Genomic DNA, 144179 nt, shown 5'->3' with positions numbered 1-144179 from the left:
ACTCCGACAACGATGATCATTGCTGAAAAGTTGAAAGGTCAAAGTTCTTGAAGAGTCATCACTTGACTCTCGGACCACTTCAAGGGATGATAGAAACTCATATGTCACCCTAGCATAGGTAGAGGCGCTCAAATCCAAGAACTCTAAAAGACCGAGGTTCTTGGCTAGGTAGCGAACGTCATCATCAATTCCAAGTAGCTTGGTTGTTGTTTGATCGTAGAATCTTGTTGACTTGAGCTTCCACTTGGATAGTTGCTTGAACCGATCCCAATGTAATTCCTTAGATAATTTAATGCCGTATGTTTCTACCACCTCGGGAGGAGGTGGAACAACGTGCCTAGCTTTGCTTGAACTCGATCTAGCACGCTTCTTATGACGGATAGGGGCCATCTACAAGAAGCAATGCAATTCATGAGCAATTAATTTACAATTATCATTGTTCAAGAATATTCAAAAGAAATTGCTCTAAAGTCAAGCACAAACATTATTTATTCAAAAATGAAACAAGAAATGGTCACACATGAACTATGCCATGAATATTGAGACATAAGCTTGAAGCAACTAGTCATGAAGTAAAGGCAAAATTGGACACAAGAGACCAAATCATGAATCATTATGAGAAAATTAATCCCAAAACATTGAATTATCAAAGAAATGAAACTATCATATAGAATTCCCATGAGAGAGAAAATGACCAACAATGGTGAATCAAGGATTCAAGCAAGGTATACAAATTCATCACGAAAAAGCTTGAATTTAACATCCAATAACATCATTCAACACAAAATACAAGCTAAAAGAACCAACAACGGAGTTCTACCATGAAAGCAAAAACAAGGGTTTCAAGCTTCAAAAATGAGGAAGAAGATGACTAGAAATTGAGAAATTATACCTCAAGGAAGCTTTGAATTACTTGCAAATTGCACAAAAGAAGAATATAGACTAAATAGAACACCCAAAATCAAGTTCCAAACACCAAAACAAAACCCCAAAATTCGAAATTTAGCCTAAATTTTCGAATTTGAAATCGAAAAATTTTAGGAGCCTTTGAAACTGTAATGAATATTAAGGGAATAGACAAGAAAGCTTTTCATTCTGTGTTTTCTTTATCTTTAGAAACCGTTTATCAGCAATGGTACTTTTCTCTTGATAAGGAGAAAACCTCTACTTGGGATGCTATTGTAAACGCTTTCATTGATAGATATAAATGTAATATTCAAGTCGAAACTGATTATAGACAACTTGAGATGCTGAGACAAAAAGAGAATGAAGGCTTTACTTCTTTCTTTAATAAGTGGAGGGAAACTTCCGCTAACATGATCGAAGCCCCCACTGAAAAAGAATCCATGAGGATGTTCATAAAAAATTTACAAGAAAAGTATTCAAAGCACTTAAAATATCAACACAACTTGAATACTTTCAAGGCCGTCTACAACATAGGCATCGAGATCGAAGATGACCTCGCAAAGCAAAAAGCTGCTAACAATAGTAACCACAGTGGCTGGAAAGGAAAGAAGAACGACAATCTTTCTTCTTCCGAAAACGCCCACTCTTGTAACAATGTTATTACCTTTGATCTCAGTAAAGTCTTAGCCATGGATGACCAAGGATCTAAGAAACAACTAAGGAAAGACTTCACCCCCATTGGGATGAGCTACGATGCTGCTTTTGACCAACTCCATGTCAAGGGACTATTACTCCCATTGGACCTATTCAAGATCCCGCACCTGAGAAGAGATTGCCTACTTGGAACCCAGATTCACATTGCAAGTACCATCAAGGTAGGGGTCATACTACTGAGAGTTGTTGGAAGCTAAAAGAGGCTATCCAACATTTGATCGATAATAACAAGATTCCCATACCTCCAGTCGGCAAGAAGACCGAGTGATGATAAGACACAAGACAAGAGGCGAGCGTCAACGACAAGATTTCATGACCTCTTTTTCTATTTCTTTTTCATTTTCCCTTTCCCCAATAAGTCTAGTAATAGGCACCTTCTTCCTTAGATTTTTTATTTTGTACGTTTCTTTTCTCCCTTTTATAAAATGAGCATTTGTTTCCTTTCATGAGATAATTACATTGCATTACATTCATTAAAAAAAAAAAAACGTCGAACTAAGCACAAGGTATACCAATGATTTGAGGCACCCCTTGTAGCCACATCATATCACCTTTCACCTTTCAAATATACAATCTTTTTTGATAAACCACTTTGAGCCTCACCTAACGATAGGCCTTTCTTTTTCAACCCATATCTACCTAACCTTGGGATGGGATGGTGTGCAACTTATGCAATTTTCAAAGAGCGAAAACTTGAGTGATTTTACATAAAACTCAAAAATTCAAAAAGCAAAAATGATAAAAGTGTACAAAAGGGCAAGTGTTCCAATGTCTTTGATATGAAAATGTCTTTGATATGAACACGTCTCAGATTGTGTTTCTTATCGAGTGCTGGGTACCGTGCCTGAGAAACATGAATGCCAAGTGAGTAATAGACCGCATGATCGGGATTGCCCACGCTCAAAAAAAAAAAAAAAAAAAAGAGAGATATTTGAATTTGAAAAAATGATAAAGCATATAGAGAGAGCAAAATATAAAGAGTTCAAAAGTGAGAAACCTCAAGAATAATAATACAAAGATTCAAAAGCAAGGTTGCACACCTTGGGGGGCTTATCTAGGGTCTTGAGCGTTTATCCCTTTTTTCTTTAACCTTTAGCCTAACCACGTTACAACCCTCAAAAGACCTCTTTGAGGTATATACACACTTGTGCAAGGTTCGGCTAGAGCTACGTTCGGTCTGATTCCTAACGGATACGTAGGCAACCTCACATTGGGGTGCAGCCGTAATAAACATGCATTCATATTCACATTCACACACTCACACCATGATCATATCAAAGGATTTCCAATGCTCATCCTTTTCCATTTAGAGCTAGACTTGGGGGCTTGATCCTTACATTATTAGCCTACCTAGCCTAAGAGTCACCACCATTTGACTCTTTTCAATATATTTTGCCACACACTTAGCCCTTGCAGCCTAACTTTAGTGTCACTATCACACACATCACAGATACATGACCAAATAATCCTACCTTTAGGAACCCTTTTTCATGAAATCTTAACACAACGCTGAAGCATGCCTTGTCATGTCAAAATCAAGATCAATCATCATTGCATCACAAAGTATGAAGTACTTAGCCTCCGCGCCTAAGCTACCTAAATACTTTCATTATCAAGTCAACTAGGATAGTCCAAGATGTTACAATCCTTGTATTATGAGATACAAAGTGGGCGCATACATTTGACTAAGCTCATTCAACATGCACCATCAAAAACTTCTTTCTTTTTTGTGTCTTTCTTTTTCAGGAGAAAGTCGGTACCCTCCACAAAAATGACGAAAATTTTTGCTTTTCACAATGCACCCACGGGTCATGAGTCACACGTGTCATTTCACTTTAAGTCGAGTCAACCTCGAGTCAATCACAGCGAGTCAAGTTTATACCTCGAGTCATGTACGTTGAGTCATGTCACCTCGAATTGAGTCTAACGCATGTGTCAAAACACACTAAGTCACTTAAGAGTCACACACGTGTCAAAACATATTGAGTCAACCTCAAGTCAGTCAATCACCTCAGGTCAACCCTAAGAAAAACACCAACAAAGTCTTTTGGCAATCTTTTGATATTTACAGGATACAACCATTCAGCAAAGCTCCTGTTCGCAGCCAACTGAACGATCTCAACAAACATTCAAGCATCAAAGCTCTTTTGTTCAGAGACGCGTGGACATTTCTTTTAAAGCTCTTTTGTTCAAAGACGCGTGGACATATCATTCAAGCTCTTTTGTTTAGAGACGCGTGGACATTTCTTTCAAGCTCTTTTGCTCAGAAACGCGTGGACATCCTTTTCAAGCTCTATTGTTCAGAGACGCGTGGACATTTCTTTCAAGCTCTTTGCTCAGAGACGCGTGGGCATCCTATCAAAGCTATTTGTTCAGAGACGCGTGGACATATCATCAAAGCTCTTTGTTCAGAGACGCGTGGACATATCATTCAAGCTCTTTTGTTCAGAGACGCGTGGACATTTCTTTTAAAGCTCTTTTGTTCAGAGACGCGTGGACATATCATTCAAGCTCTTTTGTTCAGAGACGCGTGGACTTTTCTTTTCAAGCTCTTTGTTTAGAGACGCGTGAACATATCATCAAAGCTCTTTTGTTCAGAGACGCGTGGACATATCATCAAAGCTCTTTTGTTCAGAGACGCGTGGACATTTCTTTTCAAGCTCTTTTATTCAGAGACGCGTGGACATTTCTTTTCAAGCTCTTTTGTTCAGAGACGAGTGGGCATCCTATTCAAGCTCTTTTGGTCAAAGACGCGTGGGCATCCTATCAAAGCTCTTTGTTTAGAGACGCGTGGACATATAAAAAGAAGCTCTTTGTTCAGAGACGCGCGGACATATAAAAAGAAACTCTTTTGTTCAGAGATGAGTGAACATCAAAACAGCAAGATGACGTTCCATAGATTGTGGAAAGTCGTCACAACAGCAATGCAGCAACAAATCGGTTACCTTCAGAGGCGTGTGCTCGACGGTGCAAGATACGTGTTTCTTAACTCTTTTATCTGTTTAACTAACGCTAGTTTGCAGGTATCGGCGTTACAAGAATGATTTAGGATCGCAGAACGGTCTGAATCATTCTCCGTCCCTATCGCTACTTTGGTTGCTTTCGTTTTCGAAACTTGCGTTTCTCCAAACTCAGTCAAAGTGGGGGCTTCTGTAGACACCCAAATGTGTCTCCCTAAAACCAAACCCGGTGATGAATACCTATTGCGTCGAATCATTATCGAATGAGGTGAAAGTGTGAAAGTCAAGTGTTGCGATTGGTTTTTATTAAATTCTTTCTTTCTGTTTTCGAAAACAACTCTATTTTATGAAAACAGCCAATCCAGTTTAGTTTGTTCCACGACAAGGGTCCAATAATAGTGTAGTTGGATGGGGCTTGCAAAGAGCTTTCCAATGATATATTATAAGCCCAATTCCGATGAATAATGAGGAAGTTATGGCCAAAATACTAAACTGGGTCCGGTTTGATCTTTAAATGCGGCCCAATAATCTAGGGGAGGGCCCAATATTAATTATTATTCCTAAAAGTTATTAGAATTAATTATAGTCTTCTAGAATTCTCTAGAAGGTTCTCTTTAATCCTAATAAGATTAGAATTAATAATTAGATTTTGATAAAGTTTTATTTGGAATAAAATATTATTTTATGAAAGATACGATTTCAGTTTTCATACGGAATTTACAAATCGATTTTGATTCATATGTGGACTCCGTGTTGAAAGCGCGTAGAAATCCAGGATTTCGCCAGACGACAGGCCTGTCGCCTGGCGACAAGGTCAGTTTTGCAGCGACAGCGTGGAGTTTTATTCCTTATCAAATTCTACCTATTTCCGGACTGTTTTCTTATAAATAGGGTCCTGAACCTCCGTTTTTATTCATCAACAATCATCAATTCTCAATTATCATCATCTTCAATAAATCACCTCTCTCTTTTTTTCTCTAAAGCTAGAGGCTTTTCTTCTCTTTCTTTTTCTAAACCTTCCCTCAAACACAATTCCTCATTCATTAGCACTAGACACACCTAGCCAAGTTCGAAGTTGCCTTCGCCCTAGACGTGAAAGGTTATAATTTCTGAGGGTTTGTCCCAAATCTCTATTATTTAATTTAATTGTTTGATTTTATAGTTTCCTTGAAGTTACTAACGCGTGTATTTTGTTATTAGAAAGAGATACGAAGCATCAAAGTATGTAATCTTATTGCTCTATTCTTGTAGAAAGCATGTTTAAATTTGTTTAATTCCTAGTGTCATGTTAGGATGTTATTATTGCTTTCTAGTATCATGTTTAGTGTGCCTTTTATTCTTTTCTAATATCATGTTTGTATCATGTTAGGGCTAAAGATTTGATCTTTGTTGCTTAGTGACATGCTAGGATTTGTTTTTAATCTTGTTAGTATCATGCCTAGAATCTTGCTAATAATATTATGCTTTAACATGATTATTATGATTTATGATTATCATGTTGGTTGATATTATATTATTGTTATTTCTTGATCACACCTTTTATGCAGGTTTAAAGGGAATTTGTACTTGTAATCACGCTTAATAAGATAATTAATAATCTTGTTTAGGGTTAATTTGATTATAATTCAAGTGATCGCCAATAATAGTTTTGTTTGTGCATTAAATTCAACCAACATAGATTAAACAGGTTTAGGGTTAATCTGTTAATTGCATGCTAGTCAGATAGCGCACATGAATACGAGAAGAATGAAGTAGAGGCCTATTTAGGGCAGGTTCAATCTTTTTTAGGTTGGATTTGTACCTTCATCCCCGAACCCTATTTGGTTCAAGACCTTTTGGAGTTGACGATCTCATGGATCGTTAAGGGGTGTAATCTTCACCTTGTGAACGGTTTACAAGTTCCTAAAACTTGTTGGCGACTCTTTTGCTCTAGCTTCCTTCCCTTTGGACGCCACCATGCTTAAGTGTATGATCACAGTGTGGTTCAAGTTTGGGGTAATGCTTGAAATATTCCCTACATTAATCCACCGCTACAAGGATATATTGATTTCCAAAGGACGAGGGAAACGGTCCCATAAAATCAATTCCCCACACATCAAATACCTCCAATTCAAGAATAGGTTGTTGAGGCATCTCATTTCGCTTGGAAATATTCCTAACTCGTTGACAACGGTCGCATGTCTTAACAAAACCCCATGTATCCTTAAAGAGATGTGGCCACCATAAACCACTTTGAAGAATCTTGGTGGCGGTTTTAGAAACACCTATATGGCCACCACTCGGATCCGAGTGGAACATCTTCAAAACACTAGGCACCTCTTCATTTGGAACACAACGCCTAAGTAAGCCATCAACTCCTCGCTTGTACAAGATGGGATCATCCCACACATAGTGTCTTGCCTCTCTCTTGAGATTTTTTCGTTAATTCTTAGAAAAGGAAGGTGGAAACTCCCCACATGCAAGAAAGTTCACTAAGTCGGCGAACTATGGAAGCTCCTTTGCCTCAATAGAATATAAGAAGTCATCAAGCATCCTATCCCCAATTGGAGAACCATTATCATGAATTTGAAAATCTTCAAGACGAGAGAGATGGTCCGCCACTACATTTTCCGCTCCACTCTTATCCCTAATCTCAGTATCAAAAGTTTGAAGTTCGAGCACCTACCGGATCAACCTAGGCTTGGATTCTTTATTGGCAAAAAGGTACTTGAGAGCTGCATGATCCATGAAGACAATGGTCTTAAAACCCAACAAATAACAACGAAACTTTTCAAAAGCATGAACAATAGCCAAAAACTCCTTTTCTGTTGTGGTGTAGTTTCTTTGAGCACCATTTAGAGTCTTAGACATATAATAGATCACATGTAGCTTCTTTTCTAATCTTTGACCTAAGACACCTCCAATTTCCAAATCGCTCACATCACACATCAACTCAAAAGGTAAATCCCATATTGGGGCTTGAACAATAGGAGTAGAGATTAGAGCCTTCTTCAACTTATTGAATGCTTCCAAACACTTATCATCAAATACAAACTCGGCATCCTTTTGAAGAAGATCATTGAGGGGCTTTGCAATGAGCGAGAAATCCTTGATGAATCTTCTACAAAACTCGGCATGTCCTAAGAAAGATCTCACTCCTTTCACATTGACCGGAGGTGGAAGCTTCTCAATAACCTCAATTTTTTCTTTTTCCACCTCTATCCCCTTGTGAGAAATCTTATGGCCAAGGACTATTCCTTCCTCTACCATGAAGTGACACTTCTCCCAATTCAAAACCAAGTTCACGTTCTCACACTTTGCCAAATATTTCTCAAGGTTTTCAAGACATGCCTCAAATGAAACACTTCCTACGGAGAAAACATCTATAAACACTTCCATCTCCTCTTCCAACATATCTCCAAACATACTCATCATGCATCTTTGAAATGTTGCGGAAGCATTACAAAGGCCAAACGACATTCTCCTACAAGCAAATGTTCCATAAGGACAAGTCAAGGTCGTTTTCTCTTGGTCATCCGAGTGGATAGGGATTTGGAAAAATCCCAAATAACCATAAAGAAAACAATAGAACTTGTGCCTCGTTAGTCTCTCAAGCATTTGCTCAATGAAAGGAAGGAGGAAATGATCTTTCTTGGTAAACGTGTTTAGACGTCTATAGTCTTACACATCCTCCATCCCGTGACCGTCCTCGTCGGAATGAGCTCACCTTTCTCATTCTCGACGACGGTCATGGCTCCCTTCTTTGGGACAACATGAACGAGAGTGACCCACCTAGAACTCGAGATGGGGAATATAATTCCCGCATCCAAAATTTTGGTGATATCCTTCTTCACTACCTCTCCCATTTTGGGGTGTAGCTTTTGTTTTCTCTCAATAGAAGGTAGAGCACCCTCCTCAAGGGTTACGTGATATGTACATAAAGCGGGCTTATACCTTTGAGGTCATCAATGGTATAACCCAAAGCACCTTGGTGCTTTCTCAAAACATCACACAACTCTTGAGCTTGGCAGTTACTCAAAGAAGAGCTAACAATCACGGGATAGGTGGAGTTAGGTCCCAAGAATTCATACCTAAGGTGTGATGGAAGAGGTTTGAGCTCAACTACTGGAACACCTTGACCTTCCTTTGATGTAGCCACTTGCAACGCTTCTTGGCTAGAAATGCTCATACACATTTGCTCTTCAACATCCTCAAGGCTTCCATTGAGCACATCTTCATACAAAGTCATCTCCTTGCTAGGAGCACCTATCTTTTCCTTATTCAACAAAACATTCTCAAGAGCATCGTTAGAGGTGAGCAACTGCTCATGCCTAAAAGACACAACATGATCAAGAGAATCAATCAACATGCAATTTTTTAAAGAAGAACTTAGATACTTCATACTATCATTCAAGTCAAATTTTATCACCTCATCCCCTACTTTGAGTGAAATTTTAGCACTTTTCACATCTATCATAGCACCCGAAGTAGCAAGGAATGGTCTCTCTATAATGATAGGAATATTAGCATCTTCGTCCATCTCAAGCACCACAAAGTCCATCGAAATAACAAATTTCCCAACCCTCAAAGGGACATCCTCTACCTTACCCTTAGGAAACTTAATTGACCTATCGGCCAATTGCAAAGCGATGTTAGTAGGTAAAAGTTCCCCTAGCTCAAGTCTTTGGTACACCGAATATGGCATAAGGCTAACACTAGCTCCTAGGTCACACAAGGCATTCTCGATTTGCATTTTGTAAATGGCACAAGGGATGGAAAAAATTTCGGGGTCTTTTAGCTTAGGTGGCATCTTGTTCATTATGATTGCGCTATAATTCTCGGTCAAGTTCACCGTCTCTGCACCATCACAAGTCCTCCTACCGCTCAAAATGTCTTTGAGGAATTTTGCGTAGTTGAGCATTTGGGTGACAACTTCGGTAAATGCTAGAGAAAGGTGAAGTTGCTGAGCATGTCAATAAATCTTCCAAATTGTTCATCTAACTTGTGTCTTATGAATTTTTGTGGGTAAGGAAGCTTGGGTTTCACAATTTCTTTCTCCACTCTCACCTCACTAGGCTTCTCAATCTCAACCTTACTCAAAGATGCACCATCTCTCTCATCTTCCACCAAAACCTCTTTTGTGGCCTCCTTGGTCTCACTCTTCCTAGGAAAACTCTCCTCAATAACTTTACCACTCCTTGTGACAATAGCATTGACCGGTCTCTTGGGATCTAGGCCTTGGGAAGGTAAAGAAGAAGGACTAGCATGATCTTTTAAAGCATTAGCAAGTTGAGAAATTTGGTTTTCAAGCATCTTATTATGATTCATCATTTCATTAAATTTCTTGTCACTTACGGCCATGTAAGTGTTCAACAACTTTGTTTGGTTTTCAATGATTTCTTCCAAATTGGTTCTATGAGAAGAAGAAAAGGTTTGAACATAGGAATTATCATTTTGGGTCTTTGGAGCAAAACCGGGTGAGGGACCCCTTTAAGAGTTATTTTGAAAATTTCTCCTATTTTGATTGTTCCAATTACCTCTACCTTGATCATAGTTACCATAACCTTGGTTATGATTACCATAATTTTGGTTATGATTTTGGCTACTATAACCTTGGTTGTTATAGTTACCTCGGGAATTTTGGTTCCCATGGTTCCTATTACCAACACCTTGGTTGTAGTTGTCAAAATTGCCATGGTTGTTGTAATTCCTATTCCATTAACCTCTTTGATTCTCAAACCTAGAATCATTATTATTTGACACATAGCTCACATGCTCATTCACATTTCCATCTTGATCATCACAAACATCTATACACGTATGAGGGCAATTAGACATCATGATCATACGATCTACAATCATCACAAAACAAGCATCCACTAGGCATGTTACTAGAAGAGGGAGGGGGTTGAGAATTAGAAGACATACCTCTCCCCTTAGATTGGGAGGGAAGACTTGAAACTTAGTAGGTAGCACTTTCCAACTTCGCCTTGATAGCGGACATCTCCTTCCCCAAGTTTGTCATTTGTGAGGATAGATTGTTGATTCATTTAGATGATCAATCGAGTACACCGAAGAGCTACTCTTGCTAGTTGACTCTCTTTCTCCATCTTGCCAATCTCTATAATACCTCACTACGTCTTCAATTATGTCTACTACTTCCTCTTCCGTTTTATTCACGATAGGACCTCCGACTCCTTCATCTAAACATGATTTTCCTTAAGGACTAAGGCCTCCATAGAAAATTTAAATAATTTGGTAAGTAGGAATTCTGTGGTGAGGACATTCTCTTTGATACTCTTTGTATCTCTCCCATGCTTCTTAGAGACTCTCACTACACTTTTGCTTGAAACCTTGAATCAAAGCTCTAGCCTCCGTCGTTTTCTTTTGTGGATAGAAACGGGATAGAAACTCCTTGGTCACTTCATCCCATGTCCTTAGAGAATTCGGCTTGAATTCCTTGTCTAGCCATTCCATGGCACGCCCTATGAGGGAAAAGGGAAAAAGTTTGAGGCGGATGAATTCTTGGGAAATTCCATTCATCTTGATAGTATTGTAATATTTTTCGAACTCCTTGAGATGATTAGCGGGCTTTCATGGTTGGCCCCGCTAAATTGTCGCCTCTCTATCAAAGTGATCATTACCGGTCTTATTTCAAAGTCATTTGCCGGTATTTTAGGTGGAGCAATCCCACTCTCAAATTGTTCCTCTTGTTGTGGTTCTTCTTCACTTGAAGTGCTAGGGCTCAAAGATCGTCTAGCACCCCTTAACCTTGCAATAGTTCTCTCAATTTCCGGATCAAATGGCACTAGTGACCGACCAAGTGCTCTATGCATAAAATCTCAAAAGAAATGGTTAGTAGCACGGCTACAAGTGTAGCCTAAAAGAAAATCCTTTTGTATTTTCAATTAAAGATGAAATAGACTCAACAACTATAACAAAGTACCAATATCATTCCCCGACAACGACGCCATTTTTGATGTAGGGAAAAGTAGGTCGCTTTCTACCCTTTCCTAAAGCCAAACAAAATTTATAAACACTCGACCAACCTAATACGAGTATATGGTAAGTTAAGGGTCAAACCCAAAGGAATGAGTAGGTGCAAGCTATAACCTAGGTCAAGCTACTTCAAAGATTGTAGAAAGATATGGTTGGTAACTGAGGTATCGAGAAGGCTAGATAAATCGAGAAATTCAATATACTATACACTAGGGATATAGGTTCCACATGCAAGTTCAATGATTATGCTAATTGAAGGATCACTCAATCAATTCAAACATTACAAAGGACAAACAATAGTTACAACCAAAGGAATCCAGAAGCTATCTCCTATAAACCAAAATAGGGTTCAATATGAATGGCTAACTAGGAAAATCACAATCAAATTCAATCAATTAAAGCAATTCTCAAATCAAGGGTTCATGTCATTGAAATTTGCAATGCAATCTAGATTAATCTTATAGGTTGATCACTCCTAGTCCAATTAATCACATGCACAACTATGTCAACCAATTTAATTGCAACAATTCAATCAATAAAGGATCATCAACTAGCAAAAATCATCAATCAAGCATGCTTCCCCTTCTCCCTAGCAACTAATCTACTCACTAATCATGGTGAAATTGAAAAACAAAACAAATTCAATCACAATCATATTCATTTCAAGTTTAATTAAGAAGAAAATCAATCACTCAATCAAATTCTAAAGCAAAGAATGGAATTCAAATCAAACATTCAAGAATTTAAAGGAAATTGCAAATAAAGTAAATTCAAAGGAAAGAAATCTCACAAACTTTCATTGATGTGAAGAAGAAATCCAAGATCAAGTTGAAATGAAAGATCAAATTCAAGTACAACCAAGTAATCTTAAGATTCTCTCTCTACTTTCTCTCTCTACTATTTCTGGAAAAAAAGTGTCAAGTACAAAATAAGTCGTCCTCCCAAAAAGGAAAAGTCTAAGGGTATAAATAGAAAATCGAGCGAAGGAGAGCGGGGCGCCTGGTACGTGTGCACCACCAAGCCGCGCGCGCAGGTGGGTCTGCGTGCACGCACCACCTATGCTGCACGCGCGCACCCCTACTAGGCGCTCGTGGCCTTGCCTCGTTCGCTTACTCGATCGATCTCCGCGCTCCCGAGCATCCCTATCATTGGTGCACTCGAGGCGATGCTCGTGAGAAGGGCAGCTCCTTTATCTTCCAAGCATTTGAAAACTTCGAGCCAAAGCATTGCTTCCAAGGTACTCGTGCTCACGGAGCTAGCTTGAATTGCATGCTTGGATTCCCGAACATAGCTCCATCAACTTCCTTGAACGCGCTCGAGCTTCCTTCTTGATAATTAAACCTCGGGAAACTCAAAACACCTACAAAATAAGTCAAAGAAACGAAGAAGCGAGAATAGATAACCGAGAAATGAATAAAATAGAAAGAAAACAATCAAAAACACACATTTCTCTAAACTTACGCACAAACATGCAAAACAATCATTATTATGCAAAACCACGACATAGAAGACAAAAAACGAGCATAAAAATGCAAAGAAAACCTAGCCTAAGAGTGCCATAAATGACACTCATCAAATTCCCCCAAGCTGAACTTTTGCTCGTCCTCGAGAAAAACAAAATCAAGCTTAAAGGAAAATGATGACCTTATTTAGGCAAGCAAGAAATGAGAAATACTAGAGAATAGAAGAGTATAAACTAATTCATTTTCATAGAGATTAACCCATAACTCCTAAGTAAAAGGAGGCAAAGCATAAAAAAACAAAAGAAAAGAAAAAGTTAAAACTTAAAAGGAAAAGAGGTGCTTGTACAATGGACTTTTGCACATGGTCAAAACACGAGAGGATATCAAACCTTCTAAAACAACAAAGATAAGCACGTTCTAAGATATCGAGGGTTGATTGAAACATAGGACAAGCTAAGTATAGAGAACTACCAAAACGCAATTCACCTTCATCTAAAAACAATTTTAGCACATTTTCCCAATTGGCTACAAATCTTCTTTTAGCAAACATCTCTATAGTTCTTCGAAAGAACCTGAAAAACAATAGATTTGAGGTTTTCTCGACATCTTGACTTTGCATCCCCTCTCCTTAGGCTTTAACTCATAGTGCCCTCCCTCGGTATATGACTCATCCAATAGATCAAAAGGGCCTTCCCAAAGGTTGTAACGTAAAGGCAAAAGGTTGAGGGTAGGCTTAAAATTTAGAATTTGGTGGTACACCTAAGTTGTGAAGCAATGATTGGCCAAATCTCAACACCAAAACCAAGTAGTCACCAAACAAAAACAAACTAACACCCCCAAGCTTATTCAAAGCTATAACCACAATCATATATACAAAAAGCGTAAAACGCTTCCCCCCAAGCTTGAACAAAGCATTGTCCTCAATGCGTAAAATAGGAAAAAGCATTTACATCAAGATGTTATTGAACGTTTTCATTTTTACCTTTTTTTTTTATCAATTTTTGCCAAAGCTATTTGAATTTGCTTTGCTTTTTCTCAATTTTTTTTTCAATTTTTCATTTTTCACTTTATTCATTGTCCTCGCCTCTTTTAACTTTGGACGGCTTTTTTATTTATTCACTTGCCATTATTCAAAAGATATACAAAACACAAGCTTGCTTGCAATAAGAACCAATATCATAACTCATATACCACAATATCCAAGAACATGATCATTTGCGTCACAAAAACCAAAAATGGAACAAAAAGAAACAAAAGGCTCAAAGTTCTAAAGATGTGACTTGAAAAGAAGGGAAAAAGCACAAATGGTTAGCAAGTAGGCAAATGTATTCCCAAGAACTAAAAATTATGAAAATTATCCTAAAAAGGAAAAATTACCACCCCGAAAAATTATCTACATCTCAAAAAATTCAAAAAAGAAAAAAATAATAAAAGTGTGCAAAAGGGCAAGTGTTCCAATGTCATTGATATGAACATGTCTTTGATAAGAACACGTCTCATATTGTGTTTCTTATCGAGTGCTGGGTACCGTGCCTGAGAAACATGAATGCCAAGTGAGTGGTAGACCGCATGATCGGGATTGCCCGCACTTATCAAAAAAAAAATGCAAAAGCAAAAAAAAAAAAAAAAAAAATAAAAAATAAAATAAAATAAAATAAAATAATAAACAAAAGAGAATTCGAAAGTGAGAAACCTCAAGCATACAAATACAAAGATTCAAAAGCAAGGTTGCACACCTTAGGGGCTTATCTAGGGTCTTGAGCCTTTATCCCCTTCTTCTTTAACCTTTAGCTTAACCACGTTATAACCCTTCAAAGATCTCTTTGAGGTATACACACACTTGTGCGAGGTTCAGATATGTTCGGCCTGATTCCTAACGGATACGTAGGCAACCTCACATTGGGGTGCGGCCGTAATAATCATGCATACATTCATTCACATACATATTCACGCATAATCATATCAAGGGATCTCCAATTCTCATCCCTATCAACTTAGAGCTAGACTTGGGGGCTTGATCCCTACATCATTAACTTACCTAGCCTAAGAGTCACCAATATTTAACTCTTTTCAAAATAATTTTTCCATACACTTAGCCTTTGCGGCCTAACTTTAGTGTCACTTTCACACATATCACAGATACACGACCAAATAAACCTTCCCTTAGGAACCTTTTTTCGTGATATCCTAACACAACATTGAGGCATGCCTTGCCAATCATAATCATCATTACATCACAAAGTATGAACTACTTAGCCTCCGTGCCTAAGTTACCCAAATACTTTCATCATCGAGTCATCAACTAGGGTAGCCTAGAATGCTACGATCCTTGCACCATGAGATACAATATTAGCGCATACATTTGACTACACTCATTCAACATGCACTTCAAATACTCAAACACTGACTTCGATTCTTTTACACGTCTTTCTTTTTCGGGAGAAAGGTTGTACCCTCCACAAAAATGACAGAAATTTTTTGCTTTTCTACATATTTAGTCAAGCGCATCAGAATACAATGCACATACTAGTCATGCACATTAAGTCATGTCGTGTCTTATCACATCGATTGGAGTCTTGCACCTTGATTCATGTTGAGTCATATGTGTCAAAACACATTAAGTCGAGTTCACATAATGAGTTGAATAGCTCCAAGCCTTGGGTCAACCCCCAAGATAATTATAAACATAAGCAAAATCCTATAGTCCGAAATACACATGCAGGTACACTAAATCCAAAGCTGAACGAGCTGAAAAAGCTCTGAATAGGATTCAAGAGCATTGCAAAAAAAAAAAAAAATAACGCAACACGAAGCTTCCTGTCGTGGCGCAATATACCTGTGGCTGCGCGATGGCTCTGATTCGCCTGCGTCAGCCTTCGATGGTCTCCAATTTGGATTGGTCGGTTTGTGACTAATCCATCTGAGCCTTTTGATGAGCATTTGAGCAATTGATGGCTGTTCGATTAGTAATCAGTCCGATTACAGTCTTGATTGATGATCGGCCTGATGACGATCGTATTTTTATTAAATGAACACCTTTGAAAAATTAGACTTTTGATTAGTAGTCAGCCCGATTACGACTTGATTGATGATCGGCTTGATGATGATCAAATTATCGATTGTACATTGATTAAGCGAATTTGAAAAAAAATGATTAAGGATATTTGAATAGTGATGGATTATAATCACAAAAAATTCCAAGGATGGAAGATTTCTACAAACCAATTTAAAGACTTTAAGAATTTTAGATATGGTTCTTAAAATGAATTTTCCAAAGACAGAAAGGTCAATTACTTCCAAGAGTAAAGACAAGAAGATTTGAAGACTCAAGATGAAGAAGCCTTCGAAAGGAGGCTCTAAGATTAAAAAGGGCTCTTATTTTGATTTGAGAAGGACGGTTCAAGATGAAGTGATCTTCGACGACTTTCGCTAAGAATGTTGGGGTTATCACTTGATTTAAGAAGATAGCACAAGATGGGCGATCTTCGACAGCTTTCGCTAAGATTGTGGGGGTTGTCACTTGATTTGAGAAGATAGCATGAGATGGTTGATCTTCGACGGCTTTCGCTAAGATTGTGGGGGTTGTCACCAAGAATTGAGAAGATGGCACGAGATGAGCGGTCTTCGACGACGTTCGCTAAGATCATGGAAGTCGTCACCCATATGTGAGAAGAACGGTTCGTGATGAGGCGGTCTTTGACGACATTTGCTATGATTGTGAAGGTTGTCACTATGATTCAAGAAAATAGCTTGTGATGTAGCGGATTTTAACGATGTTTCCTAGGATGTGGAAGATTTTCACAACAAAACCGAGGATCGTTACAAGCAGAATGGTCTTCGACGACATTCCCTAAGATGTAGAGGGTTGTCACAAACAACTGAAGATGACTACAAGCAGAGTCACCCTTCGACAATGTTCCCTAGGATGTGGAGGATTTTCACAAAAACGGGAGATGGCTACAAGTAGAGTTATCTTCGACTATGTTCCCTAGCTTGCGGAAGATGGTCACAAAACAGCAGAAGATTGTTACAAACGAAGCAATCTTCGATGGTGTTCCCTAGATTGCGGAGGACTGTCACAACAAAAAATTAAAGACAGCTACAAGCGAAGCAGTCTTCGGTGATATCCCCTGGCTTGAGGAAGGTTGTCACACATGTAGCAGTAAAATCAGTTACCCCGAAGACGTGTATTTAACAGTGCAAGATAAGCATTTCTTAACTCTTTTATCTGTTTAAACTTATGCTAGTTTGCAGGTATCAGCGTTGCAAAGAATGATTTAGGATCGCAGAACGTTCTTAATCATTCTCCGTCCCTATCGCTACTTTGACTTTGTTTTCGAAACTTACGTTTCTCCAAACTCAGTCAAAGTGGGGGCTTTTGTAGACACCTGATTGTGTCTCCCCAAAAACCAAACCCTGTGATGAATAACTTTCACGCCACTGATTATCAAACAAGGTGAAATGTGAAAGAGTCTTGTGAATCTCTTTGTTTTCAATAAAAATACTTCATTCTGTTTTCGGAAATCTTTCTTTTCGTACCCTGTTTATGAAAAACGTCCAGTCCAGTTTAGTTTGGTCCATGTTATGGGTCTAATAATGGTGTATATGGATGGGGCTTGAAAATCTTTCCAACGATTTATTATAAGCCCAATTCCGATAAATAATGAAGAAGTTATGGCCAAAATACTAAACTAGGCCCAAACCGGATTTTACCTACGACCCAATGATCTTGTGGAGGGTCCAAAGGCTTAATCCCATTAATAAACTAATTAGGATTAATTATAAGCTTCTATAAGTTTCTATAAGATCTTAATTATCCTTTTTGAAAAGATAAGATCAAAGAATTTGAAATTAAATAAAACTCCTCTTTTTAAGAATCCTTGTTCTGTGAGAAATGGAATATGTTGATATTATTTTTGTTCCTCATAATTTTTATCCAAATCTTATATCGTTGGATAGATCATGAAATTATCTTTCCAATGATATATTATAATATTAATTCCGAGTTATAACGAAAAAGATATAAAAGAAATACGAAACTCTATCCAAAACTGACATCCTTCCACTATTTCGGCCATATCTTTTATTCTACAAAATATTTTAATCTGATTCTAATTGGGATGTAAATTAGATTTCAAGAGCTTTCCAAAAACATATTATATTCCTTATTTGGAATCCTGGATCAAAAGTTATGATAAACACAAAATCCATAAAAAAAACTGTTTTTATCGCGACGCGATAATTCTATCGCGCCGCAATACTTTTTGTCTTGCCGCGTCAAAAGGAATTTATTCTAACTCAAATTCTAACTCTTTTCCAATCTTTTCTGGACAATTTTCTCTATAAATAAGGGCATTATTCCCCGTTTACAAATCATTAACAATCATCTAATTCTCTCTCTTTAAGCTAGAAGCTTATTCTTTCTTTCTTTCTCTCTCTTAATTTTCTAAATCTAGCCTGTTCTAAAAACAATACCTCATTCACGAGTCTTAGACGCACCTAACCAAACTCGAAATTGCCTTCGCCCTAGACGTGAAAGGTTGCTAATTTCTGAGGGATTGGTCCCAAACCCTATTTCAATTATTTAAATTAATTGTTTGATTTAATATTTTCATTGAAGTTACCAACGTGTGTATTGTTTTGATAGAAAGAGATACGAGGCAACAAAATGAGTAATTTTATTGCTTTATTTATTTAGAAAGCATGCTTAGATTATTTTAATTCCTAGTATCATCATAGGATGCTATTTATTACTTTCTAGTATCATGTTTAGGTTGCTTCCTATTTTCTTCTACCATGTTAGTATCATGTTAGGGCTAAGGCTTTGATTTTTATTGTTTAGTGACATTCTAAGATTTTTTATTAATCATGTTAGTAACATGCCTAGGATTTTGATATTATCATGCTTTGATGAGATTAAGAATATTATTATAATGATGATGATTTGTTGTATTAATGTTATTATGTTGCTATGATGCTGATGATTTGTTGTTGATATTGTTATGTTGCTAGACTATATTATTGTTATTGCTTGATCATTCCATCTCTTGTAGGTTTAAAGGGAATTTGTATATGAAATCATGCTTAATAAGATAATAAATAATTTTATTTAGGCTAATTTGATTTTAATTCAAGTGATCGCTAATAATAGATTTGTTTGTACATTAGTATTCAACCAACATAGATTAAACAGGTTTATGATTAATATATTGATTGTATGTTAGTCAAAAAGCGCACATGAATATGAGAAGAATAAAGTAGAGGCCTATTTTTTGGAAAGGTTCAATCTCTTTTGGATTGGATTTGTACCTTCATCCCCAAATATCCAGTCATGGTTCCGGACCACTATGGAGTTAGTGATCTCATGGATCGTGAAGGGGTGTGACCTTCACCCTGTGAGCAGTTTACAAGTTCCTAAAACTTGTTGTCAACTCTTTTGCTCTAGCTTTCTTATCTTTGGACGCCACCATGCTTAAGTGTATGATCATAGTGGGGCTCAAGTGTGGGATTCTTGAAATATTCCCTACATATGCTCTAATTTGTCTTCTCCTTTCTATCCCTTTTTAAATTCTTGTCTGCTTCTTCCTCATCATCTAAATCTTTTACCAGTAGGGATCCTTTACACGATCTAAGCACTACCTTAGTAGAAATTGTTTCCCCTTCAGCAAACACACCAACTTTCTTTTCAGCCCACACTTTTTTCTCTGTAGAGTCATCTTTTCTCTTTTCCTTGATCTTAACAACAATTTTCTTCTTAGGAATAATAGGATCCTTGAATTCAACTCTTAAACCCAGACGATCTTTAGTAGGGATTTTCTTGTCACCTAAACGATCTTTTATATTAGTCTTTCTACAGTTGTGCTTCGAGCATTGTTCTTGTCCTTTTCGGATCTACCAACCAACCATTATTGCTTCACTTCCCTAGACAAAGGAGGAATAGATCTATTGAAGACAACTTCCCATAAGGGGTGAGTGCACCAATAACCATCAAAACGCTCAATATATTGCGAAACAGGATGCTCTTAGGGTCTACGAAAGTCCCCAGAAGGAATGGTTTGAGCAAGGCCATATTGTCTTCTTACCCTGCAGGGGTAATAAAAGGTCAACTTTGACAAACTTGGGATACGACAAGCAGGTTGACCGTTTGCTCCAACCATCTTCTCAATTTTCTCCCAAGGGATGACCCACTTGATGGAAAAGTCGCGAGTTTTAAGGATTCTACTCTACTCCCGACGACCCATCTTTAAAGAAAAGCGCTTCTTTCATCTCACAAGACAATTTGGAGTGTACTTTTCAATATTTTCAGGAGGACTTATTAATTCAAGTCTCTCCATTAGCCAAACCTGCATGAATAAAATAGAATTGTTATTACTCTATAAAATTGTATTTTTAATTTCTGTAATTAAAAGTATTAATTTTCTACCTATAATAATATTGGAGATCCTCGAAACGGAGCTTTGGGATCTTTATTTAATTCATATAAGCTAAGCATTGTCTCACCAACGATTAATGGCATTGGATTTTTCGCGGCATCTATTTGCTCCATGACAGATGCTAAAATAGCTTGACCCACATGCATACTACCACTAGTAAGTAAAAATTTGCTAAACATGTAAAAGAGGAAAGCTCTTCTCTTGTAAACATGAAAAGACTCCGACTTTGGTCTATTAAAATAAAAAGAAGCAAACTTTTTAAGCTCAACTTCGGTACCATCAACAATGGTTTTCAAGGTCATTGTCTTTAAGGCTGAAAAAGCACTTAAAATCTTTGTAGTAATATTCACGAACTGTGGGAAATATCGCTAGATCTAAAGAAGGAAAACCAAGAATTGCACCAAATTCTTTCGACAAAGGGCTAATCTCATCAATGCCAAATTTAAATCAAGGAGTATTGGAATCCTAATATTCTAAGGCGACATGTATGAAATCAATGTCAAGATCTACCCCTTTGATGCCAAATAAACCCCCCATGTGAAAAAAGTCAAGCTCTTTTATCTTTTTAGTGGTCAAAGACCGGTACCACTCACAAGTCGTGTCACAAAAATTCCTAGTCATGATAACTTGGTTGGGAATTAAAAAGTTAAAATTGATATTTGCTCGAATCATGCTAAAATCGGTGTATTTAGGGGTTTTTTATAACATAAATTGACGCAAAGCTGAGTTCTATTCGAATTCTGGAAAATCGAAGCTATCGCGCCTCAGCGTTGGGAAATGCGTTATGCTTATTCGACTTTGACTCAAATTTGTACTTTGGTTTTTTGACGGAATCTTATCCTCTCAAAGACAAATCTATTTTTTGCCATACAAATTTTCAAACATTTATCCCATTATAAGTTGGAAAAATTATTTTTACGTTTATTATTTTAAGCTTAACTCCATTTAATTTTTTTCATTTTTTTCTTTTTGGTGAAGAAAGTCGGATACCCTACAATGATAAAAAAAAAAAAAATGATCGGAAATTTTTGCGCAAAATGTACATAGTAAGTCTAGTGTATGTATACATCATGTCTAACTGAGTCATAAGAGCTAATAAAATCTGCATAAATAAGCAAAGTCCTACATAGTCAGAAAATGAACAAATAACAGATAAAGGAACTATGGTGTTGGAGGGCGAATGCCAACAATGTCATTGAAGAAAAGTGTATGTGGGGTCAAAGCATGACCATCATCGACACCGCCGGTCGTCAAGATCGAAAGAGACAGACCAGCCCATCCTACCTCACGCTGCTATTGCGGCTGCCGCGACGACGAGCCTACCTCGTACATCCCGCCAGTCCTGGGAAAGTCGGAAGTCATGAAGGGAACCAACATCCGACTACCCCGACTAGGTGGCATTACCGCCACTCCCTCAGAAGAAGAGCCAAAATAATCAAATACCACGAGATGATCCTGAAGGAATCATGTCTTTGTCGTGTGCAATTACTAGAAATATAAATGGATCAAATTATGGAGATAATTAAGTTCGTACATTTGGATCGTCATTATATCATAGCTAAAGAGGTACTAACGATCTTTGGGCTAGTAAAATAGGCCAAAGCCCACTTGGACGGATCCTATAAGGTCAAACAAAGGGCCTAGATCGAGCACGAGAGGACGAGGCCCATGTTGGGCCTCATCCCCTATAGTGGCCGGCCATATGGAGTAAGGTTGAAGGGTTTTGGGCTTCCTAACCCTAGTCTAATTATAATATGATTATAAATAGACTAGGTGCCTAGGGTTTGCATGACACAAGAATTAAATTGATCAGTAAGATCAAAACCTTAGTTAGCAAAGACGAGACCAAACCCTCTCAAACTTCTCTTTCTTTCTCTCACGGCTCTCTCTCCTCCTCCTCGGAACCGGTGGTGCTTCGTGGTGGTGCTGGTTCGTGTAGTGGTCGGTTGTCCATAAAGGTAGTGATCACGGTTTTCCTCTTTCACTCGACCAATCTAGTATTGGTTGACGGCTCGTTCGAATCTCGTGGACTAAGTAGAGGAGCAACGTTTGGGGCTCTAATCTCTCCTTGATTTTCCTGTCAAATTGCTTCATGGAATTCACGCTTCAAAGGTATGATTATGTGTCTTGTGTGTTATGCATGCGATCTTGGGATTAGGTGCTTGATTGAATATGATTCATGATTTTCCGCTTAATAGTACCTATAAACTCCTACATTGGTATTAGTTAGCCTCTTGCATGAACACGCTTGATCATTATAATACCATTAATTGATGTCCATGTTAATTTTATAATCAATTAAGAGGGAGAAATTAATTTAATTATGGTTAAATTATTATTTTAATGTGATTAAACTTTTGTAATTGATTGAATATGATTTAATTATGCTCAAAATAGCCATGAAGAGGACCGAATTAAGCCCTAGAACATTCGAAAAATTTGAACACCCTAACCCTAATTTTCGGATTTTCGAAAATTCATTGCCTAAAATATGATTTTGATGCTTGATTTTTTATTTAATTCGAATTGTTTTATGTTTCATAATTTTAATCGGATTGATTTATGCATAAACATATTTTGTGTATGATCATAGATTTAATTTTAAGAATTAGAATTAAATTGGGATTTATGTTATGATGAACCCTAATTTTAATATTGAAAGATGATTTTATTTTAAAATTTGGACTGATTTAATATAATTTTAATAAAAGTTATTTTGATTAAATTAAAAACCAAAAATAATAAAATAAAATTATTTAGGCCGGCAGCCGCGGTTGGGAGGCGCAGCCATGGCGGTTTCCGACAGGTGGCAGTCCAAGAGGAAGGGAAAGAGGAGGGCAGAGGTCCGGTGGCCGTGGGCAGCAGTGTGCAAGCGTTATGGCAGGTTCGTGTAGTGGCTAGCCAAGGTTGGCCGCTCACGGTGGCCTGCAGCCCAGTAGGAGCTGCTGCCCTTGCGGCAGTGGCTGCTGTTATGGCAGCCAACCACCGTGGCTAGCTTCGGCTAGCCAACCACGGTGGCTAGTGGTGGTGGCTTGCAATTTTTCAAGAAAAAAAAATTAATTATTTTATTTTAAAAATATTTCAAGATAAATATGATTTATTTTGGGATAAAATAGAATATTTTTATAATATGATCTTTTATTTGGGATAAAAATCTTTTATTTGGGATAAAATCAAATCTTTCAAAAGTTGTTATATTTGATATTATCCATATTTAATGTTTTTAAATTGGTAATTATCCATAATTAAATTGGTTAATTTTAAATAAGATTGATTAGGACATTCTGAGCATATTCCAAAAGGATAATAATTGAATTAAATAAGTGATTATCCCATAATTAGATTAAGATATAATTGATTTTAAAAATTATTTGATTGGCTAATAATTAGGATAGAATCTCCTAAATTTGTTTGGATAATCATGGAAGATTAAATATGATTTATCTTTTTAGATTAAAATATGATTTGATTCTATCTCATGCCTAAATTAAAATATATGATATTTTATAATTGGTCATGAATAATATATGATATTATCTAATTATGATTTAAAATATGAGATATTTTAGGAAATGCGTTGACTTAATTATGAACATTCGATGTTGTAGTTTAGACAAGCATGTTTAGTGATTTATTATATGGCACTTTTATAATATATGATATTATGTTGCTGTATATATAGACTAGTATGGCCCATAGATTCTAAAATACGATCTGCGCATCATGATGTATTTTTGTAATCTAAATACGGTCTGCGAACCGTTAAGTATTTTTGTAACTTTTATTTAAAGTAAATAGATTAGTTATTTAAATAGTGTTAGTCCAGAGAAGCCCATGAAGTGAAGGCCCAAAGGAGCAAGGTGGATGGGGATCCATGATGATTCAAGTGGGAGCTTTTCATTTCTAGTTTTCTTAGGACCAAGGGGCCATACTATGTCATGTTTTATTGCATTAGTGGATTATGCATGTTAGATTTTATTTATGTTGATTGATGATGCGCTAGAGTTCACTAAATAATCACAACATAATGAATCTAGGTCCCAGTAGTGTTGAGATTGCTTTTCCAATTAGATACCCAACAATCCTTCGATCGTGAGTGATGGGTCGGCTTCCGCAGAGTGTCACTTGTTATCTTGGATAATTTGGGGTAGATCACGTTCTACATATTTAATTGGTTATGCTCAACAAGGTTACCTAAAGCGTTTAGAACCTTAAAGCAAAGGGTAATAATTAAGCATGTGATGGTTAATTATTCAACCAAGAGTTACAAGAGTTGTAATCAATAAAGAGTTTACTCACCTTGAAAATGTAATGGTAGGGCCTCAATCCGGTAAATTATTGCACAAATAAAGGGCCTTGGAATCACATAAAATTCAATTGGGATCAATTAATGCTGTATAAAGTTACCTAATTAATTCTTTTATGGTACTTTAAATTTTAATCAAACATAATTATTAAGCTTTGCCTTATTTTGACTTAGATAGGTAGCCGTAATCACAATGACAACAACATTTACAATCTTCGACCATTCCTTGAGAAGGATAGGTTGATAGGAGAAACCTTTTCCACATGGGAAAGGATGCTAAGGCTTGTTCTGAAATCTTAAGGTAGAGAGGATGTCATTGACACCCCATTGCCAGAACCTCTGCCAGAAAATGCAACTACAGCAGAAGTCAAGAAGCGCAAGGAAACTCATGATAGAGTTGTTCCTATCACTTGCTTGATGATTGCTACCATGGAGCCTAGTATTCAAAATCTTTTTGAGGATCAGGATGCTTACACAATCATGCAAGAACTCAAAGATTTGTTTAAGAAACAAGCTAGAGTTGAAAGGTACGAGATTCATCGTGAGATTCTGGATTGTAGGATGGAGAAGGGTACCACAGTTCATGATCATGTTTTCAAAATGATCGGCCTTATTAAAAATATGGAGAAAATGGGGCACCCATACAGTGATGAGATGGCAACAGACATCATCCTCCACTCACTTCTAGAAAGTTTCAACCAATTTATCATGAACTTTAACATGACTGCTGCTACAAAGACTATGAATCAATTGCACGCAATGCTGGTTAATGTTGAAAAGCAAATCCCTAAGGAACCTAAGAAGGAAGTTCTTATGATTCAAAAGGGCAAGGGGTTCAAGAAGAAGGGGCAAAAGGCTAGTGCCAAGAGCAAGGGCAAACAAGTTTCCAAGGCTCCTCAGAAGCCTAAGGCAAATCCAAAACCCAAGGCTGCAAGTGAAAGTGAATGCTTTTGCTGCAAGAAGAAGGGGCATTGGAAACGCAATTGCCAGAAATACCTTGACTTCCTCAAGAAGAATGGAGCATTAACCTCAGGTATTATGTTATAAACATTTTAACTTTCACTTAGATATGTGATGCCCAGTTGCAGTGTTTAACATTATTAATATTGCACAGGAACTGTAAACAAGTGAACCTATCATGGGAAATAGAGCTAAAAGGTGCACTAGAAGTGTTCGAGTGACTGAGAAAGCTTCATAGTTTTAATTTCTGAATTTTATGATGATTTTAGACAATTTCCAGTTTTGATGAGACAATATTTCGGTTTTCTTGTTGAATACTGATTTGGTTTACTTGGCTTAGACAAGTGTTGATCCATGACCAAGGTAATAAATTGTTTTCATTTTGCTAGATATGAGTTAATTTTGTTTATGACATTAATAAAAGTAAATCGCAAAAGCAAAATTAGATGATTCAAAGCAAACTTACTTATAACAAAGTAAGGTTAGGTCACATAAACCATTTGCATATCCAAAGTCACAATTGGATGGACTCTAATTCTTATTTAATTATGAATCACTTGAGAATTAAAAGTCATGCTTGATAAGGTAAGATGACCAAGTCACCTTTTAGATGAAAGGGTGAAAGAGCTAATGACCTTTTGGAACTCATACATATGATGTATGTAGACCAACAAGTTCAAGAATTAGCAAGAGATTTAACTATTTCATTGCTTTTACTAATGATTTAAGTAACTATAATCGATAATTGCTTAATAAAGTAAAGCTTGGAATCATTGAAATGTTCAAGAATTCCAAAATGAAATGTAAAATCAATTTGAGATAAATAATTTAACACCACAATATGATTGTTGTGATAAATATTTAACTCAAAATCAATGATCATCTAAGTGAATTATTGAATTAATTCACAATCTAGAAACATTACAATTAAAATGTATGTTGAAAGCAGGAATCAAACTTTGCTTTCCATGGTTCGATCCAAAAATTTGAATGATTTACAAATATCGTTTTGAGGATATGCATTACAACAAGAATTGCAAATATACTAAACAGGAAACTTAACCAAAGCAGGAGAAAAGATGTCATAAGAGTTATGAACTGGAAATGTTCCAAATTTATCTTTTTCTAAACAAGATTAAGGGTTATGAAATCGATGTAAAATGTTTGCAATGATGACATAATGCACCCTAAATCAAGTAAGAGGTATTATTCCTACAATCGCATAGATAAAAAAGCGTTTGTTGCTCGCGATAGTGTCTTTATAGAAAGAAATCTCTTCCTACAAAGCCAAGTGGGAGTAAAATTAGATCTCGATGAGATTCGAGACGAGCAACAAATGGATATGGATAATACTACATCAGAGACGAGGGCGTATGAAATCAGCTAATTTGATAAATCATATGTCAAAGCAAGCTAATTTAACTAGCGATGCTTCTATCGTCCTACTTGAATGAAAGGCTTCAAAGAAGTTGAAGAGAATAATTCTATTGTTGCTCATACCTATCGTAGTTTACTTAGGATCAAAACAAACAGTTTGTTGAAATTCTGAGAAAAGTTGGATTCTAAAATTTTCCTATTGGAATAATTAGAACCCACAGCCTACAAGCAAGCTTTGGGTAAGTGCCAACTCAGAAATTGGCTTAAGGCCATGAGATCTAGAATGGACTCCATGTCTGTAAATATATGTTAGTCCATGATAGTCTTACAAATAGGGTCAAACCTATTAGATGCGTAAGCCTATTCGAATTCTTCTAGTGCTTGCCGATTTCGATAACAAAGTTTAGCATTAGATATCAAAATCACCTTCTTGAAATGTTCTTGATGGAGGATATGTATATGATACAACCTTAGAATTTTGAAATCCAGAAATCCTAGAAAGTTTTGCAAACTTCAGAAATTAATTTAATGGATTGAAGTAAGCATCAGGGAGTTGGAACATTCGTTTCGATTAGACAATCAAACAGTTTGATTTCCTCAAAGAGCAAAAAGGAATCTTGTAGAGACAAGAATTTAGTGGGAGCAATTGGTCTTCTTGGTCATGTATGTAGATGACATACAGTTCATATGAAATGACATATCAATGCTTGAATAAGTCAAGCAATGTTAAGGAGTTGTTTCCATATGAAAGACTTAGAGATGTTGAGTACATATTGGGAATTAAGATCCACAAAGTGAATCTTGAAGAATGATTGGACAACATCGAGAGACTTATGTTGATAAGGTTTTTGATAAGTTCAAGAAGCAAAACTCTAAAAGAGGATATCTTCCCATGTTTTCATGGTATTACGCTCAGTAAAACTCAGTGCTTTCAAAAGCTAGTAGAGTTGAGTTGTATGGATAATGTACCTCATGCTTTTGCAAAAGGGTCCATTATATGTGCCATAATATGTACAAAGAAAAAATGTTACACCTAACTTGTGCATGTGTAACAGGTTTCAAGTAAATTCAGAACAAGCATACTGAAAGCTACTAAGAACCAATTCTTAAGCACTTGAGAAGCACTAAAGGAATGTTTCTAGTTTATGGTGTTAAGAGTGAACAAGTTATCAAAAGGTTATACGGATGCAAGTTTTCCAAACAGGCAAGATGACTTTAGATGTTCATCTAAATACATTTTTCATCTAAATGGAGAAGTACAGTAAGCTTGAAGAGTTCAAAGCACAACACTGTTTCATACTCAATGTCAGAATATGTGTATTTAGCTACAGTAAGAGTAGTTAAGGAGGAAGTTTAGAACAAATTGTCCTGTGACTAAAAGGACACCTTTTCTAAAAACAAAGGAGCCAGGGTCATGTCACAAATCCAAATAAATAGATATGAGATATCACTCATGAGATCAATGACAAGCAGGATGTCATGATTTGCAAAGTTTTATTATAAGTGAGAAATCACTAAACCCCTTCCATAGACTAAGATATGAGAGTCATATTGTAGACACCCAAATGTGTCTCTCCAAAACCAAACCCAGTGATGAATACCTTTCACGTCACTTGATTATCGAACGAAGTGAAAGTGTGAAAAGTCTAGTGATGCGGTTGTTTTTATTAAAATATCTCTCTTTCTGTTATTGAAAATATTTCTTTTTATATACTCTATTTATGAAAATAGCTTTTCCAATTTAGTTTGGTCCATGATAAGGGTCCAATAATAGTGCATTTGGATCGGGCTTGAACAGAGCTTTCCAACGATATATTATAGGCCCAATTCAGATGAAATAATGAGGAAGTTATGGCCTAAATACTAAATTGGGCTCGAAATGAATTTTATATGCGACCCGATGATCTAGAGGAGGGCCTATTAATTATTATTCCTAAAGTTATTAGGATTGATTTTAATCTTCTAGAATATCTAAAAGGTTCTTTTAAATTCTAATAGAATGAGGATTAATAATTATTATTTTAAAGAGTTTTATTTGGAATAAAATAAGTGTTTTATGATAAATCTGATCTTAAAACTGTTTAATGCGGATTCTAATTACTTAATTATGTTAGGAAAAGGATTCCGTACAAAGCGTGTTTTATCTTTTAATTGTCGCCAGACGACAGCGTTTGTCACCAGACGACAGAGTCTGTGGCCAGACGACAGAACCAATTTTATTCCGATTCGAATTCTTACTCTTTATATCGGTTTTCAGACTATTTTCTTATAAATAGGGTCCTAGACCTCCGTTTTCAAACGACCCAGAATTCTCTAATTCTCTCTCTTCTCTCTCTTAAGCAATAGCTTATTCTTTCTCTCTCTAGCTTTCTAAACTAGTTTTTTTACAAACACCATACCGCATACATTAGTTTGAGACACACCTAGCCAAGTTCGAAGTTGCCTTCACCCTAGACGTGAAAGGTTGATAATTTCTGAGGGTTTGGTTCCAAATCTCTATTTCAATTATTTCATTTAATTGTTTGATTTATTATTTTCCTTGAAGTTACTAACGCGTGTATTTTGTTATTAGAAACAGATACGAGGCATCTAAGTAAGTAATTGCTTTTTATTATTCTTTTGATATAGAAATCATGCTTTGATTGTTTTTATTCCTAATATCATGTTAGGATGTCTTTATGATTCCTAGTATCATGTTTAGGGTAATAACTAATATTTCTAATATCATGCATGTTTCTATGATGCTTCCTATTTTTTTCTATCATGTTAGTATCATGTTAGGGATAAAGATTTGATCTTTATTGTTTAGTGACATGCTAGGATTTGTTATTAATCTTGTTAGTATCATGCCTAGGATCTTGCTAATATTATTTCGCTTTATTGAGATTATTGTTATTATTGTTACTTGATATATATTAGTATTGTTATTTCTTGATTACGCCCTCTATTGCAGGATTAAAGGGAATTTGTACTTGTAATCACGCTTAATAAGACAATTAATAATCTTGTTTAGGCTAATATGATTATAATTCAAGTGATCTCCAATAATAGTTTTGTTTGTGCATTAAATTCAACCAACATAGATTAAACAGGTTTAGGGTTAATCTATTGATTGTATGTTAGTCAGAAAGCGCACATGGATATGAGAAGAATAAAGTAGAGGCCTATTATTAGGGCAGGTTCAATCTCTTTTAGGTTGGATTTGTACCTTAATTCTCGAATATCCAGTCATGGTTCTAGACCATTATGGAGTTAGCGATCTTATGGATCGTGAAAGGGTGTAACCTTCACCTTGTGAACGGTTTACAAGTTCCTAAAACTTGTTGGCGACTTTATTGCTCTAGCTTCCTTCCCTTTGGACGCCACCATGCTTAAGTGTATGATCACAGTGGGGCTCAAGTGTGGGATGCTTGAAATATTCCCTACAGTTTTTTTGCGACTTCGCTGGGGAGGATTTCTATTTTGATTCCTAAAATTTATTTTGGCAATGATTTAGAATGAGTGGATGAGACTCGAAACGTTCTAAGTATTCATGTGCGTAATTTTGATTGACATTATTGACATATGCATAAAAAAGGTCTGCATTGGAAAGACCATCCGTAATGCGTCAAAAACATAGGATTTTTACACGTAGGAAATGTGGAAAATATCTTTCACAACTAGGATCGAAAAAACGCTACGAAAAATTGGAAAATTCAAAGAACAGAAAGCTGCTGAGGCATGTAAGAACCGACGCCGAGAAAACAGTGCCAGCACTATGAGATGGCTCTGTCGCCGTGCGATAACATTGTCTTTTAGCGACAGGGTTATCTTCTGGCGACAGGCCCTGTTGTCTCGCGCCAGGTTCTTCCAATACCGAGCCAGAAATCTACCTTCTTTTTATTTCGACCGATTCTAGTACTATTCGCTAGGTTCTACTTCCTGATTGAGTTTTTCTCACTTTTCTGAACTCATATGTGTTCTACATATGGCCATAACCCTCTGAAAATTCACGCTCCATCTACCCAATCGAACGCTCATGGAAATGATGAGTACATCCGAGTTTGTTGAATTCACCAAACCGTGGAAGCGAGTTTAACTCGCGGGGTCCTATCCACTCGCGCCAACCCTTCCAAAGGTAAGGATTCCGCGCGGTGCATCCGGAATCATAACCATAAACCTTCTTTGACTAACCCTTATCCTTGAACTTTAGAGAACTAGAGCCATGGTTAGGTTGCAAACTCATTGCATCACATTGTGCTTACTTGACTACTTGTGCATTCTTTGCTTGTACATAACCTACATGTGATTAAACTAACCATTTGGTTTGACTTGTAATTATAAATATGTCTAAATAAACTAATTAAAGACTAAAAGACTTTGCTTAATTAATTGATTAATTAATTTGAGCCAATAAATATGTCTAAAATCGAGTCATAGTCCCTTTGAGTCAACCCGGATTTTTATTCCCTTATACTGCACAAACGTCAACATGTTTTGGTCATATATGTAGTTTTATAAAGAATTATGCGTTGTAAAACCTATGGATCTGTATCCCCGAGTTTTATCTTTCATTTGGCGTTGGTTTCGTCCAATTCGGAGTCACGAATAAAAAGTTATGACTAAAATACTACAGTCTGTCCAGTTTAGTGCACATACGTGAAGTCTTAACTTAGTCTTTGTTTGAGTCTAGTTACATAGTCTAGTCCCATGGTTATGACATGAGTCTTTAACATATCACTTACACTCACATGTATTCACACACTTTGTACATACTCTTTTCACACCATGACCATCTCTTAGGTTCATGCATGAGTCGTCCTTTCCGTCATTTGAGTTGGAGGTCCACTTTATTCCTAAATTCTTCCACATCTCTCCATCTACATCATCCTTCCATTCTTCACATGCTTGCTCCATACATATCTTTCCCCTCATTCTTCCATACTCTTTCCCATCTATGCATGTTGAATCGAGTTCAAATCAAATAATTAATAATAAACATCCATGACTTCCCTTTCCACAGTACTTGGTCAAGGAGAGAAGGGCGTTTAATCAAAGACAGCAGTTTCGTCCAAGTCTCACTTTCTGATAAACCGATTCATCAAAAGATAAAGGCTAAGAGTATAATGGCAACTCAAGAAGAATTCAATGAGCTATGATACTGCCTTTGATCGACTCCATGCCAAGGGACTCATTACTCCCATTGGACCTATTCAAGATCCCGCACCTGAAAAGAGGTTGCGTAGTTGGAACCTCGATGCACATTGCAAGTATCATCAAGGTAGGGATCATACTACTGAGAGTTGTTGGAAGCTAAAAGAAGCCATCCAATATTTGATCGATAATAACAAGCTTCCCATACCTCCAGCCGGCAAGAAGACCGAGTGATGATAAAGCACAACACACGAGGCGAGCTTCAACGACAAGATTTGGTGACTCTTTTTTCTACTTCTTCGATTCTTCTTTTCCCCCAATAAGTCTAGCATAGGCACCTTTTATTTTCCTTAAATTTATTTTGTAGGATCTTTGTTTTTTTTCCTTTTAATAAATGAGCATTTCTTTTCTTGCATATGATCATTGCATCACATTCTAAAAAAAAATAATAATAAAAAAAAATATGTGCCCAACTAAGCATAAGGTATACCAATGATTTGAGGCACCCCTTGTAGCCTATCATATCACCTTCAAATATACAATCATTTCTTGACAAACCACTTTGAGCCTCGTCTAACGATAGACCTTTTATTTTTTCAATCCACATCTACCTAACCTTGGGAAGGGATGGTGTGCAACTTATGCAAATACAAAAGCTTGAGTGATTTTACCTAGATCTCAAAAAAAAAAAAAAAAAAAAAAAAAAATTCAAAATAAGAAAAAAAATAAAAAACTGTGCATAAGGGCAAGTGTTCCAATGTCTTTGATATGAACACGTCTCAGATTGCGTCTCTTATCGAGTGCTCGGTACCGTGCCTGAGAAACATGAATGCCAAGTGAGTGATAGACCGCATGATCGGGATTGACCACGCTTATAAAAAAAGAGATTTGAATTTGAAAAAATGATAAAGCAAAAAAAGAGAGAGCAAAATATAAACAAAAGAGAGTTAAAAAGTGAGGAAACCTCAAGCATAAAAATATAAAGATTTCAAAAGCAAGGTTACACACCTTGGGGGCTTATCTAGGGTCTTGAGCCTTTATCCCCTTTCTTCTTTAACCTTTAGCCTAAACACGTTCCAACCCTCAAAAGACCTCTTTGAGGTATACACACACTTGTGCGAGGTTCGGCTAGAGCTACGTTTGGCCTGATTCCTAACGGATACGTAGGCAACCTCAAATTGGGGTGCGGCCGTAATAAAATGCATTCATTCATATATACATTCATGCATGATCATATCAAGGGATCTCCGATGCTCATCCCTATCCATTTAGAGCTAAACTTAGGGGCTTGATCCCTACATCATTAGCTTACCTAGCCTAAGAGTCACCATCATTTGACTCTTCTTGAAATAATATTTTTCCATACCGTCAGCCTTTCCAACCTAGCTTTAGTGTCACTTTCACACACATCACAGATACATGGACAAACAATCCTCCCCTTAGGAACCTTTTGTCATGAAATCTCAACACGACGTTGAAGCATGCCTCGACATCTTAGAGTCCTTCACCACTCACTCATCATTGCATCACAAAGTATGAAGTGCTTAGCCTCGGTGCCTATGTTACCTAAATACTTGCATCATCAAGTCAACAATTGAGATAGCCTAGGATGAACTAATCCTTTGCACTATGAGATACAATATTAATACATGCATTCGACTAAGTTCATTCAACATGCACCTCAAACACTTCATTCCTTTCTTTTTGCGTCTTTCTTTTTCGGGAGAAAATCGGTACCCTTCACAAAAATGACGGAAAATTTTTGCTTTTCTGCATTTTGAGTCAAGCACATCACAATACAATGCACACACGAGTCATGCACATTGAGTCATGTCATGTCATATCACATCAAGTTGAGTCTAACACACATGTCAATCACCTTGAGTCATGTCAAGTCATATGTGGTCTTGCCCATTAATTCGAGTAACACCGAGCCTTAGGTCAACCCCAAGATAATTACAAACATGAGCAAAGTCCTATAGTGCAAGAATATAGATGTAGGTACAATCACAGGCAATTGGATTGAGCACAAATGAATGAGCAAAAAAGCTCGAACTTGGATTAAAGCACAATGCAGCAGGATACACCCCGGCGCAGGACGATACACCTTGGCGCATCACAATACTCTTTGACGCGGCGCGACGGCTTTGATTTTTTCGCGCTGGCCTTCGATGGTCTCACGATTTTGATTTCGAGACTTTTTTAAGAACATTTGAGTAATTTATAGATATTTGATTAGTAGTCGGCCCGATTACGATCTTGATTGATGATCAGCCTAATGACGATCAAATTATCGATTACATATTGATTAAGCGAATTTGAAAATTGATTTGAGTAGTGATTGATTATAATCACAAAGGATCCCTAGGATGGAGATTTCTACAGAGATTAACTTAAAGATCGAAGAATCTTAAGATAAAGTTCTTCCCAAAGCTAGAAAGGTTGATTACTCCTAAAAGTAAGGACAAGAAGATTTGAAGATTCAAGATGAAGAAGCTTTCAACAGAAGGCTCCAAAGGGTCTCTCGCTTACATTTGAGAAGGACGGTTCGAGATGAAACGACCTTCGATAGCTTTCACTATGATTAGGGAGGTTATTATTTGATTTGAGAAAAGAACGATTCGAGATGAAGCGGTTTTTGATAGCTTTCGCTAGGATGGTGGAAATTATCACTAGATTTGAGAAGATGACACGAGATTGGCGATCTTCGACGACGTTCGCTAAGATTGTGGAGGTTGTCACCCAGATTTGAGAAGATGGCACGAGATGGGCGGTCTTCGACAACATTCGCTATGATTGGGAAGGTTGTCACCATGATTCGAGAAAATAGCTCGAGATGTAGCAGCAATAATAGACGGTGTTCCCTAGGATGTGGAAGATTGTCACAGCAACCCTTGAAGATGGCGAGGCACAGTCACCTTCGACGATGTTCCCTAGGATGTTGAGGATTGTCACAAGCAGTTGAAGATAGTTACAAGCAACGGTCTTTGACATTGGCATTCATGAGGCACTGTGAAGGTTATCACAACAAAAATGCAGCAATAAATCGGTTACTCCAAAGACGTGTGCTCAACGGTGCAAGATACGCGTTTCTTAACTCTTTTATCTGTTTAACTAACACTAGTTTGCAGGTATCGGCGTTACAAGAATGACTTAGGATCGCAAAACGTTCTGAATCATTCTCCGTCCCTATCGCTACTATGACTTTTGTTTTCGAAACTTGCATTTCTCCAAACTCAGTCAAAGTGGGGGCTTCTGTAGACACCCAAATGTGTCTCCCCAAAACCAAACCAAGTGATGAATACTTTTCACATCACTTGATTATCGAATGAAGTGAAAGTGTGAAAAGTCTAGTGATGCAGTTGTTTTTACTAAAATATCTCTCTTTCTGTTTTTGAAAATATTTCTTTTTATATACTCTATTTATGAAAATAGCCTGTCCAATTTAGTGTGGTCCATGATAAGTGTCCAATAATATTGTAGTTGGATTGGGCTCGAAAAGAGCTTTCCAACGATATATTATAGGCCCAATTCTAATGAATAATGAGGAAGTTATGGCCTAAATACTAAATTAGGCTCGAAATGAATTTTATATGCGGCCCGATGATCTAGAGGAGGGCCTATTAATTATTATTCCTAAATTTATTAGGATTAATTTTAATCTTCTAGAATATCTAAAAGGTTCTTTTAAATTCTAATAAAATTAGGATTAATAATTATTATTTTAAAGAGTTTTATTTGGCATAAAATAAGTGTTTTATGATAAATCTGATCTTAAAACTAATTAACGCGAATTCTAATTACTTAATTATATTAGGAAAAGGATTATGTACAAAGCGCGTTTTATCTTTTAATTGTCGCCAGACGACAGAGTCTGTCACCAGACGACATAACCAATTTTATTCCGATTCGAATTCTTACTCTTTCTATCGGTTTTCAGACTGTTTTCTTAAAATAGGGTCCTAGACCTCCGTTTTCAAACGACCCAGAATTCTCCTAATTCTCTATCTTCTCTCTCTTAAGCAATAGCTTATTCTTTCTCTCTCTAGCTTTCTAAACTAGCTTTTTCACAAACACCATACCGCATACATTAGTTTTAGACACACCTAGCCAAGTTCGAAGTTGCCTTCACCCTAGATGTGAAAGGTTGATAATTTCTGAGGGTTTGGTTCCAAATCTCTATTTCAATTATTTAAATTAATTGTTTGATTTATTATTTTCCTTGAAGTTACTAACGCGTGTATTTTGTTATTAGAAAGAGATACGAGGCATCCAAGTAAGTAATTGCTTTTTATTATTCTTTTGATATAGAAATCATGCTTTGATTGTTTTGATTCCTAATATCATGTTAGGATGTCTTTACGATTCCTAGTATCATGTATAGGGTAATACCTAATATTTCTAATATCATGCATGTTTCTATTATGTTTCCTATTTCTTTCAATCATATTAGTATCATATTAGGGATAAAGATTTGATCTTTATTGTTTAGTGACATGCTAGGATTTGTTATTAATCTTGTTAGTATCATGCCTAGGATCTTGCTAATATTATTTTGTTTTTTTTTTTTTTGAAACTCTAATATTATTTTGTTTTATTGAGATTATTATGATTGTTTTATTGAGATTATTATGATTGATGATTGTTGTTATTATTGTTGCTTGATATATATTATTATTGTTATTGCTTGATCACGCCCTCTCTTGCAGGATTAAAGGGAATTTGTACTTGTAATCACGCTTAATAAGATAATTAATAATCTTGTTTAGGCTAATATGATTATAATTCAAGTGATCTCCAATAATAGTTTTGTTTGTGAATCAAATTCAACCAACATAGATTAAAACAGGTTTAGGGTTAATCTATTGATTGTATGTTAGTTAGATTGTGCACATGGATATGAGAAGAATAAAGTAGAGGCCTATTATTAGGGCAGGTTCAATCTCTTTTAGGTTGGATTTGTACCTTCATCCCCGAATATCCAGTCATAGTTCCAGACCACTATTGAGTTAGCGATCTCATGGATCGTGAAGGGGTGTAACCTTCACCCTGTGAACGGTTTACAAGTTCCTAAAAGTTGTTGGCGATTCTTTTGCTCTAGCTTCCTTCCCTTTGGACGCCACCATGCTTAAGTGTATGATCATAGTGGGGCTCAAGTGTGGGATGCTTGAAATATTCCCTACACATATTAAAGTCTTGGATTGAAGCAAGTTATGTAATTTAAGTTGTGTATGTTTTGAGTAAACATATTACATAAGAAATACATCAATTTGCAAAATTATGTTTAAAACAGAAATTATCATTTCTCTTATTTAATTATGGTTTTGGAAATTAAATAAAATGTCCAAAATAATTATGAGTTGATGGGCTTATCAGGTTGATGACCTGGTGAATGAAACCCCACAGGTGAAAAAAAATACATATATTATTTAAGTTCCTAGTTTGAAATCACTAAAGTGGACATAAATGATTTCTATAAATGGACTAGCATGTAAGATTGATTGGATAGCGCAGTTTCATGGGCTATAGGGGCATAGTGATGCTCGGTCAGTCACTTGGATATGCATGAATGATGCACGATTGAACTATTGACCTACTTTGAAGTTCAAGTATAGAGCTTCCAAATATATTAGTGGATTCCTTTGACATGAGTGGAACATTGATTCTATTCAATGATTAATTTAACTGTGGTACATTCAAACGTCTACCCGTAACTGGAGGCTATAAAGGATGTTTCCTAGTTATTTCAAAAGTTGAGTGGGATCCTTGTTGCCACAAGATTGGATTGAGTCTACTTATTAAATTAGGAAATGTGTCATGGTTGCTTGAAGAGGGAGAATTCAGAAAATACGTGGCCGCGTTCAAATGCATTACTCAGTAATCATTTGGTTTTGTAATTCTAACTCAGATTTCAAGAAACGATTTGTAGATAATATGATCTTGACCGGTGATGCAATCATCTTATCAAACCGACACATATTGACTTAAGGAATTTGAATATTGCACACTTGTCTCAGACAAGTGGGAGATTGAAGGAATTATGTCTTCGTCGTGTGCAATTACTAGATATATAAATGGATCAAATTATGGAGATAATTAAGTTCGTACATTTGGATCGTCGTTATATCATAGCTAGAGGTACTAACGATCTTTGGGCTAGTAAAATAGGCTAAAGCCCACTTGGACGGATCCTATAAGGTCACACAAAGGGCCTAGATCGAGCACGAAAGGACGAGGCCCATGATGGGTCTCATCCCCTATAATGGCCGACCATATGGAGTAAGGTTGGAGGGTTTTGGGCTTCCTAACCCTAGTCTAATTATAATATGATTATAAATAGACTAGGTTCCTAGGGTTTGCATGACACGAGAATTCAATTGATCAGTAAGATCAAAACCTGGGTTAGCAAACACGAGACCAAACCCTCTCAAACTCCTCTCTCTCTCTCACGGCTCTCTCTCCTCCTCCTCAGCATCGGTGGTACTTCATGGTGGTGGTGGTTCGTGCGGTGGTCGGTTGTCCATAAAGGTGGTGATCGCGGTTTTCCTCTTTTACTCAACCAATCTAGTATTGGTGGACGGCTCGTTCGAATCTCGTGGACTAAGTAAAGGAGCAACGTTTGGGGCTCTATTCTCTCCTTGATTTGCCTGTCAAATAGCTTCGTGGAATTCACAATTCAAAGGTATGATTATGTGTCTTGTGTGTTATGCATGCGATCTTGGGATTAGGTGCTTGATTGAATATGAGTCATGACTTTCCGCTTAATAGTACCTATAAACTCCTACAGATCCGACGCCTCTTGCCCGTCCTGGGTCTCGACCGAGGTACGACGGCGCCTCGACCTAGCTCTCTCCCTCGGGCCCTCTTGCCTCGAGCGAGTACGTGTCGAAGGAACAGGCTGAAATAAAATAGTAAACTAAGTCATATACAAAGTGCCAAATAGACAAAAATAATGTAAGTCAAGAGAAATACCGGTGCAACATCACCACCGCGACGGCATGATGCTCGGTGGCTCATCCTCACTTGCTGGTATTGAAAGGCGTCCATAGTTGCCGCCATCCTCGTCATCACCTCGAGTGAGAGCTATAAAAGTAATAAAGTCATAAATAACCAAAATATATGTGCTGACAAATATAAAAAGATAACTCACCCTGTTCTGACGTCAAGGGATTGACCTCGAAATCAGACGCCACTCCTCGAGGGCAGAAGGTATCATCTCCTCAATTGGTCCGTATGTCCCCTGATAAGTAATCGACATACACGAAGGGACAAACTTCGGGCCGCTGCTGTAACCTGTGAAATTAAAATCAAATAATTAAGTATTGTTGGGGGCTACCGAGAAGACAAATCAAAGGTATAAAAACAAACCTCCTCCTCTTCTATGAAAGGCGGCGAGGCCAGCTATAGCAGAAGCCTCTCAGCATAGGATCAGCCTAGATGGCTAAACCTCTGCCAATCCACACTTATCAGCTCTGAGTCCATATGAGCCCAGATATTCATCTGGCTCATGATATGTACTAGAGACCGGGCCGGAACGTCAAAAACATCTGAGGACTGCTAAATCGCAACTCTCTAGCCTAAATATACCATCGTGTCGTATGTCCCCAAGAAGTAACGCCTCTAGGCGATGTACTGGTAAGCCAGCGCAGAATCGTCCAACCCTACCCACAGGCGGTAGAGAACCTCAGGACCTATAACAAAAGGGACCATAAGTCAAAATTCTACAACAGGGATCAAGAGAAACAATAATCAAGAGACAACCCTTACCGCAAGAAGCGCCTCTCTCATAGGAGTGGTAGCGGCCAAGCCAGGATAGCGGCCTCCCCAACTGGCAGCAATGGGGAGCCTTCTAGGCAGAGACCTCGCTGGCGCCAAAGTTGGGAAGTGCTTGTAGAACCAGATATGTGATAACAGGAAAAACCTAAGATTCAGTAAAAGCCCGTAAACAAAGACATTGGATTCTACTAAATAAAAATGAATATACCTCTACGATCTTCTAGAAACCGCAGAGGGTGACCTCCTCATCAAGGTCTCGCTGACGACAGGGGAGTTGCAGCCCTAGCAGAAAATCAGCGTAGGCCAAGCTGGCCTAGTCAAAAGTCACGACCAATCGGAGGTCACGGAGCGCAGATAGATAATATAGCAGCGCTTGACTCCCCTTGTCAGGAGAAAAAGTCCCAGACAAGAGAATTAAAACAAAGATGCGTACTCGATGCTCCGGGGTGGTCACATCATCACGGAAGGCCTCTACTAGCAGGGATCGGCGGATAGATCGCTAACTAGTCTGTATCGTCCCGACCTCAGAATATGCCCGGACGACGATAGGGCACAGCAGCTCGCGAACCTCCGGAGAAGTGAGGGTAAGGTCCCTGTCAATGGGAACTTTAGTTGACCGGAACTCTAATCAAGTAATAATAGAGAAGTCGAGAGGGGTGATAGTCATCTCACCCTAAGGAAAATGGAAAGTATTAGTGGTGTCCTAGTAGAACTCCACTAGAACTATGAAGCAGTTGAACTACAAAGGTTGAACGGCCACCGCACCCTGATAAAGGGGAGTCAAGCCGCATGACTCCCGAAGCGCAGTCAGCTCCGCGTTCCCTCGAAAGTAAAGCTCGTAAAGCTGCCTAATGTCGGCGTTACCCAAGCCACGGTAATGAATCCTATCATCAGCGAACCCCCGTCGAATGCGCTCAGAAATGTGGTGGACACGGTGGAAATACAAACACTACCCATCCCACTCGGGGAGTCCTGCGTCGCGACTGGTAGAAGCTCCCTCACCGGTGTCGACGGGCTCTTCCTCTTGGTGAGCAGCACTAGAACGTGAGCCGCAGCCTCGACGTCGAGCCATATTAATTATGTTTAACACATGAATAATAAATTAAAGTTTCTATAGTACCTAGAGTTTGCCTAGCCGCAATGTTCGTCAAAAAATAAAGCACATAGTACTAAAGGAGCATGTTTTTATTCGGGTAATAACAAGATTTTTTAGCAACCAAACAATTTCTTGCAATACTATGGAAAATATTATGACAAATTGAGCACAAAAAACAAGCAAAAACATGTAGAATAGGCTACATTGTACTCACGAACCTAGAGTGTTCAACAATGGTGAAATGCTTGTTTCTTCACCAAATCGAGCCAAACAAGTCTCAAAATACTCACAAAGCAATAAACAAGCATAAACAAGCAATTTCATGGCAAGAAATTCAACAAAACATGAGCAAATTGGCATGAACATGTTCGAATTTCAAGAAAACTGCCAATAAACATGTACAAAATTCTTCAAAACAAAATGAGTTGGAGCAAAACTTACATAGATCGGCAAACTAGAGATGAAGGGCTTCGATTTGCAAAAATTTTGAGCGAATTTGGTTGAAAAACGAGCAAGAACGAGCAATTTGAAGTTTTTGGCGAAACCGAGTAACGAATGAGGCACGAACGAAATGAGGAAGAAGAAAGGTTTAAATTCGGATAAAGTTATCGCAGCGCGATACGCTTGACACGTCGCGATAACAAGGGGCGGCACGCGTCGGATTTCCTTCCTTCAGCGATGAACTTCTAAGGCCCATAAGCAGCTTATGTAGACCTTGTTCAGCATTTTGGGTTCCTTGGTACGCTATTTAGCCCCTAAAGCAATTGACATGATCATTAGTCAGCTCGATTACAATCCCGATTAGTGATCGGCCTAACGACAATCATCTCATTGGCTTAAGCGCCTAAACGTTGGCTCATTACAAGCACCAAAGTATTGGTTCGCAAGCAAGCACAAGCGCCAAACTACCAGCTCATTACATCTAAAAATGCGTCGAGGTACTGGCATAGTAAATTACACCAAAGCATTGGGAAAGCACGCATGAACATAACAAAGCATCAGCAAACTGAGGATAGCAAGGTATTAAGGTCTTCTACGACTTTCACTAGGGTGTGGAGGTTGTCAATCAATTGATCAAGTCAAGGTAACGACGAGATTTTGAAGATGGCGACATACATACAGCGGTCTTCGACGATGTCCCGAGGTATAGAGGAGATTATCTATAGCGGCGAGGTACAACTACAAAACTAAAGATGACGAAGTACGATCACCTTCGATGATGTTCCCTAGGATGTAGAGGATTGTCACAACAAATGAAGATAGCAAAGCACTGTTACCTTCCGATGGCGTTCACGAGGTACTGTGAAGGTTGTCACAACAAAATATGACAAGAGAGATATTACTCCAGAGACGTGTGCTCGACGATGCAAGATACGCGTTTCTAACTCCTTTATTTGTTTAACTAACGCTAGTTTGCAAGTATTGGCGTTACAAAGAATGATTTAGGATCGCAGAACGTTCTGCATCATTCTCTGTCCCTATCGCTACTTTAACTTTTGTTTATGAAACTTACGTTTGTAGGGAATATTTCAAGAATCCCACACTTGAACCCCACTGTGATCATACACTTAAGCATGGTAGCGTCCAAAGGGAAGGAAGCTAGAGCAAAAGAGTCGCCAACAAGTTTTAGGAACTTGTAAACCGTTCATAGGGTGAAGGTTACACCCCTTCACGATCCATGAGATCGCTAACTCCATAGTGGTCTGGAACAATGACTGGATATTCGAGGATGAAGGTACAAATACAACCTAAAAGAGATTGATCCTATCCTAAAAATAGGCCTCTACTTTATTCTTCTCATATTCATGTGCGCTTTCAAATTTACTGTTGGTTGAATATTAATACACAAACAAATTTATTTTTGGCAATCACTTGAATTAAAATCACATTAGCCTAAATAAAATTATTAATTATCTTATTAAGCGTGATTACAAATACAAATTCTCTTTAAACCTGTAAGAGAGGGCGTGATCAAGCAATAACAATAACATATATCAAGCAACATAATAATATTGATACAACAAATTATCATCAAAATAATCTCAATAAAACATAATAATAATAGCAATATCCTAGACATGATACTAACAAGATTAATAACAATTCCTAGCATGTCACTAAACATTAAAAATAAAAGCTTTAATACTTACATGATACTAACATGATAGAAGAAAATAAGAAGCAACCTAAACATAATACTAGAAAGCAATAAATAACATCCTAACATGATACTAAGAATTAATAAAGACATCCTAACATGATAATAGGAACTAAAACAATCTAAGCATGATTTTTATAGATATATAGCAAAACTACTTACTTTATTGCCTCGTATCTCTTTCTATCAAAACAATACACACGTTAGTAACTTCAATGAAAATATTAAATCAAACAATTTTAAATAATTAAAATAGAGATTTGAAACCAAACCCTTAGAAATTATTAACCTTCCACATCTAGGGCGATGGCAACTTCGAGTTTGGCTAGGTGTGTCTAAGACTCATGAATGCGGTATTTTATTTTAAAATGAGAAGGTTTAGAAAGAGGGAGAAAGAACAAGCTTCTAGCTTTGAAGAGAGAATAAAATTAGATGATTGTTGATGATTGGAAACGGGGAAATAAAGCCTCTATTTATAGAGAAAACATGCGGAACACTTCGAAAAGAGTCAGAATTTGACTCGAAGTAAAACAGACCCTATCACGACGCGATAGACCCTGGGCACGATAGGCTCTTTGCAGCGCGATGGCTTGATCAGGATAAAAATCATGTACGGAATCCTTTACCTAATACAATTAGGTAATTAGACACCATAATTATCTTAATTAAAATCAATTTTATCTTCTAAAACACTTTTCTTATTTCAAATTAAATTCCGTCTCTTTTCTAAATAATATTAAAAATATAATTATTAATCCTAACTCAATTAAAATTTAAAATAACCTTCTAGATTAATCTAGAAAATTAAAGCAATTCGTAATAACTTTAGGAATGATAATTAATGGGCCCTCCACTTGATCATTGGGCCATATAAAACCATTTTGGGCCAAATTTAATATTTTGGCCATAATTTCCTACTTATTCATCGCAATTGGGCTTATAATATATCGTTTGAAAGCTCTTTTCAAGCCCTATCCAACTACACTATTATTAAACCCATATTATGGACTACACTAAATTGGACTAGACATTTCCCATAAATAAGGCACAAAAAGAAATATTTTTGAAAACAGAAAGAAGTATTTTTAAAAATAACCACGAGACTCTTTCACATTTCACCTCGTTCGATGATCAAATGACTTTAAAGATATTCATTACTGGGTTCGGTTTTCGGGGAGACACAATCAGGTGTCTATAGAAGCCCCCACTTTGACTGAGTTTGGAGAAACATAAGTTTCGAAAACAAAAGTCAAAGTAGGGATAGGGACGGAGAATGATTCAGAACGTTCTACGATCCTAATTCATTCTTGTAACGCCAATACCTGAAAACTAACGTTAGTTTAAACAGATAAAAGAATTAAGAAACGCGTATCTTGCACGGTCGAGGACACGTCTCTAAAGTAACCAAATTTTTGCATTTGTGACGACCTCCATAAGCCAGGGAAATATCGCCGAAGACCACTCTGCTTATAGCCGCTTTCATTTTCCGATGTGACAATCTTCCGCAAGCTAGGGAATACTATCGAAGATTCCTCCGCTTGTAGCAATCTTCTACTGTTTCGTGACTATCCTCCACAAGCTAGGGAACATAGTCCGAGAAAACTCCGCTTATAGCCATCTCCTGTTTTCTTGACAATTCTCTACAAGCTAGGGAGTATTGTCAAAGGTGACTCTGCTTGTAGTCATCTTCAGTTGTTTGTGACAACTCTCCAAATCTTAGAGAACATCGTCGAAGACCATTCTGCTTGTAACGATCCTAAGTTGTGAATCTCCCACAAGCTAGGGAACATTGTCGAAGATCACCGCTTGTTGATCCTCAACTTGCTGATGCTTTGCCTGTGCTTCGCTTGAATGTCCGCTATGTTGTTGTTTGTAATTTTGCTATGCGTTGATACTTGTGTTTGCTTTGTGAACCAATATCTTGGTGCTTGCGATGAACCAATGTTAGGTGCTTAAGCTAAGTCAAACGATCGTCGTCAGGTTGATCATCTACTGCGATCGTAATAGAGCCGACTACTAATCATGTCAACTTGCTTATAGGGGCTAACTGGCGTACCAAGGAACCCACATTGTTGTATAAGGTCCACATAAACCAATATGGGGCCTAGGGAGTTGCACTACTGAGGAAAGGAGACCATCGCTTGCTGCTACGAACTATCGCGGCGCGCCAAACTTATCGCGGCGCGATAACCTTATCGCGTCGCGATAGAGTCAGGTTTTCTGGATTTAAACCCCTTTCTTCTCCATTTCGCAGCTGCTCTTCATTTTTTTCCCATTTTCGCTCGAAAATTTCACTTGGCTCGTTCTACTTCGTTTCTCAGCGAAATTCGCTCAAGTTTTTTGCAAATCGAAGCTTGTGATCTCTAGTTTTCTGATCTATGTAAGTGTTCCCAAAACTCACTCTATTTTTGACGAATTTTGTGTTTTTTTTGCAGAATTTCAAAAATTTCGAAATTAATCTTGTTTGTTTTGCTTTTTTGCCGAATTTCTTGCCATAAAACCACTCGTTTATGTTTGTATATTGCTTTGGGAGTATTTTGAGACTTGTTTGGCTCAATTTGGTGGAGAAATGAGCAAGTTGCCATTAACGAACACCTAGGGTTCATGAGCCTATTGTGGTTTGTTCTACATGTTTCTGCTTGCTGTTCGTGCTTAATTTGCCACAATGTTTGCTATAATACTATAAGAAATTGTTTGATTGCTCAAAATTTCTTGTCATTATCGAATCAAAATCATGCTCTGTTTCAATACTACGTACTCTGTTTTTTAACGAACATAGTATCATGCGGCTAGGCGAACTTTAGATAGTATAGAACCATCCATTTACTATTTCTATGTTCTTGAACATGATTAGCATGACTCGTCGTCGAGGTTTTGTCTCTCGTACTTGCGGGCCTCGCCGGGAGGATGAGCTTGTCGATGCAGACGAGGGGACTTCCACTAGTCTTGGGGACTTCCCTGATTGGGATGGGCAGACCCTGTACTTCGCACAAAAATTCCACATTTCGGAGCGCGTTCGGCTTAGTATGACTGACGAGCGGGTTCGTTGCCACGGCTCGGGCAACGACACCATCGGCCATTTGTATGAGACTTACTTCATCAACAACCTGCAGCTACGTGCGTTGTGGGAGGCATGCGGTTTGACTCCTTTACTACAGGCCACTCGGGCCCTTTATTCCATACGGTCGAGCCGCTTCATCGTACGTGGTTTGGTGGAGATCTTTTGAGACACCACCAACACGTTTTATTTTCCCTAGGGTGAGATGACCATCACCCCTCTCGACTTCTCTTCGATCACTGGACTAGAGTTCTAGTCGATTGAGGTTCCTTTAGGTAAGGATATTACCCTCTTGTCACCATAGGTGGATGAGCTTTTAGGTCCTCTCGCTGTTAGGGCCCGTGCTGAGTTGCGATCAGTGCAGATGAGCGGCCGGTCCATTCGCCGGTCTCTGCTTACAGAGGCCTTTCGAGATGATGTGACCACCTCTGAGCAGCGAGTGCGCATCTTTGTTCTTATTCTGCTGTTAGGGTCCTTTTCTCCTGACAAGGGTAGCCGAGCGCTACTCTACTATTTGCCTGCTCTCCGTGATCTACGTGCGATCGAGACTTTTGACTAGGCCAGCTTGGCCTATGCTGATTTCTCGCTGGGATTGCGACTTGCCTGTTGTCATCGTGACTTTAAGGAGGAGGTCACGCTTTCCAACTTCTGGAGGATCGTAGAGGTATATTATACTTCCGGAAGCTTTCTTTTGATACAAGTTAGCTTTCGCTGATCCTTCCCCGTCATTACAGGTGTGGTTCTACGAGTATTTCCCATCTTTGTCGCCAGCCAAGCCTTCGCCATGAGGGCTCCCCATTGCTGCTTGTTGGGGAGGCTATTATCCTTGCCTGACCACTGCCAGACTCGTTCGAGAGGCACTTCTCTCGGTATGCATTGCTGTTGTCATTTTTCGCTGGCTTTATTCAACAGGGGACATACGACGCTGTGGTGTACTTGGGTGAGAGAGTCGCGATCCAGCACTCTACGAAGTTTTTCGTAGTTTCGCAACGTCCTCCGCCTCATATGATGGATCATGAGGCTCTTCGGACTCATATAGAGATATCTATGGCTGGTGATGGTTGGCAGAGACATAGCCATCCGTCCCAATATTATGCTAGGAAGCTCTTGCTGCAATTGGCCCTACCGCCTTGTGTTTTGGAGGAGGAGGAGGTATGCTTTATTTCGTCGATTTGTCTATCTTTTGGTAGCCGTTGTCAACCTTGACCATTAAAGTTTAACTCTGCAGGGGGCGGCTGCTGCGGAGTTTGTACCTCTTCCTATGTTTATCACCAACCAGGGGTCATTAGGGCCTATAGAGGAGATGATACCTCCAGCCCCCGAGGAGTGGCGTCTGGTGGAGAGATCGATTCCCCGCCGTCAAACTTCGGTAAGCTATCTTTGATTCTTTCTTATATGCATTTTTTTTACTACTTTTAACCTCTCTTACTTTTGCAGATTTCTCGCGAGGTGGTGACGAGGATGGCGAGGGCTATGGACGCTTTCCGCTACTAGCTCGTGAGGCTGAGCCACCAGGTGTCGTGTCATCGTGACGGCGATGTGGCAGAGGTATGTCTCTTTATTTGTACTTGATTATTTCAGTTTCTCTCTGTATTTAACTTTTTACTTATTTTCTGTTTCAGCTTGTCCCTCCGACGCGTACTCGTACGAGACCCGAGGGTAGGGGAGAGAGGTCTGGCTCTAGATCGAGACGTCGTCACACCTCGGCTGAGGATCAGAGCGGACGAGAGGGGTCGGACCGCACTGTCGTCATAGAGGGTTCTGGTTCCTCTATTGAAAAGGAGGTGAGGCAGCCCCCTAGTCAAGATACTTCAGTGCCGATTCTTTTTACGACTGGTGGGATGTACGAGGTTGGCTCGTCGTCGCAGCAACCGCCTTATCAGGAGCCCCAGCAGGGTGAGCCCGGTTGGACTGGTCCTACTCTTTCTTTTCCTCCGACTAGAGAGACTAATGCTGGGCAGGACGTGACTCCCCGAACTTTGCAATTTTACAACGCATTCGAGATTCGTCCTCCGGGATCATAAATGTACCTGTGTTCATTTTTTATTCGACATGTATAGGACTTTGCTATGACACTTATGTTTAGACATATTGTATACACATACTATTGTTATTTATATCAATTCTAATTTTTTGCATTTTATTTTTTATTTTGTATATGCATGAGAGTGTGAAAAAATTGTGATAGATTTTTACGCAAAAATTTCCGTCATTTTTATTACTAATGGAGGGTATCCGACTTTCTCCCCAAAAAGAAAAAATGAAAAATAAAATGAAATAAGCTTAATTAATTAAACTTAAGAATAATCAATGTGGGATATGTATTTGTAGGAAAGTTGCCAAAAATAGAATTGAATAAGGTTTTGAAAGGATCAAAAAGTAAAGTCAAATTACAAATCGAGTCAATATTGAAAAAGACGCAGCCAGCATAACGCGTGACGCTGACGCAGGCAAGATCAGGCTATCGCGACGCGACAGCTCTATAGCAGCGCGATATGCCTATCGTAGCGCGATAGCCTTATCGCGAAGCGATAATTTTATTTTTCTGAATCCATTTAGGATTCGGTTTGCGCCAATCCCTGTTTATAAATAGCCCCCAAATCTGCCGATTTCAGCATAATTCGAGCATATTAAAATTACTTAGCTTGTTAGTTTTTAATTAAGTAGTCATGGCTAAGACTTTTAGTGATTTTACTCGCCAGTGGTGCCGATCTTTGACTGCTAAGGAGAGGAAAGAGCTTAACTTTTTTCACTTGGGGGTTTATATGGTATCAAGGGAGTAGATCTCGATATAGAATTTATTCATACCGCCTTAGAATATTGAGATTCAAATACTCATTGCTTTAGGTTAGGTTATGATGAAATTTGCCCTTTACCGGAAGAATTTGGTGCCATTCTTGGCTTTCCTTCTTTAGATCTTGCGGTAATTCCTAAGGTGAGCGAATATTATTATAAAGATTTTAAGCGTTTTCTCAACCTTAGGGATAGGGACTTGAAGGATATAGTGCATGGGAATGTGATCAATTTGAAAGAATTTGCTCGTTTTTACTTTGATAGACCACGATCTGAGTCTTTTCATGTTTATAAGAGAAGGGCTTTTCTCTTTTGCATGTTTATTCAATATCTCCTCACTAGTGGAAATATTCATGAGGGTCAAGCAATTTTGGTGTCTGTTATGGAGCAAGTTGACTCAGGGGGAAATCTAATGCCATTAATCGTTGGAGAAACTATGCTTAGTTTGGACGAATTAAAGAAGGACCCTAAGGCACCTCTTCGAGGGTCACCAATTTTGTTACAGGTAGAAAATCAATACTTTTAATTACAGAAATCAAAAATATTTAATTTTGTATAGTAATACTAATTATTTGCATTGAATTTTTACAGATTTGGCTAATGGAAAGGCTTGAATAAGTTAGCCCTCCTGACAACATTGAGAAGTATACACCAAATTGTTTTGTAAGAAGAAAGAAACGTTTTTCCATAAAGATGGGTCGTCAGGAGTGGAGTAGAGTCTTTGAAACTCGTGACTTCTTCATTAAATGGGTTGTTCCTTGGTGGAAAATTGAAAAGATGATCGACGTCAATACTTAACCCTCTTGCCGTCTTTTAAGCTTGTCCAAGTTGACTTTCTACTATCCTTGTAGAGTAAGGAGACAATATGGCATTGCTCAAACCATTCCTTCCGAGGATCTTCGTCGTCCTTATGAATTTCCTGTTTCTCGAGATGTAGAAAAGTTTGACAACTATTGGTGTGCTTGACCTTTGTAAGATGTTGTTGCTCATAAAGTTCCTCCTCCTTTGTCTAGAGATGTGAAGCAGTGGCTACTTGGTAGATCTCAAAAGGACAAGAACAAAGTTCAAAATATGTACAAAACTAATTGTTAAATATCGCTTACGAGATAAGAAAATTCCTCCTAAAAATCTCCTAGGTACAAGAATTGAATTCAAGACTCCTATTATGCCTAAGAAAAGGAGTGTTGCAAAAAGGCAAAGAGAAAAGGAAAGTTGACTCCACAGAAAAGAAAGTATGGGTTGAAAAGAAGCATGGTGTGATGGCTAAAGGAGAAACTATCACCACAAAAATTGTATGCAAATCATCTAAGGGATCCCTATTGGTGCAAGAGATGGATGTTGAAAAAGAAGCAGACAAAAATTGGAAGAGGGCTAGAAAAAAGAAGACCGATTAGAGCATTGCTTTACTTTCAATTTATTAGACATTTATTTATTTTTAAGTCAATTTTACTTTTAAGCCTTTAAATTTCATCAATAATGTAATTTTATTTTAGTAATTTTTAATTAAATTTTTCAACTTTTTAAATTAAATTAACTTTTTTATATTGAAAATAAAAAATTCATTTTATTAAAACAATGAAGACTTGAATAAATTTCGAAAATAATTCGAGTACGGAAGTCGAAAATTCCCGAAATACACCGAAATTTGCCCAGATCGACGAAATCAAACTAGCGCTGGAATTTTGAACCTATCGCGGCATGACAGCACTGTCGCAGCGCGATATTTCTGTCGCGGCGCGCTGGTCTTTATTTTCGTGTGTCGTTCTTTCTGCTTCAGCGGATTTATGTTGGAGTGCGAGATTTGTAAAAATTAAAGTGTCATGCCCCGTAAAGGGTTGCCTACGTATCATTTCCTTAGGAATCAGGCCAAATGTAGCTCTCTTGATTATACTAATCATGTTTTCAAGGGTAGAACTTTTTAAGTTGGTCAAGATTTGTCATGTTTGAGAATTTATTACCGTCCATATCAGTTAGTTTTGTGGCACCTCCCGATAGGATGGTTTTGACGATGTATGGTCCAGACCAATTAGGCCTAAATTTGCCTCTTGGGTCTAGAACATTTTTTCTTAATGCTTTTAACACCAAGTCTCCTACTTTGATATTTCTTGTCTTAACCATCTTGTTAAATTGTCTAGCCATGCGAGTTTGGTAACATTGAGTGTGATGTAGAGCTTCTAGTCATTTTTCATCAAGTAGAATTAGCTCTTCATATCTCGGTCTTGTCCATTCAACTTCATCGAGTTTACTTTCCAAAGCGATGCGTAAGGAAGGTATTTCCGGTTCTACAGGTTGTACGACATCCATTCTATAGACTAAGGAAAATGGCATATTTCCTATGGATGAACGAATTGACGTGCGGTAAACCCAAAGAGCGAAATGGAGTTTGTCAGGCCAATCCTTGTAGTTTTCTGTCATTTTTCGATGATAGTTTTCAAGTTTTTTATTAGCCGCTTCTACTGCGCCATTTGCTTGAGGCCTGTATGGGGAAGAATGGTGTTGTTGAATGCCATATTTTTGAAGCAATTCTTCACATTCCGCTTGGAAATGGGTTCCATTGTCACTTATAATTTCATGTGGGACTCCATATCGACATATGATGTTTCTTTCGATAAAGAGTGCTACATGCTTTGCGGTGAGTTTTGCATATGACGCTACATCGACCCATTTCGTGAAGTAATCAATTGCTACAAGAATGTATTCATGGCCTCCTGTTCCAAGAGGGGTGATTTTTCCAATAATGTATATTCCCCATGGTGAGAAGGGCCATAGTGATGTATAAGTATAGAGATGTGATGGAGGAACGTGTTATAGGTTAGCGTATATTTGGCATTTAGGGCATCTTTTTACATATTGATGGCAATCCCTATTCATGGTAGTTCAATAACATCCTTGGCGCATTACTTTTTGGGCTAGCATTTTGCCATTCATATGAGTTCCACATACTCCTTCGTGGATTATTCTCATTGCCCTTTGAGCTTCTTTTTTGCCTACACATAGGAGAGCTCTACCTTTAGGTACCCTTTTATGTAGCTCGTCATTTATGAGTACATATTGGGAAGCCAAAATTCTTAGTGCTCGTTTTGCTCTTTTATCAGCAATAAAGTGGATATTCTCCTTTAATGACATAGTTGAGGATGTTAGTGTACCAAGGCTCTTCCTCCTTTTCTTCTTCTTGAATTACCTCATCATCTTCTATGGCTTGGATTTAGGCCGGTTTATGCCTTTTTTTCTATTGTTAAGGGCATTTGCTCAATTTCCTTAGAAATTCTAACCATCAAGGCTAGTCCTACCAAGGCATCAGCAAATTGATTTTCTTCTCTTGGTAGATATGTGTATTCTACCTTTTCGAGTTGATCAGTAAGAGTTTCCATATATGTTTGTTAAGGAGCTAAGCTTTCACTCCTTACTTTCAATCTTTTGGAAATTTAGTTGATGATTAAGGAAGAATCTCCGAATATTTGAAGTTTCTTTACTCCCAATGCCAAAGTTGTTTCAAGGACTACCACGCTTGCTTCATACTCAGCAGTGTTGTTGGTAACGTCAAAATCTAACTTTATTGAGATTGGGATGTGCTCTTCTTTGGGTGATACTAATAATACTTCTACACCACATCCTTTTTGGTTGGAAGCTCCATCGAAGTATAATGTCCAAGTATCATCTTCTGTAACCATCAAATTTTCGTCTGGAAAATCATTCTCATGTATTGGTGTCGAATCTTCTATTGGAAAGTCTACTAAGAAGTTTGTGCCCACTGATCCTTTAATGGTCTTTTGAGGCATAAACCTTACATCGAATTGGGCTAAGTTAACTATCCATCTAGATATTCGCCCATTAACTGTATATTTCTCGAATAGATACTTAAGTGGGTCCATTCTGGATACTACATAGACTGTATGGACGAGCATATAATGTCTTAGTTTGGTTGTGGCCCACACTAATGCGAGGCATAATTTCTCAAGCAGTGTGTAGCATACTTCATACTCGAACATCTTCTTACTTAAGTAGTAGATTGTGTTTTCTTTACCTTCTACTTCTTGTGCAAGCATGGCTCCCATTGTTTCTTTAGTGACTGTTAAGTACAATCGAAGAGGAATTCCTGGAAGCGTTGGTGCCAATACAAGAGGATTAGCGAGATAGGCTTTGATCTGATCAAAGGCTTTTTGGCACTCATCGTCCCATATTACTGGCACATTCTTCTTAAGCTTTTTAAATATTGGTTCACATATTGTGGTTAGCTTAGATATGAACCTACTTATATATTGCAATTGGCCAATAAATCCTCGAATCTGTTTCTCGATTTTGGGCGGTGGCATTGACATGATTACTTTGATCTTGGTTGGATTTATCTCTATTCCTCTAGAACTAATGACATAGCCTAAAAGTTTTTCTGAGGTGACTCCAAAAGCACACTTAGCTGGATTTAACCTCATGTTGTATTTCCTTAGCCTTTCGAAGAACTTTCTTAAGGCTATTTGATGTCCTGGATGGTCTTTTGATTTTACAATCATGTCGTCCACATATACTTCAACTTCTTTGTGCATCATGTCATGGAGCAAGGCAGTCGCTGCTCTTTGGTAAGTGGCACCCGCGTTTTTCAACCCGAATGGCATCACCATGTAACAGTAAGTGCCCCAAGGTGTTATGAATGTAGTCTTTTCCATGTCTTCTTCAGCCATGAGAATCTGGTTGTATCCTGCGTACCCATCAATGAATGAGAGGAGTGCGTAATTTGCTCTGTTGTCTACTAAAATGTCGATGTGTGGTAAAGGGAAGTCGTCCTTTGGACTTGCCTTATTTAAATCTCTGTAGTCGACACACATTCTTACCCTTCCATCTTTCTTAGGAACTGGTACCACATTTGCAACCCATTCGGGGTATTTAGATACCCTGATAAGACCTGCAGTTATTTGTTTTTGAAGTTCTTCTTTTATCTTAAGAGCTACGTCAGGTTTCATTTGACGTAACTTTTGTTTTACAGGTTTCATTACTGGAATTAATGGTATTGTGTGTTGAGCTATTTCTCTATTTATTCCTGGCATATCTTCATATGACCAAGCGAACACATCAATAAATTCTTTTAGTAGATTAATTAAATCGATTCTTTCTTCTTTATTAAGAGTTAAAACAATTTTAACCTCTCTTTTAATAGTGGGATCCTTTGAGATATCAACTGTTTTGGTATCTTCAATTACTGGTGTTTTATTTTCAAGCATTTCCACTGCTTTAATTATTTCTTTGTCATTTTCATTGTTAGTTAAGCAATGCTCGTCATCTTGAGTAAGAGAATGACACGAGGAGTAAGCAAATGAAGACATGTTATTAAACTCGGAAACCATTACATCGAATAAAGAAATGTCCGTTGGGACTTGACTACTAACTATCCTCGGAGTAAACTTTGAACTAGAAGGGACAAAAAGAGATGCAACTATTGAGGATTTAGAGGACTCGACTACAGGAAGACTTGAAATCAGACTCGGACTTAGACTCAGACTTAGACAATTCAGACTCATCAAACATTGGTCCTTGTCTTGTTGTTATAGAGATCTTTCTTCCACTTGGCGTAGTCACCTTCACAATCTTTCGCCATCCTCGAACTAATCCTTTTGCCGGAGTAATGAGTTTTGTGGGATCAAAGTTTTCACTTTACAAGACTGTTTGGATAAGCGTAGAATCATCGTTGATGCGCTTAGGCTCATTTTTCTCGTAGCCGAAGAGTAGTCCCATGACATTAAAGTCAAAGCATAGGGGTGCTTTCTCCTTATGAATAGGAGTTGGGATCTTATCTAGGAAGTTGCAATCCAAAAAGATTTCGAATCCTGGTTATCTCGCCCCATTTTTTACAAAGGGTTCAGGAACTTCGTAGCATGGATAATCCTCACCCTCTTTTATGAATTGTCCATTCAGAGTGAGAGGGTAATGATCCATTGGGATTGCTTTCTTTTGAGCACGAGGATTCCTCCGCGTATTAATCTTTTCCTGGGCTTTCTTATAGTCTTTCGGAGTCGGTTCGAAACCAATTCCAAAAGTATCTAATTTAGGAAGGCTAGGCAATCCCATTTATGTTGCTACTCCCTTTTTCTTTCCTAGAGTCATTCCAGGAAAGTGCCTTGCTTTCTGAGAATGCCATTGACTATCATGTTTGAATGGAGGTCGTAGTGAAGAGGGGTCTTCTCATCTTCCTCGATGAAAGAGACCTCTTTGACATTGAAGCACCATAAATCTTCGTCATTCTCATCATGCTCCACATTTATGAGAGGCTTATCAATTGCCTTGATCCTCATAGGAGAAGCGTCGATCGTGACAGGAAGTCCTCCAACTATTGCTTTATCTTGTTGATAAAGGGATGAAGGGACAACCTTAAGATCGTGAAGCCAAGGGCGTCCCAATAATATATTAAAGGAGGCTTTGATGTCTACCACTTGAAAAGTAGTAGCGTGCTCAATAACCCCTGTTGTGACATTCATAGTAATAGTTCAAAGAGCTTGGCGACGAGTGTTGTCATAAGCTCTTATGCCTTGTGTTGATGGGGACAAGTCTTCATCCCTTATTCCTAGCATCCTCGCCTAAGTGGAGAAACATTTATTGCCAACCCATTATCCACAAGGGTCATTGGGACATTCATTCGTTTGCACACCACTGTAAGATTCAAGGCTTTATTGTGTTTATCACCTTCAGAAGGTAAATACTTATCAGAAAAGGTGATTAGATTGATGGGGCTAGGAAGATCACTCGTGAGAAAGTTAGCTAACCACTCGGGAGTGGTTTCTGAGTCTATTCCTAGCTAAAGCATCCATTACTGCAAGCCTATGTTCATGGGATGTAGCTAAGAGTTTCCATACATTCATCTCGACCTTAGTATTATTTAGTTGTTTGACAACATCGTTGTCTTCTATGATTGGTATGGGAACTTGTTGAGTGGTACGAATAAGTTACGTTGTGATGGGAGGTTGCATTCTCCCTGATCTTGTGAGGACATCAATAGGGGAATCCTCTTCATCCCAAATATCGTCAACCGGATAAATTGAGGAAAGTGGAGTGTCTTCTATATCTTTGAGGTAAACATCCTCATCATCATTGTCCCACACTCCATTAACCAATTCTGAAAATATCTCTTTATCCGGTCGACTTTGAACAAATTTCTTACTGCCAATTAATCCTTATACTAGGTCCTTGAATTTAAAACAGTGCTCTATGGTATGTCCTCCTGGTTGATGGTAGGGACAATAGAATCTATCTGTCCTTTTCAGCGATTCAAATGTTCTTGGTTCGAGAGGTTTGATCTTCCCATTCCCGAAGAGCATTTGAAACATGTTCGCATAAGAAGTCCCAATAGGTATGTACACCTTGTTACTCCTTCTTGGTGCTTCAACTACTTTGAGAGAAAAGGGTTTTCTCTCAGTAGTTTTTGTGGGCATTACTTTTTCAGTGGCACGCTTACTTTCTACCGACTTTGCATGATCAAGGACCTCACGACACATGTCTATTGCTTCCCTCATTGTGTTTATGAGAAGCCATACTTCTATTTTAGTGGCCGGTTGTTCTCCAGCAAGAGAATCACTCACGACATCAAAAAAGGTTTCCTCCTCTTCTTCGATAGCATGAGTTTCTTCAATAGGTTTAATAAGGAGTAATAGGTCCGCGTAGTCTTCCTCATCAGAAATTGCCAAGGAGTCTGAAAGTGGAGCACTATTGGTGCTTGGCTTCTAACTTGCAGGGGGAAATGGGAGTTTATTGCTACCAATTAAGTCTTGAATGACTTCCTTCAACTTCAAACATTTTTCAGTGAGATGGCCCCTGCCTTGATGATATTTGCAATTATGGTTGGGGTTCCAACTAGCCGTCCTCTTTTCGACTGGTGGATCTCCAAACGGTCCAATAGGAGTTATGAGACCTTTAGCATGAAGGTAATCGAATGCGGTGTCATAACTCATGCCAATAGGTGTGAAGTTTCTCCTAAATGGCTTCTTTTGTCCTTGATTGTTCATAGTTAAGACCTCGTTTAAGTTAATAGTGCTAACATTGTTTGAGTGGGTGGTTTTGGAAGAAGAAGGATTGTCTTTCTTCTTTCCTTTCCAGCCACTGTTGAAGTTGCTAGCAACTTTTTGTTTTGCAATGTCGTCTTCAATATCAATTCCTATGTCATAGACGGCCTTGAAAGTATTCAAGTTACTTTGGTACTTTAGATGCTTTGAATACTTTTCTTGGAGGTTCTTGATGAACAACCTCACAGATTCTTTTTCAGTGGGAACCTCAACCATTTTAGCGGAAGTCTCCCTCCACTTATTGAAAAAGGAGGTGAACCCTTCGTTCTCTTTTTGTTTTAACATCTCAAGTTCTCTATAGTCAGTTTCAACTTGAATGTTGCATTTGTATCTATCAATGAAAGCGTTTGTTAAAGAATTCCAAGAGGAAATTTTCTCCTTGTCAAGGGAGAAAAACCATTGTTGACAAACGGTTTCTAAAGATAAAGAGAACAACAAATGGAAAGCTTTCTTATCAATCCCCTTAATGTTCATTATTGTTTCAAAAGCTCTTAAATGAAAATAAGGGTTGTCAGATGGCTTGAACTTAGGGATGTCATTGGCATTGAACTTCTGCGTAAGAAGTTCCTTGTCCAAAGAGACCCCTTGTGAGCTAATCCCTTAGAACTTATAATCATTGGAGATTTTTCTCAAGCTCTCTTCCATTAGCTCAAGCCGCTGTTGTTTCGCAGGGTCATTGACTTGAAGAGCAAGAGTTTTGAACATCTCGGTCAAACTAGCCATGTTCTGTCTTAGCTCATTAACTTCTTCCTGGGTTGCCGTTTTCTTCTTAGCTTTTCTTCTTTCTCGAAACGGTTTATCAAAAAGTGAGACTTGGATGAAAGTGTTGTCTTTGATTAGTCGCCCTTCCTTTCTTGACCAAGCGCTGTAAATATTAAACCATTTTAACTTAATGACTTGACTGAAATTAACTTTGACTTTATTGGGTCTTAAAAAGCAAAAGCAAAAATAAGGTGCATATTTTTGGGAATCATGTATGGGGTTTAAGAAACATGGTTATATTGGGAGGATTAATATCCATCTTACCCCCCAAAAAAATGACGGAAAACACGCGTACACAAGACTCTCTAGACATGGTCATGGTGTACATATTTACAAAGTGTGTGCTTAAAAAAGTGAGTGGAAGTGGCATGTTTTGACACTTGTGTAAGACCATGGGACTATGTGTCTAGACTAAATTAAGGACTAAATAAAGTTTCCATTATTAATAAACTGATTAATTAGACTCGGCGTGAGGACTCAGGCAGAAAACTAAACTGTCGCCGAAGCAAAGGAACCATTGCGAAACGCCATGGGCCACATTATCGCTCCGCGACGGACACTTTCGTGTCACGCCATAGGTCCAACCTTCGCGTCATTACTGATATGTCGGTCTGGGCCTATTTCCAGCGTTCTACCTTAAAAGGACAAGCCTAAAGTCGTACTAAGTCAGATTCAATCAATTTATTAGACTTTAACTAATCGTATTAATTAATTTAAGCAAAGTCCTATATAGCCATTAAATTAGTTTATTTAAACTTATACACAAGTCAAACAAACGGTTAGTGTAAACACATATATATTATGCACAAGCAAGAATGCACAAGTAGTCAAGTAAGCACAATATGATGCAATGAGTTTGCAACCTAACCATGGCTCTAATTCTCTAAAGTTCAAGGATAAGGGTTAGTCAAAGAGGGTCCATGGTTATGAATCTGGATGCATCGCGCAGAAGCCTTACCTTTGGAAGGGTTGGCGCGTATGGATGGGATCCAACAAGTTAAACTTGTTTCCATGGTTTGGTGAATTCACAAACTTGGATGTACCCTTCGTTGCAATGAGCGTTCAATTGGGTATATGGAGCGTGAATTCCCAGAGGGTTATGGCCATATGTAGAACACATATGGGTTTAGAAAAGTGAGAAAAACTCAATCAGGAAGTAAAATCGAGCAAACAATACTAGAACCGGTCAAAGCAATAACGCAGATCTCTGGCTCGGTATTAAAAGAACGTAGCACGAGATAATAGTGACCATCGCGAGACGATAGCCCTGTCACGCCGCGATATTGCTATCGCGCCGCGACATAGCCATTGCACTACGATGGGCACTGTTTTCTCAGCGCCAGTTCCTACATGCCTCATCAGCTCTCTTTGTTCTTAGAATTTTCCAGTTTTCACAGCGTTTTTTCGATTCTAGTTGTGAAAGATATTTCCCAAATTTCCTACGTGTAAAAAGCCTATGTTTTTGACGCATTACGGATGGTCTATCCAAAGCGGACCTTTTTATGCTTATGCAAGTAATGTCAATCAAAATTACGCACATGAATACTTAGAACTTTTTGAGTCTCATCCACTAATTCTAAATTATTGCCAACATAAATTTTAGGAATTAAAATAGAAATCCTCCCCAGTGGAGTCGCCAAAAAATTGTAAGGAATAATTCAAGCATCCCACACTTGAGCCCCACTGTTATCATACACTTAAGTATGGTGGCGTCCAAACGGAAGGAAGTTAGAGCAAAAGAGTCGCCAACAAGTTTTAGGAACTTGTAAACCGTTCACAGGGTGAAGGCTACACCCCTTCACGATCCATGAGATCACTAACTCCATAGTGGTATGGAACCATGACTGGATATTCGGGGATGAAGGTACAAATCCAACCTAAAAGAGATTGAACCTGCCCTAAATAGGCTTCTACTTTATTCTTCTCGTATTCCTGTGCGCTTTCTGACTAACATACAATCAATATATTAACCTTAAACATGTTTAATCTATATTGGTTGAATATTAATGCACAAACAAATCTATTATTGGCGATCACTTGAATTAAAATCACATTAGTCTAAATAAAATTATTAATTATCTTATTAAGCGTGATTACAAATACAAGTTCCCTTTAAACCTGCAAGAGAAGGTGTGATCAAGCAATAACAATAATATATATCAAGCAACATAATAATATTGATACAACAAATCATCATCAAAATAATCTCAATAAACCATAGTAATAATAGCAAGATCCTAGGCATGATACTAACAAGATTAATAACAAGTCCTAGCATGTCACTAAACATTAAAAATCAAAGCTTTAATCCTAACATGATACTAACATGATAGAAGAAAATAAGAAGCAACCTAAACATGATACTAGAAAGCAATAAATAACATCCTAACATGATACTAGGAATTAATAAAGACATCCTAACATGATACTAGGAATTAAAACAATCTAAGCATGATTTCTACAGATATATAGCAAAACTACTTACTTTATTGCCTTGTATCTCTTTCTATCAAAACAATACACCCGTTAGTAACTTCAATGAAAACATTAAATCAAACAATTAATTTAAATAATTGAAATAGATATTTGGGACCAAACCCTCATAAATTATCAACCTTTCACGTCTAGGGGGAAGGCAATTTCGAGCTTGGCTAGGTGTGTCTAAACTCGTGAATGCGGTATTATATTTTGAAAGGGGAGGTTTAGAAAGAAGGAGAACGAACAAGCTTCTAGCTTTGAAGAGAGAATAAAATTAGATGATTGTTGATGATTGAAAACGGGGAAATGAAGCCCCTATTTATAAATAAAACATCCGGAATGCTGCTAAAAGAGTCAGAATTTGACTCAAAGTAAAACATACCCTATCGCGGCGCGATGGCTTGATCAGGATAAAAATCCTGCACGGGGTCCTTCACCTAATATAATTAGGTAATTAGACTCAGTAATTATCTTAATTAAAATCAGTTTTATCTTCTAAAACACTTGTTTTATTTCAAATTAAATTCCTTATGTTTTCTAAATAATATTAAAAATATAATTATTAATCCTAACTCTATTAGAATTTAATATAACCTTCTAGATTAATATAGAAAATTAAAGCAATTCCTAATAACTTTAGGAATGATAATTAATGGGCCATCCACTTGATATTGGGCCATATAAAATCATTTTGGGCCCAATTTAATTTTTTGGCCATAATTTCCTCATTATTCATCACAATTAGGCTTATAATATATCGTTGGAAAGCTCTTTTCAAACCCTATCCAACTACACTATTATTAAACCCATATTATGGACTACACTAAATTGGACTAGACATTTCCCATAAATAAGGCACAAAAAGAAATATTTTTGAAAACAGAAAGAAGTATTTTTAAAAATAGGTGCACCACGAGACTCATTTCACCTCATTCGATAATCAAATGACGTGAAAGATATTCATCACTGGGTTTGGTTTTTGGGGAGACACAATCAGGTGTCTACAACATTTCTCCAAACTCAGTCAAAGTGGGGGCTTCTGTAAACACCTGATTGTGTCTCCCCAAAAAACAAAACCCAGTGATGAGCACCTTTCACGTCATTGAATATCAAACGAGATGAAATGTTGAAGAGTCTCGTGAATTCTTCTGTTTTCTAAAATGTTTTAATAAAAATAATTCATTTCATATTTCAAAAATCATTCATTTTGTATCCTATTTATGGAAAATATCCAATCCATTTTATTTTTATCCACGATATGGGTCCAATAATTGTGTATTTGGTTGGGGTTTGAAAAGATCTTTCCAACGAGGAAGTTATAACGAGGAAGTTATGACCAAAATACAAAATTGGGCCTAAAATCAAGCTTTCTATACGGACCCAATGATCATGTGAAGGGTCCATTAATTATAATTGTATCCTAAAGTCATTATGATTTATATTTACCTTCTACAATTATGTAGAAGATTATTTTGAGTTATAAAGGGATTAGGATTGATAATTATAATTATTATTTACTTTAAAAAGATATAGAATTCTACATCGGATAACATAAGTGCTTTATAAAGATTAAATCTGATTTAATAAAATATAAGTATGGACTCCGCCTAATCCAATTTGATTAGGAGACAGATTCCGTACGAATTTTATCGTACAGCATCTATCGCGCCGCGATAAGGTCCATCGGACCGCGATAGAGCCATCGCGTTGCGATGACCCTATCGCATCGCGATGGAGCCAGTTTTACTCCGTGTCAAATTTTGACTCTTTTCTGATCGTTTTTTTCTATAAATATGGACGATTTTCTCCGTTTTTATTAACCCAAAATTATCATCTCTTCTCTCTCTCTAAGCTAAAGTTTATTCTTTCTGTCTCTTTTGATTTTCTAAACCTTTCCTACACCTTTTCAAAATTACATCATATCTCCTTCACGAGACTTAGAAGCACCTAGCCAAGCTCGAAGTTGCCTTAGACCTCGATGTGAAAGGTTGATAGTTCTGAGGGTTTGGCCCTAAATCCTATTTCAATTCTTTATTTTAATTGTAGGAAAATTGCCCGGAATAATCCCACTTTTGGGTCGTCCGCTCAAAATAATCCTACCTTTGGGTTATTTTTAAATAATCCGACCTTTATAGTTAATCCGCTCCCAATGGTCCCAATCGATCAACTAACCTGTTATAACAAGTCACCTGACACGTGTTGGCTTGTGATTGGTCAAAAAAATTAAAAAAAAAATTAACAAAAGTTTTTTTTTTTTTTACAGAAAAAATTGAACAAATTAATTAATTATTTTGAAAAAGCCCACACCAGCCAAAACCACCCTCCCTGCCTCCGCCGGCCAAGCTTCCGGACTCCCCTGTCCTGCAGCGCCGGCCGCCCAGAAACACTCCCGCAGCGCCGACGCCTTTCCTCCCACTCCCCCGAAGCTCCAACCTCCCTCCCACCACCACGAAAACCGTAAACTAAAGATGGCCCAAAACACCTTGTAAACCCTTGAAAACCCTCTATCCCAGCCCCCTTCCCCTTCTCCGGTCCCTTTTCCGGCAACCTCCCTTCCCCACGCCCCGATTTCGTCCCTTATCCCCTTACCACGCCTCGATTTTTGCCCTTCTCCTCTTCACACACCTTGATGTCGGTAATGGTTGTGGTGGATTAGTGGCGACAGAAGGGGGTAAGAAGGGTCGGAGAACAGCGTCGGAGGTCTGTGGTATGGTCGCGGTGGGGCTGGCTGCTCTGGGCCTCTTCTGGGTTGATGGTAAGGGCGGTGAGGTGGTTGTGGTGGCTGGGGTCACTGTGGGGCAGTGTGGTGGCTGGTTTAAATTTTAGTTTTTTTTTTAATAGTTAATTAATGTTAATTATTAATAATCATTTCTTAAAATAAAATAAAAATTAAAACTTATTTTTTGACCAATCACATGGTGACACGTGTAATCTAACTTTAAAAAAAAATTACCTACTCAACCAGTTTCAAGCCACTTGGGACCATTGAGAGCGGATTAGCTATAAAGGTCGGATTATTTAAAAATAACCCAAAGGTGGGATTATTTTGGGCGAACGGCCCAAAGGTGGGATTATTCTAGGCAATTTTTCCTTAATTGTATTTTTTTAATAGAAAGAGGTACGAGGTTTCACAGTAAGTAATTTGATTACTTAACTATTCTTTTGATACAGAAATCATGTTTAGATTATTTTACTAATTCCTAGTATCATGATAGGATGTCTTTATCGCTTTCTAGTATCATGTTAGGGCTAAAGCTTTGAGTTTTAGTATTTAGTGACACGTTAGTAATCATGTTAGTATCATGCCTAGGATTTTGCTAACATTATTATGCTTTGATGAGATCGATATTATGATGATGATGATTTGGGGAGTTAATATTGTCAATATTATTATGTTGCTTGATATTATTGTTATTGCTTGGTCATGCCCTCTCTTACAGGATTAAAGAGAATTTGTCCTTGAAATCACGCTTAATAAAATAATTAGTAATTTTATTTAGGCTAATGTGATTTTAATTCAAGTGATCTCCAATAATAGATTTATTTGTGCATTAATAATCAACCAACATAGATAAACAGGTTTAGGATCAATTTAATGATTGTATGTTGATCGGAAAGCACACATGAATATGAGAAGAACAAAGTAGAGGCCTATTTAGGGTAGGTTCAATCTCTTTTTAGTTGGATTTGTGCCTTCATCCCCGAATATTGATAAGTCTATTTTATATAGTATTTTACCCCCGTCCCTTGAACATAATTAGTAATGCTTTTGGCTCTTTAGAGCCACTTTTATTACTAATATGTGTTTTCTAGTGTTTTCGTAGTTTTGGTTGAGTTTTATAGGGAATTGCACTCTTGGAGCATTTTCCCGGGATTTTATGAAGCGGCTACGAGAATTGGAGGAGCACGACCATCTTTCATAGCCCAAGATCGGTTAGAGTCATCGAACCGGTGATTAAGGGCTCGACTTATGAGAAGATGGGGCATTGGACCGAACGATTTCTTCTCATTTAATCTCAGCTATTTATTTTATTTCTTCCATCATGACTTGTTTAATTTCTTTGTTTAGTTTATATTTAATTATGTCTGAGTAGTTTTCTTTCTAGGGTTTATGGGGATCCATAAATAATATGAAGGGGTAATTTATTGTTGTTGATTGTCAATGCTTGATTAATTTCCTATTGATTGATTTAATGCTCTGTGACTAGATTAGGCCTGATCTTTTATGCATGAGTTTGACAATATTGATTCGAGATTCGAGAGATGAGAATTGATGTTTAGGTCTAGTTTCAATAGGCAGACTAATTTATAAATGGTTAGGTCAAGATTCGAGAGATGAGATTTAATACTGGTAAATTAACTCTGTGATTGTAATACGTAGCGAAAGCCCTTTATGATCTGATTAATTGATGCATTGATGATTGATTGTTATGATTTACCCTTATTATTTATTGGTGAACCTATGCCCTAGGTCTTTTATTCCTTGATTATCCTCCCACTTTTATTCCTTCCTACTTTTACTTCTAGTAGTTTAGTTCTCCTTTATAATAACAAATTGATTACTTGATAATCTAGATTATATAGATTTATTAAGAATAAATTGACTTGTTTCCCTGTGGTTCGACCCTTCTTCCCTATCTACATAGTTAGTGGATTTAGGTATTATTTTTTATTAGGTGATTACGACTTGAGCCTATCAAAATTTTGCGCCGTTGCCGGGGAAACGGTTTTATTTTTATTTCTGATTGTTTTTATAGTCTAGATTATTTTCTTTCGTCCCAGAGAGCGTAAGTTCTCTGGGACAGTTCTCATTTTTGTCGTCTAGTTCTTTGTGTATGCCCAGGTGTTCCAAATCAGGTTATATCCCATTCGACCCTGAGATCGAACGCTTTTTTCATAGACAAAAGAATCTTTACAGGCAAATCCTGGCGGGTTCAGGGGATAACAATAATCGCCGAGACCCTCCATCTGATTCTAGTGATTTAGAAGATCCTTCAGATTCAGAATCAGAGATGACGGCACCTAAGAAGCTCAGTGATTATTCGCAGCCGACACTTACAGATTTTCCACACCTTACTCCCACTCCGGCTCTTGATGGGGTGCAATTCGAGATTAAACCCCAATTTATCACGATGATAGAAAGGAAGCAATTCTGTGGAGCTAAGGGTGAAGACACAAATCTTCATTTTGCATACTACTGTCAATATTGCAATACCATCAGGCAAGCTGGAGTCACACAGGACCAAATCAGGGAGATTCTCTTTCGTTTTTCTTTATGTGGAAAATCCAAATTATGGTATAATGGATTAAATAGAACTTCACTTGGTATAACTAACTGGGAGACTCTTGTTTTAAATTTCTATAATAAATATTATCCTGCAGAGAGGACAGCTTTGCTAAGAAGCGCAATTCAAAACTTTGCCCAAGAGCCAGATAAGAATTTGTATGAGGCTTGGGAAAGATTCAAGGATCTGTAGAGGGAGTGTCCCCACCATAATTTAGCACAATGGCAGTTAATCCAAGCCTTTTATAATGGGATTGGAAATTTATCTAGAACAATATTAGATTCTGCAGCTAGTGGGAGGTTTATGAACCTTAATGTTGATGATGCAGGTCAAGTTATCGAAGATATGGCAATCTACAATTCCCAATATGGGAATCCTAGAGGGTTTGCTAACAAAGGGAAACATAGTGTCGACTCTGTGTCCTTTTTACAAGCTCAATTAACCTCTATTTGTCAAAAATTAGATAATCTTGGTACTGCAAATATAGCTAATGTTTCTGCAATTAATAATAATTCTAATGAGGCTTTCTGTGAAAATTGTGGAATTGTAGGTCCTAGGGAGCAAGATTGCAGGAGTTCCGTGGAGCAAGTCAATGCCTTTCAAGCTTATAGGCAGAATGACCCATACTCCAACACCTACAATTCCGGGTTCCGGAATCATCCATATCTTTCCTACCGGAGCACCAATGTTCAAAATCTGCCACCTCCACAACAATCACAGGCGCCATAACAACCACAGCAGAAATACTACCATTTTCCGACCCCGCTTTGGTAGAAATTAGAGCGATGCTGGCTAGTATGCAAAAGCACATGGAGAGTAGAGATGCCCAAATTGACTCGATCATAGCACATAATAAAATTGTAGATAATCAAATTGCGCAGATTTCTTCTACTCTACAAGCCCGTCAACAGGGAGCCCTGCCAGCACAGCCAACCAGGCCTACGGATCAAGCCTTCACAATTACTCTAAGGAGTGGTTTACACTATGATGGGCCCCCTATGCCCAGAAATGATGAACCTGTTTTAATGAACAATGTTAAGCTTGATTCCATTAAACCTAACAATGTTGCTAATAACCCTACAGGGCTAAAGAGTAGTACTAATATTTCTGATAATACATTGTAGGGTACAACTCCAGGCAAAGTAGCAGCTCCAGATAAGAGCAGTATTAATCCAAAGCCGGTTATCAAACTTCCATTCCCCAATTGTCACTTAAAAACAAATTTCGATAAGCAGTTTGGTAAGTTTCTGGAGATGGTTAAAGATTTACAGGTAACAGTCCCCTTCACAGAACTAATTACACAAATTCCTGCATATGTAAAATTCATGAAGGAAATATTGACTAGGAAGAGATCTATTAGTGAGGTAGAGACAGTCGCTTTTACTGCAGAATGTAGTGCCGTACTACAAAATAAATCTCCACCTAAACTGAAAGATCCAGGTAGTTTTTCTATCCCTTGTTATATTGGCAATCTAATGATTGATAATGCATTATGTGATTTGGGTGCTAGCGTTAGTGTCATGCCATTGTCGGTGTGTTCCTAGCTAAATATGGGTAAATTAAAAGCTACTAATATTACTCTACAAATGGCCGACCGTTCTTTTAAATACCCCTTAGGTGTTTTAGAGGATGTTCCTGTTAGAGTAGGTAAATTTTATATACCTGTTGATTTTGTTGTTCTTGATATGGCTGAGGATATGCAAACCCCAATTATTTTGGGCAGACCATTCCTTAACACTGCAGGAGCAATTATAGACGTGAAATGTGGCAAATTGACACTATCAGTAGGGGATGATAAAATTACTTTCAATTTGAATAATACCCCTAAAAGCCCCATGACAGAGGAGAAGTGTTTTAGTGTTAATGTGGTTCATAATTGTTGTAATAAGCCCCAAGCTCTTGTAAAAGATCCATTGGAGGCGGTATCTTGTGTTGCATCTTCTACAGATGAAATAGACAAATGGCAAAAGGAAGTTGATGAAATAGAAAGAGCCCTCTACACTGTCGGTCTTGGCTTTGAAGATGAGAAGGTAGAAATAAACAAGCAAGTTGTGGAAACTGAGCCTATAGTAAGTGTTCCACCAGATCGAGTTGCAATTGATCAATCCAGTGATAATTTGAAGCAACCATTGGTCAAGAAGAGGTCTCTTGTGAGTAGTAGTAAAGAACCCCCAGTTCACGACAAGGAGGATCCACCAGATAAGGTGAATTGGCGACCCACAGGGCATGTCAAGAAGCCGCGTCGTGGTCTAAATACCGCTCAACCGGGTGAGAAACTACCCGATCAAGCGGTACGCCAAGGGTCCTAACTTTTAGTCTTGTGGTAAGAGGGTCGTGCGGGACCTAGATAAACCAGCGTTTTGCGGGAGGCAACCCGTATTTCTTGCTTTCTAGACTAGTTTTTCCTTCTTTTTATTTTTATTGTTCTAGAGAGGTGAGGAGAGTGCAATTTTACCTTTCCAAGGTGTTTTTGTACAGGTATTAGATCAATAAGTAAGGACTTTTAAAGAGAAAAAGTTAGAAGAATAAGAATTCGATTTGGGTACGGGCTCGATCGGGCGCGCACCTAAGGGTCGAAATCGAGCGAAAATGTGCTCGCCCGATCGGGCGGGCGCGCAAGTAAGGAAGAAAATCAAGGGAAATTCGCCCGATCGGGCGGATTTTTGGAGAAATCGAGTGAAGAAAAAAAAAAGATTTGTCGGGCGAGGCTCACCCGATCGGGCGAACAAAGGGCGAATTTTTGTTCGAGTTCGCGCCCGATCGGGCGCGAGTACGCGGCAGCAGAATTCATCAACTTCGACAGGCCATAACTTTTGCGTTTCTTATCGGATTTTGGTGTGTGACCTATCATTGGAAAGCTCTTCAAGTCTAATTTCCAATTCAATTGGAATCACTGCATTATCACTTATACATCAAAAGTTATGATCAGAATAGTTCACCTGACTCAATTTTTATATTTTTCCCACTAATACTCTTTTTCTTTCTTGCCCAAATTTGTTCCACAGAGATGCATTGCAATCCTCGAGGCTTTGGTGAAATTATTGTGGTGATGTTGAGGAGTAGTCACCTTGACTACTAGCTTCCCTATAAGACAATGAGGACATTGTCTGATTTAGCTTGGGGGGAGGTTCTCGTGTTCGTATGCGTGTTCGTATGGTATATCTTTCACTCTCTTTTTATTTTATTTATTTATTTATTTCCTTTTGGTGTGCTTAGTATATTTTTTATTTCTTTCTTAGGTTAGATTTATTGCTTTCAAAAAATACAAACAAATGGAAAAAAATCCAAAAATACGTTCCAATGAATTGTAAATCATGCTTCCCTGTGTCCCATATTTGGAAAATATTGTTTTGATTCTTGGTATATGATAATGAGCTTTGTGAATTTGTTGATCATGATTTGAAGTTTAATTGTTCGGATTCCTAAACATGCGTCAATTTTGCCAACCGCTTGTGAATATAGTGCTTGAATAGTTGATTTGGTTAGGAATGTGTGATAGTTCCTGGTATGTCAATGAATCTGAGTATTGACTTGTTACTGTGAGTAATGTTTATATGGCTCACCATTATGCACATTGTGGAGGACGAAGGCGTTCATTCTTTTAGGTAGCCTTCAAACGATATTAGATACATTTGTTCCCTTCTTGCTACCCATGTTGTTGCTTGTGCCCTTTTGTTGTTTATTAGCCACATTACAAGCCTATTTAGCCCCATTGGTTACTAGTCCCAAGCTTGGCTTGGGGGAGCTATTAGTTGGTGAGGTGAAGGAGTTGTGGTGTGTATATTATTAGCACAATGTGGGGATAAAAGAAGAGTGCTTGTTCTTTTGATTTTGTGATTGAAAAAATAAGAATTTGTGTTTCAAAGTTAAATTCCAATGTGAGATAAAAAGAAAAAAAAAAAGAGCAAAAGAAAAAAATGTTTCAATGATCAAGTGTTCTATGTGAGGGTTACTCAAAAGAAAAGAAAGAAAAAAAAAGTATCAAAATTGAGTTCAAAGTTTGTTTATTCACTCTAATTCTATATCATCATATCTTTATGAGTGAAATTTGTAAGTGTTGGGATTGTGTGATATGTTTGGAGTTATATTCGGTGAACTTTTGTTGGAGTTGAGTATGTTGGAGATGATTTGGTCATTATTTATTTTTGACCTTGGTTTTATTAGGATTTGCTCCCTTAAGCATGGCTTTACTCTCGCATTTTCCCAAATGTTTCCTACCCTTTTACCCTAGCCTTACATTACAAGCTCTAAAGACCTTTCGACCTTTGTGCGTAGAGTTGTGTGAATATGAAAGTAGTTGTTTATCAATGCAAGTTATGATTTGACATATTCCGAGTCGACTATTAGGTTGAGTGCTTGTCTTTTTAAACACACGAGAGTGTGAGTTTGGGACGGCATTGTTCACATAAAGGGTTTGGGATGGAGAGCGATCGAGTACATCTTTTACTCGCCACATAAATGAGAGTTGAGTGTGTGAGCACTAGTCTTGAATTCTATATGCTCTTGTGGTTTGCTCTATTTGAAAATTGTTAGGGAAGACGAGTGATTGGATGGATGAGATTGGTTGATGTTGAAGCATGTTTATTAGATTTGCCTTGAATTGTTTGGTCTTGATTTTGACTATTCGCGGTGAGGCATGTATTTATTTATTCATTGATGAGATCTTTGCTTAGGGACAAGCAAAGGTTCGGCTTGGGGGAGTTTGATAAGTCTATTTTATATAGTATTTTACCCCCGTCCCTTGGTCATAATTAGTAGTTCTTTTGGCTCTTTAGAGCCACTTTTATTACTAATATGTGTTTTCTAGTGTTTTCGTAGTTTTAGTTGAGTTTTATAGGGAATTGCACTCTTGGAGAATTTTCCCGGGATTTTATGAAGCGGCTATGAGCATTGGAGGAGCACGACCATCTTTCATAGCCCAAGATCGGTTAGAGTCATCGAACCGGTGATTAAGGGCTCGACTTATGAGAAGATGAGGCATTGGACCGAATGATTAAAGCCCCAAGGAGGATATTTTGTTTGGGCCGAGTTACAAGCCTAAAAAAGGAGTCCAAGTAGCCTGAAGGGTCTCCGCCAAATGGCGCGCCCGATCGAGCGGTGCCGCGCCCGATCGGGCGCGAGAAGAGAAGCTCACGAAGGAAAAAAAGGCGGGCCTGATCGGGCGGTGCCTCGCCCGATCGGGCGCGTGTTTCTGAGGAGAAGTTTAAGCGTCGTTTAAGTTGTTTTAATTTAGGATTTTCGAGCTTAGTTTTGGATACGCTTTGGTGAAGTAAGTTTAGTATTCTTTTCTCCCTTCCCTTACTCTCTCTCTCTCTCTTTCTCTCTCTAACTTTTCTCTCTCTCTCTCTCTCTTCTTAAACTCTAGTATTATTTTCTTTCTCTACAACTCTTTGTTTAATTCCATCTCTTATTTCCTTCAACTTTGGTAGCGATTTCTTCTCCTTTAATCTCAGCTATTTATTTTATTTCTTCCATCATGACTTGTTTAATTTCTTTGTTTAGTTTATATTTAATTATATCTGAGTAGTTTTCTTTCTAGGGTTTATGGGGATCCATAAATAATATGAAGGGGTAATTTATTGTTGTTGATTGTCAATGCTTGATTAATTTCCTATTGATTGATTTAATGCTCTGTGACTAGATTAGGCATGATCTTTTATGCATGAGTTTGACAATATTGATTCGAGATTCGAGAGATGAGAATTGATGTTTAGGTCTAGTTTCAATAGGCAGACTAATTTATAAATGGTTAGGTCAAGATTCGAGAGATGAGATTTAATACTGGTAAATTAACTCTGTGATGGTAATACGTAGCAAAAGCCCTTTATGATCTGATTAATTGATGCATTGATGATTGATTGTTATGATTTACCCTGGAATATTATTTATTGGTGAACCTATGCCCTAGGTCTTTTATTCCTTGATTATCCTTACACTTTTATTCCTTCCCACTTTTACTCCTAGTAGTTTAGTTCTCCTTTATAATAACAAATTGGTTACTTGATAATCTAGATTATATAGAGTTATTAGGAATAAATTGACTTGTTTCCCTGTGGTTCAACCCTTCTTCCCTATCTACATAGTTAGTGGATTTAGGTATTATTTTTTATTAGGTGATTACGACTTGAGCCTGTCAAATATCCAATCATGGTTCAAGACCATTATGGAGTTAGCGATCTCTGTTATCGTGAAGGGGTGTAACCTTTACCTCGTGGACGGTTTACAAGTTCCTAAAACTTGTTGGCGACTCTTTTGCTCTAGCTTTTTTCCCTTTGGACACCACCATGATTAAATGCATGATCACAGTAGGGCTCAAAGTTGATGCGTGAAATATTCCCTACAGTTATATTTTAATAAAAATACAAAATCAGTAAAAATAAGTTTTTTTTAAAAAAATAATTTTAGTTTGGTAAAAATACTTTTAATTCATTAAAAATAATTTAAGTGCAATAACAAAAGTACCAAGTTAATAATAACATAGATACATATTTACAAATAAAACTACAAAAAGTACACTATTATACAAATAATTGATATTGATATCGTATGTCTAAATATTTTACATTATTAAAAGGGTTATATGATCGTATTTAATATTCAAACTTAAAAGTTTCGGAAAATCTTGGTATCTTCCGGGCACAAAACTAGTCAATCAATAACTATATACTAAAAGACACACCGGCAATGAGACATGTCAATTTCTGGTATATCCTTAGTTTTATTTATTTATTATATTTTTTTTTTTAGAAAACGAAAAAAAAAAAACTTATATAAAACTTATATATTTTAGGAACTTATGATACACTAATAATTGTCAAAGGTAACCATATAAAATAAGTTAGATCTTTTACATTCTACAAATGGATATGCAACTACTATAGGTTTGTGTTTTGGAAACATATAATTACATTTTTAAAAAAAAGGCAATCTTTGGGAATCTTTTTTTTTTTAAGAATATAATCTTCATATACTTGACAAAAATAATTACTTAATTAGGGAAAAACAAGCCTATATATATATATATATATATATATATATATATATATATATATATATATATATATAAATTCCTAAATATTTCTTTGATTAATAGTAAGAAATATAAAGGATACATCAATTTGTTTGTAAAAATTTAAAATTACCCATACGATCAAACACCACTAAAAGAAAACGCGTTTTTAGCGATCAATATTACCGACGGGCTTCAAATCAGTCGGTAAAATGAAATATTAGCGAATGATTTTAAAAACGGTTGCTAATTACCAACCGTTAAGATTACAATCGGTCATAATCGGTCAAATTTGTTCACAATAGTTTTAGAATTTTTTTTAAAATAAAATATAATGCTAATTTAGTAATGAAAATTAAAATATAACGTGCATGGCACGGGACCTAACCTAATATATATATATAAAGGGGAGTTTTTTTTCCGAGATTTTAGAGCGCTATCTAGGATTTTTATTTTTAAAAAATTATTAGAGCGCCATGTAGAATTAATATTTTAAAACACTACAATAGTATTATGCTATGTAAGATTAGCATTTTTAAAGCGCTATGTAGAATATAATAAAAAAAAACCCACCACGTAGGATTAACATTTTTAAAATGCTACAATAGGATTATGCCACGTAAGTTTCTTTAAAGCCACTATGTAAGATTATACTACCTTCGTTTTGTAGGAGTTTATAGGTAATATAAGCAGAAATTCATGAATTCATAAGCACTTAAAACAAGATCGCATGCATAACACACAAGACACATAATCATACCTTAGAAGCGTGATCTCCACGAAGCTATTCAATCGGCAAATCAGGGAGAGAATAGAGCCCCAAGCATTACTCTTCTACTAAGTCCATGAGATTCGAACGAGCCGTCCAGCAATACTAGATTGGTCGAGTGAAGGGGAAAACCACGATCACCACCTTTAATGGACAACCGACCACCGCACGAACCACTGCACCACCACCATGAACACACAACCGGCGTAAGGGAGGAGAGAGAGCCGTGAGAGAGAGAGAGATTTGACGGGCTTGGATTCGTGTTTGCTAAATCAGGTTTGCTCTTACTGATCACTGAATATTATGTTCAACCCCTAGGCAACTAGTCTACTTATAATCCAATTATAATTAGACTAGGTTACGAAGCCCAAAACCCTCCATACTCCTCTATATGGTCAGCCACCTAGGGGACGAGGCCCATCATGGGCCTTGTTCTCTAATGCTTGATCTAGGCCCTTTGTGTGACCTTATAGGATCCGTCCAATTGGGCTTTGGCCTGTTTTACTAGCCCAAAGATCGTTAGTACCTCTAGTTATGATATAACGACGACCCAAATGTACTAACTTAATTATCTCCAAATTTGATCCATTTATATATCTAGTAATTGCACTTGACGAAGACATAAATCCTTCACGTTTTCTATTAGTTGACACATTTTCACTTTAACACTATTCACACACTTCTCTTTGATTGTGTTTTGTGATTTATATATAATGAAATATAGTGATGTGGGATCTTAGTAGAATCGTCACGATATATAATTTTCTAAATATCAACTTTTTATAATTTTTGCTTATCGAAAATTAAAGATATAAATGGTTGAATATGTGCATTGGCAAACATGACTAAAGAAACGTGTCGACTAAAAAGAAATGGAGGAAGTAATAAATAATAAAAAAAATTATAAGAGCGACACATAAGATTATTATTTTCAAAAAATTATCATGAATAAAATTAAATGATTTACTAGGGTGATAAATACAACCAATATTATGATAAAATTTTACTAAAATTACATAAAGGAGAGTTTTTCAAGATATTTTATAGTGTCACATGGGAAAATGTTATATTTTATCCAATGAAAAAACCAATTGCAATTTATTTTAGATCTAAAATTTTATATTAATTATTAAAGTAAAATTAGGGCATTTTTTGTGTGTTTGGCCATATCGTGGGTCAGCTGAGACATACCAAAACACTGACCGGGTAACCTCTGACTGTTCGAGTAACCCCTGATCAATCGAATAACCCTTGACCAATCGAGTAACCCCTGACCAAGTAATCCTGGCCACACATTGTGGCCAGCTACACATGAAACTTTGTGAAATAAAATATTATCTTTTATATTAGAAATTTTATCTAAATATATATATTTATCAAACTATTTTATTTGAAAAAATACAAACAAATCGTGCACCGCACGAGCTTCATTTAGTTTCTATATATGTGTTTCTATATCAATTTATTTAATCACTAATCATTTTTCTTCTTTTTTATTTTTATTTTTATTTTTATTTTATTTTTTTGCAATGACTTTTATCATAGCTAAATATGAACCTTTTCGTTGCAAAGCTTATCTGATCTTTAACAACGAGAATTATCGTTGTTAAAAATATATTTCATATTGTTAATAACACTATTTATGGTGGCGATGGATTTATACCAACAAAGATTGTGATGAGTGACATTTTTGGCACTCATTTGGTTCCTTTTTGGATGATTTTTATTTCTTTTTATCTCTCTTTTCTTTAGTTTTCCTTAGTTTTATTCTTGTTTTCTTCATTTTATGCTTTTTGTGGTTAGTTTCTCTATTTCGTGCTTTTTCTTGTTTACTTGCTATTTTTCCCTTTTACTTGCTTTTTATCCTTTGATTGTAGGTTGTGATTGATTGTCCAAGGATTCCCGGGCTTCCTTTCTATAGTTTTCCGTTGATTTTCATGCCTAAAGCTTGTGCAAGAAGTTTCAAGTCAATGAGAGGTTCAAGGAGCATGCTTCAAAGTCTTGTTTATGCCTTCCTCATGGCTCATTTTCTTCAAGAAATTCAAGGAAGTTGCTGCCTACCTTGTCCTCCATCATCATCATCTAGGATGCGTGCACCTCGTGAGCAAGGGCAAAGAAGAAAGGAGGAAGCTGCAGCTATGTGCGGGCGCACTCGAGGAGTGTGCGGCCGCACATCTCTCGTGTGCGGCCGCACATTAGGTTTGTGCGGGCGCACATTCCTGGGTACACTCCTTCGAGCGCCCGCACCAACGTGGGTCTATTTTTGGACGTCTTTCCCAACTTCCTCTTAGGGATTGTTAGTTATTTCATTCCTTTTATAGAGAGAGAAGTTTTGGATCTTGGGGGGAGAATTAGATTAGATTAGATTTTAGAGAAAGAAAACATTAGCTCTTAGCATTTTTAGAGAGAGAAAGTGTGGGTTTGATGATTGATGATTGAAGATTGCTTCATTTGATTTGATTTCTATCAAGTTTGTAAGGATTCTTTACTCTTTAATGCAATTCAAAGTTTGATTTCATTAGTATTGTTGTTTGATTTGACTAATTGATAGTTGATTGATTTTGCTTGTTTCAATTTGATTTCAATTGATGAATTTGGGAATGATGATTAGTTTAGCTTTGATTTTGTTGTTCTTTATGGATTGTGAGTAGTTTATTTGCTAGGGTAGTGGTGAAGCATGTATTGATGATGAATTGAGGTTAATTTGGGGGAATATTGATTGAGTTGATGATGTGATTAAATTGGTTGATTGATTATGTGCATGTGTGTGTTTGATTTAGGCTTGATCACCCTAGTTATTCACACTAGATTGCGTTGTAAGCTTGCTATGATACGGACCATTGATTAGTAAACTTGCAATTTCACGATTGAGGTGCTTTGTGACGTTCCCTAGGTAGTGTTTAGCGTAGTTGACGCTAGTTAGACCTCTAGGTGAACCATCTTAGTATGCTCTTTTGGATACATGATGATTTTCCTTCATATCGCTTGACTTAGTTGGTTCAACCTCCCAAATTACCGTTTCCATTATGATTGCATGTGGATCCATTGCTCTAGTGTCTTAGATTGATTTCATATAAGTTTTGCATTGCCTAGTTTAGCCTAAGTTCTACCTCAACCCCTTCTTGACTCCGAAATAGCTTGATTTAGGCATCGTGCATTTGATATCCATTCCCTTGGGTTCGACCTTGACTTACCACTACGCTAAATAGGGGTTAGTTAAGCTACAAATTTTGTTTGATTGGGTGGGGTGGTAGCCCAACGACCTACTGTTCTCCGTCCCATCAAAATGGCGCCGTTGCCGGGGAATGGTGCTTGAGTGCATGTTGTTTTTGAGTCTATTTCATTTTGATAAAATATAAAAAGATTTGACACTTAGGCTACACTTGTAGCCGTGCTACTAAAATTGTCTTTGAGTTTTGTGTGTGTAGATCCCAAGTCATGGGAGGTAGTTCAAGAGTTACCTTGAAGGAGCTTTGAGTGCCCGGGGCTTATAGGTATGAGAGCGCCATAGCTCCACCTATATCACCGGAGAATGACTTTGAAATAAAGCCGGCAATGATCACCCTTATTGAGAGGAGACAATATGGTGGGGCGAAGAACGAGAGCCCATTGAACCATCTTAAGGAGTTTGAAAAATATTGCAACACAATCAAGATTAATGGGATGTCTCAAGAATTCATCCGCCTTAAGTTGTTCCCTTTCTCCCTCATAGGAAGGTCTTTGCAATGGCTAGATAAAGAGATGAAGCCCAATTCATTGAAAACTTGGGATGATGTCACCAAAGCTTTCTTGTTCCGTTTCTATCCTCAAAAGAAAACGGCGGAGGCAAGAGCTTTGATTCAAGGGTTCAAGCAAAAGCCTAATGAAAGCCTTTATGAAGCATGGGAAAGATTCAAGGATTATCAAAGGGAGTGTCCACACCATGGGATTCCCACCTATCAAATCATACATATCTTTTATGGTGGGTTGAGTTCTCATGGGAGAGCAAATTTGGATGCCGGAGCCGGAGGCCCAATCATGAACAAGACGGAAGAAGAAGTGGTTGATGCTATTGATGAAGTAGCTCGTCATTATATGAATTGGCAAGAAGTGGAAAGAGAACCAACAAGCAAGGGTTACTCGATCGAACAACTTAGTATCATTAATGATTTGACCACTTTGATTGCGGATTTAGGGAAAGAAGTTATGTCTCTCAAGGAAAAGCTTGAGAAGCCTCCTTCCCAAGCTCCAATTCTTCCCTCCCAAATTAAGAGGAGAGGTACATCTTCTCACTCTAACTCCAATCTTTCAACTTGTTGCATGATTGTGGAATGTTGGCCATGTCAATTATGTGGAATGAATGATCACAATGCTTCTATGTGCCCAAATGTTTCTTGTAGTGAATGTGATGGAAGTGAAATGGAACACATGAATTATGTCAATAATCATGCTTGTGAACCTAGAAATGATGTTCAAAGGAATATTGGAAATAGGAATCATCATATGAATCATGATGATTATAACCAAAATGGAGGTTATAGGAATCATGATTGCCAAGAGAATCATAGTAACTATAACCATCATGGTTGTAATGGTCATGGTCATGGCTATAGACATGGGGATCATAACCAAGGTTATGATAACTATGGTCAACAAAGGAGCCAAAATGAAACTAGGGGTAATTGGAATAATCAAGCTAGGGGATATTTTCAAGCAAGTTTCCAAGATGGTTCCCCAATTGATTTAGTTCCAAATGCTCAAAGTTTAAATGATAATTCCCATGACCAATCATTTCCTTCTAGAGAATTTTTGGAAAGTGTCATTGAGAAACAAGCCAAGACTTTGGAAATGTGTATGGTTTTGAATGAAGAGAAGTTTAATTACATGTTGGCTTATAACAAAGATTTGAGTGAAAAACTTTCTCAATTGACTAGTATATTCAAGGAATATGCGCACTCTTCTTCTTTGATTCCACCTAGCTTAGATTCTAGGAACCCTATGGATGCCATTGTTACTAGAAGTGGTAAGGTCCTTGAAGGAGGTGTGCCTAAGAAGAGTGTTGCTAATGAGAGAACTAGTAAGAATTCCATTGAAATTGAAGGTGATGAATGCCCCTTGAGCGAAAATGTCGGTGAGGAACAAGTAGAGAAGGTGATAGAGAAAGAGAGAGAGGTTTGCAAACAAAGGCTCCCCTATCCTCAAAGATATAATAGATATAAGTTGGATGAACAATTTGGGAAATTTGTAGAGATGCTTAAGCAACTTCATTTAACTCTTCCTTTCACCGATGTTGTTGAACAAATGCCAAATTATGCTAAGTTCCTTAAGGAGATTTTGAGTGGAAAAAGGACTTGTGATGTGGTGGAGACCATTAGCCTTACCGAACATTGTAGTGCAATCATCATGAATAAGATGCCTCCTAAGTTGAAGGATCCCGAAAATTTTTCCATCCCTTGTGCTATCAACAAGACCCAAATTGATAATGCCTTATGTGATTTAGAAGCTAGTGTTAGCCTTATGCCATATTCGGTTTATCAAAGATTAGGTCTAGGAGAACTTCTACCTTCAAAAATTACCTTGCAATTAGCCGATAGGTCAATCAAGATTCCTAAGGGAAAGGAAGAAGATGTGCCTTTAAGGGTTGGAAAATTTGTTATTCCGGTATATTTTGTAGTGTTGGACATGGATGAAGATGCTACAATACCTACCATCTTAGGTAGACCTTTCCTTGCTACATCGAGGGCTATGATAGATGTGAAAAGTGCTAAGATATCTCTTAAGATAGGAGAGGAAGTAATTGAATTTGATTTGAATGAAGGAATGAAATATCCTTCCTCTTCTTTAGAAAATTGCATGAGAGTTGAAGTGCTTGATAATATTGTGAATTCCATGCATGAGCACTTGCTCACATCTAACGATCCTCTTGAGTGTGTCTTGTTGAGCAAGGAAAAGGTAGGTATCTCAACCAAGGAAGAGCAATTGTATGAAAATTTGCTTAATGAAGGCGATATAGGGAGTGGAGAAGAAACTTGCATGGGGATATCAAGTCAAGATGCTTTGCAAGTGGCCTCAACCAAAGAAGGTAAAGGTGTTCCCATGGTAGAGCTAAAACCTCTACCATCACACCTTAGGTATGAATTCTTAGGCCCTAATTCTACATATCCCGTTATTGTTAGTGCATCCTTGAGTGAAAGCCAAGCTCAAGCGTTATGTGGTGTTTTGATAAAGCACCAAGGTGCTTTGGGGTACACAATTGATGATCTTAAAGGCATAAGCCCCGCCTTGTGTACACACCACATAACACTTGAGGAAGGCACCCTTCCTTCTATTGAACGACAAAGGAAACTACATCCACAAATGGGAGAAGTAGTCAAGAAAGAAATCACCAAGCTTTTGGATGCGGGAATTATATTCCCCATTTCAAGCTCGAGGTGGGTCTCTCCCGTGCATGTCGTTCCTAAAAAGGGGGGTATGACCGTAGTTGAGAATGAGAAAGGTGAGCTCATTCCAACTAGAACGGTCACCGATTGGAGGATGTGTATAGACTATAGACGTCTAAACACATCAACCAAAAAGGATCATTTCCCTCTCCCTTTTATTGACCAAATGCTTGAAAGGTTGACTAGGCACAAATTCTACTGCTTTCTTGATGGATATTCGGGATTCTTTCAAATTCCTATTCACCCCGAGGATCAAGAAAAGACAACCTTCACATGCCCCTATGGTACCTTTGCATATAGAAGAATGCCCTTTGGATTGTGTAACGCTCCGGCGACCTTTCAAAGGTGTATGATGAGCATTTTTGGGGACATGCTTGAAGAGGAAATGGAAGTCTTCATGGATGATTTTTCCGTGGGAGGTGTTTCATTTGAGGATTGCCTCAAAAATCTTGAAAGATGCCTAGAGAGATGTGAAAAGGTCAACTTAGTGCTTAATTGGGAAAAATGCCACTTCATGGTGGAAGAAGGGATTGTCCTAGGCCATAAAATTTCCAATAAAGGCATCGAGGTTGACAAGGCTAAGAGGGGTAAGGTCATTTTTGGGTCATGCCGGATTTTATAGAAGGTTTATCAAAGACTTTTCTCTTATTGCTAAGCCCTTAAATGATCTTCTCCAAAAAGATGTTGATTTTGTCTTTAATGATGCTTGCTTGGAAGCTTTTAATAAATTGAAGAAATCTTTGACTTCTACTCCTATTGTCCAAGCCCCTAGATGGGATTTGCCATTTGAGCTCATGTGTGATGCAAGTGATACGGCTATAGGAGGTGTGTTAGGTCAAAGAATTGACAAGAAGCTCCATGTCATCTATTATATGTCAAAGACTCTCAATGGTGCTCAAAGAAATTACACAACAACGGAAAAGGAATTCTTGGCTATTGTTCATTCTTTTGAGAAATTCCGTTGTTACTTGTTGGGGTCTAAGACTATAGTTTTCACCGATCATGCGGCTTTGAAGTATCTTTTTGGGAAAAAAGAATCCAAACCGAGGTTAATTCGTTGGGTCCTTGAGCTTCAATCTTTTGATCTTGAGATCCGAGATAAAAAAGGTGCTGAAAATGTTGTTGCGGATCATTTGTCTAGAATTGAAGATTTTCAAGTTCAAGACGATGGGTCTCCTATAGAAGATCGGATGTTGGATGATTCTTTGTATGTTATCAATATGAAGGAGCTCCCTTGGTTTGCCGATTTGGTGAATTTTCTTGCTTGTGGGGAGTTCCCTCTTTCTTTTTCCAACAATCAAAAGAGAAATCTTAAGAGAGAAGCAAGGCACTATGTATGGGATGAACCAATCTTGTACAAAAGAGGTGTGGATGGATTGTTGCGCCGATGTGTGCCAAATGAGGAAATACCAAATGTTTTGAAGATGTGCCACTCGGATCCTAGTGGTGGTCATATGGGTGTTTCAAGAACGGCATCTAAGGTGCTTCAATGTGGATTATGGTGGCCTAACCTCTTTAAGAATGCTTGGGAGTATGTCAAAAGTTGTGATCAATGTCAAAGGACCGGGAATATTTCAAGGAGGAATGAGATGCCCCAACAACCAATACTTGAATTGGAGATATTTGATGTTTGGGGTATAGATTTTATGGGTCCTTTTCCATCTTCTTATGGGAATCAATATATCCTTGTTGCCGTTGATTATGTGTCAAAGTGGGTGGAAGCCATTGCTTCTCCCACTAATGACCATAAAGTGGTGATGAAATTGTTCAAAAAGATAATATTCCCTAGGTTTGGCATCCCCAAAGCGGTTATAAGTGACAATGGCTCGCATTTTGTGCACTATGCTTTCCGGAAGATGTTGAAGAAGCATGGAGTGAACCAACGATTTGGTCTTCCTTATCATCCTCAAACTAATGGGCAAGTTGAGGTATCTAATCGTCAAATTAAGTTAATTCTTGAGAAGACGGTTTCAAGGAGTAGGAAAGATTGGGCAAATAAGCTTGATGATGCTCTATGGGCATATAGAACGGCTTTCAAAACTCCTATTGGTACCACTCCCTATCGCTTGGTTTATGGGAAATCTTGTCACCTTCCGGTTGAGCTTGAGCACCGCACCTATTGAGCTATTAAAAAGATCAATTTTGATTTGGCTAGTGCGGGTGAGCAACGTTGGTTAGATCTTCATGAGTTAGAAGAGCTTCGGTTGGATGCTTATGATTGTGCTAGCTTGTATAAAGCTAGAACTAAGGAGGTGCATGATAAGCTCATTGAGAAGAAAGAGTTTGTTCCGGGGGATAAGGTGCTTCTTTTCAATTCCAAAATGAGACTTTTTCCCGGAAAATTGATGTCTCGTTGGACCGGCCCTTTTGTTGTTCAAGAGGTGTTTTCAAATGGTTCTATCGAAATTTCTCCTTTGGATTTTTCAAGAACTTTTAAGGTTAACGGTCATAGACTAAAGAGGTATTATGATGGAGTGTTCGTGGGGGTCATTCATGACATGACTCTTTATGATCCGCCTTGAAAGAGGTGGAGGATGTCTAGCTTAAGACTCTAAATTAAGCGCTTCACGGGAGGCAACCCGTGTTTTCTAACTTTTTCTTCCTTTTTCTTTTAGTTTTTCTTTTGGTTTTGATGATGATTTTGTGATCTAATTTTGTTGTGTTTAATGTTGTAGGATGATTTGAGTTTAATTCCAACAATTTTGATGCGAATTTTGAGGTAAACTTGTCCCAATTCTTAAGTTGGAAAGGTGGGTAAGTATGGAGAATGGTGAATACTTGTGCTTATTTTCATGATTTTCATGTTTTTCTTTCTCCAATATGAAGTGTAGCTACTGCCTATATGGTTCCTCATAACCATCATGGGGTGTGCGCACATGGTGAGGGAGGAAGAAAAATCGGGAATAAAACCCAGATTTTGTGCGCCCGCACAAATCAATGTGCGGCCGCACACGAGCCCTGTGCGGGCGCACACCCCTCTTGTGCGGCCGCACACTGCTGGGTATACGTGGGGAGTGTTTTTCCTCCTCACTTAACCCCGTTTCTTCATTCTCTCTCTCCCCTATTTCATTCTCCTTCCTCCTTAGGTATATTGTGGTTGCAAATAGTTGCTCTCTATTCTCCTCATAATATTTTTCATTCTTCCTCATCAAATTTTCCATAATTCTCATTACTTTGCTCCCCAAGTCTTCATTCTACATCCTTAAAGGTAATTTTCTCACTCCTAGTTTGAAAATTTTGGGTACTTTTTAATTGAAACTTGTTGGTATGATTGTTGGAGATATTATGTGTAGTGGTGTTTTTCTTGCTTAATTGTTGTGATTTTCAATCAATTGAAAGTATAATTGCATGTTTTATGTGATAAAGTTTCAATTTTCATATTTGAGCATGACTAGTACTACACTCATACTCTTCACCATTACTACCTCTTGTTTCTATGATGATGAATGTGGAATTGTTGATGATGGTTTTGTGAAATCTATTTATGATGTTGATTTTACTTGAGCATTTACAAATTTTGGCATGAACCTTGTTGGATTTACATATGTTTAAGTTCTAGGGTGTTTTGTTGATGTTGATGGTGATAATGGATAAAGTGGTTGTTGGTAGTATGGAGTATAGTTGCTTTTGTTAATTGTGATTTGGGGTAATACTTGTGTTAATTGTGATACCTTGATTATGCATTTTTCACCTCTATTGAAATTTTGCTTAAACTCATGTCATATTGTCCTTTTATTTTTCCCCATGTTCATGATTAATTTTAGCACACCATTCCTACTATTGAAATCATTTTCATTGTGCATTATCTTATAGATGGGTGGTTCAAGACAAGCTAAGCGTGCGAAAGTTACAAAATCGAGGAACACAATTGATCCACCTTCTTCCATCAAGGAAACCTATGGCATCAAATTCACGGTCCAAGAGCATTGGTCTAGATTTGAAAGTCTTTCTTCAAGGAAATTGTATTCCACAAGATTCTATGATAGAGACACCACTACTCTTCTTGGGATAGACGACGATGTGCGGGTGTTAGCTCGAAATTTGGGTCTTGAGCTATTCATTGACCTTAAAGCTCCCTCCTATGCAAGGCCCACCTATGAATTCCTTTCTTCGCTCGAGGTGCAAGAGGATGGTGACGATGATGAATGTCCAACACTTACCTTCCAAGTTTTCAATGAGGACTATTCCATCCCTCTTTCATTCCTTAATAAGATGTTCAACTTTCCGGAGCCTATTATGGCAAGCCTTTGATCTATCCGGCCTATGAAGCTCTCCATCGCGACCATAGGTATGATGAGAACGATTGGTGGGATGATATTTCTATTAAGGATACTTATTGTGCCCAAACTTCCAAATCGGCCACAATTGTCCATGGAGCGATGCGCTATTTTAGCCGCATGCTAACCTATGCATTTTTCTCCAAGGAATCTCTTGGAGCTATTTCTCAAGAGCAATTAAGTTGGCTATGGTTGGCTCATCGATATCGGGATGATATGTTGGAGGACTTTGATGTAATTGATTTTGCAAGGCATTTGCTTGACCGCTTCATCGATATTCGTGACGGTTTCTTTCTCTCGGGAAGCATTCAAATTGGGGGTATGATCACCCTCATCGTGCTATCACTTAACAAGAAATATGCTTCCATGATTGGAGATCTTGTGGAGATTAAAGATCCTAGAGAGAAGTCTCCGTCTTGTTTGTTGGGTACATTTGCCTTAATCAATCAAAAGTTCATCGAGCGCACTATTATGGACGATTTGTTTATTTGGAAGGTGTCTCGAACAACCGATTGGTGCCTCATTCCCTATGAAGGGTCGATGGTGAGAGACAAGAGTTCGCCCTATCCTTGGAAGCCGCCCAAGAGAGACATTCCGGTTTCTTTTCGTCGGGGATCCGTGCCTTCTTCGGGTAATGTTCTTCCAAATTCTAAGGCCTCTTCATCTAAGGGAGGTACCCCTCGAACTTCTTCTCCTACTCCTCTTCCTCCTTCATCCCCTCCCTTGCATGATTTATCTAGCTTGCATGCCAAGATTGATGCCCTTTCTGTTGCATTGTCTTCTTCTTCTATGGGGAATACTTGTTTTGTGGGTGGTTATGATTATCATGCTAGGAGGGTGTATGACTTTCATGTTTCTAGAGGGGATTTTGAGCCTTATGTGAATTATCCATATCTCCCGGTCCAAGAGGGCCCTGTCCCACAGTGGGAGCCTTTTGACAAGGCGGTGGGGCCCCGTCTTTGCTATCCCTACTGGGAGGGCCCGCATATGGCGCATAGTGCTATTCGTGGGACCTCTAAAGGGGATTACGATTACAGGAGGCCGGGAGGATGTGACTGGACTTATGATCCAGCAAACCCTACTCCTTTCCCTTCCCCTGAGACTGAGGGGAGATGGGGTCGTTCCGGGCCCCCTGTCTTGGATGACTGGTCTGACTATTTTGCTGCTGATGCCCTTAGGAGGTTGGGTAAGGCTAAAGGGAAGGAAGTTGTTTCGTTAGGTGGGGGGAGTACTAGTTCTACCCCTTACTTTAGTGCCGAGTGAGCCATTTTGGCTACCCCCCTCCGTATGCATGCTTTATGATTGTGTTTTGTGTTTGCCCTATGGTTGGGTTTAGCTTGGGGGTGGGGTGGCTCAATTATAGCTTGGGGGAGTGGGTTTAGGTTGGTTATGATTTGCACGGTTCTCCTCCTTGCTAGTGGTTTACTTTGCATTCTTCTTTCTTTTCCTCTATGTCCTCTGTCTGCCCTGGTGTCTCTGTGATGTTTTATCTGCTGTTTCTTTGATGATGACTTGCTATATTCCTTATCTATCTGCTCTGCTCTTGCTCCGATGATTCTTGTTGCTGATGATGTTTCCCTGTCTCTGATATATGTTTTTCATTTCCTGTCGTTATGCTGCCGAATTTTCGGCTGGTTTCTTTTGGAAGTTACTAACAATTTTCTTTGTATATAGATTCTTTTATTCTCTTTTTCTCACTTGGTCTTTAGTAGAAGCTTTTGTTTATGGAATGCAACGAGGTGGTTTCTACTTACTTCGTTTATTTTTGCTAAGCTTGGAGCCGGTGAGATCTTTCTTATTTTTCTCTCTATTTTCCTTGGTTGCTTAGAATAGGATTAGTTTAGGAGAAGTTGAATGGTTCGAGGATGGATGCTTGTTAACACGTAATGTGTTTGGGATCGGTGACTTTGTTGTCTATCGATCACTTGTTTGTCGATTGGGATTTTTATGTGTTTAACATGCTTTCTAGACCTTTGCATGATTTTCTCCTATGTTTTCCTTTCCTATGTCTCCATTTTCTTTTCTTTTCCTTTCTTTTATTTTACCTTTTTCTCTTTTTTTCTTTTATTTTTCTTTTTATTTTTGTTGTGATTTTTAGACATTGTTTTTCATTTCTTTTCTTTTGAGATGATCATTGTACATTGGACTTGTCTTTTGCATGACTTTCTTCCTAGGTTGTAAAGGTATGCACGGTTTGAGACTATGTTTGGTTGACTCTAAGATAGTGTATGCTAGGGTAGTTGGTTTGAACTAGAGGGATCATGAAGCCGGATTCTACTTGTTTGTGGCACGTTGGTAGTTGCTTCCCATAGTTGATTGGACACCATTAGTGAGTTTTTGCCACTACCTTGCGAGGTTACTTGCTTTTCTGGCCTTCAACATTCTTTGATTGAGCGGCGTGGATCCTTGACTATGCATACCTAATCTAATAAAGCTTGATGTATGATTCTCAAACACGAGACCGAACTATCTAGGAAGGACAAGGGCACATTTTTCGGGGTGGTATTTTTCGTTTTTACTATATTTTGTTATTTTCTTTTATTTTGGGTTTACATTTGCCTTCTTGCAACCATTTGAGCCTTATCCCTTCTTTCCAAGCCACATCTTTAGATCTTTTGGCCTTTTGTTTCGTTTTTCTACTTTTCTTGGTTTTTGTGAAGCAATTGATCTTGTTGATGGAGTTTGTGGTGGAGAAGTTGAAATGTTGGGTTCTTATGAAAGCGAGTTTGTGTTTTATTTTCCTTGTGAATAATGGCAAATGAGTTTGAGTACAAGCCGTCCTACATTTCAAAAGGCATGGACAAATAAGTGCAAAATCGAAAAAGCCGTCCAAAGTTAAACGAGGCGAGGACAAAGCACTAACAAAAGAAAAAAAATGAAAAATGAAAAATTCCAAAATATTTTGATGTGAGTTTTCTCCCTTTTTGAGCATTGAGGACAATGCTCCATTTAAGCTTGGGGGGAAGCGTTCTCACGCTTTTTGTATATATTTTTGTGAGTATAGCCTCGAGTAAGCTTGGGGGTGTTGTTTTTGTTTGGTGACAACTTAGTCTTGGTGTAAAGATATGCGCAATCTTTGCTTCACTATTAGGAAAACCACCAAATTTTTAACTTTTAGCCTACCTTCACCCTTTATGCCTTACGTTACAACCTTTGGGAAAGACCTTTTGACCTAGATAGTTGAGTCACTATTCGAGGGAGGGCATCATGGGTCATTGCCTAAGGAAAAGGGATGCATAGTCAAGATGTCGAGTAGCCTTAAAATATTACTTTTCCGGTTCCTTCGAGGAATCATTGGGACACTCACTAAAGGGAGATTTGAAACTAGTGGGAAGAACGCGGTAAGATTGTTTGGGATGAAAGTGAATTGTGATAACTAGTTCCTATGCCTAGCATACCCTATATTTCAATCAACCTTGGATATCTTGAAACGTGCATACCTTAACTACTTGAGAAAGATTGTCATTCATTCGCTTTATAGTCTTTATGTTGATTCATTTCGTAAAGGTTTGTTTTTCTTTCTTTTTCTTTTATGGTTTGCCTCATTGATGTTTGGTGGAGAGTTATGGGTCAAACTCTTAGGATACCCTTACGAGACCTCGCTCGTCCTCATAGGCGACTTTGGGGTTTAAAGGGCTTGTTGTAGCTAAAAACAACCGTGATTCCTACGACAATGAGTCTTAGTGTACATTCTTATCTTAAGTCTTTCTTTTTCGTTTCCAATAAAATTTTCATCCTCTCTTTTTCTTGCTTTGTTTTGCTCGAGGACGAGCAAAAGTTTAGCTTGGGGGAATTTGATGAGTGACATTTTTGGCACAAATTTGGTTCCTTTTTGGATGATTTTTATTTCTTTTTATCTCTCTTTTCTTTAGTTTTCCTTAGTTTTATTCTTGTTTTCTTCATTTTATGCTTTTTGTGGTTAGTTTCTCTATTTCGTGCTTTTTCTTGTTTACTTGCTATTTTTCCCTTTTACTTGCTTTTTATCCTTTGATTGTAGGTTGTGATTGATTGTCCAAGGATTCCCGGGCTTCCTTTCTATAGTTTTCCGTTGATTTTCATGCCTAAAGCTTGTGCAAGAAGTTTCAAGTCAATGAGAGGTTCAAGGAGCATGCTTCAAAGTCTTGTTTATGCCTTCCTCATGGCTCATTTTCTTCAAGAAATTCAAGGAAGTTGCTGCCTACCTTGTCCTCCATCATCATCATCTAGGATGCGTGCACCTCGTGAGCAAGGGCAAAGAAGAAAGGAGGAAGCTGCAGCTATGTGCGGGCGCACTCGAGGAGTGTGCGGCCGCACATCTCTCGTGTGCGGCCGCACATTAGGTTTGTGCGGGCGCACATTCCTGGGTACACTCCTTCGAGCGCCCGCACCAACGTGGGTCTATTTTTGGACGTCTTTCCCAACTTCCTCTTAGGGATTGTTAGTTATTTCATTCCTTTTATAGAGAGAGAAGTTTTGGATCTTGGGGGGAGAATTAGATTAGATTAGATTTTAGAGAAAGAAAACATTAGCTCTTAGCATTTTTAGAGAGAGAAAGTGTGGGTTTGATGATTGATGATTGAAGATTGCTTCATTTGATTTGATTTCTATCAAGTTTGTAAGGATTCTTTACTCTTTAATGCAATTCAAAGTTTGATTTCATTAGTATTGTTGTTTGATTTGACTAATTGATAGTTGATTGATTTTGCTTGTTTCAATTTGATTTCAATTGATGAATTTGGGAATGATGATTAGTTTAGCTTTGATTTTGTTGTTCTTTATGGATTGTGAGTAGTTTATTTGCTAGGGTAGTGGTGAAGCATGTATTGATGATGAATTGAGGTTAATTTGGGGGAATATTGATTGAGTTGATGATGTGATTAAATTGGTTGATTGATTATGTGCATGTGTGTGTTTGATTTAGGCTTGATCACCCTAGTTATTCACACTAGATTGCATTGTAAGCTTGCTATGATACGGACCATTGATTAGTAAACTTGCAATTTCACAATTGAGGTGCTTTGTGACGTTCCCTAGGTAGTGTTTAGCGTAGTTGACGCTAGTTAGACCTCTAGGTGAACCATCTTAGTATGCTCTTTTGGATACATGATGATTTTCCTTCATATCGCTTGACTTAGTTGGTTCAACCTCCCAAATTACCGTTTCCATTATGATTGCATGTGGATCCATTGCTCTAGTGTCTTAGATTGATTTCATATAAGTTTTGCATTGCCTAGTTTAGCCTAAGTTCTACCTCAACCCCTTCTTGACTCCGAAATAGCTTGATTTAGGCATCGTGCATTTGATATCCATTCCCTTGGGTTCGACCTTGACTTACCACTACGCTAAATAGGGGTTAGTTAAGCTACAAATTTTGTTTGATTGGGTGGGGTGGTAGCCAACGACCTACTGTTCTCCGTCCCATCAGATTGTCGTTGTGAAAAATATATCTTTAGCAACGACATTCTGTCGTTGCTTCCATTTTTTGCAACGCCCGTACCCACAATGACAATTGTTTTTTGCAAGGACAATTAGTTTTAGCAACAATTATAGTTGTTGCTAAAAACTAGTTTTCTTTTAGTTCCACATTATTAAAGAAATAGGAAGAACAATTGGATGAAATACATACACACATTAACAAAAGTGAAAAATACAATTACAGACAAAAGTTAGAGAAAGAAAATGGAAAAAGTTATAAGACATGTGCAAAATTCAAGGGTAATTTAGGAAGTACAATGATTAAAAAGTTAAAAAAAATGAGGGTATAATGATATTTACATGATATCCAAAAATGAAAATAGGAACAACACTTTGGGCGTGTTCGACGCTAGCTTTTGAGTAGCTTTTATTGGTTTTACTTGGTCAAACCACTACTTAACAAAAAAATGTGAGTTTTGACAAAGTAATGGTTAGAGTAGCTTTTAGTAGTAGAGGTAGCTTTTATGAAAAGTTAGAATTATTTGCTTTCTAATTAAGTTTGAGGTAGATGTTGAAAATTTTAATCTATAGTTTACAAAATAAATTATTGATTTTAATATGTAACATCTAGTCAACCGCTACTTTACCGAACACTCATACCTAAATTATCTATATTCACAACTAACAACTTGTTGACAGTTAACAACTACCTTCACAACTATATTTTGCTTAACACGCCCTTTGGGTCTCCAAAATAGGAAAAAAAAGGAACTATATTATGAGATGAAGATATATAACAAATATATTATTTTCCTTGACATATACAACTCTTAAATATACATTATTTTCCTAGTATGAATATGGAAAATATATCATGTATGCACCCAAACATGTTTTCAATTGATTACATTGAATGTGTCTAGCACATTGCTATTTCTTTTTCTTACTTGGTGATTTTTTTTTTTCTTTTTTTAGGAAACTTGGTGAAAATTCATAGTAAAATTTATAAATCCTTAACCGACTCATATAACATTTGAACATTAAAAAAAATAAATAAATAAATAAATAAAAGAAAATAAAAAATAAAAATAAATAAAAACTCTCCGGTTTCCTCTCAACCTCCCTATAAGGCCTCCAGGTTGTATTAGTACTAATTCATTCATCTTTATCGAGAACATTAATAAAGAGCAAAAATAGATATTTCTACTCGTTACCTTGAAGCCTCTTTTTGTTTCTCGTTGAATCACTCCAAAAAGGTGAATACGTTTATTTAAATTTAAAGTAATTGATTCATTAGATGAGATTCATAAGCCTTTTTCATCATTGTTATTTGATTGTTATATATTTAATGTATTTTATTGGAAAAGGCTTGTTATGATTGTAATATTGGAAAAAAGTCATCATTTAATGATTTATTTTATTATCACCCTTAATTTGTATAAAATTTATTCCATGTGATATTGAAATCTATCTTGAAACAACCATGCAATGTCTCATGTTTAGGCAAATAACATGTGGAAAATTTTAAAATGTCAAGCTTAATGGCATGCTTGTCAAATCTAACCCCTTTCTATTAATAAGCTAGTGCAAGACTTGTGTAAAAGGGTTTCATACAACATTTCGTTAGGAATGGCAATGAGCTTAATTAGTTGGTATTTAAAAATTGAGCATTGGTTACTTCCAACATGATCTAATTTAATTTTTTCAACACTATTGAGCATTGGTTACTTCCAACATGATCTAATTTAATCTTTTCAACACTATTGTCATTTGTGGATTCATCTTACAATGTTACTCATGGAGATATCGATTTGGTAAAACAAATTTGGTTGGGTCTAATAGTGTGTAGTCGGGGGTCGGGTTTAAAAGATGTTAAATTATTGTGCCAATGCAAGTCAAAATCAGACAAGTCATTACCAAGTAAAATCGTGTTTGGTTGGATGGAGTGAATTTTTACATCTTTAGGGCTTTAATACTCCTCCATTAATTTTTTTAGTGTCTCATTCCGACTAATGCACTATTCACATACTCGTCCATTGTTAGTAATTTATAATAGAGATAAAAACAAGTCTACGTTAGTATTCCGTACTTTTTTAGAATCGGCATAATCATAAATTTAAAGTTACAAATTTGCTGATATTTTATACCTATTGATAAATAAAAAAAAATATTATTAGATAAATTTTTGTGTTAACATAAGTGTCGGTCAACTAGGGACACTTTAAAAAAAAACAAAGTCAATAAGTTCTTTTGTTCATAATAATTGCAACACTTTTGTTTTTGTAATATTTACATGGTTTGAGCTAATTTTTACCATTGTTTGCATTGTATGATATTCATAATATGTAATACTCGTATATGGTGCGAGTATTATGTAATATGTTGTATATTTTAATTGGGTCTGAATCCTCTATCTCACTAATGTGTCCCATTCCATGTCCCATTCAATTTGATTGGTCTACGTCATTTTAAATTATCAATATTCTTTATTTAATTTTTAATAGCAAATTAAATTAAATAAATTTTTACATATTTTATATTCTAGTCCTTATCTCTCTCTTTTTTTTCTCCTTTATACAATTACGTTTAATTCAATCTCATTATTATTTTTTCTTTATACTACCTCCATTACTCTACGAAGAATCCAATTTTTTTTTTTTTTTAGTTACCTCAATTTATTCTTTCTCTAAATGCATTCATAAATATTAAAGCACTACAATTCACTTTAATGGATACTCCACGAGAAGTATTGACGAGTGATTTCGTGTGTATGTTCCCAGCTTGCTTTAATTTATGTGTGTATTCTGCATTTTCAATTTCCTAAAACTTTTGAATTCACAGTCAAGTTGTATCTTTACTAAATTATGAATTTTTATAATAATGATTGATATGCTCTGATTGTTTTACCATGTCTATCAAGGGTTCTTCGTAGAGTTATGGTGGTAGTATAAAACAAAAAATGAGATTGAATTAAACGTAATTGTATAAAGGATATATAAAAAAATAAAAATAAATAATAAATAAAAATAAATAAATAAATAAAAAGAGATAGAGGCTAGAATATAAATTATGTAAAAAATAATTTAATTTAATTTGCTATTAAAAATTTAAATAAAGAATATTGATATTTAAAATGACATGGACCAATCAAATTGAGTGGGACATGAAATGGGACACAATAGTGGGATAGAGGATTTGGGCCGATTTTAATCAATGTATATACAACCTCTGTTAATTGTTATCTGTAACTTTGGGGTATTTATTGTGAGATATAAAAAATTCCAAAGTTGTAAATAATAATTAATGGAGATACTAAAAAGACAATAAAAGATATTAGGAAAAATTGTCACCATTAATCTCAACTTTGTTCCATCAACTAATATTAATCCCAACTTCAATTTATTCCCTATCACTCCCAACTTTACACCCTATTAATTTTTATCACACCCAACTGACCTGCAACCGGTTAATCAAGTTAACATCTGCGTGTTAGATTTTTTTTGCACACGTGTCACTACGTGATTGGTCAAATAAAAAAAACAACCAACCTTAACGGCAGCCACCCTTAAAGGAAGCTAAAATCAGGGAGGGGAAAGGAGGGGAGGCCAGAATTCGACGGAGAAGGCGTTAGGGTGGTCGAAATTGAACGAGGAAGTGAATGCAAGGGGCGAAAACGGTGGGGGAAGGGTGGGGGGATGTCGGAATGGGAAGGGGATAGGAGGGTTATGGTCGGATTTCGACGGGAAAGCGGCGGAAATCAACTTGGAAGCGGCGGAAATCGGCTGGGATGGGAGGGACATGGTTAGATTTCGACGGGGAAGGGATTAGAGGGCGGAAATCGGTGGGGAAGCGGCAGAAACGAAGGGGAAGGTGGCGGTAATGGCGTAGAAGGAGGCGGAGACAAAGGGGAGGGGGAAGGGAGCGAAAACGGTGGAGAAGAAAGGAGGCTTGCCGGAAATAGCAAGGGTTGCCGCCTGCCGGAAATGACAGGGGCTGCCGCATGCCGGGAACAACAGGGGGCTGCCACCTGCTGGGTAGGGGTTAGGGTTTTAATTATTTTCTTAAAAAAAATTAATTTTTTTTTTTTTGAATTTTTATTTTATTTAATTTTTTTTTAAAAAAATTTGGACTTATTACGTGCTGAAACGTGTCTAATAACCTCCTACATCAGGTTGGATGGCCGGTTGGGGGTAATAAAAATTAATAAGGTTCAAAGTTGGGAGTGATAGGGAATAAACTGAAGTTGGGATTAATATTGGTGGATGGAGCAAAGTTGGGATTAATGGTGGCAATTTTTCCAAGATATTATTAATCAAATTATACGAGCAAATGTTATAATCAAAGTGTGGTACAAATTATTTTTATGATATCTAAAGCATGTATTACAATGGTTTCCTTGTGAATTACAGGGGCTGAAGGTGGATGAGCATGCAAATATTGCTGGGAGGGTCAAGGATTTATAATTTCAATTCTATAATTTGTACTTCTTATAAGTAAAATGAAAAGTATTTTGCGCTGGTTGATTTTTCATGTAACTTTATTTATTCATTTATTAAGTGTATATGAAAGCCAATTTAATCGTTATTAGTAAGCCATTAATTTTTGTGTTGTTGCTTTGATACAGTGGTCACGTAAGAAAACCAAGTGAGACGTTGAGGCTTGTTCTTACTACTTTTCTTGGGCTTGTATTTGGATTTTTTTTAGGTGTATCCTTTTCTACACTCCCTTGGACGACAAAGCTAAAGGTACATATTTGTGTGTTATCAATGTCCTTGTTACAATCTATATCTATACAATATATTAAAAGGCGTTCTTAAATAAGTCTACATGTCATGTGGCGTCCTGCTCGATTAATCGAGTCTTTCATTTCATATGCTTATAAAAATGGATTATACAAGATTTGAACTCACACCGTTAAGTTGAAGATTTAAAGTATTAGCCAATAAGCTATAACTATATTATATGTTACTCTACTAGAATTAAATATAAATAATATTTTGATATGGAATTAATGTAATAACTCGGGGCATCACTTGAGCCTAAAAATCAGTAACTAGGAAAAAAAACCTAACAATGAAGGATAGGAAAACCGGGAGAAACCCTAGAGGGAGCCAATTAAATACTAGTGAGTTGAAAAAAAAATAGAGGAAAAATAATTTAGGGGTGCAAAAGGAGAAAATACAAGTTATCACCTCATCAAATGACAAAACTGTAAAAAATCAATAACATTTTTTTAAAATATATGTCCACAATTGTTAAAATAATTACGAAAATTCGTGTTGAATGAATTATTTAGCTACTTGATAAACGAATTTTGTTTATCAACGTGATTAATTGGGGCTCCCTCATGCAAAAGTGAAAGAAGATTCTCCCCCTCCTCAAAAGTCATGAGGTTACTCTTTTCATTTTTTACCCTTTCATATAAATGAGAATGTTCTCAATCACCAATTCATCATAGCTTAGCATAGAACCACCGGAACAATACATCATATTTTGCCTGGATTTTGAAACTAGATAAGGTAAATGTAAGGCAATGAACCAAATGTACTTGTATCTTTTAATTAAAAATCTTTTACCTAAATACTTACTTTTTTTTTTGAAGAAACCTAAATACTTAGTATTGTTTACTTTTTTAAAAAAAATCAAAAAAATCAACAGAAGAACTTTGAAGCTCCACTTTTACCACCAATAGATTTAACATACATAGAAGACAAATATTCTGGACTTCCAACTCAAGCTCTATTGAACGTTTGGTCGACATTGAAAGGGAGAAGGGTTGGTCTACCTGAGGATCCGTCATTAAATAAGACCAAGGTATGCTTTCTATTTCAACTTTCAAGACTTAGTTGTCGCATTACTAATTCAACTTACATTATCAATGTGACTATTTTAAATCCAGATAGAGGGAGCATATCATACAAATGTCAATACTGCTTTAGTTTTGTACTTTTAATGTATGAAGGGTATGACTGTCTTAAGGAGGATATAGGCCTCGATCGACTAACAGGGTTGATTCAGTTGAATAGTTGATTATTCAAAATTAGTGTTTGTATCATAGACTAGGATTAGACTAAGTCGATACACTTAATCACACGCGCCTAAGTAACCATCTAAGCTTAAAAAAGTAACAATATGAGCTGTTTTAACTGATAACATGTATTGAAATTTCGAATGTGTTGCAGGTTTGGGTACCAACAAATCCACCAGGAGCTGAAAGACTACCCCCTGGAATTGTTGTATCTGAGACTGATTTTTATGAACACAAACTCTGGGGTCTGCCTGAAGAGGTGCATCTTCTATCCAATTCCTAGAGTTTATGTCTTTTGGAAATTATGTACGACTTCAAGTTCATGCTACCTGTGTTCTTAGGAAAACTATTCATAATCTTATCTAGTCGTCGAATCATGGTCTGATACTTATTAATGCAAATTTATACCATCATTTAAGATGAAATTTTAATTTGCAGGACCTGAGTAGCAAACCAAAGTACCTCATTGCCTTTACAGTAGGCTATGATCTAAGATACAATATTGATACTTGTGTTAAAAAGGTTTGACCGCGACTCTTTTAAGCTAACCTCCGTTCCTCAATTAAATCTATTTTCGTGTGCTGAATCTGATTGCTCACAGTTTTCAGACAACTTTACTATTGTCCTGTTTCATTATGATGGGCGAACAAGTGAATGGGATGAATTTGAGTGGTCAAAGCGCGCTATCCATGTTAGTGCCCATAAACAAACGAAATGGTGAGTGATTTGACCTTCTAATCCATCCGCCTTTGAACATATAACATTTTCGTGTTCATTAGAAGAAATACAGGGATTAGAAATTTCAAAGTCGATTTTGTTGTTAAAAGTTGTATCAGATAGAATATATAAACCGATTTTAGGCTTCAACCACCAGCTTAAACTTTTAATTGAATTGGTCCTATAACATAATATCAGAGCCAACTTGACATGAAGGTCACAGGTTCAAGCTCAAAAGGCTTTCACGTGAGGGGGCGTGACCGCGTGATAAAAAATATAAACTGATCTTAAGCTTCACCATCCGCTTAAGCTTTTGGTGACTTTGATTTCCTTTATTTTCTGTTCAGGTGGTACGCTAAATGATTTCTGCACCCTAATGTTGTAGGTGCATACGATTACATATTTATATGGGACGAAGATCTTGGGGTTGAACACTTTGATGCAGAAGAGTAAGCAGCTTTTAACATCGAAATTCTAAGTTATGTACTTTCTTTCATTCGACTAGATTAATTTAAGTTACCCTTTAATGTGTTTTAGATATCTTAAATTGGTTAAGAAGCACGGGGTAGAGATTTCGCAGCCTGGCTTAGAGCCAAACATAGGTCTAACATGGCAAATGACAAAGAGAAGAGGTGAGGGTGAAGTCCACAAGTAAGAATGGCATGAGAATTTATCCCTTTCTCACTCAGCTTTTTAAGTATGACACAAAATTCGTTGTTATTGATTTCTCCTTGCATTTGCAGAGCGACCGAGGAAAAGCCCGGATGGTGCCCTGATCCTCAGTTGCCAACGTGTGCAGGGTATGTATGTATATACTAATACTATTCCCTTTTACAAGAATTATAGGTCACATTTTATTTCATTATGTCTCGGAAAAGTTGTCACCTCTCCTAATATGAGATTAGTTACGATTAGATTATTCAATTTCGCAATACTTGCAAATATTTTTTTAAAATTTTGTTTATTTACAAATTCATTGAAATCATAAAATCAATATCCGTAAAAGTTGTCACCTTTTCTAATATGAGATTGGTTTTACGATTAGATTTTTTGATTTCTCAATACTTGCAAATATTTTTTTTAGAATTTGTTTATTAACAGGTTCATTGAAATCATGGCACCAGTATTCTCAAATAAGGCATGGCGTTGTGTTTGGCACATGATTCAGGTGTCCATTCTTTTACCTACCCTAATTGTTCTAGTTTTTGTTTCATTACTAATTTACTAATGACCAAATATTCTTGTGCTTTATGACTTTCCAGAATGATTTGGTGCATGGTTGAGGTCTTGACTTTGCTTTTGGAGGATGTGTGTTGAGGTTTTGTCATTAATTTTCATGATTACCACTCTTTGGAATAATTTATGAGACTAAATTACAACATTTACTACCCCTCTCCCTTCTCCTCCCGAGCCTCAAATCTCCAACTCTCACCACTGAGCTAGCAAGCGCGCTTTTTATTTTTTATTATGATATATATATAACTCTAAAGGTTGCATATAAGAAATAAACGTATTTTCTAAAATAATATACCCTTGAATTCTAAATGTTTTTGTACGGACTTTTTTTTTTTTTTAACAAATTACTCATCCAAAGGAGTACAAGTTGGTGTTATTTATGATTAATAATTCTTAGGTCTTCCATTACCACTTATTACTGTATGAGTTCCTGATCTTAATACAGCCAGCACATGAAAAGATTGGAGTAATAGATTCACAGTGGATAGTCCATCAAACAATTCCATCACTTGGGAACCAGGTGAACTTGTTTTTTTTTTCTCTTGTTTATGTTTTTTAAATTTCTAGGTTATAATTTAGTGTGAACAAATTCACATTGGATTAATTATTTGGACAGGGTGAAGCTCAGGATGGGAAGGCGCCATGGGAAGGGGTATCATCTCTTTTTATTCCTTAATAAGCATATTATTATCTTCATCCCAAAAAAAGCAGGCAACATTTCCTTACTAGTTCATTTTACAATACCGTACGTCAAAAATTTGAATTTATTTATGTAACACATCTTTTAGACACGCTATTGAGAAAATGATTAGAAAAAAGAAGAATAGACTAATTAAGCCATAAAATCAAAACCATTAACAACTTAACATTTTCTTTTCAACCAATTTATCCGTTTACTTCATCTAATATCTTCCTTTCTGAGTGTGCCAAAATGTGTAGCTAATAAATAAAAACAGAGGTTACATAAATTTTCTTAAGGTAAAAAAGTTACATTAAATTAATATCTTAGTATATCTTATGAATGACCCAAAATAAATATAACCTATTATTTAGGATTCTATTTCTGCTTAAACCACCATCAGTAACGCAATGCATTTTCTTTTCAACCCCTAAATATTTTTTTCCACAGGTTAGAGAGAGATGGAGAGAATGGTCGATGTTCCAAGATCGCATCGCAGATGCTGAACAAGCCTATTTCGAGTCTTTGGGATTTACTGTCAGTAACACAGCTCGCTATCCTACCCAATTGTAGATCTGAAATCACTTTGTTTCCGGAAATAGACAAGTCACTGGAACTGGTATGGTTGGTTGAAGTACAAACATACGTCGACAGTCTCCCTAGAGGTGTTCTAAGAGGCTATTGAATTGCATTGCATTGCGTGGAACTCTTTTGTAGAATCCTTTAACATCGCTCAGTTGCTTTGAGTAGAGCCCTGTTTATATAACAGCTACATGTATAATAGATTAATAGTACTAAATTAATTCTATTTTTTGTGGTAAACGTAGATTAAGGGTGTCTATTCAGTATTCATCTCGGATTTGGGCCTTATCCCATCAATCCGAAATAACTTTCAGTTTTGACATATGCAGTATTGAATATAATCCTGATACCAACCTGATTCGATCAAATCAAATCCAATGTCCAAATAAATATGTTATAATCGGTAGAAATTTGGCCTACAACCTCAATAATATATGACAATAAGCCAATGACACCAATCTTGCCCTTGTTTCGCACCACAAAGCTGTTACTTAATGTAATGGTATAGGTAGGAAAGATTTTACATTACTAATTTCACAGTTAACAGAGCATCAAACAAGCATTGAAAAATAAATTAATGCAAGATACAGGCTTTCAAAAGTGCCTGAGGGCAGGACATCTGATATACTAATGTTTGTTTCAATGAACTCGAGCTAATATTTCTGTACAAATCTAATATCCCAAATTAACAATGTTTAATATGACTCGGATTTACTATCCGTTGTACTTCTACAAAAAAAAAATAGCATTACTTCCCAAAGTATAATTTATAAAAGAAAAACAAAAAAACCGCTCTAAACCTTTGTCAGAAGCAACATGGATTTGTGCAACTAGAGGTACCTTTTTGTAATTTGATCCTCTAGTTCTTGGAATTCATAGGCATCATCAGCAGTGTATTCCCCTGAATCAATGAAGAAGTACAATTTCAGATTCAAAACACAGTGCAAAGTGCTACTTCCAGAACGAAAGTATATAATTAAGTTGCATTATTCGTTAATATGTCCCATGTCCAAACTAATAATATATAAGGAAAAAAATTGAGAGACTTTACCAATTGAGTCTCTCCGCAGGGCAGTTAAATGAGCACAGCTGCAACACCAAAAAAAAAATGTGTGAAAAATTAAACGACAAATGTCATGAAAGAAAATCAGATGTGCGGAAACAGCCATTGGGAGGCAAAGGAGAAATAAGAGAAGGCTGCAGTTTTTTTTTTTTTTTTTTTTTGAAAGCAGAGAAGGCTGCAGTTAACAGGCACATAAACGAAGATACTATGACTTTGTCGTTGAGAGTCTTGATACTAGTAAATCAACCATAATATTGCTATTTGTCTCTGATACGTAGTAATTAAGGAGTAATTAAAGTATCCAAGTTTTTTATCTCTAGTTTTATCAATTTAATACTCAATCAATCAATCAATCAAAGCCTTAATCCCATAACAGTGGTCGGCTACATAAACCAAATTTAATTATTCCGTGTGGTCATCCAAAAAAATCTTCCTCCTCCATCCCATACGATCCAATACCTCATCCTCATGCAAGTCCATATATTTCATATCCTTCCTAACTCCTTCCAACCTAGTCAATTTAATCCTCAATCTATTTCTAACATTTATTAAGTGTTTTCGCTCTTAATTATCTGGCCAAGAAAACCCCCTTTTTCCAGATCTTTTAATCTCTAGCTGCAACTGATCCTAAACTGTCTCTCTACAGCTCTTCTAGCTCCCCCGGCACCTAAATATTACAGATTATTGTAGGAGGTAATAATTAACTCATTGTTACAAAATAAAATATAGCAGTGTGCATGTGCACACACACTCTCTACCTTCAATAGACCTAACCTCGCCACACACACACACACACACAGTGATTTAATGGCTCATTCCTTTAGAGTGGTTACACTTTTTACATTCGTTCATTCCTTTTGTTGGTTACACTTTCTATATTCATTCATTTCCTTTTGTTGATTACACTTTTTTTTCTCTGTATTGGAAAAAGTTTCCTTAACACAAAGCCACTTAAAACAATGTGTCTCTATCTCCTACTTTTTCTTACACAATCATGTACCCCACTTCTTATACTCTCAGAAAAAGTTTCCTTAACACAAAGCCACTTAAAACAATGTGTCTCTATCTCCTACTTTTTCTTACACGATCATGTACCCCACTTCTTATACTCTCTCCTACTCTCCTTGGTCTACAGCTACAGTTAGTGTTGCACCAAAAGAGAAGAAAAAAAAAAAAAAAAAACCAGAGGAAGTGCTAGGATGTTGATCTGTTTACAAATTAAGATGAAAAATAATGTCAAATTAAAAAGAATTGCACAATAATTAAAATTCCATTACAGTATAAACATACATTACCTGTCTTTTTGCAATCAAGGGGTAAATAAATATATAAAAGAGTGTAGACTAGGAAGAAGATATGTTAAAGCATCATGATAAAAAGCAAAGTACCAAGCCATTCTAATAGAAGGGAGCTTTACAAGATTACAACAAAAATAAATTACCTTCCAAGAGCCTTCCCCAAGTCTGCGCAGAGGGATCGAATGTATGTGCCTTTTGAACAGGTAACTCGAAATATCAAATTCTGCCTGCAAACATATTGATAATTTAAATATGTGGATAGACTCCTTGCTAGCATCTTTTAGCCAACCCTAGAATTGGTCAGATTAATACTACCCCTGTTTTCAAAAGTTCGGAACACTTTGACTTTTGTTATCATTTACAACTCCACTTACCAATCACCATTCGGATTTATATGTAAGGACTAAGGAAATTATACATACATGTAGGGTCTTGTTAGATACTTAGATTTGTCTCGGAACTCTGGCTATTTATTATTTTACAAATACATAATTAGAGATATTATTGGTCAAACTTTTACAATGGCAGTTGTGAATATGTAATGTGTAAAGAACTTTTAGAAATAAAGGTGGTAACTGGTAATAGATTGTCAAAGTTATGTAGATCCCAAAACAAATCACATGCATAATATCTTGCTCTAACTACATTTTTTTTCACCTAAATTAGTGGTATTGATCATGCTATGAATCTTATGATTGGCATGTGTCCTAGTAATATTTTACAAATTATTCAAACTATAGGATTGTCATTTATGGTAAACAGAAGTGAATTGGAGATGGGCCCTCAATTTAGGACAAAAATTTAAGGCAAGATTAGTGATGGCAACCTAAAGCAATAGCAAGAGATTCATACGGACCACACTTAAGGTCACTCTTGCCCTTGTGCAAACATACAGAAAAGAACACCAGTATGCCAAAGATTGATAGAGTTGTGCGAGTCAAGTTAAAGCTCCTCCAACCATTTCTCTTCGTAAATTTTGCTTCCTCAATAATTTTATTAATCTAACTTCTATTTACATTTGACTTAACTCGGGAGGAATTTTTGAAGTATACTTCCTCAAATAATTTTATTTAAGGACCTTGTGGCTAAAATTGTAGTTTCATGGTTGAGCTCATCTCTAGGGTTTTCAACTTTGCTTAAACTTTTGAAAATTTCTTTAGCCAACATTTTGATATATTAAATGGTTTAAATGGGTAAAAGACAAACATATACAGATCATTTAGTTGTTGTATTACTTAACATGCCCAAGACATTCATTGCGTACTAAATATACTTCACCAATATTGATAACGTACTAAATATAATTCACCCACCAAATTCTATTTCCAATACCATAAAAACTCATGCAAGTATTGAAACCCCCGCTCATATACAGCCAAATACTAAATGAAACTAAGCATATTAAGGTGCAACAAGTAAAATTCTTAAACATTAGATGACATACATGTAATCAGATGGGCAAAAATAAGACACATGGAAAAATGGAGGTGCTGAGATACATATGCAAAACAATAGCCATAAAGTGCACCTCCAGCATGCAAAGAGATAGGCAAGTATCAGAATTCTTGCCTTCCTATAGCTAAGTTCTAACTGACCTGTCTTCTAGGCTGCGCTCAATGTCAAACTGAAATATTGAAATTCGTCGAGGCGAAAGTTCAATGCTTTCTCCTCTCCTGGCTTTCTCATACATTTTTTCACCACCAACCTATATATTGGAATACATCAAACAATATCAGCATTAAAAATTCACCAGCAACAATTATAATACAATGTTCCTAAACAATGTTGTAAAATTTTAAAGGAGGCATACATTTGCATTTCATAATTCATATACAACAAACCACAAACATTTCAAGAAATAAACTCAATCAAAACTCAATTTATAGGACAGGCAAAATGTTAGATTGCTCTATAGGATCCAGTGAAAATTATACTTAATGTGAGAAGGTGAGAAAGATCTAGATACAATAAGTATATACTTGCAAGTACATTGACTATAAACAGTAGGTACAATGATTGTAGACCATAAATACAATTAATATACTTATATACGCAATAATTACGTGTATTGACAAGCAATTCATTAGAATGATTGCACTAACAGCAACCTCTGCACAGTATATCAAGAGTTCTTAGCACATAGTATGGTTAGACCATAGATTAAGTAGATAAGTTAAGGGGTCGTTTGGTAGGGGGCTTAAGGAAAGAGCAAGGGAATGAACACTTTTGATTCCCCTGATGTTTGTGGGATCATTCTTTCCATTCCCTTTACCTTCTTGTTTCCCCCACTTTCCCTTAACATGATTCTCTCAACCCCACCCCACCCCTCCCCCCAACCCACCAAGTGGTTCATCCAAGGGATTGATTCGTTTACAGTCACCTACCTTCATCACTACTCAACCACCAATATTACCCAATCATCCATGCCGACCACCTGCACCCAACCCAAACCATCCTACCACCAACAGACCCACTCCTCACCTCAACAAATGCATGAAAAAACTCTCCCTCCACCCGAAATTCTCCAGCCACCCATTAAAAACCTTGCACTCACCAAAAACCTTCATCTTGTCCACAGAAACCCTCCTTGCAACTGGAAAACCATCCCCCCAACCACGCAGAACCCTCCGGCCTCCGCCAACCCCGATCACCCCGTCTTAACCATTCCCCACCCGCAAAACACCCACACGAAACGCAAAACCTGAGAAAGAAAGAATGAAAGAGAAATGAAAAGGGGAAGGGCTAATGATGGTAGTCTTCTTGTTGGTCATCACCACCTCGCTAGAGAGGGCGGGATGATGTTGGTCGTTGTTATTGTTGGCCTAAAAAGAGTAAGATGATTGTGGTTGAATATCTTAGTTGTGATGAATATTGTGCAGTGGTGGATTGGTGATGGTTGTTTCCATTCCTTGTCACCTCATATCTGTACAAACATCTAAGAAGTAAGATTTTTTCTTTCCTTTCTCCTTGTATCTCCCTTAACATGATTCTCTCAACCCCACCCCACCCCTCCCCCCAACCCACCAAGTGGTTCATCCAAGGGATTGATTCGTTTACAGTCACCTACCTTCATCACTACTCAACCACCAATATTACCCAATCATCCATGCCGACCACCTGCACCCAACCCAAACCATCCTACCACCAACAGACCCACTCCTCACCTCAACAAATGCATGAAAAAACTCTCCCTCCACCCGAAATTCTCCAGCCACCCATTAAAAACCTTGCACTCACCAAAAACCTTCATCTTGTCCACAGAAACCCTCCTTGCAACTGGAAAACCATCCCCCCAACCACGCAGAACCCTCCGGCCTCCGCCAACCCCGATCACCCCATCTTAACCATTCCCCACCCGCAAAACACCCACACGAAACGCAAAACCTGAGAAAGAAAGAATGAAAGAGAAATGAAAAGGGGAAGGGCTAATGATGGTAGTCTTCTTGTTGGTCATCGCCACCTCGCTAGAGAGGGCGGGATGATGTTGGTCGTTGTTATTGTTGGCCTAAAAAGAGTAAGATGATTGTGGTTGAATATCTTAGTTGTGATGAATATTGTGCAATGGTGGATTGGTGATGGTTGTTTCCATTCCTTGTCACCTCATATCTGTACAAACATCTAAGAAGTAAGATTTTTTCTTTCCTTTCTCCTTGTATCTCCCCCCCCCCCCCACCCCCCCTAACACACACACACATACAATACAAACTAGAGGTAAAGGTTGAAGCTTTGATTAATATTAACAAATGGCTTACAAAACTAGTAGCTTGAGGTTACCTCTTACCAGTCTCTAAAATAGTGAGTTTAGGTCACAAGTCTCCTTAAATTATATTATAAATCTGCCTATCTTCTTTCTATTTCCCCCACCCGTTTATATTACAAAGTCTCATCCCTAGGTTGATTCTAGTCTTCACTGATTTGTCTCACATGCACAGGTGATGACTGATTTGGCTGCTCCTGCTGCTCTTGGTTGCCATTGGTTTTGTCTTCTTCTGGTATAAGTGAGGATCACGGGTGGCCTATCTTGATCCATCACAATTTTAAAAAGATACAGAAAAGAATGAAGCCTAAACACTTCTAACTGGAGTAGACCAATTCAACTTATGTAGGACACAAAATGGGGCAATTTGATAAACAATTATCTCCAAGTCTAACCATTTTTACAATGCTCATTGACTCCTAGCTCATCTGACCCAACCACATGTTTTGCAAATTCACATTCCCGACACATACAACAATCTTTCCCTATGGTAAGCCCCGTGACAGACTATCTGCACCTTTCTACCAAATTCCAGGCAATTTCCACCAGGAGAGCTTTAGATTACCTACTAAGCACTGCTACTATTATCTGCTACTGCTTGTAATTGCATCACATTACAGCCATTTATCAACGGCATAGTGTTAATTGGTTAATCCTCAATGTGTTACAGCTCAAATTATATTTTGTCAAGTTTTGGCGGGAAAATCGGTTACTAGAGTTAGCCGGTTTTGTCCTTTTCCTGGTCGTTAGAAAATAAGATTCTTTTTGCTTTTCTGTTTTTAGATTGATTAGCTGGCTATATAACTCAATGAATGTATTAATTTCATTAAGCAATTAATACACTGAAGCTAATCTTCTCTCTTTCTCTCTCTATTCTGTTACTTCTTCTCCTTCCTCTCTATCTTTCTATTTTCTGAAAATTTCTGCTGATTTCTGAGCTAAGAAATCAGATAAGGTTTCCGACCTTGTCACAATGTCACTGAATATCCAGTTATAGAGACCTGACACCCAGTCAAAGTTTCCAGAAATAAAGCAGAGATGGTGAGGGAATAAAAACGATCAAGCATTGGGGGTAGTACTCTTGCCTGCAGTCAGGATGCACAGCAAGATTTACAAATACAATCTTTACATGTAATTTATCCCTAAGACTAACAGCTCTAGTCCCTAGAGGCCTAGAATAAGACAGACACGAAACATTAGACTGATGACCAGACCAATTGACCAAAAACTAAAAAGAATCACTCTTTGCTATCAGTTTATTCCATATGCATGAACATACACAGTATTTTCATTTCTTCTTTTGTTATCACTCTCCCAAAACCCAACCCTCCTGTTGCCTTCAGACAACACACCAAATTCCATTTCACAAGGTAATCTTATCACACCTCCCTATCCCCCAACTAAAAGTATTCCCTCATCAGCTTATAGAAGTCGGCGTAATAGCTGACACCAACACTGTTGGTCTAGTTCAGTGGTTTTTACAGCCTCACCGGAACCACTAGAGAGAAAAGTTGCGTGAAAGAAAACTTGTCTGCTTGCCGTAGATATGTCCAAGAGACCTTTTCTTGTTGGGGGGGGGGGGGGGGGATGAAATTTCAAAGTTATGATGGGGGACGGCAATAGAGTTGTCTTGCCGTACTTTAGATATCCTCAAAGAACAATGACGTCATATCCATCAAAGTAATTTGTGCCCATTTTTGGCAAGATGTTCCAGTTACGTATTTTTGGCGTATCCGGCTTATACCCATCCCCGGTAGGCCAGTACTTTCTATGTTTTCCAACCTCCACCTTCGGAGACCTTCACCTTTTGCAGAAATTTGTAAAAGAGAATGCACAAAGGCTAATACTTTAGGATGCTCTTTTGACGGTTCAACTGAATATTTTAGCTAAATGAAGGGTTCTTAGAAAATAGAAATATAGAACTATGTCAACAATTGTTTTCAATGTTTGTAGCTTCATCATGCACTCTTGATATCTTAGCTGCAATTTCAAGGTAAATTTAAAGATATAGAATAGATAGACTTACTTTGATTGCAGAAAACATAGGAGGAACTTGCCAAATTTCACCGGTAAAGGATGCAACAGCCTTTCTTATGTCATCATCCTTGATATGTTCCCATGGTTCCCGTTGAATTACCTGGGAAAAAAACATGTTACATTCTAATGGGATAGCAGCTACAAATTTAGATGAAAATAAATATCTACAATGCGTATATAAATTTTATTTCCATCATGCAATAGATCGCAATGCACAAATATATAAGATACTATCAACTAAAAAATCAGGTACTTTTCTAATGATACAAATTGCAAATTAAACTAACTAGCTATTTGAACAAAAAGCTTGAGAAGTACACTTTTCTGTCTTATGCAATATGAAGGACTATCACAGTCCTAAGACACAATTGAAGCTACAAACTCATGACTCATATACATTTCATCTATAAAAGCACAAAAAGTACACATGTCATTTTTACTTTTTACTCCCATTTTTCTTGGAAAAAATATGAAAAGGAGTAATGAAGATCATTAATGATTATTCAATTTACATTCTTTCTCCTATTTATCTCTTTTTCCCTAAAGTTATTTTTGTCCTAGCCCTTCCCTCTCTCATTTTTATCATCTTTCTCCATTCCTTCTAGATTACACCTCATGCGTTGCACGGACTATAAGAGTGGTTTGATAAATTATTAATTAGTGATAGCAACAATAAGGACTCAAGCAGTCATCTTACTAGTTTGGAATGATCAAAGTGACATTGCATACATCTAGCATTATCAAGACACATCATTGGGTGCAATTTATATTGAATCACAGTGGTAATGGTAATTTTGAAATTTTCTCTCAATTAGTTGAATTGATTATAGCCTTATACTTCCTTTGTTATCCTTAGTTATACTCATTTCCGTTTTCATTCGTTTTTCTAAGTCTACTCATTCTCCTATATTCCTTTTTATCACAACCTTTTATTCATTTTTTATTTTTATCATACACAACCCTACGTTGAGGCTCACTTATATTTAATAAAACCCAATAAAACCCTACTCTCTATCTCTCTCCTCTCTAAAGCAAAAGTACCCACATGCATGGTCCCTCTTTTCCATTTTCTTGGGTTTGCATAGCTACATGCAACACACTCACAACCACCAAAACGCATACTGACCTACAGCAGGAGGAAAGGACAGAGACAGCAACAACAACAAGCACACCCTCCACCATGAGCAGCAGCAACGGTTAGAAGGATTGGCAGAGTACTTTTTATTTAGCTAGAGGACAAATTGTAGTAATGACTAGTAATCAAGGCAATAGGCCAAATGCTTGTAGTGCAAGTAGTATAAATAGAGTAGCCTTAAGAGAGAGAGAACCATTCAGAAATCATTTTATTAGACCCTTGAGAGTCATGGCCTAAAGCCATGTTTAACGTTTACAAGCTTTCTAGCTAATCCAATACAATCCTTCGACTTACCTTAATCTTTCACGCTTAGTCCGTTGCAATTGGTATCAGAGCAACATGCCTCCGACGCCGCTTTCGGTGACACCGGAGAGAATAGCCGCGCTGGAGGAACGGGTGGAAGAAATTCTCGAAAAAATAGGTGAGGGAGAAAACTCCATCCAGAACACATTGACGAGGAATCAAGACAAGTTTTTTGAGGAGATGAGAGAGATGATGGCGACGCTTCAGGCACAGGTGAACGGAACAGGGGAGAACGAAGTGAACCAACCACTAGGGCAAGGAGACCTTATGAGAAGTTGGCTGCGCGCTACTATGGGCCTTATGAAATCATTCAGAGGGTGGGTAAAGTGGCTTACAAACTACTCTTACCCGAGGCATGTAAATTACACCCCGTATTTCATGTGTCTCAACTCAAGAAAGCAGTGGGTAATGTGATGACTTCTCCCACCATTCCACAGCAAATCACACCTGAGTTGGAGCTCGTTGTGGAGCCCGAGGCTGTTCTGGACAGCAGACCTAAGTTGGGACGAGTGGAGGGGTTGGACGTGTTAATTAAGTGGCAGGGGCTACCTGACTTTGAGGCAACTTGGGAGGATGCCGAGGCTATCACTTCGCAGTTTCCAGCTTTCCACCTTGAGGACAAGGTGGCGCTTTTGAGGGGAGTATTGCAACACACTCACAACCACCAAAACGCATACTGACCTACAGCAGGAGGAAAGGACATAGACAGCAACAACAACAAGCACACCCTCCACCATGAGCAGCAGCAGCAACGGTTAGAAGGATTGGCAGAGTACTTTTTATTTAGCTAGAGGACAAATTAGCAGCAGCAGCAACGGTTAGAAGGATTGGCAGAGTACTTTTTATTTAGCTAGAGGACAAATTGTAGTAATGACTAGTAATCACGGCAATAGGCCAAATGCTTGTAGTGCAAGTAGTATAAATAGAGTAGCCTTAAGAGAGAGAGAACCATTCAGAAATCATTGTATTAGACCCTTGAGAGTCATGGCCTAAAGCCATGTTTAACGTTTACAAGCTTTCTAGCTAATCCAATACAATCCTTCGACTTACCTTAATCTTTCACGCTTAGTCCGTTGCAATTGGTATCAGAGCAACATGCCTCCGACGCCGCTTTCGGTGACACCGGAGAGAATAGCCGCGCTGGAGGAACGGGTGGAAGAAATTCTCGAAAAAATAGGTGAGGGAGAAAACTCCATCCAGAACACATTGACGAGGAATCAAGACAAGTTTTTTGAGGAGATGAGAGAGATGATGGCGACGCTTCAGGCACAGGTGAACGGAACAGGGGAGAACGAAGTGAACCAACCACTAGGGCAAGGAGACCTTATGAGAAGTTGGCTGCGCGCTACTATGGGCCTTATGAAATCATTCAGAGGGTGGGTAAAGTGGCTTACAAACTACTCTTACCCGAGGCATGTAAATTACACCCCGTATTTCATGTGTCTCAACTCAAGAAAGCAGTGGGTAATGTGATGACTTCTCCCACCATTCCACAGCAAATCACACCTGAGTTGGAGCTCGTTGTGGAGCCCGAGGCTGTTCTGGACAGCAGACCTAAGTTGGGACGAGTGGAGGGGTTGGACGTGTTAATTAAGTGGCAGGGGCTACCTGACTTTGAGGCAACTTGGGAGGATGCCGAGGCTATCACTTCGCAGTTTCCAGCTTTCCACCTTGAGGACAAGGTGGCGCTTTTGAGGGGAGTATTGCAACACACTCACAACCACCAAAACGCATACTGACCTACAGCAGGAGGAAAGGACATAGACAGCAACAACAACAAGCACACCCTCCACCATGAGCAGCAGCAGCAACGGTTAGAAGGATTGGCAGAGTACTTTTTATTTAGCTAGAGGACAAATTAGCAGCAGCAGCAACGGTTTGAAGGATTGGCAGAGTACTTTTTATTTAGCTAGAGGACAAATTGTAGTAATGACTAGTAATCAAGGCAATAGGCCAAATGCTTGTAGTGCAAGTAGTATAAATAGAGTAGCCTTAAGAGAGAGAGAACCATTCAGAAATCATTGTATTAAACCCTTGAGAGTCATGGCCTAAAGCCATGTTTAACGTTTACAAGCTTTCTAGCTAATCCAATACAATCCTTCGACTTACCTTAATCTTTCACGCTTAGTTCGTTGCAATTGGTATCAGAGCAACATGCCTCCGACGCCGCTTTCGGTGACACCGGAGAGAATAGCCGCGCTGGAGGAACGGGTGGAAGAAATTCTCGAAAAAATAGGTGAGGGAGAAAACTCCATCCAGAACACATTGACGAGGAATCAAGACAAGTTTTTTGAGGAGATGAGAGAGATGATGGCGACGCTTCAGGCACAGGTGAACGGAACAGGGGAGAACGAAGTGAACCAACCACTAGGGCAAGGAGACCTTATGAGAAGTTGGCTGCGCGCTACTATGGGCCTTATGAAATCATTCAGAGGGTGGGTAAAGTGGCTTACAAACTACTCTTACCCGAGGCATGTAAATTACACCCCGTATTTCATGTGTCTCAACTCAAGAAAGCAGTGGGTAATGTGATGACTTCTCCCACCATTCCACAGCAAATCACACCTGAGTTGGAGCTCGTTGTGGAGCCCGAGGCTGTTCTGGACAGCAGACCTAAGTTGGGACGAGTGGAGGGGTTGGACGTGTTAATTAAGTGGCAGGGGCTACCTGACTTTGAGGCAACTTGGGAGGATGCCGAGGCTATCACTTCGCAGTTTCCAGCTTTCCACCTTGAGGACAAGCTGGCGCTTTTGAGGGGAGTATTGCAACACACTCACAACCACCAAAACGCATACTGACCTACAGCAGGAGGAAAGGACATAGACAGCAACAACAACAAGCACACCCTCCACCATGAGCAGCAGCAGCAACGGTTAGAAGGATTGGCAGAGTACTTTTTATTTAGCTAGAGGACAAATTAGCAGCAGCAGCAACGGTTAGAAGGATTGGCAGAGTACTTTTTATTTAGCTAGAGGACAAATTGTAGTAATGACTAGTAATCAAGGCAATAGGCCAAATGCTTGTAGTGCAAGTAGTATAAATAGAGTAGCCTTAAGAGAGAGAGAACCATTCAGAAATCATTGTATTAGACCCTTTGAGAGTCATGGCCTAAAGCCATGTTTAACGTTTACAAGCTTTCTAGCTAATCCAATACAATCCTTCGACTTACCTTAATCTTTCACGCTTAGTCCGTTGCAATTGGTATCAGAGCAACATGCCTCCGACGCCGCTTTCGGTGACACCGGAGAGAATAGCCGCGCTGGAGGAACGGGTGGAAGAAATTCTCGAAAAAATAGGTGAGGGAGAAAACTCCATCCAGAACACATTGACGAGGAATCAAGACAAGTTTTTTGAGGAGATGAGAGAGATGATGGCGACGCTTCAGGCACAGGTGAACGAAACAGGGGAGAACGAAGTGAACCAACCACTAGGGCAAGGAGACCTTATGAGAAGTTGGCTGCGCGCTACTATGGGCCTTATGAAATCATTCAGAGGGTGGGTAAAGTGGCTTACAAACTACTCTTACCCGAGGCATGTAAATTACACCCCGTATTTCATGTGTCTCAACTCAAGAAAGCAGTGGGTAATGTGATGACTTCTCCCACCATTCCACAGCAAATCACACCTGAGTTGGAGCTCGTTGTGGAGCCCGAGGCTGTTCTGGACAGCAGACCTAAGTTGGGACGAGTGGAGGGGTTGGACGTGTTAATTAAGTGGCAGGGGCTACCTGACTTTGAGGCAACTTGGGAGGATGCCGAGGCTATCACTTCGCAGTTTCCAGCTTTCCACCTTGAGGACAAGGTGGCGCTTTTGAGGGGAGTATTGCAACACACTCACAACCACCAAAACGCATACTGACCTACAGCAGGAGGAAAGGACATAGACAGCAACAACAACAAGCACACCCTCCACCATGAGCAGCAGCAGCAACGGTTAGAAGGATTGGTAGAGTACTTTTTATTTAGCTAGAGGACAAATTAGCAGCAGCAGCAACGGTTAGAAGGATTGGCAGAGTACTTTTTATTTAGCTAGAGGACAAATTGTAGTAATGACTAGTAATCAAGGCAATAGGCCAAATGCTTGTAGTGCAAGTAGTATAAATAGAGTAGCCTTAAGAGAGAGAGAACCATTCAGAAATCATTGTATTAGACCCTTGAGAGTCATGGCCTAAAGCCATGTTTAACGTTTACAAGCTTTCTGGCTAATCAAATACAATCCTTCGACTTACCTTAATCTTTCACGCTTAGTCCGTTGCACTACACTAACTGAGAACTCAATAAAATGGAGGGAGTATTGACAAGGCTGCAACTATTTGGGCAATCATCAAATCTTGCATAAGATGATTCACACAAGTGAAGGTTGTTGATGTTGTAGTAACAGCACGGAATTTATAAGTATCAGTCCCTCTTTCTATAAAGAATTGCCTCTATACACTACGAGGGAAAAAAGAAAAAAAGAAATGAATTTCTCAAAAATAATGTCTAACAAGCATATCGAGGTGAGTAGTAGTATAGAAAGGTGATGAGCGTCATTTATGGCGCTCAAAATAAGAAGTTTTAGGTCCTTTTTCTATATTTTCTTTTATTATTTTCCTCTAATTTTCTTAGTTTTCGTTGGTATTCCATTTTAATAACTCATTTTGGTTTTCGATTAGTTTTTATGAGTTTATCATACTTTTAGTTCTTAATTCGTAGTTTTAGTTTAGTTTTATTTTATTTCCCCTTAGTTTTATTTGTGTTTTGTTCGTGAATATTCAAAGTTTCAAGTTGCCACACTCTCGTGATTGCGCTTGCGCTCTCATTAATTTTGGTGATGAACAAGCAAAATATGAGCATTTGGGGCTGCCTTGCTCGTGGGGATCACGTGAGGATGACGATCGAGAGCAGACGAGCCCACCACACCTTCTCACGCACAACCTCACCACTCACCACCGAGACAAATCGCCGCAGCTCCCTAATCTACTTGTTTGTGGTAAGAAGGTGTTGCTTCCTAAAGTGAATTTGAAGCCAAGAGTGAGTTTTTGCTACAAACACGCGAGGTTTCATTTTTCTAGCCTTCTACCTATCTTGTGTGAGTGGCATGGATCCTTGACTACTGCATTCTCTTATCTAGAACTTTACTTTAACCTCCTAAGATCGCGACCAAACCATTTGGGAAAGACAAAGACATCTTTTCGGAATGGTTATTTTTACTTTCTAGGTTTAGTTTTATCATTTTTGGTTTTTGGTTTACATTTGCCACCTTGCTAACCTTTAGAGCCTTATCCACTCTTTTCTAGCCATATCTCTAGCTCTATAACCATTTGTTTCATTTTTTTTCCATTTTTGGTTTTTGTAAAGCATATGGTCTATGGTTTGTTGGTGTTTATGGAGGATTATGTATGGATGTTTGGTTCTTTTAGAGAGCAAGTTTATATTATACATAGTTTGTGAATAAAAGCAAATGCAAGTTAAAAAAACCGTCCACAGTTAAAAGAGGCGAGGACAAAGCACTAAAGCATGAATTAAAAAAGAAAAAAAAAAAAAGAGCAAAAGCAAATGCATTGAATAAAAAATGAAAATGAAAAGCATTGAAAAAAAGAAAAATGAAAAGCATAAAAATATTTTGTTGTAATCATTATCTCCCTAATTTAGAGAATTGAGGATAATGCTCCATTTAAGCTTGGTGAAAGCTTGTCTACGCTTTTTGTATATATGTTTGTGATTTTGCTTTGAATAAACTTGGAGGTATTGGTGTTTTTGTTTGGTGATAACTTGATTATGGTGTTGAGAATTAATCGCCCTTTGCTTCACAAATTAGATAACCACCAAATTTCAAATTTTAGCCTACCTTTACTTTCTTTGCCCATACATTACAACCCTTTCTATGACTTTTTGACCTTTGTGGTTGTGTCACAAATCGGTGGAGAGAGATGGGAGTCAAGCCTATGGAGGAAGTTTACAGTCAAGATGTCTAGTAGCCCTAAATCTCTTCTTTTCTAGTTCTTTCCAGGAATCATTGAGATGCTCACTAGAGGTGGATTTGAAACTAGTAAGGAGAACGTTGTAAGATTGTTTAGGATGAAGGTGAATTGTGTCTTATTAGTTCTCTATACTTAGCGTATTTTATGTTTTAATCAACCTTGGATATCTTGGAACGTGCAACCCCTTGGTTATTTAGAAACCTTTATATCTATTTGTGTTTGTCTATTTGCGAAGGTCCATTTCAAAAGCATTTGTGTTTTTTTTATTTTTGATTTCATTTTCCTTTTATGCTTTGCCTCGTTTTACTTTGAGAGTTATGGGTTAAGCTCTTTGGAAACCCTTACAAGACCTCACTAGTCCTCATTGGCGACTTTGTGGTTTTAAGAGCTTGTTGTAACTAAAAACAACCGTGATTCCTACGTTAGTGAGTTAGTGTATATTCCCAACCCTCTTTCTTTCTTCTCTTTAATTGAATAAGCTATCATGTGAGTGTCATTTGCTTTCTTTTTCCTTTTCCTGGCTTTTGGTTTGCTCCAGGAAAAGTTTAGCTTGGGGGAATTTGATGAGTGTCATTTATGGCACTCATTTGGTAGCATTTTAGGACGTTTTCTTTCTCTTTAATAGTTTTTTCTCTTTAAATAATGCTTTAGTTTCATTTGTTTATTCTTTGGTTTCGTCATTTCCTTTATTTTGTGATTTCTTATGATTTAAGGGTATTTTCATCTTTTTTACTTTACTCGCTTTACTTTCTTTTATTGTAGGAGTTGTTCGAGGCTCGGGATTTACTTTGGAAGGTTCTCCAAGTCTTTTCAATGCCTTGGACAAGACCTCATATCATTTGGTTGGCTAGAGTTAAGAAGCAAGCCCCCACTTGGCATTAGCGCTCTCGTGCATCACCCTCATCACATGTCTTGGTCATGAACACACAAAAATGAAGATTTCAAGACTGATCACCTCGTGAGCATCACATGAGAAGCGTTAGTGAGGAGTATGCTTGTGAGCGCAAGCACCAAAGCAAGAAGCCGAGTATGCAAGCTGCTAGGCCATCACTATGGTGCGTGAGCGCAGCAAGGGCCATGAGGGGCACAAACCCATGTGTGCGTGCACGCAGGCCTATGCGTGCGTGCGCACCACATGGTGGCTGAGCCTCATGGCTAGCTTCCTATATATACTTCTTTTCTTTCTATTTTTGGGGATGATGTTTTTACTAGTACAATTTGTAGCTTTCCAAATTAGTAAAGAGAGAAAGTAGAGAGAGAAACACTTGTATTTTCAATTTACTTCAATCAAGCTTGGATTTCCCCTCAATCAATGATAATTAGTGAGATTTCTTTCCTTTAATTCTTCTCCTTTGGTTTGATCTTTAGTTTTTTATGTTTGATAATTGTTTGCTTGGTTTTAATTCTTGATTAGCTGCTTAATCATTTGAATTTCTCTTTGATCTTGATTTTCTCTTTGATTGGTTGAATATGATGATGATCATGATTAGTTTGGTTTTGTTTCTTGAATTCATGATGATTAATGAGTAGATTTCTTAGCAAGGGTGAAGGGAAGCATGTTAGATTGGTAGTTTGATGTTGATTTAGGGATTTTGATCCATAGATTGTTGTAATTAAATTGATTGATGAATTTGTGCATGTGTTTAGCATAAGAGGATTGATCAACCTTGAATTCTAAACTTGATTGCATTGATAATCTTAATGACATGACCAATTGATTTGAGATTATTAATTTTCATCTTGTTTGATTTGTGATTCTACTAATTTGTCATCTATAGAAGAAACCTAGCTTGGCAATTAGTCTAGATAGCCTTTTGAACACTTTGAATGCATTTATCATTAGTCCTTGCAACACTTGTTGGCTCAATGTACCCCAATTTAGCACCTCTATCATGAAAACATGTGGAACCTAATCCCTAGCATCTTTGTTAATGATTTTACTCCTTTTATTTGCTTGCTTTAGTTGATTTGCTTGACTACACATTCATACACACTTTCGAAATAGCTTAACACATAGACTATAGTAATTGACCCTCCATTCCTCGTGGATCGAGTTGGACTTGCCCCTATACTAGGAGTAGGTTTGGTTATAAATTTTGTTGATTTGGGAAGACCAACCTAACAACCGTAGTTTCACCCCATGTCAATAGGTTAGGTAAGTCCAAAACTGGTGAATAAAGCCACAAATCAACAACCCCAATTCTTAGTGGCACTCATTTTGGGGTAGGAAGTAATAGTGATACTAAGCTTAATTTTCTTTTTCCCTTTTTATTTTTCCTTTTGTGGTTTTAGTTGAATAAAGAAAAACTATAACTAATTAACTGAAATAGTGTAACTAAAAGAATTGTATTTCAAGAAACACAGTCGATACCAAGGAGCATCAGACAGACCGGTGAATCTGCATCCCAAGTGGAAGTTGCCTCCCCTAGACGGAAAACTCCACTGTAGCCCTTAATCATACCCTGATACCTGCAGCAGTAGTATTAAATTCAGGAATCTGATGCCTAGGATAGGATGTAAATCAGATGACCAAAAAAGGATTGTAGAAACGTCATTGTTATGCTTGAAAACTAACTTGTCAGCCAATTTAGTAGCTTTCCCAACACAAACAATCAACAGGCCAGTAGCCATAGGGTCTAGTGTTCCGGCATGTCCTACCTGTATCACAATAATTATTTGAGGATAATACATTGCAAAGGAAAGAAGCAATCGAAGTAGCATAAAATATAGAAAACAAGCAGCATACCTTTTTGACTTTAGTCAGACGACGCAGCTTGCCACAGACTGTGAATGAGGTCCAACCTGTACAGTACAGGAGTCAATTTAGTTTACAGATTCATAGCCCATATGATCATCAATTTTGTTGGTTAATCAGCAATCCAGCATTTATTTGGCCACATCACCACATTTTACAGATTAAACTTACCACAGGCATGATATTGGGCCATGACAGCCACAAAATCCACAATGCCAGAATAATTTGTTCTGCGGCAAACCCATGCATTTCAAACCCAGCCTGAGCTATATAACTAATTATAATCTCAAGGTCATGATTTTGTAAGCAAATACATAGGCTAATTTTAACTACCACTATTTCAAAAGGTTCTCAATTTCTCACAGATCGTGTAACAACTTTTTGTGGCATCGTATCACAAAATCCATAGACAACAGTGTGAATGACTAGAATTTGTTTTTCAGTAAGAAGTAATGCATAGTGCAGTAGTTATAGTACTTCAGTAAAAGCCTCATAAATAAGCATATCCCAGCAGAATACTATTGCCATAGAAGCATGGTTAATATAAAAAAAAAAAAACCTTACTGACCCATAATTAAAAAGAATCATTGAATATTTCATAATGACTAAACAACTTCGCACTACTAAGGGTCAGTTGGTAAGAGCTATCCTCCCGATTCCAGGGATCATGAGATCGATTTCATATTCTGGCAATTTCTTGGGGGCTTTCATCCAGTGTACAAAAGCGTTGAGGGTACAGTGCTTTTTGCTCTAGGCAAGGCATATTCAAAGAGGCGCACCAATAGCGCATGAGGCGCACACTTCAGTACATTTTTTTTAGTTGTTTATATTGTACGCATCACTTCAAGGAGGCAAACCGAAGCGTGCCCAAGGCACACCTAGGCAGCACGCCTTGAGCTATTTTATACATTGATTTCATCCACAAACGCAAAGTTTATGACTAGCTGATATTGCTCATCATCATTTAGCTATTGCATTAATATTCTTGTTGCTAGTCATACATATAAAACAAACCTTGCTTTTTGTTTGAAGATTAAATCTAAACTTTGCTTCATTCAAGAATGATCTCAATCAGAAAATTTACCCTAATAGGAAAACGACCTTCGCTCTTCTAGGAACTAGGCATTCTCGTGGTGCGCAAGAAAAAAGCTTGACTCATCCTTTGTCGTGTTTAGAAAGAGATGATGAAGATGATGAGGATGATGATGACGACGATGAGTTTTCCCCCTACCTTTCAATCAATACAAATTTGATAGAGCTGGGTAAGGCAATAATAATAGTTATCTTGTAAATGAAAGAAGCAGGTTATTGGATACTTAGCAAAAGATGGTTATTCTCTAACTTTCTTGATAGTGACACTTGAATGACCCCTGAAAGGACCTTGCATCAATCAACAAGATTTAAGTTGGAAAATTGAATTAAGCTCAACCACTCCACAAGTATCTTATAATATTATAATTCATAGAAACACAACTGCCAATCATTTTCGACCTTTTCAATATCCAGCATCAACCAAACATATGGCTGTCCTACATAAGAACAAGAAGAACAATAACGTACTTTTATGTAATTGTCTTTCCCCTTGAAATGTTGAGACTCTTGGGAGTTCCTTCCATCTCCTCTCAGATCTCTTATATTGCTATCCTTACCTTCTAAACTCATGAGAGCCTTCCACATCCATCCCCTAGCCAGCTCATCAACCCACTCGTGCCTTGCAAACAGTTCAACCACTCATTCATTCGACAACAGACAAGTTCGGGACAGGGCAGCCCATGCCCTTTCCCATTTATTGATTTTTTGCCTGCTTTCCTTGCTTATTGTGTTCATCAATAGGACGTTAAAACAGCTATGGCTGTAAACAAAAATGTCCCTATTCTAAAGATTTTATACAATTCCCTTCATAGCTCACATTAAATACAAAAACTTCTTGTCTCTTAAAATGGAGTAGATGTGCAATTTTTAACACATGGAATTTCTCCCCTCTTCAGTCCTCAAAGTTGACATTAGATTTTTCCACTGCCACCAAAATATGCATCAATGGTCTCCCCACATGGTTCAGAAAGCAGGTTTATATTCATTGGGGCACTTTATTTCCATCTATTTTCAAAGCTAGTTAGTTCAACAAGTGAGTTGTTACAAATCCTAACTAAATTACTTCTATGACAAACAGTCCTTTTGTTCAGTAGACCAAAACCCTCAATGGAAGGACTTTCACTTCATCCTGAATTGACGATTCGCTTACCAGGAATGAACCACTTAAAGAAAGCAAGTATTCAATGCCTATTAGCTTAGCCACAGATTTCATGAATGAGCTCCACTCTACTAAGAGTGTATCTCTTCTCTTGAATTTTAATTATCTGAACTAATAAACCCTCAACTCACCTTACATGAACTTATCAACTGATTGCCTGTGAAGTTTCATTTTGAGCTTATCTGATGAGTTTATTATAGTTTTGAATTGAACTCCTGGTAATATTTGAACAAAATGGAAAACTAGATTTTAAAAAAATAAAATTGAAAGAAAACTCTTTGATTCTTTCAAAAGTTGAAAAGAGCTTTATTTGACACCTGGATGATTTAAAGATCCTAAAATACAACCCCTACAGCAAGAAGCTTTAGAAAAGCACTTTCTTTTGTTAAAAAGCCAAATACATGTGTGGTGCAATCAAAGAGACTAAGCTTATTATAGAAAGCTACATTAGGATTCAAGAAGCCCAATAATTTGTGAACCATTATTGATTGGGCTCTAAGCAATGCAAGTGTAACAGGCTAACAGCTGCTCACTGCATAATCTTTCACGTGGCCTGTCCAATCTGCCTTCTGTGCTCAAATGCAATCCATGCAGCGGTTGCATATTTTAGCTATTTCTACTAATGCAAACAAATTATTCTCACATAATTTTTACTTTCATAACATTCCAAGTAAACAGAATTTAACAAACATTGTTGTCAAAATTTGGATTTGAGTTGTATAATTGTATATACTTCGTATATACATATTCAATGACATAAAATGGTGTAAGTTAAAATGAAAACAAAACAACTTTTGTCTTCCAGTAGCTCAAAAGGTGCAAGATGTTCTAGGCTACATGGATCGGTTAATCATGTTGCATCAGGTTTTTAACCCATTTCCATCTATTTCAAGATCAAACAGGGGCGGACCCACGAAGGAACAAGGGGGGACCATTGTCCCCCCACTTTCGGAAAAAAAAAAACAGAGGAAAAAAAATTTTAGGAAAAAAAAAATAAAACTAGGAAAATAGTTATATAAAATTGAGTGTAAGAATTATCAAGAAGTTTGCCTTAGCTAAGTTGGTAGTGGGCTAGAAACAATATGTAAGGGGCCCAATTTCAGGTTTACCTAGATCAAGGTTCGAATCCCCCTTGTAACATAATTTTTTTTTTTTTTTTTTTTTGGGGTGTTAAAGGGGTTTTCACTTCCATCATGTTTCATCCTGATCCTGATTGCCTTCTTGTAAGTGCTAACAATTTTGACTTTGTGAATTAATTACTTGAGTTTGGTATTTGGGGTGATTTTTTTTTTTTTTTTTTTTTTTGCTATCTAGGATATTTGTTGTGTGCATTGGTCCATTTTGTAGAGTGTGCTGATATATATGTTCATTGTTTTATTATTTATTGGGTTTGTTTTTTTATTTGTTAATTTATTTATTTTTTTTACCCAATAATATGCTGACACGTGGATATGATAGGCCCCACTAACGAATTTATGGACAGAATCCGTTAGTTGGCAGTGATGGTGGTAAAAGTCAATTTTCATTTTTTTATGTGGTGATAAAATAAAACTTTTTTTTATGGAGGTGGTAAAAGCAATTAAGTTATTTTTTAGAGGTGGTAAAAATAAAAAAAATTCCTTTATTTTAACCAAACCACTCGACTACTCCCTTATTCCTATTTCCCAACCACGAGGCACAAACCACCACCCACGCGGCCACGAGTCACGGACTGCAACGAGCATCTTCGACAAATGTTTGCTAAGAAATTAACATCACAAGATAATATGGCATTCGAATCCCCCTTGTAACATCATTCCTTTTTTTTTTGGGTATTTTATTTCAACCATACCACTCGACTACTCCCTTATTCCTATTTTCCAACCAAACCCAAATTACTTGTATTGTGTACCCATTTTTTTAAAAATAGGTTGATGTTAGTTGAATTATCGAAATTGTCCCCCCATTGTCAAATTTCTAGGTCCGCCACTGAGATCAAATCGTCAACGTACTATGATCAACTAGCCAAGCGAATCAACATGAAAGCAGCATACACAAGACACAGATAATCAATCATAATTTCCATTTTAGTATGCAGAGAAATTGATACTATAAACACTAAACCAATTCTGAGTTAATATACATTAGCAAGACTATTAAACAAAATTTATAACTCGAAACGATAAATAAGAACAAACTCTCACCTTTAGGCTTGTTCACTAAAACAACAGTTCCAGCAGGACTATCCCATTTATGAGGTAATCCAGAAGTTCTAGAAGCCAAAAAAGGCTGATCAACACCACAAACTTCATCGTTCTTATTAGGGACTTCCTTCAAACACTTAAAAAACTCCTCTACCTTCTTCTCAGATACATCCTTAACCCCACCCTCATTAACCTTCCCACCATCACTTCCTTCCTCAAAGAAAACCAACCCTTTATCCTCCTCACCCTTCCCCACACTATCCACCCTCTTCTTCTTCACCCGCCCTTTCGAATCACTCGAATTCGATTGCCCGGCTTCTAAAAAAGCCTTATCTAAACACTGATCAGGAAAATACTTCTTCTCCAATTGATACACCATCTTATAATGCTTATCCTTTTCCCAAGGAAAAGCCAAAGCATCATAGAAATACAACTCTTCTTCTCTCTTATGCAATGTTCTTGGCTCAACAACTTCAGGCCTCAATTCGACGAATTCGCCCTGTTCCCTAATCTTCCTCCTCTCATCATCAGAATCATCACCAAACATTCTTTTTTCCCTTTTCTTGTAAAATTTCCTCTTAGCCTTATCCAACCCCTCCAAACTATTGACACTATTAGCCTTACTGAATCTTACATTATCATTCTGGGTAAGTTTCATGTCAACCCAATCCTCGAAACTGGAAGATGGGTCGGGCTCTGGCGAATCAGAATCGGATGAATTTGCGGGTTTTGAGTGAGGAGGAGAAGGGAGTTTCGTGGGGGAAACTCGGGGAGAAGGGTGGGAGATAATCATGTCGTATTGAAGAGGGAAAGGGGTTGAAGGAGAAGAGAAGGGTCGAATTTGAGGGAGGAAACATTTTGTGGGTTGAAAATATGGGATGGGAAGACGCTTTGAAGAGTGGAGGAGGAGGAGAGAGAAAGGGGAAAATTGAAGTGACTTACAGACGGCCGCCATTGTTGTTCAGTTAATCGTTATGCTGAGCATTGTGCTAAAGATAACTAAGCAGATAATTAGGCCCCGTCCTTTTGAGCTCTCGGGAGAGCAGAGCAGATTTTATTATTATTATTATTATTATTATTATTATAACTCAAAAACAGATACAATCATACAATTCATAAAAAATTAGTGGAAAGCCAAGATACAATTTGGGCCCCACTCCTTTAGGTATAGAAAAGTCTATCCTAATAAAAGTATGAGCAGCAGCACGAGCCCCGATGTCTTGAGTCGTCGAGAACTTCTAAACCCGCTTCAGCAACCCAACAGTCTCCTTGTCTAATTCCCCAAGCGAAGAAAATGAGAAGGGAAGGAATCTATATCCAATTGCTCGGCAACCATAGCCCGTCTAGGAACAAAGTCAAATAACCCCGACTGTGTCAATGGAGAAGTGTAATCCCACATATTTTTAAATATTTTATAAATGAAAATTTATTTTATTTATAATATTTATTTGTATTTTTCCGGATTTCATTTTAAAAAGTTTCAAATTATTTTGGGTGGAAAATTATTTTATTACATTATGGTTTTTATGAACCATCATTAGCTTATGTCAATACAAATAAAGCCTAATCCCTTTCATTCTTTTGGCCCATTATTTTTATGAGGCCCAATATTCTTACTTACCCTACAACCCTCTCTCCTATAAATACCCCATACATCCCAAAATTTCCCCACACAAAAGGTTAGTCTTATTTTCTTTCTCTCTTTATTTTATTTCTTTATTTTATCCTTTATTTTTCTTTTCTTTTTCCTTTTTCTTTCTTTTCTTTTTCTTTCTTTCTTTTTCCTCCTCCTTGTGGCGACTTGTTGCCACCACCGGCGCCACCCTACTGCCACCGCCCAGCCGCCTGCGACCCTCCAGCAGCAGCGGCCCACCGTGGCTGCTCCTCCTCTCTCTCTCTCTCTCTCTCTCTCTCTCTCTCTCTCTCTCTCTCTCTCTCTCTCTCTCCTTTATCTTCTTTTTATTTTGTCTAAAATTATTTAATTTGTTTTAATTTTTGATTAAATTGTTTGAAATTGATTAAATTAGTATGAAAAATTATATTTTGACAGTATAAAGATTATAAATTTCAGATTATAATTGTTGTTATAATTTTCAGATTTTTATAATTTTAAAACCTAGGGTTTCAATTTATTTAAATTGGGATTTTAGGGTTCTAATAATCAATTAATTTGAGGCTTTTATTCCTATTCAATTTCTAATGATTAATTAAGCATAAAAATATGTTTTAAAGGAAGTTTTAAGGAGTTTTAATTAAAGTTATATTGCTGGAAATTAGTTTGGGTATTAATTTGTGATTATTGGTTGTTTTCTAGGAAGTGATTATTCCCTAGGAGACTTTTGAGTAGGGCTGGCAAATGGATCAGGTCGGGTCGGGTTCGTGTTCGGGTCGGCTGATTTCGGGTCAGCTACCCCTCAACCCGAACCTGATCCATTTAAGTTTTTGGGTTGAAAACCCCAACCTGAACCTGATATATTCGGGTTCGGGTCAACCCGAAAGTAACCTGAATTAACCTGATTTTTTTATCTGGGTTTAAATCAGGTCATTTTGACTTGAAAATGACCTGATAGTAGTCGGGTTAGGGTCAACCCGAATGTAACCTGTTTTCTAAATTAAGTTATTTAGCAAGTCTAATTAAAGATTAGATACAAAAATATAGTAAACTAAATAAGTAACAAATCAGAATTCAAAAGCAACTAATGTTTTTAATTTTTTTTACAAACTTAATACAACATAGTTCTAAAATAATGTACAACGTTGAAGCAATCTGAAGCAAGTTGAAACAGAGACTTGAAGCAAGTTGAAGCAGAGGCTATGTTTGTGGCGTGTGAGGATCCAAACCTGATAAAAACAATTTAAGCAAATATCAATAATAAAGGACTCAATCCCAACAATACAATAATATAATTATATAACAAACACAAACATTAATTAAAACAAAAAATACAATACCATATAATTAAATAATGGTTTTAATAACAACTAAACAGCAAACAACATCAAAATTAGGCTTTAAATAGCAAAGAAAAACAACAACAATAGACATGCAAGATTCGTATTTAAACAACAACAACAAAAAAAAAATCATATAAAAGCAAAATTCAAAATAGCAATTACCTTGAAGGTTGATGTGGTGAATCTTTAAACACTTAAATTATGAAGGAGAGGAAGATCTAAGGATGGGAAAAACCGAGAATAATTGATTTGGATCGTAGGTTTGAAGAGTTTAGAGTTGGAGAGAGGAGGATAGAGGAGAGAGGAGAGAAGAGAGAGGACAGAGCCTAAACGGCTGATTGTGTGAGGAGGAGGCATTTAGGATTTTAGGGTTTTAGATACTAGTTACATATTTGGGCTTGGGCTGAATATTAATCAAGTTTGTTCATTTTTTTTTTTTTTAATTTTATTTTTTTTAATACCGTATATGTTCGGGTTTATCAGGTCGAGTTCGGGTTGGCCTGACCTGATTTTAACCTGAAATTTATTTCGGGTTAAGTGGGTCGTTTTCGGGTTGAGATTTTCAACCTTAACCTAACCCATTTAATTTCGGGTTCGGGTTCGTGTCGACCCATTTAAGTTTTCGGGTCGAAAAAATCAACCCTAACCCATTTTTTTCGGGTCGGGTTCGGGTCGGGTTTTCGGGTCAGGTCAGTTTTTGCCAGCCCTACTTTTGAGTGATTAAAAGTGGCACAAAGGATTGTTTATACGAAGTACGTACATGTCTATTTCGTTGTAAGTAGTATCATGTTTAGGTACCAAAAAGGAAAAAACTTAGTTTCATGTTTAGAGAACACTTTGATGGAAATTGTTTGGTTATACATTTAATTAATTCATGTGATTATGTTAATGAGACATGTTTTGATGAATTGATTATGTTTGTATGGAATTATGGATGCAAGAATATTGAATTATATTGGATTAATTGTTTGTATGGAATGTTGATACAAGCATGTTTTTATTGGATTGGTTTATTAACCATATTTTGATTATTGAAGGATTGGAATTAAATTGTTTAAGTGGAATGAATTTATTAATTATTCCACAAGGTTATTATTATTTTATTTATTACTCAAGCATGATTTGTTAGTATGTTGAGTAAAAGTGGATTAAGCCGAAATGGCTAGGTGGATTGACTATGTTCAACAATTTTGGATAATTTGGAAGTTTAAAGGAATTAAAGGTCAATTTGTGATGTGATCACCATTGTCCTAAATAAGATTAAAAGTGAATTGATGTAGATTGTTATGAATGGTCTACTTGAATGAGTCCTCTATTAATTAAAATTGTAATCACGTAAAGTGAAACAAGGATGAGCAATAAAACTCTGGAAAGTGTGCACTTCTAGAGTATTGACAATTATGGGTTGGGGTACACGGTGGTAGCCCGTGGCTTTCCGAGGCTTGTTTGATCAACATGCCCTATTCTCTTTTGGTATTTACATTTTTATTTTATAATGAAAGTTAGATGGGATCCTAGACTAACTTTGTGAGAATGGAGTCGTGCCCATTCTTGCATTGCGCTAAACTTTTATTTTAAATGGTCATTTGGGACCAAAATGAATTGGTGGGTTGGACAACCTCATCTATTGCTTACTCCAAATTAAATTAATCAAATTAAATATAAAGAATCAAGTGTTTGGAATTGGTTAGTAAGTATATGGAGTCAATTTAATTATCTAAGTGTGGAGTCTTGATTAATGAATTCGTGTTGTATGTTTATTTACTTTAATTAATTGAGCATACTATGTTTTGTACGTTGTAGCTTGTATGTACTCAGCTTTGCTGATTGCATGCTTTTGTGTGTGTTAATTTTGGTCATGGCCTTCGCCTTTCAATGACCCTGTGATGATCCAATTATTACACTTATATTATTGGGGAGCAGTATTGCACAGGTTAGCTTGATGATGTGAAGTTCGGGGATTTGACATATGCATTGTCAAGGGATTGGTGCAATTGAGAGTATTCGTTATTTGTGTTGAACTTATTTATTTTTTACTATTTCAATTATGTTTTGGGATTTTGAATATTGGTTTGGTTTTAATAAGGGCCTTTATGGTTCCAATTTGTAAGATTTGACTTATTGGTTTTCTAAATTATATTATTTAAGTTTTAAGTTGGATTTTCCACTGCGATACTTTGATAAAGCCTTAACATTTTAACGCGTGGCAGTAACATGCCAATGGTTCTCCTCTATTTTTATTTAAAGTAAGTGGTTTGGAAAAGGGAGAATTATTGGGGTGTTACAAGAAGACCCTGTCAAATCAACATAGACATCACGACCACGATCCCAGGAATAAAGTAACACATCTGCAGGTCTTAGGGCCTCGTCGTTCCCTCCAGACAACCCAATGTGAACCTCCTGTCTAGCTGAAATCCCAGATCTATAACAAACATCAACAAGAGTATCCTGAACAGCATTATGCCGATGTTTAATACCAACCATACCAGCACACGTTACCGCGTGATCACCGAAAATATCCCCAGTGAAAACCCTTGAACAAGCAGCGCATGGCGTCGAAACAGAGAATAAAGGAACACCCAAGCGGTAGCACAATACACATTGATAAGTCTTTGCGTTCATCGTATGACCCAACCTTGAAATAGGAACTGCCCGAAGCCAAGTTGAGGTGTGATCTCCTTGCTGCGATTTCCACAATGCTACAATCTCCATGTTATTATTATTATTATTATTATTATTATTATTATTATTATTATTATTATTACTACTACTACTACTAATACTATAATAATAGTAATAATTATTATTGTTGTTGTTGTTATTATTATTATTATTATTATTATTATTATTATTATCTCAAAAACAGATAAAGTTATACAACCTATAAAAAGTTAGTGGAAAGTTGAGATACAATCTGGGCCCCCACTCCCCTAACTATTACAAAGCCTACCCCAGAGAAGATATAAGCAGCAGCATGAGCCCCAATGTCTTGAGTCATCGAGAAATTCAGGATCCGCTTCAACAATGCAACCACCTCCTTCTCTAATTCTACAAGCTAAGAGACGCACACAATGCGTGTGTGTGCAATATAAGTAATCTACCAAGCTCGATTATTTTTTTCCACAATATTATCGCTTTAATTATTTTTTTAAAAAATATTAGTAGGTTTAAGAATTGTTGATAAAATATAATAAAAAAAAATATGTTGATGATGTAATGTAGGCTAAATAATAAAATTTGATTTTCCTTGAAAAATATTGAAAAAAAATTAAAATAAAATAAAAGATGGAAGGGTTTTTTTTTTTTTTTTTTTTTTATAAACTAAGATGGTAGTTTTTTAAGATATTAGTTACATTTTTTTTTTAAAAAAAAAAAGGATGGTAATTTGTTTAGATGAGAGGGGTATTTTGGGAAAGTAAAATTTATCACCCAAAACCCCCTTTCACTTTATATATTACTATAGATAGATTATTATTATTATTATTATTATTATTATTATTATTATTGTTATTACTACTACTACTACTACTACTACTACTACTACTACTACTACTACTACTACTACTACTACTACTACTACTACTACTACTACTACTATTATTATTACTATTATTAATATTATCGCATTATAATTATAATCATTAAATATTATTAATAAATATTAATTATTATTATAATAATAATTATTATTAAATATTATTTAATTATTATTTTTATTATTATTATTAAAAATTAATAATAATTATTATTATTAATAAAAACTAATAATTAGTACTACCTCCGTTTTTTATTAGTTGACACGTTTTGACTTTAGCACTATTCACACATTTTTCTTTGACCATGTTTTGTGATTTATACGTAATAAAAAATATAGTCATGTGGGGTCTTGTTAGATTCGTCACGACATATTTTTTCAAAATATCTACTTTTTTTATAATTTTTTCTTATCGATAATTAAAGATATAAACGGTTGAATTTGTGCATTGGCAAACATGATTAAAGAAACGTGTCAACTAAAGAGAAACGGAGGAAGTATTATCTTTAAATATTAGTTATTATCTTCAAATATTAATTTTTATTATAAAAAATCAATTATTATTATTATTATTATTAAGTATTATTATTACTATTATTATCATTATTACTATTACTATTATTATCATTATTAATATTATAATTATTAAATATTAATTATTTATTTATTATTATTATAATAATTCAATATTAATTGTTATTATTATAATTATTAAATATTAAATATTAATTATTTATTATTATTAAATATTAATTTTTAATAATAATATTATTATTAAATATTAATAATTTATTATTATTATTAAATATTAATTTTTTTTTTATTATTATTAAATATTAATTTATTATTATTATTATTAAATATTAATTTTTTCTTATTATTATTATTAAATATTAATTATTTATTATTAAATATTAATGTTTAATATTATTATTATCAAATATTAATTATTAATTATTTATTATTATTATTATTAAATATTAATTATTATTATACTAATTCAATATTAAGTATTATTTTTAAGCAGAGCAAAGTAGAGCAGATTAAAGTAGAGCAGAGCAGATTCAGCTAAGCAGATTTCAGTAGAGCAGAGCAGCTCTAAAGAACGGGGCCTTGCTCCGTTTTCTCCAAATTTTAGGAGTTCTAGGATCGATTCTCATTACTCGTCCTTATGTTTCTCTAAATACGACAAAAAAAATAAAAGTAGGTAGCTAGTAGTCTAGTATGTTGGAAGTTTTTGAATAAAAACAAAGAAAGTTAAAAGTTCTATTCTTTTGACTATTGAGATCCCTTAATTTTAGCTTCCTTGTATCGCTATTTTAATAGGTGTTATTGTTGATTATTGTTGTTGTTTTAAGACAAGTTGTTACACCCTTTGATATTAGTTAAAAGCTAGCTCGTATGGGTACTAATGGGTGTATGTTACAACGCTTAATTGATGAATGTTTATCCCCTTAATTATTGGTCATCTAGCTCCTTTCATTGCTTTATAAATCAACCTTCTTGTTCTCCAAAATATATTACAAAAATATCAACCATCTCTTTTACCTTCTCTTAGAATATCGATTTTTGGGCAAGTATTCTGGGTTCTAGTCGGATTGAGTACACACAAATTCCAATGTCGTGCTTATCTTGGAGGGCAATCGCTTGATGCCTACTGCACCAAGGGTAGCGCGAAATCGTTATATTAGGTGAAATGGTTTACCACGACACGACAAAGGTCAATTAGGACTACACAACATTGGATAAGTATTTATCATCTATCTGCTTATATAACATGGTCGTGCGATGATTTGAACTTGGTATATTCGAGGGATGATTTAAGACAATTACCATGCATGGTAAAGGGTGCTGATGTGGCTTAACCACGGTTTGGAAAAAAAAAATTTACATAGTGCCCCAGTATATTGTACTATTGGGTTTTCCAAGCTTTGCATATTGTTTTTGAAAGTTATAAATGGTACCCTTCACTTTTCATAAGTGAACAAGTGGTAATCTTGGTCACGATGTATCAGTCACGAACATTAAAGGGTTACGGCGCAAATCTATAACTTTTAAAAGTGGGAAGTTGGCAAGTTGAAATGCTCCTTAGTAATAGTGTGATGACAAGTTTGTCCTTCAAAATGTTCAAATACCATTTTGCCCTTATTTTGCTACTTGTGATCTGTTGGCTGTCCTTCTACTATCAGCCAAGATGCTTAGGTGGTAATATGCTAGCTGTTGATTTCTTTGGTTGCTGACTTGGTATTCTTGGCTGTGGACAGGTGGCGGTTGGATCGCATAGCTGTTGCTGCCTAGGTTGCTTATGGTGACCTGCACATATAGAGGAATGCAAGTGTTTATGTATTACGAATTTGTGTTTAGGAATACAAATGTAATACAAATGTATTAGGAATTTGTGTTTATCTATGGTGTTGTATTTTGTTTAACATGGGATTATTTTATTGTGCTATTTAGCAGTGTATTTAGATATGTATTGTGTTACATTGTAGTTTAATTTAGCATATGATGTTAAAATTTAAGGGGTGTTACATTGCAGTTTAATTTAGCATTTAGATTGATTTGTTTGATTTGTTTAGATTTCGGATTAGTTTGGTTTGGTTTGTTTAGATTGTGCTGATAAATTAATGCTTATGATTAAGCTTATTTGTTGTTTAGCTTAATCAATTGTTTTGGTTTGGGGTGATATGAATTGGACACTGTGCTTAATTTAAAGTTGCATTTGTGTTTGTAATTAGTGAGCATTTCGGTTGTTTGCTTAATTAGCTGATTGAGGTTAATAGTGATTGGTTGCTGCTGTTTTGGATGGTGCTGCTATGCTCAGATTATGTTCAGGGGTGCTAGCAGTTACCAATGCTTTTTATATCGCTTTTTAAGGTTTACTGTCTTGGGTTTGACATTCAAATCCTGGGGATATGGTTTGGCCGGTTTGACGTGCTGGAGTCAGCTTAAAATCCAGCGGTAGGTTGCTTTGTCCATTGGTTATGTGGGTGTTATTGTATTCGTAATGATAAACATATACTATCCCTTTATTTTTTTTGTAGTTAGTAGAGAGCTTTTGGTATGTAGAGCCTTTTAGCTTTTTTCTTTTTTGATAATTTGATAATTTGAAATCCAAAAATAAAAATTAGTGGACCAAAAAATTGGGGTTTATAAATAGGGCGTGCATATAGTGAGTTAGGGTAGAAAGATAGGAAGCAAGGAACAATTTTAAAGGTGTAGGATACATTGAGGTTGAGGTATAATTCTAAGCTTAATTGCTTTTGAGTTTAAACTATATGATCAACAAATTCTATTATTTTGTGGTGTATGAGTAATTTTATTATTCTATATGATCAAACTTGTTACATTGAGGTAGTGACACTTTATGGTTAACAAAGTTGTCTATTTTACAAGCTCATTGTCCAATTTTACATTGCTTCAGTTGAACCGCTGAAATGGAAATTGCTTTCAAGTGTTTTGCTGGTATGATGTGCAAGTTATGCTGCCTTTGTTTGCTGGTCAAGAATCGCGGGTTTCTTTTCCTTGGCTGCTAGAGCGAGTTTCCTGAGTTTCGGTTATCTGTCTGGCCATCTATACGCTCAAAAAATGCTCTGCTGGATTGCTATTGTTCTGGTTTGGTGGTCAGCTATGTGGATTGTGGGGTTTATTTTGCGTGTTGTGTATGTTGTACCTGTTCAGAAATCAGCCTATGAGTGCTGATTTTGCTCTTTAGTTTTCTTTTAATCAGATTCAGTTATTTCAGCCTTCATAGAAGAAGTATTGTTGTAAGTATCGCTTTGGTCCTTTTTATCAGATTCAGTTGTTTCAGCTTTCAGTTTGTGTGCAGCATGTTTTCTACATTTTCATTTTCATGGCATTTTGCTGTGGTAGAATATTGTGATTATTGGGCCAAATTGTACTTCATGTTGGGTATTAAAATGTTGTTAATTAGGTAATATTATATTATTTTGATGAATATGTTGAGTTTTGCTTTTTTTATATTTTAGTGTTTTTCTTTTGCTGGAGTGAGCTGTAACAGTTACATAGGTTGTGTGATTATGTTTCCATTAGGTTGTTATATTATGTTTCCATTTGGTTTGCAGTATGGGTTTATGTTGCGGAATTCTTTTAGATTTCAGTCGATTTAGGTAGGGGTTTTGGTTTTGGCTATTTGTAGTTTAGATCTTAGTTTCTCCGCTGTGTTATGTGTGCTTGTTGGTAATTGTGATTAGTTTTTTAAGGTATTCATGTGGTTGGGTTCACCCTTCCTTCGGATTTTGAGTTGCCTTGGGTATGGATGTTAATTTTGTATACCTGTGGCTTATGGCTTGAGTGATCTGCTTTTCTTATACGTAGTTGTTGCTGTTAGGATATGCGTTAGAGGCATGAACGATTTATTGTGTTGTTTATTCATCTGGACAGGTGATGGAAAACCGCCCTCGGGATGTATCCATTTCCTATCAGTGTCTGCTAAATCAGGTTGTGGTATGTTTGGAATTGCCAACTCCTCTTTATACTCTGTCTGTGAATGGTGAGAATGTTGTTGAGCTACACCTTGATACGGGTGACGTGTTAGGGCCGTATGTGTACAATGGTGGTGCAGCTGATACCCTCAAAGCCTCAATTGAAAGGGCGTCTGAACAGGCTGTGAGGGGGCTGAGGGCTGAATTTGGTGTCCAAGTTGATGACTTTTCGAGTGAAAGGATTGGCAGGCTAGAGCGCTGTTCATTCTTGTATGAGATGAAGCGTTTGGGGTTATAATCTATTGAAAGGCCTAATGGGAAGACACCTGTGAGGTGGCCTGCTATCCCAGTACAAAAGCGTGCTGCTAAGTATGTTTGCATTGATTACCTAGATGTTTTGCGTACTTTGGGTGCTGAAATTGGGGCCCGTGTCTCATCAGTTGAGGTTCTTGAGATAGCTGATAAGAAATGGATTGCTTGGCTTACAATATGCGCTCCATTTACTTTTGCTGGGTTAGAATGTGTATACAGTTCGTTGAGTGGGAAATGCAAGACTTCTGCCAGGATGCAGCGAAGAAAGGAGTCAACTTTTTATGCTCAAGCTACAATCTGAACATTATTGATTTGAATCACTCAAATGTAGTTTATGCTGGGATTAAGTGTACTCTTGCAAAGGAAAGTTTTATGGCAGTTTAACGAGCGTGTGCTGGGTGTTCAGCAGCCATTGCATTGCCTCCTTTCTTTACTTCAGCTGAATGCAGCACGCCAAAGTCTGCTGAACACCAGTTAAAGTTCGCCGATTGTCCTCCAGCTGCACCACAGAAGCCTAAAGCACGTTCCATCACTGCCTCTCGGCCTGCTATTGTTCCTGTTACAGTTCTTGAAGACTTAGAACTGGTGTTTAAGCGCAGAAAGCTAGAGTAGACTGTAGGCATATTATGGGGGCTGTTTTGTGAAAATGCTACTATTTACAGCCATAGCTAGAATTGTTACTTTCAGGAATTATGTGATATTTTTTGTATGCTGTTTTTAGGACTGCTTGTGTTTATTATTCCTAAATGGTTGTACTTTTTCGGATATGTGAGAAACTAGTGGCTAATTTATGTAGACTTATGGTTTATGTGTTTTGGTGATAATGATCCATTTCCTTATTTATAATTCTGAGTCTTTGACTACAATTGTTTGTGTCCTGAGTTTACTTATCATTTTTGTTTTGGTTTTTGTTTTTGCTTGGCTGTCCATAGAATTTCTACGGCTAGCGTTTTGCGGCACTTATACTTGGCTATAGTTGTAGTGTTGGTGCTATGAGTAAGGAGTGTTGCCTTCTTGTCTATCTAGATAGCTGTTGTTGGATATATTTGCTAAATGTGGTTCTTTTAAATTTCATGTAATGTAGACCGCTGTCTCAATTATAAGACACCTGCGAATGCTCGTGCTAGCAAGCGCACACGAGCTTTTGATGCGATGGTCCAGCCAGTATCAATACGGTATACATTGTATATGTAGTGTTGTTGGCATGTTCAGTGCAGTGTGGTGTACAATGGCGCTTTTCCTGAAATTGTTTTGCAATTGCAATGAAGTTGGTGAAACAACTGCTCAGGATGCACAACGGCACATGGCTAAAAAACCAAAGAAATAACCCAAGCTTAACCCGAAGCCGAAGACGGATTCTAAGGCGAAACAAAAGCCAGCGCCTAAGCCAAAGAGTAAGTAGCTTTTAATGCATGATGTATTGTGTAGAATATTGGGGCCTTTGGCAAAGTCCTGTGCAATGGGCTGAAAAACGAACTTGGTCCAAGTATTATTAGGCCGAGGGTTATCCTGCACAGCAAGCACACAGCTTGCCTCAAGCAATTAATACAAATAGCCTTGGGCAATTAATGCTTTTGTATAGCACTTTTCTTCTTTACATTGCACTGACTTCGGCATCCGAAGACTAAACAAAGTCTTGGCTGATATTGTTTGACTAAGAGTACACGCTTTTAATGCACAATGCTTTGGATAAACATTAGGCACCGTCGGACAACTATTAAGAACCTTCGGATAACGTTAGGGGCCTTCGGATACACACTAACACTAGGAACCTTCGGATAAACGAATCCTAAGTTAAAGTAAAAGACAACACCTAAGTGAAAGAGTGAGTAGGTTTAATGCATGATTTTCCGTGTAGAATAATGGAACCTTCGGCATGTTTCTTTTAAACGGGCTGAAGACCGTGCTTGGTTCAAGTACTGCTGGGTCGAGGGTTCGAAGCAATTAATACATATAGCACTTTTCTTCACCTTAGTTTAGGACTTTCGGCAAGGTCTAATCCGAATTCGAAGTCAAATCTTATTCGAATTAAAAGCCAACATATAAGCCAAATAGTGAATAGCTTTTACTGCACATTCTTTTCAACGGGTTGAAGACCGTACTTGGCCAAGTACTGCTGAGCTGAGGGTTTCATGCACAGCAAACACGCAAATAGCCTCAAGCAATTAATACAAATAGCTTTAGGCGAAGTCATGGCTGATATTGTTTGACTAAGAGTACACAGCTTTTAATTCACAATGCTTCGGATCAACCTTAGGCACCTTCAGATACATATCAGGAACCTTCGGATATTATTATGAACTTTCGGATAAACATTAGGAACCTTCGGATAAACGAATCCTAGGTTAAAGCAAAAGCCAGCAACTAAGCCAAAGAGTGAGTAAGTTTAATGCATGATTTTTCGTGTAGAATAATGGAAACTTTGGCATGTTTCTTTTAAACGGGCTGAAGACCGTATTTGGTGCAAGTACTGCTGGGCCGAGGGTACCAAGCAATTAATACAAATAGCACTTTTCTTCACCTTAGTCTAAAAATGAACAGCTCTTAATTCACAAGTCTAATCCGAATCCGAAATCAAATCTTATCCGAGTTAAAAGCCAACACCTAAGCCAAATAGTGATTAGCTTTTAATGCATATGCTTTTGAACGGGCTGAAGATCGTGCTTGGTCAAGTACTATTGGGCTGTGGGTTTCATGCACAGCAAACACACAAATACCCTCAAGCAATTAATACAAGTAGCTTTAGGCGATTAGTGCTCTTGCATAGCATTGCCGTTGGCATCTGAAGCTTAAACAAAGTTTTCACTAACACCTTAGACTAAGAGTGAACAGTTCTTAGTTTACAATGTCTCGGATAAACATTAGTTTACAATGCCTCGGATATCATTGCCGAGGGTCTCATTTTTGTAGCCAAAACACATAATATTATGCTACTAGTTTGACTCATAGACTAATTTCTTGTGTTGTTCTGCAGTCAACCCTGCTGCTATTATTGGTTAGCCACTGCCAGTTAGTGCTTTGCAATTAAAGCCATCGCCTTCTTATTTGAAGTGTGGTGATAAAAAATTTGAACACGAGACATTGCATTTTTGTTGTGGAGATGGGGATATCAGAATTGCTTCGAATGAATATTCTCTTGAATTGGAATGGTTATTTACTTCTGCTGATGAAGATGCGGTGCATTTTAGGAAGTATGCTCGGCTGTATAATAATTTGTTTGCTTTCAGTTCGTTCAGAGGCCAACATGATGCTACAACCGATAAGGGGATTTATGTATTCAAAATGCATGGTCAAATATACCATTTTGTACTTGATATCTTACCTAATGAGGAAGGGCCTAAGTATTTACAGCTATATTTCTATGATGGCCAGTGTGAGGCTGCAAATAGAACTAAGTGTTTTCCAGAAGTCAGAGATGATATTATTGAAATTCTAATGCGGGCGACTAAAGACAATCCATATGCTCGGTTCTTTCGGTCCTTAAAAGAGATCAGTGTATCCGAGGATACTCAAATAGTTATTAATCAACATACTGTTTTGGATCAGCGTGTGTTCAATGCACCAATAAGTGATGAAGTTGCTGCTATATGGACTGATGGTACAGCTTCTAGCAAATCAGAAGGTCCGTATATCTGTGTGTCGGGTAGATCTAATGACACTCATCGAATATATCACTATTATGGATGTTACGATCCATTGCAGTATCCTCTTTTGTTTCCTTATGGTGATTGTGGATGGGCACAGGGGATGTGCAAGAATTACAGAGACAGTCAAAAGCATGGATCAAGAGTAGTAGACCCTGTGCATTCATGTTCTGTTAATAGTGAAGAAGATTTACTTGCTGAGGAGGCAATTCGTGAGTTCCTATATTTCTATGGTTTAATATGCTTCTTTGTTATTGCTATGTGTGCCAAAAATGATGCAGAATTTTCTAACTACTGTGTTTATGTATAGGTGCTTCAGAAAACAGTGGAACTTCAGAAAGGCATATTTCCCCAAGGCAGTATTATGCATATAAACTTCAGAATCGTCCGAACAATATGCTCCTTCGTGCAGGTCGTTGTTTCCAGCAGTATATTGTAGATATGTACATCAAAATAGAAAACACACGTTTAGATAACTTCAGGCGAAATCAGCAAACAATACGTGCTGATCTCTACCAGGGAATTTTAGATTCTGTAGAAGGGGGTGAAACAAGTGCTGTAAATATTGGCCGTAAGGTTATTCTTCCTCCAGCGGACCACGTGATATGAAACGCCGATACTTAAATGCAATGTCTTTGGTTTAGCGATTTGGGAAGCTTGATTTATTTGTTACCATGACATGCAATACTAAATGGCCTAAGATAACAGCTGAACTTGCTGATGGGGAGCTAGCACAGAATCGCCCTGACCTTGTGGCACGTGTTTTTAGGTCCAAGCTTATTAGCCTTAAACATGAGATCATGAAAAAAAGGTGTTTGGTGAAGTTGAGGCTATGATCTATGTGATTGAATTTCAAAAAAGAGGCCTTCCTCATGCTCACTTTTTAATCATTCTTAAAGATGGATACAAGGTGAGATCACCTTCAGATTTTGATAAGTTTGTGTGGGCTGAAATTCCCATTGAGTGTGACAACCTTCGGAAGATAGTATTGGCTCATATGATGCATGATCCTTGTGGCCTGCGGAATCCTTCGTGTGGGTGCATGAAGAGACAGGCAGATGGTTTCGTTGCCTGTAAGTATAATTATCCGAGGGCATTCCTAAGTGAGACAACAAATAATGAAGATGGTTTCCCAATGTATAGGAGGAGAAATACTGGTGAAAGTGTGCGTATTAGAGGAGCTAACTTAGACAACCGGTGGGTTATTCCGTATAATCCTTATCTATCAGCACTTTTTGATTGTCATTTGAATGTTGAAGTATGTTCAACAATTCAGGCGGTGAAATACTTGTACAAGTATATGTACAAGGGTCACGATAGAGTATCTTTCACTGTGGCTGGCCAACAGGATGCATCCATGGATGAAATTTAAAACTTTCAGTCTGGTAGATGGGTCTCTCCATGTGAAGCAGCTTGGAGAATTTTTGGATTCGACTTATTTGAAATGCATCCGCCTGTTCAGCTTTTACCTGTACACTTGCCTAATATGCAAACTGTTGTTCTGCACCTTAAGGAACGTTTAGACAACTTGGTCTAGAATGATAAACGTTCACGCACGGCTCTAACAGAGTTCTTTAGGTTGAATGCAACTACTGCTGGTGGTACAAGTCATCTTTACAGTGAGTTGACTGAACACTATACATGGAATAATGGGAAAAGGCATGGTTTTAGAGAAGAAATAAGAAAATAGTTGTTGGAAGGTTGGCCTTTGTTGCTCCAGGCGAGGGCGAAAGGTTTTATTTATGTCTGCTACTTATTAATATTCAGAGTCCTACATCATTTGAAGATTTATTAACGGTGAATGGACATGTCTGCTCTAATTTCCAAGAAGCAGCTATTAAAAGAGGCCTCTTGGAGGAAGATGGTGCAGTGGTGGCTTGTTTAGAGGAAGCATCAGAAGTGCAAATGCCTGTGGCAATGAGGTAGCTTTTTGCTACTATCCTTATCTTTTGTCAGCCCAGCAATCCAAATACTTTATGGCTCCGCTTTTACAATTCACTTGGAAAAGATTACAGGCACGCAAATCCAGGTGATGAAGAGAAAGCGAGGAGGCTAACTGTAACATCAATTGAACAATCATTAGAAGGCATGGGTAGATCATTAGGAGATTTTGGCTTAGGCCATTTGGTCCAGCCTGCTGATATAGAAATCAGGAGAACAAAGGACATTGCTGATGCCTTACAAGCACCAATACCTGATGAATGCATTGCTTGCAGAGATTCCCTGAATCCAGCTTAGTAACTTGCTTTTGATAGTATTATGGAACATGTAAACAACGGTATTGCTGGTTGTTTCTTTGTGGATGGTCCTGGTGGAACCGGAAAGACTTTTTATATAATGCATTGTATGCTGAATTACGGTTAGCTGAGAAGATTGTATTACCTACGGCCACTTCAGGGATAGCAGCTTCAAACATACCATCTGGTAGGACAGCACATTCCAGATTTAAAATTCCTCTTAATTCAGACATATCGCTTGCATGTGATGTCCCAAAACAAGGTAGCTTGGCCGCATTAATAAGAGCAACTTCTTTGATAATATGGGATGAAGCATCTATGGCACGACAGGAAAATGTGGAATCTCTTGCACTGCTTCTCCGGGATCTCTGTGACCCTGATCAAGTATTTGGAGGGAAGGTCGTCGTGTTTGGAGGAGATTTCAGGCAAGTCTTACCAATTGTTCCTCGTAAGTCTCAGAGAGAGGTGGTAGCTGCAAGCTTAGTCAGCTCATACTTGTGGCCTAAGCTAGCAGCATTCAAACAAAAGATTCCTTCCCAATGGTCCTAGGCAGTCATTATGACAAGTCAAATAAGTCCAAAATATTAAGGATAATTCAAATACAACATAGAGACATGATTGTTCAGATAGAACATGATGCATTACAGAGCTTATTATGCCAAACATTTTTAAGCCCAGTTTAACTTTATTTTAAGCCTCTAACCTTATCAGATACGAGTAGCATTTTACAATTTAACTCATAATGCTAAACATTTTTTTAAAAAAAAGTAGCATTTTGGATGCCAGCAATCATGTAACGGCTAATTATCCACTGGTTACTAAATGGATTAAGCTATTATGCTTAAAGGCTATTATACAGAAAACAACTACTTAGCTCAATTTTTGCATGATGCTCTAAATAGACATTGCTAGGAAATCTCTTTTTCCTAATATAGAGTTCTTTACTATAATAACTTAACTTTTAAAATCGATAAAGCTAGACTTTATATCTTGAAAATCAGAAACAAAGCAGCAACACTTGTTTAACTGCTGGTCATTGGATAGCTCTCATAATTGCCACTTTGTGCACATGGGTTATTAGATAGCACTCTGTCCAGCCACTTACAACTTTTCAAAACATATCTTTATTGGTAAGCTTCAATGCATCACAAACCAATAAAGCAATTTAGCTTTTTCTGCTGCTAAAACGTTGTAACAGTCCTTGATCTATTGGTCACTAGACTGCTCTCATCATTACTTATTTTTGCACACAAGTTATTAAGCAGCAGCCAACTATCTGGCTATATATTTGTGCTACAATAAATGAATAATACTATTGTTAGAGCTATTCTAAAGTGTTTTCATTAAGCTTTGAATATTGAATACTGGTTCGGCTTTCTCTTCTCAACCAACTGCAAATCAAGGTAAGTTCATTAATGACTTCTGCTATTTATTCTTACTTGTACAATTAATAATAAATGATTAATGATAGTAGTATTTATGCATGGTGACTATTTTGATTCATGTACATGGCATTAAATAGCAATCATTACTATCTGTATCATATAGCCACCTAGATCTATCATATTTGTTTACTGTTATTGTTTGAATTGTTGCTTGCATCACTTGCATTTAATGTTTGTATAGTACTATTTCCCTAAATCTACTTCGTCTTGCATACTTATCATTAATGATAATAGTATTATGCATGATATGACTATTTTGATTCTTCCTTATATTGAAATATTCATGTACATGGCATTTAATAGGAATCATTATTGTCTGTATGCATGATATGACTATCTTCATTCTTCATTATATTGAAATATTCATGTACACAGATATTTCCCTAAATCTGCTTTGTCTTGCATACTTATCATTGTTAGCCACATTTCTGTACACCATTAAATGTTTTGTTACTGTGTTAAGATTTTATTTCTAGTTAAAAAACACCTATAGCATGCACAGAATACATTTGTTTTGTTTTTATGGCTGCTGATACTAGCTGTTTTCTTTATTTGATGTCCGCGACATTGCTGTTGTTGATCACACTGTCCAAAGGTTTTGTTATTTCATATACCAATAATCACTGCACTGCTTATAGCCTGCTACTAAAGCTAGACATACAATTGTGCATGCAGGCCTGATCAAGCTCTTATTATTTCTGTGTATGGAGAATTAACTACTGTTGACTGTGAACAATTTAGTAACTGGTTAGATTCTTTCAAAATAGTAAGATTCAGGCATTTAAAGCCAGCTATACACAGAGGTAATTATATTTTTACATCTTAATATATAGTCCATTTGTTTTCTGTATTAGCTAACCGTAGACAATTGTTTCTAGGTTTTTCCCTAGCTTCTTCTATGTCAACAACTATTGATCCAAATCCAACTTCTCCCGAGGCAGCAGCACTGCGAGACTGGTACATTTAACTCATACACTACCAATTAAGTGTACTTCACATAATATGCGTATTTGAAAGCCTAGGTTACCTTTTGCTGATACAGTATAAACATACAGGGTTCAAGGAAATACTGACAGACTAAGTGATTGTGTTTCTCACCAACTTAGGCGAATTGAATCTCTCAGCAGCAAGAATGTCACACCAATTGCTGAGATTGATGCTAAGAAAGTATGCTTTGCAACTTGCCCTTACAGCGTAATCTTAAAAATTCCTTTAATTTTCTAACAAAATTAATTTTCCAGTCTACAGATGTTACTCCTGATACACGCTTGTGGGCCAAGATAACTATTCCTAACCCTCAGGAAGAAGATGTTGTTTCATATATTGGATGTGTAACTTGTAGCAAGCGCTATGACTATTTTAAGGGCTCTAAGTTTATGTGCACGTTTTGTGGAGAAGAGAAAATCGCTGAATTAAAGTAAACTTTGACTCATTAAATTAATTATATATACATATACAATAGCTAATATGCATTCAATCAATGCAGGAATAACTTCACTTTTATTGCAACAGATGGGACTAACAGCATCCGGTTCACTGCTTTCGGCGAAGAATGTGCAAAGCTACTACACTCTACGACCACTGAACTTCTAGAAAAGAAGAAACAGGTAATTAGCAATACAAGTATTCACTACATAAGCTTTATGCACCATACTAACTACACCTGTGCACTGTATAGGAGACTTGGCTAGAATTTAGTGCTCTAGCTGCTGAACTACAATCTAAGGCATCGCTTCTTTAAGTAGGCCCTGCAGGCACCATCAAGAGGTCTGGCGTGCTGAAGTGGTACGTCAAGACTGTTTCAGTGGAATAAGAACTTCAACAAATCAAACTAATTGGGCTTCTAATAGGAACACATTCTCCTAAGATAAGCTATGCTTATCCTTTTGCTTGTGTTCCTATTCGACACCTTTTACACAATGCATGATTAGTTAGCCCATTTAATTTCCTTTGTCTGATTTGCATTTTATGCACGCTATAGTTTATGCCAAGCACACATGTTTATATACTTGGCTTTTGAAAACTTTTATCTATTATGGCAATATGTGCCTTTATTTCTTCTAACAATGCACTGAATTAGTTTAAACACTTGTGATCTATACTTTAATTATTGTACTTCTCTATTGAAGTATATTTCTAGGCATGCTATTTCTGTTTACGTACATTGTTGTTGGCGCGCTATTTATGCTCCCTATTTCATTGATTATTCTTTTTACATCACAAAATTGTAATAGCTTCAAAATATTACTGAGTTTTTGGAAAATCAAAGAATGTTCTTTATTTCCTTTCGATCTTTAGTTTTAGAACAGAACATTTAATTTGTGTTCAGCTAAACTTAAAAAATAGTCAGAATACCTGTTGGTCAAAATCTAAAACAGAAGCATTGTTAGTAAAAAAAACATTTAAAAACAAAAGTGTCATAAACATTATATTGTAATTCTATGACATGCTAATCTAAATCTTCAGCCAAGATGCACTTTATGATAAAAATGATAGTTTAACTAAGCATATACTTTCTGCTGCCAAATTGCACTACAAATAGCCAACCTGAAAGAGTGGCATATATCATAACAAAAATTAGTACAACCTACAAGCATCCATGTTAACAGCAACAATTTCAGATTAATCGAAAAAGCTATTTCTATACACTATTAAAGCAAAGTTGGCAGTTTGCACAATACGACAAGCTGAAGCAAAAAAAAAAAAAAAAAAAAAAAAAAAAGGCAACAAAGGCTGAAATAATATCGCGGCAAGTCTGAAGTTAAGCATACGTTAATTCGCAAGACTTGGAGACGGCTGCCTGAGTTCCTATGTCTCAGGAAGATTTGGCTGTGCTGAGCTGGAATCAATGGGGTCACCAATACCAGCTGAGGACGAGGCAACTTGAGTAGAAGACATCTCAGCTTCTTTCTTCTTTTGAGCTTCGGCCTGTTTCTTCTTCTCAGCAGCTTTAGCCGCCATCTTCGCTAATTTGGCATCCCAGCGAGCTAAGAATTCGCTTTCAGCTGGATGGGCATTATCCAAATAGTATTTATCGCCAATCCATGCCCATTCCTCAGCCTGGTCCCAATTTATCTCTGAGTTGACATGAATAGCAAGGCGCCGAGCCACCTGGTAACCAATGTTGTAGCCCGACTCGTATTCTTCCTGAGTGTAAATTTTGACCTTCAGCTCTTCCTTAGCAGCAGCAAGCTGCTTCTTAGTTGCATCGAGCTGGAGCTGAACCCTGGCAGTCTGGTCCGTCTGATTCTTCAATTGATTCCGAACAAGATTTGTTGCAAACTGAGCCCGAGACAATTCTGTCTCTTTCACTTTCAGCTTATCTTCCAGCTCTTGCACCTTCTTATCTTTGGCCTCAGTAGCAAGCTGAATCTCTGAAAGCTGGTTATCTCTGTTTGCAACAGCCTGATTCAGACGAGATGTATCATCCTCCAGCATCTTGATTCTTTGATTAAACTCCGCCTCTCGACTAACCACCCAAGAATTAACTTCAGCCTCAATCTTCTGCTCAAGCTGAGCTCGGAAAGTTGCAACATCAACTACCCCATTCTTATTCAGCAGTTTTTCTCCTTCAACAAAGCTAAGGAGAAGATCTTTCTCTATCTCTTTGCAGAAAGTGTTAAGCGCAGTGACAATCCCCTTAGCTTGAACTTCAGCCTCTATCTTGTTCTTTTCAGCCGCTTCCAACTTAGCCTCCAGCTCATCACGCATAGCCATGGATACTAAGTGGTTATGCGATAGCTGCAAAAAAATAAGGAAAGTGAACCAAAAAAAAAAAACCTTAGTTAAGACTGAATTTGAAAGGCTGAAAAGATTACCTGCATCAAGAGTCGTTGACTGTCAACAAAAGGGTCAGGAACCCTATCTAAAACTTCAGGAGCCCCAGCAGTAGCTCCATAAGTCCAGAACTTCATCCTATCCAGCTCAGAAATGCTGGCAGGGTTGCCAAAATAATCGAAAGCATGGGGGCGCCACTCATCCAGAACGAGCCGAGCCTTCAAAGGTAGAGGCACCGATGGAACAGATCCAGACCCCATCTCCGAAAACTGGAAAGCCTCGAAGGAGCCGGCTGCC

General features: G+C 37.2%; 1 protein-coding gene, 2 non-coding genes and 1 pseudogene across 3 annotated transcripts; 2 read left to right on the top strand and 2 right to left on the bottom strand.

Moving 5' to 3' along the window:
- The first annotated feature begins 10827 nt into the window (after positions 1-10827).
- Positions 10828-10933, top strand: LOC145565740 (small nucleolar RNA R71). The gene has a single exon (XR_014095121.1). It is a non-coding gene; the product is annotated as a small nucleolar RNA R71 (small nucleolar RNA).
- A 66346-nt stretch (positions 10934-77279) lies between these two features.
- On the bottom strand, positions 77280-77385 carry LOC145565736 (small nucleolar RNA R71). The gene has a single exon (XR_014095117.1). It is a non-coding gene; the product is annotated as a small nucleolar RNA R71 (small nucleolar RNA).
- A 6869-nt stretch (positions 77386-84254) lies between these two features.
- On the top strand, positions 84255-98933 carry LOC145565201 (uncharacterized; annotated as a pseudogene).
- A 447-nt stretch (positions 98934-99380) lies between these two features.
- On the bottom strand, positions 99381-122523 carry LOC145563937 (uncharacterized). Its single transcript, XM_081624321.1, has 9 exons — positions 121533-122523; positions 117090-117145; positions 116919-117001; positions 116734-116812; positions 106933-107043; positions 102745-102854; positions 101293-101376; positions 99840-99877; positions 99381-99689 (listed from the first exon to the last, which is right to left on the bottom strand). Exons 1-9 carry the CDS (start codon positions 122485-122487, stop codon positions 99619-99621), a joined length of 1587 nt encoding a protein of 528 aa, XP_081480447.1. The 5' UTR covers positions 122488-122523; the 3' UTR covers positions 99381-99618.
- Between the last annotated feature and the right edge of the window lie 21656 nt (positions 122524-144179).

The sequence above is a fragment of the Chenopodium album genome, chromosome 10 (genome assembly GCF_948465745.1).
Source record: "Chenopodium album chromosome 10, dcCheAlbu1.1, whole genome shotgun sequence".
NCBI classification, from domain to species: Eukaryota; Viridiplantae; Streptophyta; class Magnoliopsida; order Caryophyllales; family Amaranthaceae; genus Chenopodium; species Chenopodium album.
The sequence above is the reverse complement of the archived record's forward strand: the minus strand, read 5'-3'. Positions and strand labels throughout refer to the sequence as shown.

Bases quoted from the DNA above. Each gene is read 5' to 3' on its own strand.
- LOC145563937 (XM_081624321.1), bottom strand. From the start codon at position 122,487: ATGGCGGCCGTCTGTAAGTCACTTCAATTTTCCCCTTTCTCTCTCCTC. The intron at 99,878-101,292 runs GTAATTTATTTT...TTGGTGTTGCAG, and splicing joins TTGGGGAAGGCTCTTGGAAG to CTGTGCTCATTTAACTGCCC. The intron at 99,690-99,839 runs GTAAAGTCTCTC...TCATTGATTCAG, and splicing joins CCTGCGGAGAGACTCAATTG to GGGAATACACTGCTGATGAT.